This window comes from Mustela nivalis (assembly GCF_964662115.1).
Source record: "Mustela nivalis genome assembly, chromosome: 17".
Classification (NCBI taxonomy): Eukaryota; Metazoa; Chordata; class Mammalia; order Carnivora; family Mustelidae; genus Mustela; species Mustela nivalis.
Genome location: NC_139036.1, coordinates 53,983,515 through 54,088,879, shown reverse-complemented (window position 1 = coordinate 54,088,879; position 105,365 = coordinate 53,983,515). Strand labels below are relative to the sequence as shown.

At 43.0% G+C, this 105,365-nt stretch overlaps 2 long non-coding RNA genes across 4 annotated transcripts; both read left to right on the top strand.

Annotated features, from left to right (window-relative positions):
• The first annotated feature begins 22,610 nt into the window (after nucleotides 1-22,610).
• On the top strand, nucleotides 22,611-89,173 carry LOC309852164. 3 transcript variants are annotated; one of them, XR_014305112.1, is made up of 6 exons: nucleotides 22,611-22,946; nucleotides 55,244-55,312; nucleotides 86,081-86,206; nucleotides 86,562-86,636; nucleotides 87,846-88,082; nucleotides 88,195-89,173. It is a non-coding gene; the product is annotated as an uncharacterized lncRNA (long non-coding RNA). The 3 variants fall into 3 exon arrangements; XR_014305113.1 differs by lacking the exon at nucleotides 55,244-55,312 and having other exon boundaries at nucleotides 22,631-22,946; nucleotides 86,562-86,715; XR_014305114.1 differs by lacking the exon at nucleotides 55,244-55,312 and having other exon boundaries at nucleotides 22,642-22,946.
• LOC309852166 lies at nucleotides 44,742-48,562 on the top strand. The gene is made up of 2 exons (XR_014305118.1): nucleotides 44,742-45,897; nucleotides 46,734-48,562. It is a non-coding gene; the product is annotated as an uncharacterized lncRNA (long non-coding RNA).
• Nucleotides 89,174-105,365: the final 16,192 nt, after the last annotated feature.

Below are 105,365 nucleotides of genomic sequence, written 5' to 3'. Positions count from 1 at the left end.
CAACTGTTGGGCTTCTGAATTAGCCCTTCCTGGAGCCACCTACCTAATAACTTCTCAATGTGTCCCTCTTGTTTAAATCACTTTTGTCACTTGGTTCCAAAAGCCTTCCATTGATGTACTTGGCTCTATTAATTAAGATGAAAAATAAAGGCAAATTAGGTTCAGTCTTAGTATCTTTTTTGGTTCTGAGTCAAAGTAATGTGGTGGACAAAAAGTCAATTGTACTTTTTGTAACCATAGTAGCCATCATGTAAGAATAAGGCAATTTGACACCCTCCCACACATGTGCACGTGTACACACACGTACACACACACATTCCATTCTTGTGGCTGATATATTGGAGTGAGCTAGTATTAGATGTGTGATGAGCTGGTGATTCATTAACAGGTAGAGAAGGTAGGCAAGGGGTCCCAGGACCAATGGGGTGGGTAATCTCCAAGGGTAGAGCAAAGCTCAGCCTTGTTGGAGTTCTCTTCTAATCATATCATTTCCAAGCTCAGAAGTCACCTTTGCTAAGTGTCCTTTACAGGTAGAAAATTCAAGATGCAGAGAAGTTAGAACCTGCTCATAGGAAGATAATGGTCTAAGTGCTCAGGGCTCTGAGAGAATTTTCATTGCTGCACATTACCTCTGGCTTGTCTCTTTTTATGAACAAGGGTGTGCATGCCTGGTCAGCCCTCTGAAGATCCATTGCCTCTTTATAAGCTCAGTAGAAAGGAGGTTAAGCTACTGGTGAGTCTGCTTGACTTGAAACTGTGAGTTGGTCACAAGAAAAATGGTTTTCATTTCAATTAACCCAGGCATCTGCACTGCTCAAGTCCTAATAGCCAAATGTAAGGAATGGCATTTGGAAGAAATTAATTTACTTTTGTAGTTTAGCTAGGGGGTCATACAGGTCACCGTCAGGGCCTTGCCAACACCAGACTAGCCACTGATGGAGATCTTAACTGGGTTTGACAGGTCTGAAAGTCATGTTTCCAGGTTGCTTTAGGGACACACTTCCTGAAAAATCACCTCTGATTTAAAACTTTACCCTGACACAAAGGCACAATATCCATATTGTCCACCAAAGGAACTCAAGAAAACATCTACAGGTTCTCATGAACATTTCTAGTTCGATGGCCATCAAGTAATTTCTTAAAGACAAGATGTGTATGAAAAATAGTGTCCATGAGGGACTAAGATGGTTCAGACACTCAATATTTCTGAGGCATGAGAATACCACAGAGTTAGGAACCATTACAAACAACCCCTCTCCATTAATTAGGGACAAGAAATGAAAAAGTTTTGATACAAGCCTAGTAGGGAAGAGATACAAAGTCAAGGACCTCCAACTTTCTACCACTTCTACTCCACCTCCCTCTTCGTGACACTGTGAGGTGGTCACACTTACCCATGGTGACGCTGTTCCCTTTTCTTCATGGGAGTTGGGGAGTGTTAAGAGAGATTTTTAAATGTCCTTCTTTAGACTAAGACAGTCTAAAGCTTTTCAAAAATATCACTGTTTTTTTAAGAATATATTTTTATCATAAGAAAACAGAAAAGTGTATGAATATGAAATGGATGTGTTTCCAAAAGTAATTCTTAGAAAACTAAAATATCCCTCTAGGATAGCTGCTAGGACCAACAGGTTTTGTCCTCATTTCTCTGGTTCCTGTTTCTGTCCCATTTGGTCTGGAACTTTTTTTACTCCTTAGAAACCAGTAGGCCTAAGCTTCCTGCTCTGATTAAAGTTGCATGTTAACTGGCATTTTTCTTGTTGTTCAAATATATGTGGTCCTCAGTGTGTATCATCTGAGGACAGGATTATGAGTTAGAGGGAGAATCTTGTTCTGTGTGTATTTATGCAGCATATAGGATTAATAGATCTTGTGCCCAACAAAGGCATAAACTCTTCCTATTTTTCCTCTCACTTTCACTGCTATCTGCCTTATTCTTTAGATAAATCTGTGCCCTCCTTTTGGGAATTTTCTACCAAGAGTCCAAAGAAATCTGGTAATTGCTGCAGTGGAATTAATTATCATCTCCCAAATAATTTCATGGAACATTGATCCCCAGTGAACTGGTATTTCATGTTCCACCTAACAACACCTTCGAGAACCCATGTCCTTAAAGAAGCAATTTGGGAAATGTTGGAATGATGCAATGTTCTGGGGAAACACACAGGTAGCACTGAAAAAGTTGCCTTGAAATATTGGAGAACATTTTCCAAAATAGGGGACGCTTAATCTTGAACCTGAAGACTTAGTAAGAACTCAGTAGGGACCTCAACTAAAGGAAGAGGCTAATGGCATACTAGTCTAGATTATGATGAAGTATGGAAAACTCAAAGAACTTGATATGTTTGGGACTTCGGAATGTCCATTATGGAGGCTACCTTGAGGGAGGGCTGGAGGGAAGTGAGGAGGAGTTTGGACCAGAGTTTGAAATGTCTTCAATACTCTGTTGCATTTCTTCCATGTGTCTCTTCAGGTCCCTCTTCACCCTTGTCCACTTTGTTCTTGGAAGGACATCAGTGGGTCTCCTTGCCCTTTAGCTTCTGGTTAGATTCTCCCAATGCAGAGTTCTGGCAGGAAGCTGGAAGAAGGGGGAGAAGGTGAGGTTAAAGTATTTACTCTGTTGGCTCCTTGAGAAGTCAAGGTGGCAGTTGGGGTTGGCTGTTTCCCCCAAATGAAGGTTGTTAGCACTCTAAAGCTGGCCAAGTCAACTGGTCCTTTAAATACCACGTAATTTTTGCCTTCTTTCATCCCAGTAAGGTCTTAATACTGGGTGTGTTAATAAAGATGCATGTATGGCACATATGGCAATTTTGTTTTCCAAGGACTTCGATAGCCATATTTCCACATAATTTGTTCTTTTTTCTTATAATCCTATGTATTTCAAGTTATGCATTTAAACATATAAGTCTAGGGGCGCCTGGGTGGCTCTGTCAACTGAGCATCCAACTCTTGATTTCAGCACAGGTCATGATCTCAGGGTTGTGAGATCAAGCACCACATGAAGCTCCACTCAGGGATCCACCCTCAGCAAGGAGTCTGTTTGAGATTCTTTCTCTCTCTGTCCCTCCCCCCACTTGTGTTCTCTTCCCCCACCAAATAAATAATAAATAAAATTTTAAAAATAAACATGCAAATCTATAGACTTTAACAAATTTCCAAAAGTGTTCATGGCACACAAAATTTTAAGAACTTTAGTTCATTCACAGATATTCAAGAAAATATAGCAAGGGTTGGGTCTCAGGGATATAGCTTTCCAGAAAACAAAAAAATAAGCCCCCAGGTAGAGAAGGCCTGGATAATTTCTATATGTGGAGTTTCTAGACTAAATTCTTAGAGTTCAGTGTGTTGAGTGTACTTAAATCATCCTAAATATTTGATCTGATTCTATTTTTTCTCTAATTCTTTGTGTTTCATAAATGAATTTCCTATTTAGCGTTTGACTTCTAGTGTTAATAGCAAAACTTGTCATCATTGGCCTTATTTTAATTTTCATTATGTAAACCTCTAAGAAGTAACTCACAGCTCAGTGTCTCATAACTCACTTCTGAAACATCCAATCAGAAACTGCCAAGTTCTTCACAGTTGTTTATTTTGGTCCCAAAACACTGTCCATGCCCTGGTTGAATATCTCGCCAAATTTCCTCCAATTTATTGCAAAACCAATTGGCAGAACAATGAGGAAACCTGTTTGGGGCCAATTTGAGGCAATTGATGGTGCCGCCTCTTTCCCTCACCCCCACTTTCCACTAATCCTTCAAGTTTCTTCCAGATCTAGCCATTCTTCATAAGAATATAACACCTTGGCTTGACTCTAAATATGAAAAAAACACATTCTTTCTATACTCACCCCATTTCTCCCCTCCTCTCTTTCCTATCGTTTCCTCAATAATGACACTCCCCAACACTTAAGGTCTCTCAGTGGGGAAAATGGTCAACCTGGCAGCATCCAGAATAAATCTTATTTTGAAAATAGGTGATTGTGCTCTTATCAATAAAGGAAATTGGAGATTTCAACCACTTCCTGTCAAGGTGCAGGGAGTTTTTCACAAAGCAGTGAATCTGGAGTGTTTCCTGTGTGGTTGACATAAGTGGGAGGAGCTGTCTTGCTGAGACCATTGAGATCAAAACTGATGTCTTTACAGCCTGTTTATACTAAAAGTAGTTTTGAGCAGATGATGGTGTCTTTCCAACATAGACCTTGAAGCTCTTTCACATATACTTTCTGCTGCATTTTTAAGGCTGAGCTCCCATTTATGGTCTGAAGACTAGGGACTACAAAGGGTTATGTGACTTGTTTAAGGTTATTGAAGCAATTAGTATCTAACCCACAGTGTAATTATTTTCTCTATTAGACTCTGCTGCCATTTTGTGTTTAAGAATATGTTGGGTTGATTCTCAGATTTCTCCCTAGGCAATAGGCAGAAAGAATCTTTGGATATTGCATTGGTTAAGAATAGGGTAGGAAAACAGAAGCCACAGTATGAATTTCAACAGAGAGAATTTAATATAGGGGAACACAGGAGGAGAATAGGGTTATGGAGCCCAAGAGATCAGAGGGAGGGCCCAGAGGAACTGGGGCACGATCACCTGAGAAGGAGGTTCTGTATGGCTGCTGACAGCCTCTGAGGGGCTTGGAGGAAAGGCCTGTGGAGTGGTACTTCAGACCTCTGAGGAAGGCATCATGTTGCCCTGGTGAGGCTTGTGCCTCTCAAGAAGCTCTTTGAGAGACACCTGGGTGGCTCAATGGGTTAAGTGTCTACCTTTGGCTCAGGTCCTGATCCTGGGGTCTTGGGATCGAGTCCTGAATCAGGCTCCCTGCTCAGCGGGATGTCTGCTTCTCCCTTTCCTTCTGCCCCTCCCTCTGCTCATGCGCTCTCTCTCTCTCTCTCTCTCTCCCCGTCACTCTCTCTCTCTCAAATAAATAAAATATTAAATGAAGAAGAAGAAGAGGAGGAGGAAGGAGAAGAAAAGAAGAAGTAGTAGTTCTTTGAGACTGGCTCTGGGAGGTGGAGCCTGTGTCAGTGACTGGCGTGAGGTAGCCTTGGCAGGAACAGCTAGTAAAAAGGGTGAGGGGAATATGTTGTTCATTCTCCTGCTCTCAGTCTCTCTCCAGTGTCCCTATTAAGAAGCTAGCAAGGACAGAATATCATTCGCAGAGTTCCTTTGGCATCAGAAGCAGAGGATAGGTTTTAGAGCTAGGGGACGATAGCTTACTACCTCACCCAGGTATGTGGGACACTTTCAGATTACCAGAGGAAGCATCAGTCACCAGTAGGGACATTTGGTATCAGGAAGAGGCTGATTTAATGGGAAGTCTCCCGGTCATGGAGGCATGGCCTAGAGCTGGCATCTGAGTCATTGGTATCTCAGAGTTCCTGGGCCCTCTCTCCTGTTTGCACAGTCCTGTTGCTTGGGGCAGAGAGAGTGGCGCTGGTGTGGGAAGAATGAGATTGCGGCATGCTGAGCTGTGGGCGGGGGTGCCGGTGCCCCTCGTCCAGCCAGGCAGGTACTAGAAACTCTAGAGCAGTCAGAACCAGGCTAACCGGGCTGAGCTGCAGTCTGGGGTTTGGCAGAGAGGAAACTAACAGAATATCCGAAGGACCAGACCGATATCATTTTCACGAGCGATCACTATATGGGTCTAGGGAGGCATCTGCACCTGCTTCTGGCTCAGGTTTCTGGAATTATAAGGAATAGAGAGAACCTTGATAATATAAATCTACAGATTTGTGTGGTCATCAAATAATTATGGAAGGTCTAGTAGATGTGGCCCACCATGCTAGGTGAATCAGGTGAAGATGAAGCTGCCTTCAGGGGAGTTAATATTCAGGGAGCTTAATATTAAGAAGTGAATTTTTTTCTGGCAGAGTGGGAACGGAGTTGAGGGGAAGTTAACTTGATGAGGGCACACCAGGGACAGCTTTGGAGAAAATACAGAACCTGAGTCTTGATATAACAATGGGCATTCAGTGAGTGACAAGGGGGAAAGAAGAAGCAACATGTACAGAGGCCCAGAAGTGTAGAACACTGCATAGTCTGGTGCACATGAGAAAGTGGGAGGGAGAACATGAGAAGCTTAGGGTCTCCACTAACACAACATCTTCAACCTCTTTCTCTGCTCAAACATGCTACCAGTTAGCAGCCTGACCGGTTTGGGTTTTACCTTCTGCTTGCCTCTGATGAGAGCAGTAATCATCACTGTCCCAGAGAGCAACCAAAGGAAGAGGAAACAGAGACGATTTGGACAATACATCATTGGGATAATCAGCTCTTGGATGATTGAGAGAAGATGGCCACGTGAACAGTTTTGATTTACTTATGAAGTCGGAACCCAATGCCCTTGGTGTCTGCCTTTCTCTAGAACCAATCCTTGCTTTCCAAGATAGAGATGGCATGTTGGGACCTTTGTTTCCAAGGAAGAACCCCAAGAACCCTTTGGGGTTCTTCAGATTTTAGAGAGAGAGGATCCATAGCATCTGGGTATGCAGGGTGTGATGAGCAGTTCCCCGTGAATGAGTGGGCCGTTAGAGTCAGTCACTTCCAGGAAGCTGTCCTGATTTAAGCTGTAACAGCAGCCTCCTCTCAGCCTCCCTCCCCCACACAACCTTTGGCTTCCATCTGACCAGCCTTGACACCCAGTGTCTAAACACCGATAAAATTGATTCTCCTAAGTGTGGGAAAGTCCTAGAGCATCGATTGTTTCCGCCTCTTCATCCCCCTCCACTCCTCCCCATGCTCTGGTATTAGCACTCTCCCAGAAAGTACCTTGCTTGTTTGGTGGGATGAGGTCAAAGCCCTGGTGAAGAATGAGTGGAATTCCACAGGACTAGGCCAGTCTTGATAAATGACAGCAGGGGATGGTATGGGAGGGAAAGGATCCAGACGTGGGGAGAACTGATTGGCTTGACAAGAGTCAACTGTGGCCTTTACTTGTTCCACCAGTCTGTCTAGTGCTCTTAGAGTGACCGAAGGCTTGCCATTATAAATACTTGAAGCTTCAAAGAGGGATCCAGGGACTATGTTTCTTTTTTTCAAGTTAAAATACTTTAAAACTTTTTTTTAATGTTATTGTTAGACCTCAGAGCACTTGGAACCACTCAAGCAGGATTGGCTGTCATTGCTTTGGGGCTTCTTTTGATCTTGACACTATTTTTTTCCTTATTGCTGTGAGCCTGATCAGCCCACTTTTAGCTGTGAGTATCCTATTGCCCTCTTCCCTGGGTTCTGCCATCAAGTAGCTCATGACCCTCAGCTTGCTGTCAAATGAGGGGTTGGGTGGTACCAGGATGAGACAGAGAGTCCTCACGCAGTCTTTATATCTCCTCAAATCTGACCAGGGATCACAGTGCCAACACACCACAGAGAATCATGGAGGTGTTTTTGGTTAGTCTGCCATGGGTAGGTTAAGTTGTCCCCTGTGAAGAAGATATCTGCCCCTATTTATCAGGCAGCTAGATACAGATATGATACCTTGGTTTCAAATGCTATCCAGATATCCGACTTAGGACCACAAGTGCAGAGACCAAATGGCTCTTGAACTTATGACCAATAGTCTTCTTTAAAGGCCTCTCCCAGTCATGGAAAATGTCTTTTTATTACTTAAGCTTCTGCATAGATCAAGAAGGGACCTCCATTTCTGTCAGCTCTGAGTTTAAAAATCAATGAGGGACTTTGGTGTATAGGATTAGCTGGGATAGGATTGCATTTATATACCCTCTGTTCCTTGAAGATGAAGATGAAGATTTCTGTCCATTTAGGTTCTCATCTGGAGGTGATCTTGTTTCCAATGGCCATTTGCAGTGTCCATAGACACTTTTGACTGTCAGACTGGAGGGATGAGTGTTACTATTCACATAGTGAATAGAGGCCAGGGTTCCTACTAAACAGTCTACAATGCACAGGAAAACCCCACACAACAAGAATTATTTGGTCTCAAATGTCAATAGTGCTTGAGAAATCCTGTGAGAAATCCTGTGAAATCCCATGAGAAATAATGATTGAGAAATCCTGATTTAGTGCCTCCAGGTTCCAGAACCGTAGGATGGTAGTGGGGGTTGGGCTAAAGCTTTCCTGTGGTTTAGTGGGAAGATTCAAATTCGATATTTATATTTGGTTTTGCTTATGGCCGACAAGCCTGGCTGGCTGTGGAGTAAAAGGAAACACCTCCTTTATCAACACTGCCTTCAAAATATGGCTTGTCCCCATTTTATGGTGAATCCTATCTCCATTCACAAGTGTGGAAAGAAGGAAGGAGGCCATTGAAAAGCTCCCTAAGGACATGATAACCGGATGAGGAAGCCCTAGAACCAAAGGGGCCCTAATGACCACTTCATCCATTCCTCTGTTTGGAAGATCCAAAACCAGCGTCATCCGAGATGAAATTATGAATTGTGCAATTTTCAACACTGCTGTCCAGAATCTATACTCCCCTCCATTGTTCACACTCCTCTTGGTACCTTCTCTTCTTCTGGACTCTTCCCTGAGCAATATTCTAGCTACTTTGGATCGCCACATCTATGGAAGAGCACAATCCATTTGGTTATTTCATGACCAATGTCAGCAACTCATTGAGCCATCATGAGTAACCCTACTAGCATTTTTAAATGGAGTTCTTGAGGAAAATAATGCTTAGTCCAGTTTTCCAATGGTGCAGCACTAGGTGTGATTTTACCTGCAAGAAGAAAGCATTTTTGACCATGGGTTTCTCACATCTCTCTTCAAATTGTTGTGTGTAGGCAATCATTTACCCAGTAGCTACCTTATTGATGATAACACAACATATTATACATGTTATATAACATTATGTATCTTCCCTGGAAACACACCTGAGCATTCAGCAGGATGGAATCCTTTAGATAATGTCACTATATTTGCCTAACTCTAAACTCTTAAGTAGAATGAAAAAGTAATCCATCTGAATTGTCTCAGAATATTCATGATTTATAGCTGCTAAACAGCAAACCGGTGAAGTCTCCTGACATTAAACATGATTTGCCTCTAGGTGTGCCTTAATTAGCCCTTTCCAGCTCCCTCTGACATGGCGTCCCAGACCAGAGATAAGGCATGGGTGAGATGAGGCATGAGTGTGCCTCTGGCTCCTGAGTTTAACAGAAGGAAGGAAGATGGCACCTTATGATCAGGGAAAGAAAAGTCAAATGAAGCTTAGGAGCCTACCCACCTCCCCCTTTCCCTCTAATTCCCTAAGGAAAAGGCTGAGTCTGGGGTTCTCAGTGATGAACCACACAGTCTGTTCTCATCTCTTCAGGCTTCCCCACACCTTTTATGACTCTGTTTTAGAGAAAGAAAACCGCCCTTCAAAGGCTTGGCTCTACCAAGTTCTCCTACCATATGTTCTTATTAAAATGTTTATGACACTCTGTATCTTAGGACTATGAAGTTAGGACTGCCAACAATTAACAAAATATAGCAAACTATAACTTACTGTTGAGTTTTTTTTTTTAATATGGGAATAATGGTTTTAATCATTTTTTTTTATAAAGCTAGTCCCAAAGTATTTTCAATATGAAAGAATGTTAGCAGGTCATTGTTATTTTCAGGCTAGAAAAACACTGGATATATATTTTCTGATGTTGGGGTCACACTCCTTGTGATGTTGTTTGTCACAAGAACACACCAAGTGTATTCCAAGGCTGATAGCAGCAGAGTAGTTATGGACATAGCTTAGATATTTTTCAGTTGTCATTATTAGACAAATATGGCCTCTGTAATTCCTTTGATGTTGGTATTTTAACCAAAGCACATAGTAAACACGCTATTTCCATTAAATGTTTTGATTGATTATTAAAGATACTATGCTCATTGTAAAGGAGAAAGTACATATCAGTTATGATCCCATCACCCATTTATAACTGTGAACTTTTTGATATGTAGACACATTAGCATTTAACTATATCACATACGTGCACCCATATAAACGAGGAAATACAGACATATTTTGGTAATTCGATTGCATATATATTTTCTATACTTTCATTCACATTATATTCTGAGTGTTATCTCCTATCAGTGCAGAATTCTTTATAAATGATTTTTAAAGGTCTGGTAGTAAAGCATTATGTGGGCACAACATAACGTTAGTCTTAGCAGTTACACAAGAAGACTGGTTTCCATTTTTTACTCTTACAAACATGGCTACAATGAGCATCATTGTCCCAATCCTGTAGCCTTCGTGAAGATGAAATGAGATGGCCCATGTAAAATTTCTAATATAATAGTGGTAAACATTCAAAATGTTATTCTCTCCAATAGTCTCTGTCATCTAATCTTCTGTTTCTCCATCTTTAATGCATTTCCCCTAAAGAATAAGACCCTAAAATTGTAGCTATTTAGCAAAAGTATTGCACATTTTTAAGATCTAATAAGGATCCCTAGGTTACTTTGCAAAGAGTTTATACCAATTTTTCTTCCACATTGGGTGTTGTATTGTTATCTGGTTGGATTGGGATTCAGATATCCCTGTACAACTTCGTTATACTCTGTTCCAGGCTCAGGTTATGTTACAATACAAGAGGATGGGGAGCAGGCCATGCCCTGAGGTCAATTATCAAAGACTGAGAAGGGATGTGAGCAAGTTGCCATGTCAAATCCCTGTCCTCTTCTGGCCTTATCCAGTCGAAACCACTAGAGGATCGGTCCAGTTGATTCCTGAGCCAAGCTTGGCAAGACTGGAGATACCTCAGGAGTTCTGTCAACCCCAGGGGTCAGGAGTTAGGTTCATTGTGGGTGCTGAGACCCAAACACCTTCCTGTCCACCAAACCCATATTATCCCTCCATATTTATTTGGCCCTTAAAATTGAACCTTTGCTCCCCAAATTCCTGACTTATACTTCGCTTCCTCCTTACAGTGGAAACCCTGTACTAAACCCTAGCCTAAACCCTAGCCTACCTAGCTGGGGGCTTAGCCACTGTCTGGTTCCTGTTGACCCCTTACCCCTGGGAAAGGGCCGTCTGTTTCCAATGGTATGTGCCACATGGAAGCCCACTGCTGTCATTCTGTCACACCAACTTGAAAATGTTTCTCCTCTCTTGCACCTACGAGGGCCAATTTCCTTGAGCATTTACCATCTTTAAGATAAAGGGTTAATTTTCCATTCTTCTTTGGAATTTTGGTCACCTCTCATCCCAAAGCACTGGCCCTGGGGTTGAGGTGACACCATGATTCCTAGCACGCTTCCCGCATTCTCGGCCAATGTCACCAAGCTCTGAGCCTGTCACCAAGCTCTGAGCCTGTCCGTGGCCAAGCCAGGCAACGAAACAACACCTTCTTATATGCTTCTGGCTGTTTCATGGCTACGAGGAGTAGCAGCAGCTGGCAGGAATCACGCTAAGTGGACCTGGCTTCTATGGGAATCACAGAGTTAAACATTCCCACCCATTAGGCCATCTTTCACATTTGATTGATTTTTTTCGATTGGTTGTTTGCCTGACCTGATCAGAGAGTTTGGGCAGCAGTTTCTGTTGACACTTTATTTCACTTTGGGTAAAGTTTAAACATGACTTATCACAACCCTGACACATCTAGAAGGCCATGTTTTGCCCCCCTACCTCTTTCAGTGATGAGAACATAGGGTATCAAGTCATTTTTTCTTTTTTTTAATACGTAGGAAGCAAGTTCATTGCTTTGGATCTTTTAGGAGAAAAGTCTTAGACATTCCACACTGTTAATGTATTGAGCTGTTCTTCTCTTTTGCTCTAGAGTTTAAAACTTTCACATACAGGTCAAAATCCTCCATTTCTAGGAGAAATGCTGCTATAAGGTCTCAGATCCCTGGACCAAGGCTTCTATGTGTCTCTTTTTTTCTGTCCCTTGAACTGGCTGAAGGTCTGGACCTGACGTGGCAAGGGTCACCATATCCCCAAGTCTTAAGTCTAGACTAAAAGCCATTCTTAAAGTTTCTCTTGTTCAACCTTCTGCTTAATGTGGAAATGTCTTCTACGACGTTCTTGCGTGGGAACCCTGGGCCTCTGTCCTTGTCTGGCATACTCTATTTGGGGCTCATTCTCCTAATGGAAACATGTTTCTCGTACTAAATGGGAAACTACGTCCAATTTCCATTCATTTCGTATTTGATCAATATCTTCTGGGCACCAGGCACGCTGATCAGCCCATGAAATAGAAAGCTGGGTAAATTCCAGGATTTGCCTGGAGGGGTTCAGAATGGAGCAATGGAAATGGTCACAGAGCATGATGCTCAAAGTTCCTGGGAGCAAAGGTGGAAGAGCGTTTAGTTCTGCTAGGGGAGGTGGGAGGAGGTTCTGCGGGGCCATGTGACCTGAGAGCTGAGCCTTGAGAGGTAGGGATGCGATCACACTTCTTGAGCTGAGAAAGTGGAAGAAGAGTATATTGAGTCATAAGGAAAAGACAGTCATCCCTCTCCAAACTAGAGTCATCCATCCATAGCTGCTGCTTTCTGTGACAGGACTGTTATGGGTTGGATGATTCTGGAAAGCTGACCTGGAGTGAGATTGATATGGACCTTGGATGTCCAGCCAAGGGTTTTGAACTTTTTGCTACTGAGAAGAGGAGCCATTAAAGTGAGACATGTAGGGGCACCAGCAGTATAACTTCTGACTGAACAAGAGAGCCAGGGGTTTGGGGCTGAGGCAGCAGGGAATTCAGTAATGTTTGGAGGCCGGGTCACGGAACTTAGCGGCCACCGTATGTGGAGGGTGACGGAGAACAGCGTCCTGAATTCTGCAGCACCTTGAACACAGCTTTCCTTCCCTAGGCGTCTTCCCTTCTCAGGCATGCAACTGGTGGACTATTACTATGTGCTTTCTGGAACCGTCAACATCCTCAACATCTCTTCAAACACAGAGATTTGTTGGAGACCCCCAGAGTGAAACACATACACCCAAAGATGGCCCACCAGGGGAGAAGGTAGTATCTTTTTCAGTAAATGAGACGCTTCTTCCCTGTCAATTCCATATTCTGTCCTTACCTCCGTTCGGGCTTGGGGGAGCACCTCTTTCCTCCCTAGGTCTCTGTTTATTCATCAGTGTCATCCTTGAAATAAGGCAAATGATCACTTAAAGGGAAAGTGGATAAAAATAATTTTTTAAAGATTTTACTTATTCATTTGAGAGAGAGAGAGAGAGAGTGAGCACACAAGCATGGAGAGAAGCAGAGGGAGAAGGAGAAGCAGATTCCCTGCTGAGTTAGAAGCCCAACGTGGGACTTGATCCCAGGACCGGGAGAACATGACCAGAGCTGAAGGCAGACGCGTAACCATCTGAGCCACCCAGGTGCCCTAAAAATAATTTTGAAAATTTACGTGTTCATTCTGTTAGGAATTTCTGATATTTACAATGTATAGGGCATTAAAAACATTGCCATAGATACCTGCTAGGCACCAGGCATAGCGCTGGGCCCATGGGAGATAATGAGGGAAATATTCCAGAACTTGCCTTTCATGAGTTCGGTCTGAATATCTAAAAAGATATCTAAAGAAAGTTTTCCACTAACAAGTGACTTACAGTCTCGATGGCAAGGAATGACAGCACCCGTGCTTTCATTCGTGTTGTACGAAAATGTGGCTTGCCTTGGGTATATTTTCCGGGCAGGCTGATGTGAATTCGTGCTCTTAGTTCTCATAAAACACTTGGAGGCAGGTAGATATTCTTACTAACCTTCCTATTTTATAGAGGGGGAGACTGAGGCCCAGCTGCTCAGGCTCACACAGCTAGGAATAAGTGGAATCCGAAGGCAAATGTAGGAGTTTTGCCTCTGGACCCTGCACCCTTTCCCAGTAGGTTGTATCTTCTCTTGCAAATAAGGTCGAAAGAGACAAAGGCCGTGAAAGAGAAAGCGAAGACTCCCGTGCCTGGAAAAAGTGGTCCGTTTTGATCCCTTTGTAAATGATTCACCCTTGGCGTGGGGTTCTCTCTGGCAAGTTTCCGGGTGTGGGGGAGGAGGGCACCCTGGCCTTGCCTCATACCTCTCTCCACTGCCACCTGTACTTACAGCAGGAGGGCTCACACCCAGCTGGACCGTGGTGGGTGCTAAAAGGATAATGTTTTATGCTTCGGCTTTCAGCAGGTGACAATAAAAAATCAATGGTTTGTAATTACAGGTCCTTGAAGTTTAGCGTTGCCACAGACCGTAATGAAAATTCATTTGTAGGACGACAACCACGGATTAGCAATTTATCTCTCCCCAAATAGCAGGGTGGTTTCTTATGTGGCTGGTTTGCTACCTCTTACAGAAGGGACCAGATCATGTGCCAGGTTGTCCCGGTGAGTAATTGCCTGGCTTTATTATATGGGATAAATCAATCACATAGACTTCTTGTGTCGGCTTAATGAGGTTAGATCAGCGAGCACCGGGCTTGGGAAAGAGTTGTTGGTCAAGAACTTCTGAACGCTGACAGAGGGCCCTCGAAGGGCTGAGTTTGCAGTGAATGATCAGCAGTTGGCCTGAAGGTGGGTGGTAAGAATCTGGGGTTTGGTTTGGGAATTGCCTTTCAAGAGGGCAAGAGTTCTAAAATACAGTGGAACCCGCAGTAAGCTTTATCACGTCAGTAGATCAGCAACTAAATAAGCAAAACAAAACAAAAAACAAATAAAAAAACCGTCTTCTTCCCCCACCGCCAACCCCACACTGGTAGCCCTTGCCACTTCCCCATGCAGTAATGGCTTTATGGGGGGGGGGCAGTGTATAGAAGGAGAATGAATTATAGAACACCACAATGGACTTCCAGGGGAAAGCATCTTGCTTCTCCAAGGCTAACGCGGCTTGGGGTTGGGGAGGGTGGGAGGGTGGGGAGTTGTTTAGAAATGCCTTGGGTTTCCAAGCTCCCAGATGTTGCAAGAGCCAACCTAGCTTGCTTGATTCAGGGTCATGGTAGACGAAAGGCATAGCAATTTCCTTCTGCCCTTTGTACACTGGCTGATCTCTAAGCGAGATTTCCTCTGAGCACCTTTCAGGCATCTGCCAACAGGGACACATCAAAGACCATTAGGACCTTCTTCTCCCTTCTCCCTCCTGCCTAACTGTCCCTGAAGCCACCTCATTTGCCTCCTTCTGTTTGTACATATCACACACTGGAGACTAAAGGAACCACAAGAGGCTGTGTTGAGATTGCTAGAGCAGGAAGAAGCAGTCCGAGAGAAAGTTCATGGGATGTCCACTATTCAGGTGCTCAAATTCACAATCATTTCTCACCTTCTTGGCGATTCCTAAAGAAATTCTGGATGAGGAACCTTGGAAGACTTTCAGCCCCAGGTAATTCATTCCATGTTTCTCTTCATGTTTCTACTTTGTCCTTTTCATGACAAGACTTAGATGTAGATGAAAAAGCTGAGGCTTCTGTTCTCAACTCAGAAGATGGAAATTTCTTGATCTCTGAGCCCAGAAGGGGGATCACTGAGACTCAAGAAAGCACTTCAGGACAGGGGCCGAGACTGTATCGATCAGCACTGGCTGCATTCTCTCAGTCAGGCTGGTGTGGGTGGTAACAAACATCACTCAGATAATTTTTAACCCTTCAGTGTAAAATAAAACACAGATACTGCAATCTCCAAGAAATAATACTTAACACATTATTATAAGGCTAACACTCTTGTAACAGGCACTCTTGTTAGAAAATGGGGTTCAGAGGGCACCCCAGAAGTTCTTCCCGTGCCCTGTTTCTCTGCCCCTCCAAAACAACCACCTACTTGACTTCTCTGTAAAAATCCCCAAATCTTAATGGATTAAAACAATTAGAGTTTATTGTTTATTCATACTACATATTTATCACCAGAAACTGAGAGTGTTGTTCCCCGGTCATTGTACCCATATGCTGGGACCCAGGCTGACATAGAGTTTTCTGGAACATTGCCAGTAAGCATAGCAGAGGGGACAGTGCTTTCTGGGGAGACACATATTGGTCCAGCCTGGAGCTCATAAATGTGATCTTCGTCCACAACTCCTTGGCATTGGGCTAGTCTTAAGGCTCCCAGGAAATGTGATCCTACCATGTCCCCAGAAGGGGGAGCTGAGTGGGAAGGGGGGAAATATTTGGCAGGCAGCACGAAAAAGTCTACCACAGGTTTGGATTTGGACTCTGGGTTCAAATGTTAGTTCTACTGGTGGCTAGTTGTGTGTTTTGGACAAGCAACTTCTCAAAGACCGTGACCTCATTTATAAAATTTATAGAGTTCTGAGAAGTAATGCTTTACAGCCTTGGGACAGGGCCTGGCAGTCACAATCTTTCCTGAGAGCTTATTACGAAGACTGTCGAAACATCGCCTATTCAGGTAAGATGTTCAAGATTGGACGAGATTTCTTCCAACCGCTGCCTGAGACAGGGTGAGGAGAGCAGATCAGATGACTTGAGTGGTCTGAGTTGCTCTAACTCCGCGTGTAAACACAAAGTAACAGAACTAGGGGCCATTTTTGAAAGCACCTTGGAGTCTCTCTGTTTACCCCCCACCCCCCGCCCCAAGACCTATCAGTTTGAGGAGGGGGTGGAGAGAGAGGCAAGACATCCCCATTGCTAGATCCCTTCGGGGTTTCGACTGTGTTGTTATTGCTTCAGGATGTTGGTCTTTCTCCCCTTTTTGGATGACAAGAAAGTGATTCACGTCCAGGGGAGGGATCCCATCTCCTCTCTCACTGACAGCGAAACTGTCAAAAAGCCCATCCCTATAAACACTAGCCTGGCAAAAGACCCCACGCCTCCATATGGAAAATCAAAGTAAGGGATCTGGCAGAGAGTCGCAAAGATGGTTTGAATCAGAGGCAGAGACAGCCCATGGACACTGGGGTGGGGGCTCGGGGGCTGTCTGCGCCCCCGTGCCAAGATGGCTGGGAACCTGGGCCAGTGAGTTTCCATTCGTTGGGGAAGGCAGGCCCTGTCTGCGCTAGAAGCCAGATCATGGCAGGTCTCTGGTTTAAATTCGGCTCATCGGAGGGTCCTCCGAGCTAATTGGGAAGGAGTCGGGCTGTGTTTTCTTTCCTGCTTAATAACAGGGAGAATTGCTTACAGCTCTGGACTTTATTAGTGGGGGTGGGGGGAGGATTTGACATTGTTTGGTTGGACAGAGGCTTCTTCCAGGAGCTAATCTCTTACACCTGTTTGGCTTTGTTGAGGAGCCAAGGGGTCCTGGCCGATTCGCTATTGGTTGCTGCAGGGACGGATGTAAAGAGAAAGAAAGGAGGGGACCCGAGAGAGGATGAGGGTTTTCCTCCTCACTGCACTCAAAAGATCTAGGGCTGAAGTGGATACAAACCTCACGGATGGCGTTAAGTCATAGGACTTCCGCATCTGGACCCATTCGCAGCATCAATGCCTTAAACCCGTAGTAAGCATTTGCTACCTGCTCCGCGCCGGCCTGAGCCTGCAGCACACAAGATGGGCAGAATTCCTGCCCTTTTGGGAATTTATGCACTGGTCATTGCAAGAAAAAAAAAAATGGAACTATCTCTCATGGTTCTAAGGAGCTGGGTCGCAGGAGGACAGGTCTAGGAACGGCTGCTGGCTCCTTGCCTGCGCACAGCCCCTCACTGGACTGCGTCCCTCCCCTGCAGCTACTTCACGAGGCCGGGGAGCCTTGTCCTTGATCCTCTGGAGAAACTTTATGCTCATTAGTGCTGCTGGAATTCTAGTCGGTGGAACTTGAAGAGAGTACGTGTGGGCATCTGTACCTGGGAGAGAAGGGATAGATGCAGGGCAAACCTGGGGCTCACATTCCCTCTTCTTGTGACCTGGGTGCCGGCAGAGGCAGAGTCCGTTAATGCTGGACTGAGAAGCTGGTTGGACGGCTGGGGAATAATCACAAGGCGCTGATCCTTGTAAAAAGGAGAGGAGGCTCCCCCATAAGGATCCATAGTTTCTTCTCTTGACTTATGGTATCTGGACTTGAATCTGAGCCAAGTCCAACTACATAATGCATAGTACATTGATGAGACCACAACCTCCCTTCTAGAACATGCTCAGAGTCAGGACTAGGGGTGTGTGAGAGACCCCCCCCCCCCTTCCTTTCTCCCTCTCTCCAGGTGGGAATGGCTGGGCCTTCCTCTCTGGAGAAATACAAGGTATGCTCTTGACCCTCTCCCTATGTGCCTGTGCCACAGCTGTGGAAAATGATGACCAAACACAAATCTTCCTTGTCTACCCACTGCTCCAGATAGTGGGTGATGGTCAGGGACAGGGGTGGTGAAGGCAAGACAGGCAGACCCAGAGTATCAAGGCTAGGAAGCAGGTGGACAAGAACCCATCCCAGGAACCCATCCCAGGAGGGCTGAGAGGCAGTGGGAGGCAGGACCACAGGTGAGCAAAGGCCCCAAACCCCTACACATGCTCCATCTGACTTTACTTACAGAACCCAAATTCAAAGACAAAATTATTAAGAATTTTAAAACAAGCACCTGTAGAACATTGCAGTCCAAGCACGGGCCCTTAGAATGTCCCTGGATGATTGCACAGGTTGTCCATGCAGGAAACCAGCCCCGGACTCTGCTTCACCACTAACATGCAGTAGAAGTTTGAGAATGTTACTTAACTTCCGTCAGCATGCGCTTCTCCATCTACAATGTCATGATGAGGAAGGCACCTATCTCAAAGGGATGTTATAAAACATTTATGGATTTGCCTGCTTGCTTTTCTATAGTAGGATGTAGGATTGTAACTTTATTTTTGTCCATTTAGGTCACTGAGGGACTGCTCTCCTTCCTTTTGGCCTTTTGTGGACAGTGGCAGAAGATTCCAATGTATTCAGCCAAGCTTAAGGAGGAGACCCACCAAATAGAACATGGGGCCCTCTGCCCCCCACCACAGTATACACACACAGAGGCACATAGACAGACACACACACACAGACAGAAGCACATACACAGAGACACAGAGACACACATGTACATGCACTGTCTTCATTAACACTAATTTTTAATTTAATTATTCATTAACATTAAATGTTAATGAGGATTTTTTTTTTTAGACACTTCAAGGAGACTAGGGTTCTTCAGTGGTGCTGTGAGGGTCCCCAGGAGCAGATTCTCTCCCCATTTGACCCCAGAAAACTGCCTTTTGGTCTGAACTATACTCTGCTGTCTCACAGATGATTTTGCTTGAAAAAATTAAAGGGGTTTGGCTATTCTAAAAAAAAAAAAAGTACAAAAGCCAGCCGAGAACAGAGCCTGTGGGCCTGACTCTGCTGTAGCTACTTGTCCATGGGGTTTGATTCTCTGGCCGGGTGGATACTGACCCAGGGTGGTGGCCGCAGGTGGGTCAGCAGACAGACTGAAACCAGGGCTCTGGTGTTAGAGGCTCTATGTCCAAGGACGTAGAGCTAGGAAGTGTGACCAAGCTTGGACAACAGGACCTCCAGATTCCCAAGTGTCCTCTCTCTCCACGGCATTGCCTCCTTACTTACATTCAGGTCTAAGAAAGATGGAACGTTCCAGAAGCACTGCTTCAAAGCAGGTATTGTGAACCTCTCTTGAGAAACACTGGGCTAGGAGTCGGATCTGGGTTCTACTTTTATGCTGGTCACCCTCCGTTGTGTGAGTACTTGGTCAAGTACGTAAGCTTTGGGAGCCTCAACATGTTCATCTGTAAAATGGGAAAGCTCTGTCTTGCCTTTATCACAAAGCCCCCACGAGGCTCTCATGATATTGTTGGTGCAAAAGTCCCCTTGGAAACTGTCAAATACTGTCCAGATGTAGGAAAATTTTAAGTGTGGACTCTTCCCTCCTTTGCCTGTCTTTCATGAGCTCTTGTTCTTGGAGGCCCCGACGAAAGAGTAGGACAGCTCATACCGGGTCATCTTTCTACCAGTTCTTTCAGTGTTTCGTGAGCCACCTCTATTAAACCAAAGCCAAGGGACAAACCAAACACATCTACACGCACACACACGCACATGTTACATGTACACATATGGACGTATGCACATACTTCTAGGTAATAGTCATCCTAAAAATCATGGAAATTACTCTCTTCCCTCACATGTAGTTACACTGTGGTGGGTTGGTAGATGTTAAACAACCAGCTCTCTGAAAAAAAAAAAAAAAAAGTGTTCATGTTTATCCACACAAGGAGGTTAGGAATATCATTGACCTAAAGGATGTGTAGCACACAATTTGCAAATCCCATATAGTTAATTGATCCCTTTTTAAAAAAGATTTTATTTATTTATTTGACAGAGAGAGAGAGAGCACAAGGCGGGGGAGCAGCAGGCAGAAGGAGAGGGAGAAGCACGCTCCCTGCTGAGCCTGATGCAGGGCTCCATCCCAAGACCTGGGATCTTGACTTGAGCCAAAGGCAGACACTTAACTGGCTGAGCCACCCAGACGTCCCCTGGTTAACTGATTCCTGAAAAATATCCCACTGACTTTTCTTTTGCAGTTGAGGAAAGAGTCTATGCACTTTCCAACATGAACAATGCTTCATATTTTCATTTTTGTTAAGGAATGAGATAAAAGAATGAAGACATTTGTTGGGGCCTCACTTCTTGGTCGATGATGTAAAGGATTTCTTCTCCGAATCAGGGAATAGTTTTGAATACTGAAAGAATATTTACATAGTCTTTTTCTCTCGCACACTCACACTCACACATATATTCCTCGCAATGTAACCACCGTAGAAGTGATAGACTTTTAGGTGTAAAATATTTCATTCATCACTCTCAAGTCTAGACAATTAAAAAAACCATAAATCAAATCCTGTTTTGTGGTGTTTTTAGGTTACCATGTGTTACTGTTCCCTCATGGCCAGTTTTAAGCTACGAATGTGACATCACTGACCACAAAGTGAGGGAAAGATGGACCGTGGTCAGCATTGCCCAGTATTTCCCCCGTGTAGACGCGATAGACATACACAACCTCAAGACCAGAGATAATAGTACAACTTGGTTCAATAGTAAGGGAGAGATAGGTCCTTTACCTTGGTTTTTAGTATACTTTATTTCATTGTAAGTTTATAGAATTTCACTTTTAATAGCGGCTGTGTCTAAGAACGGGCTCACAAAATGCTTGTAAATCTAACAGTCAGCCCCTGTGAGTGGCCATGAGCTGCCTGCCGCCCCCCACCCCCTGTACATTTTTTTTTTTAATTATTATTATTCCTTGAGAATCTGGAATGTTCCAACATTCAGAACGAGTTATTGGGTACCTAGCCGTGTTTGATGCTGGGATGTGGTGATATGGTCCTGGTTCTCATGGAACTTACAGTCTCTTTGAAAAACAAGTAGGTAAAACAGTGATTTAAGAGTTTTCTAAGTGAGGGTTGGGTTTTAATGACGAGACGGACAAATCCCATTTGGTTCAAGTGCTGAGGTGCCCCGTCTTTATTTCCCGGTTACCTTATAGGCCTGGCTCTTTCTGTCTGTCATTGTTTTCCAGTTTTTCTGGCTCAAAATTCTTCCTCATTTAATGAAGAAACTTGGCTTGGGACCATGGTGCTTGGGGCCATGAGGGGCTATCTCCCAGTCTGCCTGTAAGTGGCTGGGCACCGACCCCATTTAGAAGAGAGGTCCCCTAAACCCCTGATTTGTGACAGCAAGTCACACACCCCCCGCCCTGCCCCTGTAGCCTCAGAACTTACTCCTGAGGCCTCCACGCTCTTCCACGGGCAGAGATGCCTTCTGGGATCCACATAGGAATAAATGCAGGAATTAAAAACTTGAAAATGCTCACTTACCCGCTGTTAAGAACAAAAATAGGGTTCATGTCGCATGGGTTTCCTCATTTTGTAGATTCCTCTCCAATCAGGGACTTTCCGAGCAATGGCTATACGTCTGCTCATGCAAGGTGACAGGGCTCTAACAGCACTGATCCAGAACTGGACGCCTGTGCGTGTGTGTGTGCACATGTGTGCACATACCTACACACACACACACACAAACACACACTCACACACACAGGCAAAGAGAAAAAGCTTCTCTCCATGTATGAGCAGTCATCACTTATAACAGCTCGTGGAATGAATTGGAAAACTTTAATCATGTTTCGGCCTTATTTTCAGCTTCTGTTATCTTTTGAACTCCTAGCAGGTCGGGGGATGGGTTACCCGGCAGCCTGGGCTTTTTCTAAAGAGCCTTTGTCTCTCGGCCCAGGTATTAAGTTGGTGTCGCAACAATCCTAGGTACATTTGGTTCACCGCCCCCCACCCCACGCTACCACCCCCCTACCAAGGGCCGTCCTGGGTCTGAATGTGGGCCTGTGTTCTCCTGGTCCACCGTCCTCAGCCCTGCACAGGGGACTGAAAGAGAATGGGCCACAGGAATGCACCCAGAACAGAGCCAAATTGTTCAAGCTGCGTGAAGAAGAAAGAAAAAACGAGTTGGGGGGGTGGTTGAGGGAAGAAGAAAAGGTTTCCTTGTTGGTTCGATTTCTCTGGAGGAGATTTCTCTTGGAGGATAACACAGCAATTTTTTTTAGGAGGGGCAGTGGGGAGCGAAAGGGAGAGAGCCGAGTTTTATCGGCACGGTGGCCTGTACCGAAAGGTGACATTTGAGAGAACAATTGCTAGGTTGTTTGGTCACATTTGCTGGTATGAATGAAGCTTAAGAAAAGCTGTCTTTGGATTGCTACGAATAGTCATCTTCATCATGCCTGCCCTCTCTCTCTCTCTCTCTCTCTTTCTCGGTTCCCTTATGAAATAAGGGCACACAGGTAATAAACAAAGCACTATAAAAGATCAGATTGACGTATTCTGTGGGCTCATTCAATGTCGCGAGCAAGGCTTCTGCACACCGTCGCTGGTCCTTGTGGCTCCACATCCAGACGCGGGACTGAGGGATAGTGGTGGGATGAGGCTAGACCCCCTGGTCCCCTTTTTGGAACTGTGCTGAATTCATCAGAGCCACGTCCCTGGGCAGCTAACCCACACATGACGACTGAGGGACAGAGGAAAACCTAGCAGGGTAGAGACCCGTGGATTTGCTCATTTGGATTTTTGGACTTTGACCTGACTTTCTTTGTCCATCCTCATGCCAGATGCAGGTGAGTAGTTGCCTGACTTAAAAAGCTGTGGTGCCCTTGAACCTGACTCCCCGCTCCCCAACTTTGACAGGGATTCAGTTGTGAGTCTTACTTGTTTTTCTCTTTGTGTCATCGTGGTTCAGATACTCTTGGGGCACATCTCACAGCAGAATCCTTTCTGGCCACCTGCTGCGAGAGAGGCAGGCGGAGCCCTGCACGGACTGGATTTGTGTCTAGGAAGGAGCGGGGTGGGTTCGCCTGATTGGGGAGGTCTCTCAGTACCGGGTGGATGGAGAGAATCACGAGTGATTCTTCTCCCGACAGGCAAGCTTTCTTGCTGCTGGCCTTCTCCACCCTGCAAGGCTCTGTCTTCTGCCTTCACCCCCTTCATGCTCCTCTTGTGCTTTCCATTTGCAAGATTCACCGTACGTGTAGAAGGGGGTGGTTGGCCCTGGTCTGGATTCAAAGTCAAGAAGTTTAGGCGAGCGAACAGTGGGCCCCAGTTGTGGCTCTGGTTCCCCCCCTCCCCTATCCCCGCCATGAGTTGGTACCTAGAGCCCTTGTCTAGGGAGTTTATCCACACGCAGGTGCTGGTGAGCTGTGCCCCTGAGTTGGCGAGTCACTAAAGATGCAAGGGGGAGATCCCAGGGTTTCGGGGCTCTGCACGTCCTCAGAGCCTCGCTATTCTGTGCACTGCTGTTCGCTCTTCTTTTCCTGGATCACCATAGAACCTCGAAATCGACCTCAATGAAATTGTATCAATTTTGCAGAGACAGGAATATGAGGTTGAAGTGGGGGTGTGCGTGTGTTTGTGTGCAGTTAAGCACAACGGAATGTGACACGCATCCTTCACAGACCTGCTTTACGAAGCCCCAAGAATGCCTGTCCCTCCTACAGACAGTGCGATTACATCAGGGGCTTAGAGCTAGGCATCCTAGAGAGAAAACCATTGTAGCATCTATGTATTCGTGTCGATCTTTTCATTAGTGAGTAATGCCAAAGAGGGGTTCGGTGTATGCGTGCTAAGTTTATACAATGAGGTTAGTCTCAGGATTTTAGGTATTTCCCAAATGGCCCATTTATTATTACTATTATTTTGCTTTTTATTTATTTTATTATTTTTAGCATTGTATATTACTGTTTTTTATTTTTATTATTTATTTATTTATTTATTTGACTTAGAGAGAGAGAGAGCAAGCACAAGAAGGGGGAGCCGCGGAGGGAGAGGGAGAAACAGGCTCCCCCTGGAGCAGGGAGCCCGATGTGGGGCTCAATCCCAGGTCCCTGGGATCACGACCTAAGCTGAAGGCTAATGTCCAACCGACCCCTATTACTATTTTAGTTTTAACCTCCATTTTCCGACACAACTTTGAAAATGATTCACCAGGGGTTATTCAAAGAGAGCCTTTCTGGAATTTAACTGAAACCCAAAACTTCCCAGATGAGAAAGCCTGTGTGTGTGTGTGTGTGTGTGTGTGTGTGTGTGTGTGTATGTATGTGTGTGTGTGTGTGTGCACATCTGTGCGTACGTGTTTGTAAAAACATGCACTATGGAAGTTGTATATAAACAGTGGTGTGGTGCTGGTTCTATTTCGTTGTGTGTACAGAACGAAATAATCATATGGGAGAATACTGAGTCATTGTGATTTGGTCATTCAAACTCAGGTTCTAGACCTTTCCACAGAGTTTTTTCTGAGAGCATCCTGCTGCAAAGACATGCTATTAATTCGTAGGAACCGGGTTATACGTAATGCTTCATCTACATATTTTGTAGACTTTTGTGCAAATCTTAACATGTCCTGGTCTGCTTCATATCAATAAGAGCAGCTTGAAACCTTTCCCGATTTGTCGTCACTTAGAACATTTTCCCTTTGTCTGTTCAGCATGGAGACTTTTCTCTGTGCCTGTGTTTTCCAAATGGCACTGGTTTCTCAGAAAATGATGGGGCTTTGAATATGGCTGCTCTAAAAGAAACCAACAAACTGTCTGGCCTTCACCCATGCCGGGAATATAGTTGGGGTTCAGAAACCTTTTGAAGAATTAGGGAATGATTGGATAAGTGTCTGAGCTGCAGGCAATGCTTGTTCCCCTCTGTATTTATTGACTCATGTAGGTACTCTCTTGAGTAGGATATCCACACAGTCATTGAATCTTTGAGTCTTTGGACTCAGCCGACATATTCTTTTCTTAGTGCCCTTTAACACATCTGCAACTTAAATCCAGTCACTGGATTGCTTTGGGGTTAGGTAAATATATCACCAACCTTTCTGTCCTTGAATTTTCTTCTTTATGTGTCTCTCATCATTATCCATATTTAATCAAGATATAGTATGGATTTTTTTGAACTATCTCATATATATGTCAATATAGGCTAACACAAGAGTTTGCTTTCTCTGAGACGATGGTTTAAAATACGTGTGCAGTGTAAGTGAGTGTTCACCAAGTCATCCCGTGGAATTTAATTTCCTTTCCCAATATATACTCATTACTTCAGGTGGGAGACTAGAGTAGCCAGCAGGAATGGTACAGGGGTCAAAGGCTGTTCTTCACATAAGGTGAAAGGGGGAGAGAATACAGCCTTCTGGAGAGTTCTACAATGAACACCAACCATGCGCCACAAACTCAGCATTTCGACCTTGTGACGTTGGGTGAAGCGGTGGCCAGTGATGTCTGGCCCAGGGCATCTGCCTTCACAGACTTATGGGGGCATGGGGACCCAAGGCTCAGACATGTGTGTTAGTCACTGTTTCTTTCTCTGCTTATTAGCCTTGTGGGTAAGGGCAGCGTTAAGCAACGGCCCAGCAGCCTTCAAGAACAACGTGGCAAAATGCAGGAGAACACACAGTCTTGTGTTTGGGGCTTTAAGAGGCTCTGAGGTGACTTGTGTTTGGGAGGATTTGAGAACAGATTGGCTTATAGCCATTACTGTTGGCTAATAATTGCACTAATCTTTTGGAGGGAGGTTTTGTGTGCGCGCGTGTTCCCCCTTCCCTCAATCCCCAAGCCGGAGAACAATGGGGGACTTGTGTTTCTGCGCTATTCCGTGAGATAGGTCAGGGAACTTCCACTGGGCAGGTCAGGGCTGTGATGACTGACCCAGAGCCTTAGCCCCAAGCCGTCATGATGGAGCCCGGGACCCGAGCACGACTACTTCGGCCGCGTTATAGGGAGACTTTCTCTGGCTGAGCCAATGGAACAGTAGCTGTTCGTTCGGAGCTTATCAGACCCATTGCCCCCTGGGGAGGGGAAGGGCTCAGAACAAGGTGCAATTCTTGCTGAGAGGGAAAGAGCAAGGAGGGGTGCGTGCGTGTGCTTTCCTGCTCTCATACATATTGCATCCTATCCATATTTTTTCTCGTCTAGAATTCACTCGGTAAAACTGGTTTGTTTCCTTTAAAATCGCTGGTACTTAACTCAGACTTGGAGTAGAGATGCTAAGTGGAGACGTTCCTACAGAATAAACTGTGTGTGTGAGGCATGTGTGTGTGTGCGTGTGTAAGGGGCTGGGGGTGGCAGATACGTCGGTCTGTAATGTTAAAGTCAAGTTGTCCGCTGCATGAGGAGTGACACTCATCCGTAGGATCGGTCTATGATGAGGACCTGCTCTCGGATGCAGAAAATATCATTTACATGTTCGGGGGTGAGGAGAATTCTCCCTATCGTTTAGAAAGCAAGTACTTGGTACGTACCTATGCCGGGAAGGTCAGAACAAGAATCTCCAGGGTTGTAAGATCCAGAGGGCAGCTGTACCTCATAGTACCCCCGTCACCATGGGCACTCATTTCCTACACTCTCCCCAAAGTGGAGCCCACGGTCACTTTAAACGTCCTGAGCCGACCATGTCCTTTTAGTGAATTTCCACAAGCTGGTTGCTCACTTGTGAGGCTTTGTGACAGCGGGGTCCTTGCCAACATAGCAATCGGGGGTGAGGACAGAGCATTGTGCTTCCACTCTGCCTCTCAGCCGCAGGTTGCCCTAGTGCCCACCTCGGGGGTGTTGAGCTCCTCTCTCCGTCTGCTGCCTGTTAAGCAGCTGCCGAGCTTAGTAACAAGGAGGCTGGTGTGGCCGGTGGATGGAGCGCGCCGTTCATGGAACTTGGCAAGAGGCTGCTCGCTGGGACCCGAGGGCAATGAAAAGAAGAGGAGGTGAGCATGATTCTACAGGACGGGGGTTGGGAGCAGACGAGGGGGCGCTGGCAACCGAAGAGGCCACCTAAGTGCCACTCATGGCTGATGCCCTTGGGATCTGCTGGTCTGAACTGGATTGAGATCCAAGCAGAGACAGTTTCTTCCCTCTCAGACCCCGGGAGTTCTCCAGCCTGAGTGTTCCAGCTCCCCACGAACATTTCCAAATTGAAAAAAAAAAAAAAAAAAAAGTGTGGAAAAATACAGTAAAAGCGACAGCGCCTTCCCAGTTTCCGACAGTTCTGTTTGACTTCATGATTAGCCAAGCTGCAGTCCCTGAGTTGCTGGCTTAATGTGTGTCACCGTGAGTTCTTAACCGTTTCCCTGCCTCTCCTGGTGGGTGTCCGTCTGGAGTCTTGCCCGCAGCTGGCTCAGTCATCTGTTATCCTGTGCCCTTTCCCTTGGGCTTTAGGCTTGACCTGAACAGCCCTGTTTCTCTTACGGGGTCAAATTTAAATTCACTCCACTGTCACCTCTCAGTTATGCTTTTTGCCAAGTGGTGGCTGAAACAGAAGACCAACGCATGCGACAGCAAGAATGACTGCAGAGTCAGCTCGCAAGGGTTCAGAGTGTCCCTCAGACACCAACCGTCTAGAATATTTTCCCTGATTAGGAGTCAAAAGGCAGAGAAGGGCTCATTCCAGAACTGGGAGGATGGAGCACAGAGTAGATGGGGAAGCAGAAGGAGAGCTAATCTTATGTATATTTTGTAGGGGCTAACTTAGTCTTTGTGGCCCAGAGTCACTCCTGGACATCTTATCTCTCCTTTTCCCACCATCTCCCTGGGGACACGTGCCTTTATTTTGTCCCTTGGATGCCCAGGATCTTCTTAGGCAATACCATGTATTCAGACCATTACCCAATGTTCTTTTATTCCCTCAAAACTCTTATGTCCCTGGGACCGTTCTCTTTGGAGCCTTGCACTTTGGGGCCATGCAACTTATTGCTCTGAGAAATAATCCACGCTAATAAATTATTTAAGGGCTACTGATTTAATGCATTACTCAAAAAGTGAATCTCAAAACAAAAGGATCTTTTAGAAACAAAGAACTTGGATTGAAATTTTATTATCTTTTTTATTAAAGATTTTATTTTATTATCTCCTTAAATATTTTTATTATCTTTTAAAAAGGTTTTATTATCTTTTTTTTTTTTTTTAAAGATTTTGTTTATTTATTTGACAGAGCAAGAGAGTGGGAGAGGGAGAAGCAGGCTCCCCGCTGAGCAGGGAGCAGGACCCGGAGCTCCATCCCAGGATCCTGGGATCATGATCTGAGTCAAAGGCAAACACTTAACTGAATGAGCCACCGAGGAGTCCCGCTCCCTCAACATCTTACGTTGTTATGTACATTTGTCACAGGAAGAACGTTACCACTCACTGTATTTCAGAGTTTCTTGGATTTTACCAGTTTCATTTCAATATCCCTTCCCTGCTCCAGGATCTCACCCAGGGCACCACCTTAAGTTCAGTTGTTGAGTCTTCTTGGCCTCTCCAGTTTGTGACAGTTTCTCAGGCTTCCCTTGTTTGGATGAGCTTGACTCTTTTGGGGGGGGAAGAGGGGAGGGCTGCTCAAGTATTTTGGAGAATGCTCCTTAATTGGAGGCCAACTGGTGCTTTTTCGTCATGGTTTGCCAGGGGTTATGGGTTTTGGAGAGGATGACCTAAGAGGGAATGTGCATTTTCATCATTGTATCATGGGTACAGGGCATTCGTGTGACTTATGGCTGGTGATGGGACTCTGATCTCCTGAGTAAGGTAAAGTCTGTCAGGTTCCTCCACTGTCAAGTTCCTTCTCCTCCCTCCAACACTGTACTCTTTGAAACAAAGTCACCAAATGCATCCCACACTCCGTGGGGGTGTGGGGGTAGTTGTGCTCTACCAAATATGGCAGCCTACTTTACAGGCTTTACTGTGCCTTGCCTTTTTTATTTTTATCTTTCTTTTTTTTTTAAACAACATATTTTAGAGATGGCCCTGTTATTGGTATATAGAGAAATTCCGTATTTGTTATTAATTTGCATTTATTTGCCTTATTCTGTGGATGTATGGATACCATAATTGATTTAACTAGCCCCCTTGCAATGGGCATTTAGGTTGCTTCAAATGGTTTGATCTTACAAACAAGGCTGAAACAAACATCTGGCACACGTTCGAGTGTATCTTCAGGATAAATTCCCAAAAGTTGAATTGCTGCTTGAAGAGAACGTGATGTGTAGTTTCTCGAGCTATCGCTGTACTGCCATCCCCAGAGAGTAGATGGATTTCTATGTCCCCAGCCATGTTTCATCAAGATGATTCAGTGGATGGAATTTCGCATGGGTGGAGGAAATGTTTTTAAACTGGTGGACCACTCGATGCTTCTGCCGAGCTCCTTCAATCACAGTACAATGGGAAAAACTATAGGTAATCCAATTATCTAGGTGCAACATGGCCTGTGAGCGAATTTAATAGTCTAGAGCCCCCCGCCTTACATGCTGAAGACTTGATCTATCTCCAGCCTCATTCTGTAACTAGGGTCCCACCGTGGCCATTTCCTGGCATGCTCTGGATACCCTCTTTTCTTCGCCTAGAACATTCTTTATGCTTTCAAGACTCTCACCACCTTCTTCCCCTGGTATCCATATATCCATGGAAAGCTCACATCTTGGTTAGGCCCATCTGGCTCATTCTTGGTCATTTCAGCACAAATGCACTCCCCTCAGCCTTCTATGTTGCCATACTCAGACTTGGAAGTCATTGCTATATTGAACAAGGATTTTGCCTTACAAGTGTATTGTGAATATTCTGAGGCAGGGGGTTGTCTTTTCTCTTTATTTCATCATTTTTCCAAAGGCTTTTGAACCCAACATGCTGTGAGTCTATGCTGTAGGCCATGCTGTCAATGGACCCTCTTCTCCTCCATCCCCTGTGGAAGGAAACCATTTCTGTGAGGGTATCTGCCTATCCATAGTCTCTTGGTGACCACCTTCTCCTCAGAATTACATGAGCGGGACAAATCATTTCTTTGAGGCTAAGGGATGATTTCCTGGAGGTGGTAAGAAATAGCTATAAAGGTCACTAGTAAGATTTGAAATTACCTGTAAATGTTGCAAATCATTGAAAACTAACTCTTGGCCACAGAAGACATTGTGGATGTTGGGGACCATGGCTTCTCAGATGTGTGGGCACTGGACTAACATGAATTTATTTATTACCACTGGCTCAGTTGCCTACTGGGAAGGCTTTCCCACTTGGCATCCTACTGGGATCCTTTTGTTGTAAATCTTAGTTGAGGGAGGAATATTCTGTTCTCATACAGGTTGTCTTCTGCCTCAATCTCTGAAACCCAGCCTTCCTACCATCAGAGCCTTGGGAAGGCCAGTCTTGCTTTTGGGGGCAGACTTTTTTATGTGAACATAAAAAACATGTTATGAAACATCCCCCTCTATGCTTCTACTCTCTAACCCCCTTACACATTTCTATTGACATGGTTGTTATTCTATGTGGTTCCCATCCACTCAATCTATTTAAATTATGGGATTTTAGGATTTGCAGGAATCTTGAAATCTTCAGGAAAAGGAACCCAGAAAGGTAAAGTCTCTCTCAAGCCTCACAAAGCTGGTTGAAGTAGCCCAATGCTCAGCTCAGGTGGGTCTCTAACACCCATGGGATTTTTTTTCTATCACGTTCCCTTATTTATTGAGTATCCAATAATAATAGCTAATGTCTATGGAATCCTTTCTATGAGCACAGCACACAGTGAAGGTTTTACCTGTATTATTTCCTTGTGATAGCCTTCTAAGGCAGACAGCTACCATTTTTCCCACCTAGTAAATGAGAACATAGAGGAAACAGTGATAAAGATACTTGCCCACAATCACATGGCTAATTGTAGGTGAAGTCAGGACAGTCAGATTGGCAGAAAGTGCCAAGGCAGAGTGTGCCTTTCTGTAGTACATTACATGGCAAAGGAGCCCAGGGAATGGACCATGCTAGGTTTTGCAGAGGCTATGGCAGAAACGATCTCTGCCCTTGGTGGTTTTCATTCTAGTCGAGGGGGCCCTAGGGTTGCCAATAAAATACGGAACGCCCAGTTACACTTGAATTCCAAATAAACACCAAATATTTTTTAGTATAATTATGTCTCAAACATTCCATGGAACATATTTATACTAAAAATTATTTGTTGTTTATCTAAAACTCAAATTTAACCGGGCATTCTGCTAAAGCGGACAACTGCACGGAGCACCTAGAAAACTCTGGAAAGCCAACGCTCATGCCGCGTATGCCGTACACGCTCCCTTATCCTCACGCCACAGTACTGCTCCCCTTCTTCCTTCTCTCCGTCTACGTCCCTTCTTGGCAGACCCCTCCCCACGGCATGTGCTCCATCCAGAATACACAGCCTGGTGGCATGGCGGGCAAGTTGTAGCGCTATGTCCCAGGCTGGCCAGCAGTCAACGTGGAGACATCTTCCTTTCTGCCTGTGTGCACAGCCCCGGGTGTGTCCTGCAGCTCCTGAGGCCTCCACTCTTCCTCTTGGCTCTCCTTGGTTGCTCTGCCCAGCCCTCCACCACCTCAGACGTCTGTTCCACCCAGGTTTCCACCCTGCCCAGTGGGTGCCCTGGTTTGCATCAGGTCACTGTGTGCTCATTAGTATTCACCCAAGTCACGGGGCCCAAAGGAAAGGAGACGGCCAAGTCATCTGGCTACTGCTTCCACCTCTCTCTGAGATAGGCTTTCACGGGAATTGGGGTGAGCTATTGGGGTGGGGTGGGCGGGTGCTCAGAGCACACTGGTGAACAGTCGCCGCCTGTGTCCTCTCTGGGATGGGGGCGTTCCGCTGGCTATTTTAAGGCCAGACTGGTGAATGTTGGGTTCCCCTTCGTTTACCTAGGCTCTCAGTATTTTCCCTGGCACGCTCCGAGGTGGTCACAGAATGTGGGAAACCAGGCAAGGGAAAAAATTAACGCTCTGTGATGACGCCCCTGGTAGCTGCTGCTAAGTTCCATGGAAAAGAGGGGAGTTTGGGGGAGTTTGGGGGGCTTACTATCTTCGCCTATGGATGTCTCCAAAAACTTGTAGCTGTATTGGCACCTCCTCAACTCCAGAGATGGTGGAAAAAGAAAATTGGCTGCTAACTCAGTCCGAGGCCTGCCTCATAGCCCCAACTCCACCCACTCCTGTGGAGTGCCTTTGCCCACAGTGAATGCCCCTTTATCGTCCGTGAGCGATACTGACTTCTCAAAAATACTGTGTAGGCCTTGTGTCCCAGATGCCTGTGGCATGCTGGCTCTGTTTCCCTTTCAAGGCTGTTGGCTTAAAAACCCACCCAGAAACCTGAGAAAAATATCTCTACTTGGCAGCTCAAGAGCTAACACCAACGGCCTTCTGTTTCTTAGTCCACTGGCCACAAGCTACCAAGTGGACAGTTATTATAAGGAAGGAAACAACTTGGGTAGTGGAAAAATGCAGCAGGCAACTCGCAGTTGGTTAAAAGTCTGATGGGGAGCGTGCCCTGCATTGCTTAGACTCACGTGGTGAAGACTTAGCTCATCATCTTCGTTGGCTTTGCAGGAAAGTTCCATTAGCTTTGTGCAGGTTTGGCCTTCTGGGTTAGCAGTTTTCTCTCAGAGCCTATAGTGGAAATTGAGTCCAAATGTGGGTCTGAAGTTGGGAGTGTGATTGAATATTGGGTTTTCCCATGGATCAAGTAATTTGTTTCATGTTTACTATACCAGGCCCTTGATGAGTGACTTAACAAACATTACATCATTTGACCTTTACAACTACACCTTTGGTAGGTGCTATTGGACCTGCTTTATGGATGCCAGGTTGAGTATCTTGACTCGGCCACAGGCAAGGTCAGCCTGGACCACCTCCTGTGCTCTATCTCCTGTTACATGGAGTCTCACTAATGGGAGGATTTTTCTCTTGAGCTTTTTTCCCCATCTAATTGCAGTGTCACTCTTACTGGAAAAATCAGTCATGCCTGGATTGAGCGATCCATTTGAGGATTTTCTAGTCATTTATCACATATTTATAACTGAGTTTTATTTAGATGCAGCTGACAGAGTCTCATGACTCTTTAACCAAAGTGTGTAATGAATGCCTCACTCAAAAACTCTTGTTTTCTTGTGGTACCTGGATGAGTTCCATCAAGGAGGAGATCATGTGTGCATTTAACTGGTCAAAAGAGGGAGACTATTAAAAGTGGTCTCCAGCCGACTCACAATGGACTTCAAAACATCACAGGACAATCACTTGAGGCTGTTAAGAGTGGGTCCAAGGGATCCAAGGGGTCCATGAAACAATGCTCCAGGTGACCTCTTGTCCTTTATCAAGATAATGTCCAGCATATAAGATCTACATGCTGCTTTCTAACTTCCTAGTTGGAAGCGAGCAGTGGGGAAGGGCTCAAAGCCACTGGTATCTAAGTCTAGGCAGAGTCATCATCTCAGGTTCTATGGATTACGAGGTCCCCACTGGGATCCCAGTTCCCACTATTTCTTTTATCAACCAGCACACTCTGGCCTCAGCTGTTGTTACCATTTCCAATTTTGGTGACTGCCGGCTTGTCTTCATTTCAAAAATGCCGATAACATCTATAAGTGAAAAAATCCAGAGGCATTGGCCTGTGGCCACCCTCGTTATTAACGCAAGTTATGATTTTTCGTTCAGTGCTTGACAGCCCGGAGAACACAGTCTCCTCATAATAGACCGACCTTCCCTCTGCCTGAAGCACAAATACCTGGAAAAGACGTCGAGCTCCAGTTCTGACTACAGAAGACATCAACCCAGCCCCCTGGGAAGTGCAAGCAGGCAGCAGCATTTGCCCCTCCAGACTTACCTCCTGCTCCTCACCAGAGGACTTTCCCTCCCTTTATAAACACTTAATCTAACCTCATACCTATTTGGGGGGCAATATGGCTCTCATATACATTTATTGAGTACTTTTCCCCCAAACTCTTCTGCCTCCATTCTTTGCATGATGCAGCAAGTGACATTCATTCCATAGCATCTCTAAATTACCAACTATGGGCAAAGCCCTATGCTTGATGCTCCGAAGAATGTGAGTTAGGTCAAGCATGAACAAGGGAGGCTCAGTGACCGTGCGTGAACCTAGCCAACAACTGCAAGTCAACATGCATGTTGTACAAGCACGATACTGACAAAACATCATAAATACGTTCTTTTGCCAAAAAATCTGCAGATCAATTAACCTCATAGAAATGGGCTAGAAAAATACAATCATGTCTTTATTCTTTGGTTCATTCAACATAAATATTTTGAAGGTCTTAAGTCCAAACCTCTGAGTTCAATCGTAAATGGAAAATGGATACATTTCCTGTCCCCAAGTTACTTATCATTAGGGTGTCAGGAGAGACCATAAGAAGCTCTTGTTTATATTTGTTTTGTAAAACATGAATATGGAATCTATTATTTGCTAGGAACTATGTTATTTGGGAAATGGAAGCACACTCGTTAGATTCGGACAGACATCATTCATTTCCTACTCATTTTAAAATTTAAAAATATTATAAAATTGGGGCACCTGGGTGGCTCAGTCTGTTAAGCATCTGCCTTTGGCTCAGGTCATGTTCTCAGGGTCCTCAGATAGAGCCTCACATCAGGATCCTTTCTTGGTGGGGATTCTGCTTCTCCTTTTGCTTCTCTCACTGCCCCTCCTCCTACTCCTGCTCCCTCTCTCTCAAATAAATAAATAAAAATTATAAAAATTTAGAGTAAGGGGGAAGAAAAGTTGACAGTGAAGTGAACATTTTCAAGAAGCAAGTTTCTGTGTTGAGGTCTTCAGCTGTCGAGGCATGTTGAATGTTCAAGGCGGGTGGCCGTCCTGAGTGTAATTCAGCCGAGAAACCCTCACAGGTGGCATGGATTCAAGACAGTTTTTGAAGAAGTTGAAGGGCACAGAGAGGCAAGCCTCCAGGAAGGGAAAAGGTCTGGGCAGAGTGTTGAGAGGAAGGAGGAAGTCAACACGGTGGTGGCTGGTGGGAATGGCGGGGGGTGCGGTGGGGGGAAGATTCATCTAATAAGACAGGAAAAGCAAAGCTATGTGGTGAGGAAGGAGAAGAATAATGAGGAAGGAATCTATGTAGGATCTCTTCAGAACCTTGCAAGGTTGAGGACTTTTTATTACTATTATTAGAACAAATTTGGTGGTAGTTCCATCCAATTCCAAAAGTCATGATCTTTACTTTGCAGTACATTGTGCATACTTTATAAAGGGGAATAGAAAAAGCTGCCAGAAAAAAAGGGCTCAATGTTGAGAGTTTACCTACAAATTTTACCTTGAAACAAATGAGAAAGAGAGTTTAGCATAGAAAGTAAAGGGTGCATGAATTCTAAACATAAAAATAGAAGGTGGAATAAATTTTCATATCTTCAGCTGGCCACTCTCAGACCCCCAGAAGTCTTTTTGCAACTTTACTGTGCCATTAACATCTATTTGATTAAAACTTTGAGTAATACTACTGCATTTTATTCAGTCAGCAACAATCACCTCTCAGCTTGTACACTTAACACAAGACATGCTATGAAAAACATTTGTACCTTCAAAATAGTGTGGTATCAAAACACCTAAAGCAAAGTGTTAGAATTTGCAAGAACAATTTAGGCAAAAAAAACCCACTTGTGAACCCAAATAAGCACAAACCCACAAAAAACAGCAAAGGGGGTAACCTCTGTTGGACAGTACTCCTTGAACGTCCCTTTCTTTCTTACGGTACTTTCAGAAACCTCTAAGAGCTGCTTCAAGAGTCAACTGTACCAGTAGTTCTTACAGCTGGAATATTTACACCAGTGGAAAAATCTGTAGTGTCTCACAAACTGGGAGGCTTAAGGAATCAACCTAGTTGGAGCAAAACAAGATGGCGGCACTTTTTCCTTCCAGGGAAAGAGACTCCGTAGGAGAGAGTAGGTTTCTTATTGGGTTGTTACCAACTTAATGGCTGCTAAACAGTCTACAAGTCTACAGTCAGTGAGAGAGAGGAGCTGTTACCCTCACTAGCTGATGCTATTGTTGGAATTAATTTTAATAATGATAAAAATAGCATCTAATATTTCTGGAACAATCACTACATGCCAAGCACTAGCATAGCAGTTCTCAACCAGGGGTGACTTCCACCCGCCCTGCTCCAGGACATTTGGAAATGTCTGGGGACGTTTTTGATGGTCACAATGGAGGGGCCATGGCATTTGGCAGGGGCTTCTGGCATCTAGCTTGTACAGGCCAGGATGCTGCTAAACAGTCTACAAATGCAGAGGACAGACACCTACAATGATGAATTATCTCACCCAAAAGAGCAAGGGTTCAGTAACCTTGCAGCAGACAGGTTTTTGCACATATTTAACCTTCAAAATAACCCTATGAGAGACATATTCTTATCATCCCTGCTTTACAGACAAGAACATTTGGGCTTACAGGAGCTCAAATTTTTTTGGCCTTTGAATATTTTCAGGTTTCTTTTTTGAGATCTGTTTGGTCCTGTGACAACTGCAGAAAATGTAGGTTTGTTCAGTGGCTGGGAATTGGCTCCATCATGCTCCAACATGAAAGTTTCCCAACTTCAGCTGACCTAACCCTCATTCCATTCTGGGATGAGACTGGCTGACAGCTGGTGACCAGAGTAGGGGGATGAATGTATTATATAATGTCTACAAAGTCATGAAAAGTTGGTTTAACTTCTATGATAAGCAAGAGATAGAGAGATAAGATAGAGAATAAGAATCTGATGGGATTTAAAAATATGTTTTCAAACATGGTGGCCAGAATGTCCCCCCAAATCCCTGGTGCTCTACTCCTAACCTCTGATAGTGGCATGGTGTGTGCTATTAAGAAAACAAAGGTCCAGATGCCACGAAGTTCAGACAAGAGAGGATGTCTCACTACTACAACCTTACATGGGATTAGGTCATAGAATTCTGAGAGTGTTGGGTCCTTTGGAAGACGATGTCTGCTTTCCTTTTTTTTTTTTTTTTCTTTTGATAAATTCCAAGCTCCTTGTCAAAATATTTATGACCAGAGACAGGGAAATCAGATGTTTTCTTTTGAACCAGTTCTCTGCCTCAGGCTTGGGTGCTCGGACCACTTCTCTCTGCTCTTCTCATTTTTCTTTCCTCCTTTCCATTTTTGCAACGTTTTTCTCGCTAGTTGCATCTTTTCCACTCGCTTTACAGGATTTCTCACCTGCCTGTGTAAAATGTGGAACAAGGGAATGGAGAAGAGTTGTCTAAACACTTAGGCTGACTGTCCAATGGGGAGATTGTATGATCAGGCCAACGAGGGCAAAGATTCTCTTTTGTATAGTTAGGAGGCACCCACTTGGAAGACTTTTTTTTTTTTAAGATTTTACTAATTTATTTGAGAGAGAGTAAGAGAGAGCAAGAGAGTGCAAGCAGCGGGGAGAGAGAGAAGCAGGCTCCCTGTTAAGCAGGGAACCTAGCACGGGGTTTGATCTCAGGACCCTGGCATCATGACTTGAGGTGAAGGCAGATGCTTACCTGACTGAACCACCCAGGGGGCAGCTGAAGACGCTTTTGAAAATTAAGGAAACCCCTTTAAAGTCTTTAAACTATAAACTGATAACAATAGGGTACAAATCCACATATTTTTTTTCCCCCTCATGATGTTCAAAAACTTCTGCCATAGCCAATTGTCAGCTCTGTCCTGTCATTGGTACATATTTCAATGTTACTATTGCTGTTTAAGTTGACTGAATTCAACGGGAGCCAAAATATAAGTCAATTTAACAAACATTTCGTCAGCTTGTATTATGGACCAAGATGAATATGATATAACAGACCCCTGCGGTGAGGGAGCTTAGCATTTTGGTGGGAAACTGAATAAATAATACATCCAATTGACATATAGGCAAATGTATGAGTTATCTAGTACCATGTAACAAATTACCGTTGAGATAATACACATTTATCACTGCACAGTTTCTATAAGTCAGGAGTATGGACATGGCTTAGCTGGATCTTTTGCTTCAAGGTTACTTATAAGAATGAAACAGGTTGGTTTAGGGTCTATGGTCCTATCTGTAACCTCAACTACAAAAAGATTCATTTCTTAGTTCACCCATGGGGTTGTTGGAAGGATTCAGCTCCTTGATGTTTCCTTAAGGGTCTCAATTTCTGTCTCAAGAAGGCATTACTCAAGAGAGTTCCTTGCCACATGGGCCTCTCCAACATGGCAGCTTGTCATCAAAGTGTGCAAGCTGAGAAGACAGTAGACAAAACCAAAGTTACCATCTTATATAAACTCTTTTAGAAATGACAGCCCATCCCTTTTGTGTGTTCAGTTAATTAGAAGTGAGTCATTAGGTCTGGCCCACACTCAAAAAGAGAGGATTATGCAAGGACCTGAATACCAGCAGGGAAATCACTGGGAGCTATGTCAGAAGCAGCCTACCACATAAAGGTTAAGAGAGTGTTAAAGAGAAGCTCAAAGTAGCTGTGATCCTGTCAAAGCAGGGAGGGGTGGAAGGAACCTTATCTCTAAAAGGAGGTATTTTCTGGGACATCTGGGTGGCTCAGTTGGTTAGGGGTCTGACTCTTGATTTTGGCTCAGGTCATGACTTCAGGTTCATAAGATCAAGCTCCATGTTGGTCTCCACACTCAGTGGGGGTCTGCTGGAGATTCTCTGTCTTCCTCTCCCCCTCCCCTTGCTCATGCACGTGCTCTTTCTCTCTCTAAAATAAATAAATAACTTTTTTTTTTTTTAAATTAAAGGAGGTATTTTCTGACTACATTGGACGGCACTAGATTTGTGGAATAATCCTAGACTTGCAAAATTTGTGACTGGAGCCTTAGTAGCTAACCACTTAAGGCGTTATGGCCCTAATCATGAATAAAGAAACATGGAACCTCACCAAGGTTTCAAAAGTCCCATGGTTGTTTTATTCAATATCTGTCTCAAGAAAATTTTCCTAGTCACTTGTTCGTTTAGTGGCTTACTTATTCACCTGTTTATATATCAGTTAATGCTAGATAATGAAACTAAAAGATGAATTACCTTGGAGGAACTGGATAATGGGACCAAGAAGTTAATGAGATTTACTTTTGAGGGCCTCTCCTCAGTCCTCATTGTACACAAAGGTTCAGGAAATTGTGTCCTGTGAGTCAAATCTGCCATTCCCTTCATCTGTTTGTGTATAGCTTATGAGATAAAAAAGGCTTATATATTTTTAATGTTTGAAAGAACAAACAACAGAAGAATAATATTTGGTGGCAGATGAAAATTGTATGAAATTCAAATTACAGTGCTTATAAAGATTTATTGGGACACAACCATGCCGGTTTATTGACATACTGTTTATGGCTGGTTTTACAGAGTTGAGACCACGTGATTCCCAAAGCGTAAAATATTTACTGTCTAGACCTTGAAGAGGAAGTCTGCCCACTCCTGGTCCAGAGAAAGATGGACATGCAAACAAGTAATTACTGTGTTGTGATATGTGATAATCTAGATGTACATACCGGGGTCATCAGGAGCACACAGGCATGAATTCTGTTCATAACTGCTTCCAGGTTGGTGACAAAAGGCTTTGTGGAGGTCTCCTTGAGGATAAGTGAGGGTTCTTCTGAAACGGGAGGTGTTAGAGAGAAAATGACTCATGGTGCTTGTTAGAGATAGTTGAGGAAGGCATTACTCAAGAAAGACTGCTGCAATGTGGATTTTGTAGCAAGGGAAAGTGGACCCAACTCTGGGAGAGTCCCTCAGGTGGAGGGGTTTGTAGGCAAGGAGCAACGTGGGGTCCCTTGGTGGAAAATTACTAGGAGGAAATATCAAGACTGGGGGGATTCTGGCTAAACCAACACGACAGGATTTTTGCTAAAACCTGGCCAGAGTGATAAGATATCCAGGGTACAAGATGAGGAATTTGATCAGATATCAAGGGTGGGAGAATTTTGCAAAACTGAACCAGCAGGATTCCTGCTGAAACTAGACTGAACGATCCAAGGACAGAACTTCAGGTTGGGGCCTGGTCAGAAAGGAGTCAGAAGAGCAGAAGAGTCCGACTCAAGTTTGGTCGAAGGAGAGAATCTCTGAGTGTCTGTCAGAAAAGAAAAGAAAGAAAAGACAGTCTCTTTCAAGGATCCTTAAATTGGTGACCATGGACTCCTTAGGGGGTAAGGTACCCCTGAAATTGTTTGCCAGACCTGTGTTTATCTGCACCCCCCCACCCACCCCACTGAAGGAGAGGGTCTGGTTCTTACAACAGGTTTTCAATTGTTTAGGAATCACTATTGAGGGCAGACATGGCAGCTCATGCAAAGCCACAAACACGTAAGAGAGAATAATCCACTTTGAAGGGTCAACAGTGAGGATACAAGATAGGTTTCTAGGGGTGCAGATGGAATTAAGGCTAACCACATGCCGCTCACCATTGGAGGGTGTAATGCAGGACCTGGATGGAGCAGAGGTCTGAAGACACAGTGGGATGAGGATCCTGACCCAAACCAACGTTAACCAGACTTGGCCTTGGCTCTCAAGGGGCCACTGCGTCTAAAGCAGCTGATGGATAGGCAGGAAGAACTCAGCCACCTACAGAGAGGCTGTGGGTTGGCAGTTGACTGGAGTAACCCTGGAGAAGTTGGCCAGATATCCAACTCCTTAACCTATCGTTAAGCAAACCCCATCTCCCATTCCCCTCCGAACCCAAACAACGTTGACTAAATCTGCCTGTGGTCCTCAGAATGTCTGGCCAAACAGCAAGAGGCAGGCACAAGACTCAGCTTCCTCTTCAAGGGGCAGGAGGCGGGGGGTCTTTCCATGTGACGGTGCTGGGGGGCACACGGAACAACAGAGAGCTCTCCCCTCCTGGCAGGGAGAGTCCCTCAGACGGAGAGATGGAGGCTCTGGACGTGAGGTGTGTGGGGAGGAGGTAATGGTTTTCACTGAATTCCTTTTTATATTTTATTTAGATTAAGTTCTGCTCAGCGGGGTGATTTCTTAATTAGAGCCGCCCAGCCAGGCAGACCTCCAGCTCAGACCCCCGTGCTGCCTTCTAAAGTTTCATGAGGGACCTTGTCCTGCCTTATTTCCTGAGTTCTAATATTTGAATAGTGTGCCGTGGATTTCAATGGGAGGAAAGACATGTAATTTAATCATCTTTATTAGATTTTGCCTGTGGATAGGGAGAGTGGAAGGAAGGAGGAGGGACGTGTGTCCTCTCTTTGTTAAATTTTTTTTCTTTTTCTCTACCTTTCTTCCACTGGTCAGAGAAGGAGGAGACTCAAGGGCTGTTTCTTTTGCCTTCTTTTCCCAAACAAAGAAGCTTCACAGGAATATTAAGACCGAAAGAGAACTGTGTTCTTAAAAAAAAAAAAAAAAAAAAAAAAGAAAGAAAGAAAGAAAAAAAAGAGTTGGATGCGAAAGAGAATTGTGCTCGTTGCAGGACTTTGCAAGGATCCATGGAGAGATTTATGCAAACAGATTATTCAGTTCTTCCTTTGGTGACCTTGGTCCTTAGAGTGAACATGATGATCTTAATGGACTTTTTGCCCCTTCGTCAGCGCAGACGGCGCTCAGCAAGCCTTCAACAAATGGAGGAAAATTAAAGAGAGAAATGGCCCATGGTGTATTCTTACCTGACATAAATTGGCGTCTTTGGCCACCATCCAAGGGAGAGAAACCAGCCTATAGAAACAGAGAAAGAAGATCAGAAGCTGATGTAAGGAAGGGAGGTTTGTCATGTTGCTGTCCTCAGAACGGGAGAAGGAAAACTGAGCAGGAATTAACAGTAGCAAATAGTCAGCAGGGGTCTGTTAGAAGAAATAAATCTACTGGAGTTTTCCAACAAAGGGAGACGGAAGTCAGTATAGCACATCAAAAAAAAAAAAAAAAAAAGAAAAGAAAAGAAAAGAAAAAGAAAGAGAAAGAGAGAAAGGAAGGAAGGGGGAGGTAGGAAGGAGAAAGAAAAAAAAAAAAGAATCATATCCAGAACTGTTCCAGTTGTCCTGCTCAATGCACACGCGCACACACACATACACACACACACACACACACACACACACACCCTGTAGCCTACAATCTTCCCTCATGCCCCTATCCTGTTGATCTTTCTTCACTTAAAAATTATCGGCAAAGAATTGATTCATTTGGGAGAATTCCAGGCACTACATTCATGTTCAGTTCAAATGAAATAGGATCCAGACTTTTCAAACTGTGCTGTTCTGCAGATAAAACACCAAGGCAGGACCTCATTATCTGGAGACATGGTCCTTTCTTTTTCCTCTTGCCTTTTGTTTCTGAGCAATTTTAGGCTTGTTTGGAAAGTCTCGTAACGGGGGCAGAACATTTTTCACATCTATTTCGGGAGGGTTTTTAGTTAAGAGTAATGAATTTACCTCTAAACAGATGGGAGAATTTTACTAAAGCTAGAAACGACACTTTTAGTAATATCCCCGATAGGCTGATCCTAATCCTCTGATTGTTAAAAATGCTTGGTCTACGAGAGTCTTATTTATGTGCCAAACGTCTTTATTAAATCATGAAATTAACACAGAAAAAAATCCTATTACAATGAGTTTCTGTGTATGATCAAAAGTTGTCCATGGCCCTACTGATAGCCTACTTATTCCAAAATTTAAAAAGGTGAAATCCCAGTAGAGCCCAGCGCTTGGCCAAGTTTTTAAAAAATTCATTGTAAAATGGCCAGAGGGGTTACGAGGTCCCCAGCCAGGAAAGGGCCTACGTTTTATCAAGGTAGTAGTCCCTAACAAAAAGAAAACTGTGAAAAATAGGCCTCCCCTTCACCCATACAGATGAATTCTTGGCAACATTGTAATATGATTTGACCTGTAGAAGCATAACGAGTCTCTGATATCGACTTTGATTTTAAAAACCTAAGGGGCAAATTCAAAGACAAATTGTGCTTGTTAATCCAGGGTTGTGGGATGTGAAAAGAGTTTAAAAAAGTCAAGAGACATGGTCTGGTCTGTTTGTATATTGGATCTTAAAATTAAACTAAAAAAATATGTATATTTTCGAATGTAAAATTACTACAGGTATATCACAGAAGAACAAATTCCTTCATAGCCCTCCCCCGGAAAAGTGCATTTGTTTGGGATTTCCAAACTTGATTCTGGCCTTTATGTGGACGGGAGCATTAAAGGTTCTGTGTTAGAGCTTAGTCTAGAAGCGTGGGACCTGATGGACATTAGCAGGACCTAAAAAGAGAAGAAGAGATCCAAGTTGGAGGGTCTAAAGTCTATGGCCTGTCAGAAGCACTTGGAGGGGTAGGTGAACAGAGTAAGGGAAGACACCAGGAGGTCCAGGTCCAGATGAAGCAAGGGGCATGGTGGGACCATGCCTGATAGAACACTTTGGGTCAAACCAAGAGGTGGCAAATGAGATGGGACAGATTTGACAGTCAGAGACAGAGAAAGGGAACATGTAAAGGGCTTGGCCCTGGAGATGCATTTAAAGTCCTTTTATCTTTCAAAGATTGTTAACCCCAATGACTTTTCTTGTTTATTCTAGATGCTTTGCTCTCTCATATTATTACTAGGGACCTGCCATGTTAAAAAGAAACATTTGGGAAGCAAGGGTGATTTTTCTCTTTTCTTTTTTAATTGCAATTGTGATGTGCTCCTGGCCTGACTTGGCATGAGGTCTGGCTTAGATTAGCCCCTGGCTGAGAGATCCCTGCTAATTTAGTGGCTGCAATTAGGCCTGCCTCTAGCCATGGTCTGCTTTTCCTGCATGCCCTTGGCGTTGTTTTTCTCCAACAGAAGCGGTGGTTCTGCCGGTCCTCTACGGTCGTTGCCCCATTGCTGAGACCACTGGCCAGGATTAGGGGTATGATCTGTGACCCTGAAACAGAGGGAAATTAATTGGAAGCGAGGGGGCAGATTCCATGAAAAGCACAAGCACTGTGAGTCCTCTCATAAAAGACCCCAACTGCCACAGGTGCGCACCTGCCTTCCAGCCGTCACGATCCTTCCAATAAAAGAAGCAAAAAGGAACAAAATAGGAAATGTTTTCTAAGTAGCAGTACCTTTCCTCGGGGCCTCAGCCGGCTCTCAGCTAGCCATGGGCTGCAGGTAGAGGCGTGCCTGTCCCTGAGAATTGAGAAGGACTGTCAGCCTTTGCTTCAGCCATCTGAAGAGGTTTGAAAAGAGGAAGCAACTTGCATAACTGAGAGCTGGCAGAAAGGGTGAGTGTGTGTGTGTGTGTGTGTGTGTGTGTGTGTGTGTGTGTCGGGGGTGGGGGAGTCCCCCTCCTGCTCTATTAATAAACAGCTGAAGCTCCAAGTTTGGGGTTTACACAGTTTGACTCCAGGCAAAACTGGAGAGATTGCACATTAAAAAAAATTTTAAGCCAGTTTAAAAATATAAATTAAAGAGCACTTCCCCCAGCCCCCCCCCCAGGTATTATTTATTAACAGAAAGAAGTGTATGCCATGTGCTGTCTCTGAAGCCCTGTTCATGCTTCTTGATTCACAAGCGATCCCAAGGAGAGCGACTGTTTGGATCTGTGCGTTTGGGGGCGATGGGGGATGGAGCCCAAAGCGTTGAAAGCTCACTAAAACTCAGCTCCGTCTTGTTCTTCCTGAGATGAGGAATTTGGCTGTGAAGCCACAGGAGGCTGGGGGGTAGGGGGGGGGTGGGTAGGGGCTGGGAGCAGGAAGAGGAGGAAGTGAGCGCGGGGGTGGTGCCCAGAAGGGCTCCGGGCCAGTAACCAAGTCCTTTGCTGGGGGGCAGGTGGAAGTCTCCAGGGTCGGCACCGGGCAACCTGTGAAGGCAAGGGAGGAAAGAGATTTCTGGAAGTCTCCCGCTGTCCCTCCTGCCTGCTTCCCTCCTTTTCCTGGTGGTTGATTTGCAAGGAGCAGCGAAAGGAAGGATGTATCAAACCCAAAGAAGAAAGAACCCCTACCATTTGCCCCCACGACACCAGCTCTGAATGGCAACGACACTGTGGCCGGGGTGTGTTCCCGATTAGCCTCGGCCGGGGCAGGAGGCAAATCAGGGCTGACTATTTTCTTTAGCCCTGAGAGCCAAGGGTAGGCACAGGCTCTATATCAAAGGTGAAGGAGATCCAGTCTGTGCAGTCTCCTAGACTGGGGGTGCGGGCATGTCCAAGTCCCAAAAGATGTCCATCAAACACCTGCTGAACTTCTAGACCTCATCTCTGTGGCCTTTGAGTGTGCAAGGGAAAAGTACAGTCACAGTTCGTCCAGCTGAGCCACTGGGGACGGGGCAGCAACTTATCTTCAGGCCCTCAGGTGTAACTTCTGTTTTACTTTTATTTTTTAGGATTTTTGTTTGAGAGAGAGAGCGAGAGAGCGTGAGCGTGTGTGCAGGGGGAGGGACAGAGAGAGGGAGAAGCAGACTCCCCTGCTGAGCCGGGAGCCCTACTCGGGCTGCATTCCAGGACTTGGAGCCTCACCGACTGAGCTACCCAGGCACCCCTCTTTTGTTTTATTCTGCTTGTTTTCTGCCCCTGTGGAATTCCCCCCCAGGAGACGGGGACGGCCTTGGCCCCCATTAAAATGGATTTCCTCGGAACACAGGACGAAGGCATCTGGGAAACCCAGAACCACCCCCAGAACCTTTGGGGGAGCGGGCAGGGGAACTACAGGCCTCCACACTCAACGCGCAATCCGGGGACATCCTTCTCACACCATCTCCCCTTGCAGACCTCAGAGGGCAGAACGCGACTCCATCCTATGCTGTCAGGCGGAGGGAGAGAAGCCCATCCCGAGGGGAATGATTTACTCTCAATTGTTTGGGCGAAAAGGAATCCCTTTGTGCTGGGAAGACAGCAGGGAAAGGCGGGTGAGAGAAAGTGCTAGAATGGGCCGTTTCTCACGTCTGTCCTGTTCCCTGCTGAGAACACCTTCGCCAAACCCCAGCTCTCACGGGAAAGGAAGTAAGACTGTGTGTGATCCGGCCTCCTAGAGCCGCAGGGTTCTAGTCTTTTCAGGTCTGCCAGGTCCCCTGAAGCTGTTACTGTCGTAAGGCTCGCAGCTCTCCCTCGTGGACGCGACTGTCCTGGGGGAGAACTCTCCTCTGTTGCATCACTCGCTCCCTTGAACAAACATTACCCAGCACCCATGTTGAGGGGACTAAGGCTAAAAACACTGTCTTTCAAAGGTCTATTTCTCTCAATTCCGTCTTCCCGACCCCCAAGACCCTGCCGAGCTTCTCAGAGTCCCTCCTTGAGAAAGGACGAGCGAGGCTTACACCCATCGGAAGGAACTCCTCCCTGTGTTTCCATCCTTCCCGAGCTACAGGTCATGACAGGCTTCTGTGGGACCACTCGGGATGGCCAAGGCTCCTCAGGGGGACAGAGGATGCGAATTTTGAAAATAATAATAAAGACCGCTTAGGTGCAGATAGTTCCTCACAGTTCCCAGGGGGACTTTTATGTGTGTGTGTGTGTGTGTGTGTGTGTGTGTGTGTGTTGGGACAGTTGCCCTGAGATATGCCAGGCAGGAGCTCAAAGCCATGATTCCCCTCTTGCTGGGCCCTACGCTTAGTGTCGGGGCGGAAGCTGCCCCAGACAGGCCTCCTGGTGGCTTGGCAGCCCCACAGTGCTTGTGACGTTCTGGATACATGCCACGTCTCACTCATAACTTCGCAAACCCTTCTATCTATGATATCCTTGACAGCCAAGCGATCGGACTGCCATCATCAGACTCCACAACCACCTCCTTACCTGGCTCGGTCTCCCCGTTGGCTGCTACCCCGTGTGGCTGTTCACTCACAAAGCAAAAGCAGCAGAAAGAAGGAGTTCATTTGAAAAGTCAGACGAACGGCGATGGTAGGCATGGAGCCTGGCTTCAGGAGTTTGGGTTATTTTCTATCCTTGTGGGTGTTTCCTTGGACCGACAATCCGCATCGAAAGCAGCAAATAAACAAAAAACCCCCAATGGCAAAACCATATGGTTCTCAAGTTTTGAGCCTTGTGCCATCTCGCCATCAGAAGTCATGAGACCCTCAATTACGGGACCCAGAAGGGCGTTCATCTTTGAAGGACAAATTAGAACACGTGAGGTTTTCTCAGGCTGTTTCAAATCTAAATATCTTTATCAGTGGTATATGATCTCCTGTAATTGTTTATTTAGTTTTATTTGTCTTTTTTTTTTTTTTAAAGACAGCTTTTAGGGTCAGCCTTTATGAACAGTGGCTTGATATCTCTACAGCGTCAGCCCAACTCTTGGCTTCTGCCCCAACCAAAGCGTGATGACCAGGGATGTGACATGTCCCCAGTGGGCCAGTCAGCTTCCCTCCATCCCCCTAACCCTGGACCTGCTGCTCCCTTCATTATTAGGAAGGCTCTGTGGGGGGGGGGGTGGAGAATCAGCAAACCTGACTGATTCAAATGGATTTCCACTCTTCATGTTCAAACATTCTGGGGTTGAGGAAACCCCAAACATTCGGAGCCCTGGGCACTTTTTCCATTAATTTTTTAAACTGATGTGTATGTCAAGGGAAATTTAATACGTAGGTTTCTGATTCATTTACACTGAACTCATCAAAATATTGTTCTGTAAAGAGGCGTTCGGTGTCCAAGAAATCTTAAGAGCCTTTTTATAAGCTTTTAAACTTCTTTTAAATGTTAAGAAACAGAAGTTGCAGTCTCCCCAATGTAAACAGGAGTGGATCCCTGGTGGCGGGGAGGGAAGCGGGAAGGGTGGAGGGTGGTGGAAGGAAGGCGCCCAGACACACTGACCTCAGTCCCTGAGGGACACCAGCCCAGGGCCCACACTCTGCAGCCCCCTCCTGGGGCTCCATGCCTCACCCACAACCAAGGAAACAACTGCTTCTACCTTTTTGCATTCTGAAGGCAGAAGACAAACTCTTTTAGGGGTCCTGCTGTTAGCAGAGAAAGCTCCCAAGCGTTCTCCACAGAAGGATACAGACTCCAAGATTTTACTTCCAGGCAAGACCCCCCCCCCCTTTTTTTTCCCCTTCAAAGAAAGTGCTCATAATGTGTCCTTTCATTTATAATTTTATGAACGTCTCAATTGAACATGGAAAGAAAGTGGAAAAATTCGAAGTTGCCTTGGATGTTTGGCATTTTTCCTCACTCTACTAAAATCTCCCTTCTCCCCCAAGTGAACTGGTTTCAGAGATTCCCATAAAAAGGGGGAGGGGGACAGTGAGGGCAGCCGTCTGGAGTCAGAGTCTTCGTGAAACACATTTGGGTTTTAATTATTTGCGTGTGATCTGCTTAGGTTTTCACTCTATTTCCCTTGGCTTTCTGTGTTAAAGGCAAACAGTACATTTCATAATGCCTGCAACTTCCGTAAACGGGTATGCGCGAATTCTCCCCTGTTTTACCGATGGATCGACAAAGTGCTGAATGTTGTAGACTCCAGTATCTCTTGTATAGGTTTACTTGTTTCTTGCATATTGTTTTTCTTTTTCCACTTTTCTAAAAAAAAAAAAAGGGGGGATAAAACTCAAGAATAAAAGAAATCACCAGTGATAAAAATTTTGTTTTGTTTTTGAATTATTTTTTAAATTTTCATGGTTTCTAGGAAATACAGAAAGCATTCATATTCAGAAAAGAAACCAAGGAAAAATGTGGGACAACACTCTCTTGAGATTTATCAAATTTATTATTAAGGGAAGGCTTTTTGTCTTGGTATTTGCAGTATCCGTGTTTCTCTTGCCTTGGTTGAAACAGATTCAGGCCCTCTAAAAACTGATGTCTTACTCGCATGGAGATATTTTCTTTGATTCTCTTATGTGATTTCAGGTGCAGAGACCAAGATCACGCATATGTTGTAGGAGTTGGTCGTGTTGGAGCTACTCAAGAAATAAGGGAGGATAAAGGCTAAGCCAGGCAAAACCCATGTCCAGTGCAGGGTGAACGTGTTTTGGGAATGCCATGCCTTACCTGCACCTTAAAGGCCCATAGAGATTCTCTGAGCTCATCCTTTGCAAGGACCTTCCTAGTAGAACTTCTTGAGACATGTGTTTTGTAACCTGACCAAATGCTGTACTTCCAGCCTCGTGGGTAAGGAATGCCTGACACTTCCCGTGCTGTCTGATGGAGATGTGGATTGTTTTGGGATCAGATTTAGAAATTCTTCCAGGATCTCGAAAAGGAACATGAAAAACATCCTTCTGAAAAGCAGAGTAGACTTTTGGGCACGTGAGGACAGTCATCTCCCAGCCGTTATTTCAGTGTCTCTCTTTTAAGTAAAATTTCAGATAACATTATTATCCTAGTCCCTCCACCTAATTTCATGAGCAATCACAGTGTTTTGTGTTCTTTTCGTTTTTCTTCTTTTGAGAAAAAGTGGATATGATTTGTGTATCTTTATAACCGCTTTTGAATCTTTAAACTCTTCTGAGTATTTGATCTTATAGCATTCCCCAAAGCTTTGGTGTAGAGGACGCCTCTTACTATGACGAAGTATCAGTACCGTGATCTCCCATATTGTGTTTGTACTGCTTGACTTAACAGTTTGACAAGGGAAAGTCTTATCTGTGGGGAAAAAGGTCACACAGATGTTCAGCAAGGTTTTGGATTTATTTAATTTTGAATCAAAGTTCCTTTTAAAAGACAAATCAACTGATGTTAATAGAGTCGACGCTCGCTGAATAATTACTTTCTGTTAGATTTGTGATCCTTCCATTAAACTGTCAAAACTGCTCCACTCCATAACTGAGAAAACTATGGATTTTAAAGAAGTCCCTTGAGGGGCGCCTGGGTGGCTTGGCCAGTTGAGCTTCTGACTCTTGGTTTTGGCTCTCGAGGTCAGAGGATCGAGCCCCGCATTGGGCTCCCTGCTCAGAGGGGAGTTGGATGCTCTTCCTTTCTCTCTCTGTCTCTCCTCACCCTTCTTCTCTAAAAGAAATTAAGAAATAGGTAAAGAAGTCCCTTGATGCAGATATCAAGTAGGTAGACCAAGACTGCTACAATGCCAGGTTAAGTGACAATGTTGTCTGGATAATCTTGTGATGTTTGTGTTAGTGACCCAGCATCCCTGGGGACTCCTGGAATGAGAATAAGTAACAGAGCTGTTCATAATTCCTGTGACATAGAATTCTTTTTGAAGTTCATAGAAATAACTTTTATACCTAGAGGATATTTGCTTAGCCTCGTTGTATACGTATATTTTTCATTATTATTTCCTCCCTCATTCACTCACTTAAGGAGCGCTGACTATTGGCTAGATGAGGCAGAAAACAGAAAGATAGAAAAACCCAGGTACCTGGGTCTGTATGTATTCTAGTAGGGGAAATATAGAGAGACATAATTAAAAGCCATGTAAGAAGTTCTAACGTGGGTATCTTGCAAAAACACGTGGCTTTATCTGATGACTTTCAACTTGGACATGATCTCCTAATCAGGAAACCAGTATCCTCTTTTACTAAAAGGCTAGAAGAACCTTCATAACATACGAACACCTCAGAGTTAACCTGTTGTCTGCTCTATCAACTTCACTTCAAGGTAGGTCTTCGGTTTTGCCACAGAACATCAAATTAGCCCAAATTGAACTAGGATTCTGAATTCTGGAAATATGCAAATGAACCAACTGATGCTTCATTTTCAGTTCCTTCATGGCTCTTAGTTACTGGAGAGCAGGGAGTTGATTTCCAACTTACTTCCAGTTTTAAAACCTTTATTTGACATCGAACCCTGTTTTTCATTCTAGTTAGAGCTACAGTCCTAAAGTTCTCTTATAGCAATGTTAGAAGCCCCTTCCCCAAGTTACCCTCTTCTTTATGGATCATTAAACCAGCAGAAAACACTAATTAAATGATCATTAGCTTGAGGATAAGTAATTATACTTAGATTTACATGTTGCCTTTTATGTTCAAAGAACTGCTTAGGCACCAACTAATTAATCTACAAATGAAGAATACCCCAGCATTACTGTATAATTAGATAATCTCAGGAGGAAACAAGGGAATTGCCAGGGGGGAGGGAGAGAGTTTTGCAAGGCTCTGTGGCATTTATGTTTTCATTGCTCGGGTATAGTTGTCAGACCTGATTTCAATTGCCAACTCATTACTCCTATTTTCAAATAAATTCTTTTTTTTTTTTTTCTCCTTCTTTTTTTGGAGAGAGAGAGTACCTGGGCACTTGAGTGGGGAGGGTGGGGAGAGGGGTGTGGGTGGGTGGGGAGAGTCTTAAGCAGGCTACACACCCAGCCTGACACAGGGCTCCATCTCACCACCTGAGATCATGACCTGAGCTGAAACCAAGAGTTGGACACTGAACCGACTGAGCCATCCATGCGCCCCACAAATAAATTCTTTTTTTTTTTTTTCAAAAGACCAACGTTACCTAACTGATGAGGAATTGGAAATAAAAACAAATGAATAACCCCAAATATTGCCTTTTGGGTTATTTTTTAAGACTTTGTTCCCCATGAACAATGAACTCAAGTGAGCCATTTCATGATACGTGGTAGATTGTACTCTCTCTTTTCTTCATCCGTGTACTCGGTTGCAAAAGTTATTGCTCTTGCATGTGGAAGCATATGTGGTGAAGGCAGAGAATTACTAATTTCTCTCAAGTCTTCATTTTCTGAGGGTTAAGGATTTGAGAGAGGACATATTCTAAATATACATCAAGAAACTAACAAGCAGAGTTTTGCAAATGTTTTTGGAAAACAAAAGTTTGTGGCCATAAAAGTTATTTACTTGTCTGTATATTTACATATTGGATGTTGGACATTTCTTTGGTGCAATGACAGATTCAAATGACGTGGATGATATCTATAAATTCTTGACCAAGTTGTCAAAAAAAACAAGGACTACTAGTTGTAACAAAAGATGGCCCTCAATGTTCTCATCTGTACGTTGGGTTGGTGAGTATGTGATACTAAAATGTTTGGTGTCTGTGGTCAAATGGTTGTTTATTAAAGTTTCCCTGAAGCACAATCAATTTTCTCAGCTTTGAGAAATGGATGTAATAAATGAATTTGGTTCAAGTGTCTGGTTTTGGCTCATTTCAAATGAGCTTGTGTTGAATGCTAACATTTCTTCAATCCAGCAGCTAGCTTATATATGAAAATTAATTAAAATGTTTAGGGAGAATTTTTCCTATTCATTTTTAAACTTGTAGCTCAGCACTTATTTGTATGAACTTTTCTTTCCCCCCTTCACTCATTTGCAGTAAATTAAAGTGTTGAACTTTTTTTTTTTTTTTTTTTTTTTTTTTAAATCAGAGTTTGGTAAGTGAGTGTCTTTGTGAGTAGTAACGAAGTTTTCTCCCTATGGATATGCAGCTCCCAACCTGTTGAGATAAGTGTGGACTTAACATGCCTCGCAGGCATTCTGATATGAATTTTGGAAAACTGGGATTGTTGGAAGAGCTGGGAAGCACAGATTGTGCTCAGTTTGGACAAAAATAAACAGGAAACATGCTTTTTTTTATGAAATCAGAGATTAAATGAGTTGATGGAAGCAAGCCTAGACATCCACATAAGCCAGAGTGGAAAACTATAGACTAAAATACATCTGATATCAAAGAGAATGACTCTCTCCAAAATCCCTCACTTTTTATTTCAATCAAGAATTCTTCATAAGTTCAGCAATATGTAGGATTTTAAAAAGAAAAATAAAATCCTCCAAACAGCATGGCTTTCATCCAAAATTTCGTGATTTTTCAAATGACCAGATTTGAAACTTTAATCATCTCACACCTAGGGATTTTCTTTTTTTAGGTAGGTTTTAATTTGTAAGGCATGGCCACAGACAAAATGACCCATGAAAAGCAGTATCAGCCAAAGCTCCCAACTGGCCCTATTCCTCTATCAAAGAAAGTTAATTTTGCCTTGGGATTTTAGAATGTCCCTAACTAGCCCTTAAATTTATGCAGTGCTCATATTGTCCTGATCAATGGTTTCTTTTGAAATGTACTTAAGCTTCTGCTTAAGTAAATCCATTTATGGACAATTGTTTGGGAAATTGGAAAATCCTTTTCCATGAGGAAACTTTCTTCCTGGGCCATCTTATAATTTGAAGTGATGACTCCTTTGGTTCATACAACTCATGGATTCCACTTTGTGAGTCTGTTTTATAGACTGTTTTGTAGGTAATGCATCTTTGAAATACATTTGGAAAGTATGTAGGAGCTAAGATAATGTCTTTTGAGAGTCACTGGTGGCCTTTGAAATTATAATTCACAGTAAATCACTGCTAGCCAAGATCTCTTTCGAATGGAAAATAGAAAAAACAATATAATAGAACTCTTCTCTTATGAATAAAATCTTGATTCTCTTAGAGTTGCTAGTGTTAATGTCATTCTCTTTTTTCCTCAAAGATAGAATGACAGTGGTTAAAAATGAAAAGTCTAATTAATTAACATTTTAGATTTTATCCCAGATCACTGGTAAGTATAACAACAATGGAACTTGAGAAAAAAGAAAAGCTCAACAACAGAGAAACACAGCCTAGCAGAATACTAAACACTTTTTAAAAAAAGATTTACTTATTTGTTTTTAGAGAGAGAAAGAGAGAGCATGAGAGTGGGGAGAGAGGAAATCGCCAACAGACTCCTTGCTGAATGTAGAGCCCAATGTGGGGCTCGATCCCAGGACCCCAAGATCATGACCTAAGCTGAAATCAAGAGTCAGATGTTGAACCAACTGAGCCACCAGGTGCCCCTTAAATTCTTTAATAAGGAGAGCAATAGGTAACTTCACTCCTTTGCTAATGGGCTACAACTTTTCCCCATAGGAGGAAGCTCTTTCTTAGTATCTTCTAATGGTTTAAAAACATAGGTTTAAAAATCCCAACAAGCCCAGGGGCACCTGGGTGGCTCAGTCGGTTAAGTACTCAACTCTTGATCTCAGGGTCATGAGATAGAGCTCTGCATTGGGCTCCACACTGAGTGTGGAAAGTCCCTCTCTCCCTCTGTTCCTCCACTGTCATTCCCCAATAGCACATGCATGTGCCCACACATGTGTGCCTTCTCTTTCTCTTAAAAAAAAAAAAAAAAAAAAAAAACTCCATTAGCCTGGCTAGCTGTGTGACCTTAGGACTCATCATTCCTTCCATCTGCAAAACAGGGTAAAGAAAGTACTTGCCTTGTGTATGCCTTGTACAGGATGACTAGTTGTCCCAGCTTGCCTACAGAAAATGGGTTAAGAGTAACTGCTCACCTGGCTTACATGGCTGTTGAAAGAATCTGGTGATCAGACACATATGAAAGCTCATGATCAGCTTGAGGTTTTAGGCAAATATACCTTCACTGCTCCTTCATTACACTTTTATTTGCTCACCCTCGCTGCACAGCCTGAAACTGCAAACATTCTGAGAGATAACAGGTCTGAGCTAAGTGTAATCAAGGTCCCCTCTGTAATCAAGGATACAAAGACTTTTTTCCTTATAAAATCTAGAGCTGATAATTGCCCCAAATTCCTCAGATCAATGATTCCCTGACTTCCCCCTCTTTTAAGTAGCACTTATTGTTGTGAGACACAAAACTTGAAATGAGGTCCCTAGTATCACTGTTGTGCAATACAAAAATGGACCATGTGTCTTTGAAGACAGGAAACAGATGATAACGGCCGGGTCGAGGATTGAGTTACCATTATACAGGCTCCAACTAATTAGAATTCAGGACTGTTCCTAGGAAGCCAACCAAACAACAGTGTCCTTAGAACACAAACTAAAACGAGCATAACACTGGAGCTTGGGTTTGCTTTGGATGAGAAGTCTCAGCAGAGATGGTGAGACAGCAAATTATTCACTATTCTGCAGCCCCTGGTGAGCACGCACCACACAACACTCACTCTGATTAATGGAGGCCCTGTATGCACACTGACATCAACATTGGAGCTCCGGAGCCTTAGGAATCTCACCAGGTGTGGCTAGTTTATTTTCAGGTGTGGACAGGATGGTCATTAAAAACAGAGCCAGATTTGGTCTCCTACCTAAACTCAACACCTCCAGCGCCCCGCCCCTGGCAGCATTTTCACGCCAGCAGAGGCTGCCTTTTCCTTGTTGGGCATGCAAAGCTTTCACTCATCAGAGGCCCAGAGGACTTTGGAAGCCTCCGATGTGTCAGTATCAGTCAACTAATGGAAGCCATGTGTTTGCGGAATGGAAAAAACCTGGCATCCTAGGGATCCAGACATGTCTCATCGTAAATGGGTCTAAAGCAGAGACTCTTTTTTTTTTTTTTTTAATTCTCTTCTCTTCTTAGGTTGCTGGCCACCCTCGTGATTAGCTATGGATAATGCTATTCTGAATGACCCCACTCCTAAACACGAAGGTAAGAGGGAAGCAGTGAAGGGCAAGGGAAGCCAATAAGACTTAATGAATACATATTAGGTCCCGTGTGATTTATTAATATAATGATGATCACAATGATTATATCAATAGTTATGACTTTATTGTATAGACCTGTTATGAACTCTATGTTGGCTGATTTCCTTATGAGGTGGAAGGTTGGTATTGTCATCCACATTTTATGGAAGGGAAATGCTTCCTCAGAAGGGTCAAGTAACATTTCTGCTAATGAAGAATGAGGGTATCACTACGAATTGTATACTTTTCCTCCTGTGGCCCAATAAATTGGAGAGATAGGAATTACAATCCTAATTGTATAGCTAAGGAAGCTGAGACTTACAGAGTTTGAATAAACTCTCCAAGGGCATGTGACTGGCAGATGACAGTAGAGCAATCTCAGTGTAGTATTTAAAAGTCAGTGAGGGATGCCTGGTTGCTCAGTCAGTTAAACAACCCAGCTCTTGATTTTGGCTCAGGTCATGATCTCAGGGTCATGAGATTGAGTCCCGTGTCAGGTTCCACACTCAGTGGGGAGTCTGCTGGAGACACTCTCCTTTTCCCTTTGCCCCTCTCCCCACTCTCTCTCTCAAACAAATCAATCAATCTTTCCTCCACATCCTCACCGACATCTGTAGTTTCGGGTCTTATTAATTTTTAGCCTTTCGAACTGGTGTGAGGTGGTATTGAGGTTTTGATTTGTATTTCCCTCACGGCGAGTGATGTGGAGCATTTTTTTTCATGTATCTTTTTTTTTTTTTTAAGATTTTATTTATTTATTTGACAGAGAGAGATCACAAGTAGGCAGAGAGGCTGGCAGAGAGAGAGAGGAGGAAGCAAGCTCCCCGCTGAGCAGAGAGCCCGATGCGGGACTCGATCCCAGGACCCTGAGATCATGACCTGAGCCGAAGGCAGCGGCTTAACCCACTGAGCCACCCAGGTGCCCATTTTTCATGTATCTTTTAGCCATTTGTATGTCTTCTTTGGAGAAGTCTCTATTCATGTCTTCTGCCCATTTCTTGCTGGATTATTTGTTTCTTGGGTGTTGAGTTTGATAAGTTCTTTATAGATCTTGGATACCGACCCTTTATCAGTTATGTCATTTGCAAATATCTTCTCCCATCCCATAGAATCATTGAACACCATCTCAAAAATTAATGACACATTGTATGTTGGTTAATTGAATTTTAAATAAATAAATAAGTGAATAAATCTTAAAAACAAAAGTCAATAAGGTCTGTTGTGCTTAACACAGGACAGAGTTTCTATGTGAGAAGGATTTTGATTGCTCAATAGACAGATGGGGTACACACTTAACACTCCAGTACAATAGCGTAAGCATAGAAAAGGAGAGAAATTCTTCAAAGAATTTGATGATTTCACGGAAGTGCCAAGTTATCCAAGTAGTCACTTGGAAAAGAAATCTTGCAGACTTCTTATTATTTTATATTTTTTGTATCCTCAACAAAAAACAATGTCAAAATCCCCATGGCTGAAAATAACAAAGGCACACTTTTTTAACCGTATTATACGTTTGCTTTGGGTCAGCCAGCAGGGGCTCTGAGCACTGAGGTGGGGTGGTTCTGTACCACTTTGTCTTTGTTCTGGGAAGCAGGCTGGTAACTAGAGCTGTCCTGGTCTCAGTGGCAGAGGGGAGACAACATGTGCAATTGTACATTGGCTGTTAAAGTCAGTCTTCTGCCTAAAAAATGTCTCTAATGTCTCCTGTGCTCATATTCCATTGGCCAAAGCAAATCTCATGGCATATCTGACTTCAAGGAAGTAAGGACTGGTGATGTGCATGGAAGGAAAAAACCCAGCATATTGGGGAATATCCTGACAATCACAATTTTGTTGATACATGATTGTAGGTAGGTAGGTAGGTGGATAATGACAGACAAAGGACAGATAGAAAGATAGCCAGACAGTAGGAAAGAGAGGACAATAATCTTTTCAGTGTTTGGGGACCTCAAATGTCTTATCTTTCACAGATGGGAGGGAGAAAAGGCTGGAAGCCCCCTCCTTGGATTTGGATAAATGCATACAGTAAAATTCCAAAATCCCCTCTTCTCCTCTAGACCTGTGATTCCTAGACCTTGCTTTCTGTCTCCTTCCTCAGTCCCAACTGATAAGGACCTATTTTCTCACTGGAGTAGGAGCTGTGCTGATGATCTCTTTCACCAACAGCCTCTAAGTTGCTTTTTTGGGGAGGTTTGTAAGCAACCTTGACGTCTGGGTTGTCTTCATTTCCGAAGGAAGCTAAGGGGTCTTGATGTTCTTGGTGTGAATGTGGCTGATCCTTTGCAAGGATCACCCTGGCTCCAAGATTCCCTTTTTACCTCCTTCCCAGACCTTCCTGATGAACATCTCTTCTCACGTTAGCATCTGGATCCTGGAGCAAGGGAGGAAGGTGCCCGCTTGAGAGCCCAAGGGGTTCTGAAGGCTCCTTACAATGAAGAGGGCATGTGAACCCTGGGTGTCATCTGCAGGTCCTATTCTCCCTCACTAGCCTGTGGGTTATGCCCCCTTCCTTCAAATGCATAATTATAAAAATGGACTGCTTTCTCAAGGAACAGTCTGCCTTCCTCCCTCAACACACTTACCCTCACAATGCAGTTGGGCACCTGGCTTCCAAGGCTCCCTCCCTCTGCCCTGTATCACTTGCTCTTACCAGCTTCATCCTTTCTGGAGATAAAAGGCTGTGTCTGAAAGGTCAGTTCTGATGGTCCTGGGCCCTTTAATTAAAGTCATCTGAATCGCTCACTTTATTGCACTCCTTCTATAGACTGGTTGAGCTCCCAAAGGAATTGCTTTGACATTTCTTCAAAAATTGGTTGCAAACTGAGCTGTTTTCAAAAGTAAGGTCTTATTTAAAAAAAAAAAAAAAGAAAAAAAGTACTTCCTTCTTTTTCTTTTGTGGTTCATTAGCATCTTCTATTTTTTTTTTTTTTTCCTTTTTCTTTTTCTCCCTCTCTTTCCCTACTGGAAACCAGCAGTATTTTACCCTGGCTTGCCAAATGATTTTTATCTCAGTAGAAAAAGAACTTGCTATTTCCTGACAATCTACCACCATCACTACCACCACCCCCCTTTTTAAAATACATTTTGTGCTGGGAATCAAAGTCAGGTAACTTGATAAGGAGTCAATGAAAACAAATTAATTCTGTCTGCATTTAAAAGAGAGACAGCTTGGTCTCACAGAGTTATCTTATTTGTTTCCCTGGACTTGGCACTTTCTCGATGTAACACTGCTGGAAACTCTAGGTATTTGGGAGAAATAAACAAGGGCATACTATTTTCCCACTGGAGTAAGGTGATTATGTGTGTGTAAGTTATTCAGATAATTTTGGGGGGTTGTGGGAGAAATTTCATTCCAACACATCTGGCTAATTGCATCTAAATTATCATTTTGACCCTCCGTTATGTGGACAATTTGCATTAAATCCTGGGATACAGAACACGAATTCTAAATAGCATTTGTGTGACAGCTGCAAAAACAGTATTTTAATCATCCTAGGTCTCTCCTTCTGGAATTGGATTGTATCGCAGTAGGAGAGATGTCATGACCTTCACTCCCTCCTCTCCTTTCTAAGCCCCGTGCTCCCAAGGATAGAACATGCTCACTCTATGATCATCCTGGACCTGGAGGAAGACTTCCCAATTTGAGGAAATCTGTATCTTTTGAAGCTGACAACTTTCCATACTCTTGTAGAGCCAGTGAAAAAAATGTTTCTCTGAAAGCAACATCACAAGGAAGGAGTCTAGGAGACAAGAGTCTACACTTGCATATCCAGTCATGCCAACTCATGTAGCTATGTGTCTTTGAGACTGGAAGAATGGTAGCAATCCATTGGAGATCATTGCCATATGCGGTATTGTGGGGGGTGAGGACTAGAAGACTGGGCATGCCCATGTCATTGTTTGGGAGATTAATCCTTACTCTTGGCTTCCAAAGACTATCAAATCAAAGTAGAAAGGATCAGAGGCTAATAAATGTTGGCATCCCAGGAGCCTTGTGTGGCTTTCTCTGACAAAAAATAAATAAACATCAAGAATCCCTTCTTTTTCTTTCTCTTCCATTAGTGGGTCCTTCTAACCTATAGAAAGCAGATGATGATAGAATAGGACAGTGTACAGGGTAAGTTGGTGATGTGTCTGATGTCACTCCAATTCTTTATCCAGTGCATTCTTTCTCTTCCCTGAGGGACCTCAAACGAAATTATCTCTTTTCTCTTCATCAGTTGAAAGAATTTTAAGCTCAGCTAGAGATGTAAGGGTCTCATAGACTGAGATGAAAGTCCTAGGCTAAAGCTAAATATTTCCACAAATGTTTCAGGTGGACATTTCATGTCCATTGTGTTTGAAGGATGCTTTCATTTTGCTTCTTTATGGATCTCATTCCAAAAGGTGAGGCAATGTTCCAGATCTTTAAGATCTCAGCTCAGATGTTATATAAATCATTCCACCTCTTTGTAGGGTTCCCTCCATGTGCTTGCCGGGTAGCCTTTAGCCAGGATGTTCATGAACAGCTTCTGCAGAAACCACTGGAATCTTCTTCCAGCTCTGGATGTTTCAGTGAGGTGACTGGGAAAAGGGATGGTTCAGTGGTCTGATCCTGAAACCCAGCAGACAGCTATTTGCCTCAGGATTTTGGAGTTTGAGATGTTTGGCTGTTGTTTGAGAATGACAGAAAGGGAGAAACCCAGTAGACGGAAGAGAGGGTGCTTGCAATGCCAGTGGAATTTGGAGGGGTGGGGAAGGGGGCAAAGACTCTAACATCCTCCAAATAAGGTTGTCTTCAAGTAATTGGGCATTTGTGCCTTGGGTTTCTGGATTCCATTCTCAATATGCATGCTGAGTCATTCCATTTTCTTCCTAGGGCTTTTCAGTTTGCCTTCCAGGATTACAAATTGATATTATCTCCTCAGGCAGACTCAGGCTTGTTAGCCAGGGCTATTTAATGTTGAGAAGTGGCCAGGAGATCTTGGGGAAAGTGCAATAGAGAATTATGGAAACATCAATTTCGGTAATCTAAACTAATATCCTCCTTGTCCCGAGATCTGGATATCTATTTTTTCTCTCTTTTTGTTTTGTTTTGTTTGTTTGTTTGTTGCTCTGAGTTATCAACGAGTCAGACAACTGGCACTGTCTTTTGATGAAACAGAGCTACCAAAAACTCATGTAAATTACTGTATTCCCTTTACATATACTATCATAACATACTCTCTTGTGGCCTCATTATTAAAGGTTTCTTTTAATTTCAGCTACAGTTTCTGTGTCACCTGTGCATAGTTCTTTTGGTCAACGTTTCACTGTAAAAGAGTTAACTCCACTGTAGCCAGCAGATTGAGGTGAGGAGCTATGATTTCTTAAGGGCAATTGTTAACACCGGTGGTCTACAGATGAGACTCAAGGATGTGCTAACTATGGCAATCTTTCCCCTTCCAGGATGTTCTGGGGCACTCTTGAGATTAATTCATTTGGGTATTTAATAAAGTTTTCCCTCAAGAGACTTTGGTGGTTACCTACATTGTGTTCTATTGCTGCCATCAGAAGTTACCCCAAACTCTGTGCTTTTCAATAACACAAATTCATACCTCAGAGTTGCTCTAGGTTACATGTCCAAAATGGGAGCCACTAGGCTTGAATCAAGGTGTTGGCAGGGCTTCACTCTTCACCGGAGGCTCTGGGGAAGAGTCCCTCTCAAGTTCATGCAGTTGTTGCTGAATTCCATTCCTCGGAGTTGCAGAACCGAGGCCCTTGTTTCTTTGTTGGCTGTCAGCAGGCGATGGCCAGCAGTTGGGAGATCCCAACTTTCTTCCTCCTTCTATAAAGCCAGCAACAGAAAGTCAAGTCCACGTTTAAGGTTTGGCTTCTGCATTGGCCTCTTTTCTTATGCTTCTTCTGCTCTATCTCTTCTGTTGGTTGGTCTGCCTTCCTCTTCTTTTAAGGGCTCAGGTGACTACATTGGGCCCACCTGGATAATTCAGGCTATTCCCTTTACCTTCAGGTCAGCAGATTAGTAACTTCAATATACCTGCAAATTAACACAACAGAACTTAGACTTAGTGTTTGAATAACCAAGGGCTGGACATCATGGGGGGTGTGGGGAGGAAGCATCTTTAGAATTCTTAAGAATGGTCCTACAGGAAACCAATTAGGCTATCAGCATCTCTATGAAATTAGCCTAGTGGATGGGTTTCCAGTGTTGTTGCCAGCTAAAGGGAGTGAGATAATTTTTTTTTTTTTTTTTTTTTTTTTTTTTTTAATGCTAAATGGACCTTACAAGGGAGATTACTTCCGTGCTTGGGATCAAGGGTTTGAAACTATTGGCAGGGAGCATATCCGGGCAGTGAAGATCTAAACTAGGTGATATAGACAGAGAAAGGGGCACCTATTGGAGAAAATAAAATAAAATAATAAAATAAGAGAGGTCACCAAGGGGAAAATCCCTTACTCAACATTATGAGACACATTAGAGATGGAGAGTTACCTACTGATAAGTAAAGCAATACCATAGAAATAGACACCACCCTCATTTGGAGTATAGTTTTGCAAATAAATGAAAAAAAAATATTTGAGTACGTTCAAAAATATTTAAGAAAATACTTGAAGAGATTTGCCTGAGCTAGATATGGAAGAAATCCACGCCCTCCCCATCACCCTCCTTAGTTTTTAAAATTGTGCCCAATTTCCACGTGAGCCTAGCCTCATGAAATATACTCTTTGTAGTATTATGTACATAGTTTTACAGATATAGATATGTAATGTTTAAATAAAATATATGCTATTTCCAAATATCTTCAGGAAATAAGAATCCCCTGCTGCCTTCTTTGACAATGTAAATATGTAAATATTTATATTTATATTTATTTATATTATGTAAATCTACTGCATGTACATTTCTACTTGTCCATAAGTATTGCTATGGAGATATATAGGTATGGATAAATGTAGAAATTGATATAACTATGCTGTTATCATGACAGACATAAATATAAGACCCTCACTTTCTCAAATAAAAGCTATTGCAGTATCACATTTAAACACACACACTGACACACACACACACAAGATCATCCCAAGTTTTGTTTTTACCCAGATTCCATGTTTACATACATGACCCTTTCTCTTTTTTAGTCCCTCTTGGCGTAGATGTCGCTCTCATCCAAACGCCCAGAGTCATCCCGCAATTGCAAGTCCCTTTCCAGGACAATGGGAAATGTACTCCGTTTACATGTTCATTTTGTGGTCATTAGGGTTTCCTGTCCATGGTCCTTCTGTGAATTCCCTTCAGGCTTAGTTTGGCGCATGTTTGTAGGAGTGACTGGAAGACACAGAGGCGCAGAGTCTGACCTACCCACAGTACTTGGGGTTTTTCAAATCATACATCAGTCTGGGTCAAGCTGACTATTGTCCGGTGTTCAGGTCCTTGACTGGAAGGAACAGGGCTAAGGGAGAAAAGAAATCATATCCTGTCAATAAGCGCTGAAAATATTTAGTGTGGCAAGCTCTGTGTTTTCTTTCTTATGAAAAGCTGATTAATATTCAGTGGTTGAAGGTTAATACCCCATTCATTTTATTCACTTTACATCCTGCACACAGCAGTGACTGTTCCAATTTCAACTCCTAATTCATACAAATCTGGTTCCAATCAGGAGATTAGTAACTTACTGCCTAAGCAGAAACAAATCACACAATTGCTAAGCTTATCTTTCTACCCATGCACAGACATGTATATGTGCTTGAAATGGACTCATTCATGGAGAGATGCAAATGCACACAGACCAGCAAGGTCCAATCAAGGTGGATGTATCTAGGAAATTGTGTTTGCTTATGCAGGCATGAGAAAGGAACAGATAGATGAAACTAACCCCGGAAAAGCATTGTCTAAATAAATTCATGTGTGCAAAGGTCTTTAACCTTATTCAATACATGTATCTCTGCAAAGTTTTCTGTATTACAAATATTCCTACGCTGAATCATATCCTAAAAGTATTATGATGAAACATTATTAAAAGACTCTTTATACTCTGTCTTTTTGTAGAATATGGTATTATTTTGTAAGTTACCCACCATCAGTCACTCTTTTTATAGCGCATAAACTTCTGATACTAGAGAGGTTTTCGTAAAGTTCGACAGATCACTTTTTTTTTTTTTTTTTTTTTAAGAAGATGAAATTGCAGCAGGGGGAACTCTAGCGTAATGATAATGAAGGTTTGTCTGATCATATGAGTAAAGCTTCAAACACAGGTCACCAAAGTAGGGAGGGGATTTGAATTTCCTGAAGATCTTTTGAAATCGTATCTCATTTGTCTGGAAAGGATTAAGGAGAGGCCTGCAGGGGTCTGTCTTAGGGCTCCTTCCAGGTTAGTGGGCCTGTGACTTGGGGATATCTGTCTGTAGTCATGGTAGGAAAGATAAGTTTAGGTGGACATATGCATTCAGGAGAGGAAGGAGAGGACTGGAGGTATGTTAAGAAGTTTCCATTTTTGGAGGATGGCACACAACAGTTGACTTGAAGAATTGGTCATCTCAGTGACTGGCAATCTAATGGTAAAGACAACTGGTACTAAGGGTTTTTTTTTTCTTTCTTTTTTTTTAACCAACTTTTTTTTATTGTTGTTGTTGTTTGTATTTCTTTCTGCTTCCACAACAGATATGTGGTGCGGCTGAAACCAAACCAAACCAAAACAAAAAAATAATAATTCATTGGGATAAAGAAAGTTTTAGTATTTTATGCCATGACTGCTTTATTCGAGACCTTGATTGTGGTTATGATTTTTTTTTTTTAAGATTTTATTTATTTATTTGACAGACAGAGATCACAAGCAGATAGAGAGGCAGGCAGAGAGAGAGAGAGAGAGAGAGGAGGAAGCAGGCTCCCTGCTGAGCAGAGAGCCCGATGTGGGACTCAATCCCAGGACCCTGAGATCATGACCTGAGCCAAAGGCAGAGGCTTAACCCTCTGAGCCACCCAGGCGCCCATGATTTTTTTTTTTTTTTTAACAAAAATGTATTTCCTAAAGCTTTGCAGAGCTAGGTATCCATGAGATGCTGTTCCAGCTTGTCCGAAGGCGCGAATCTCATCTATCTTCAAGACTCCTGGGATTCTTTCCTTCGTTCCTTTCGTCTTTAACTCTTAGGTTCACGAAAAGGGCAAAATACAGAGTTTGATGCTTAAAAAAATGCCATTACCATAAACAAACACATAAACAATCCTGTCTTGGAATCGTGTCTCTTTCCTTTACCAGACCAAGTGGCCTTGCCCTCTTTTTCTTTTTCTTAAGATTTTATTTATTCGTGAAACAGAATGAGAGACAGAGCGTGCTCCCAAATGCACGCCAGTGGGGGGGGGGGGTGGGAGCAGCAGAGAAAAAAAAAAGGAAACGCAGACTCTCCACTGAGCAGGGAGCCTGATGCGGGGCCCCACCCCAGGAACCCAGCTGAGATCATGACCTAAGTCAGAGGCCTCACCGACTGAGCCACCCAGGTGTCCCTGGGCTTCTCTAAATGTGTGAGTCTGGGCTGAGGATGACATAATGAGAAAGATAAAGATGGCAATTGGCACGTGGTAGGACCTCCATGGTGACAGTTCACCACGCCTTTGTTGTGAGGACTGTGTGGTCTATATTTGTGAAACATTTGGAAATCTACACACTGCTAAACAAATTATGCATCATTATTACTTCTTAGTGTGGCTATATTTCAAATGGCCAGAGTGGTCTTCATCTGCCCTGTATCTGTCTACTTTCCAACCAAATTCCAGCTCTATGGAATTCCAGTGATCAGCTGTGCTCTCTTGGAATTGTAGGAAACATAACCCCCTGAACTCTTCAGCTAAGTCAAACATCTTCCAGTCTGTGGAGGAAGGCCTGAGTCAGCAACAGCTTGAGGAACCAGGGAAGTTTCTATCAGTGAGAATCGTACTGCTAATAAAATTTATGACATCCCTGTCAAAAATGTCTGAAAATATGGAAGCCTAGATCAATGTCCAGATTTCTGTCATGGGTGCTAATTCAGCTCTACCTGGGGAAGAACTTGGAGTCTTAATTGGGGCTTTCCTAACCACCTTCTCAGCCACGCCACCCTTTTCAAATTGTGGCAAAATACATATAACATAACAGTTATCACCGTAACTCTCTCCGGGTCCCTGGTAACCACCATTCTACCTCCTGTCTCTGTGAATTTCATTACTCTAGCAACCTCCTATGAATGGAATCGTACTGATGTCTCCTTTTACAACTGGCTTATTTCACTTAGCATCACATCCTCAAGGTTCAACCATGTGGTAGGTGCCATCCCTTTTTGTGTGAGCAGAGAGTGGTAGTGATATCCCTCAGTAACAGTTGCGGGGCGGGGGGGAGGTCAAGGAACCAGCATGTTTAGGGTCTCTATGAGGTCACTGGATACTGACAAGAATACAGAGTGTGAGGGCAATATTAGCCTCGCTTGTAATTGGTGTTGATCAATCACGGTTAGCAGCTCCAGACTATCTGGGGTTCTGAAGAAAATTCTAGAAGACACGGACTCCTGACAGAAAAGTCCACACCCTCAGCAATCTGGGGGAGTCAATCACTTTGAGGATTGTGTTGTAATGGGGCTTCTCACTGCTGACCACCTAGCACTCTGTTTCTATTTTACCAATGCCATCAAGAGGGATTCTGGCTTGTGGAAATACCATGTTCTCTTGCTGCCTTCGGGTGACTGTACAAACTAAAAAAAAAAACAAAAAAAAACCCAACCTGCAGCTCCACACAGGGTGTCTAGCCAAAATGCAAAGTTTTACCACAGCGCACAAGTAGACAGTGTTTTCCAAGTGCAAGAACAGAGTGAGGTGCCTTTCAGCACCTTTTCTGCCACTTCTTTAAAAATGATTTAAATTGGAGGCAATAGCATCGAATGCTGAACATCTGACACTCAGACAAGACTTAATGAATCATGCACTTTAACAACATCCCTCTTCTCCAGCCACTTGACTTGGCGTCCATGGTGGTTGTTTTTTTTTTCCCACAAAAACATTTGTTCTGCAGACCATTTGCTTGTTCGAGTGTCCTGGGCAACTCTTCATTCGTGGCAAGGAGAGCTGGCCCATTCGAGGCTGCAAACCCGAGCTCGCCTCCTGTCCAGTCTCTCTGGGTCCGGATTTCACAGTCAGAAGGCAACAGTGGTCCTCAGGAACCCGGCTGAGAACCACCTTTGGTTTCTTCCTGCTCAGTCTGTTGCAGGGAATTTAAGCTGCACGACCAGGTGTTCCCAACCCTACAACATCCAGCATTGTTATGAGACCGGTTTGAAACAAACTAGCAAAAAAAGTAATGGTTTTGTGGGTAGGAAAATACCAGTATTGGGAAAAAAAAAGACAGCAATTCTGATATTCACGTTGGGGCATTATCCTCCTTGTCATTAATTACTCCTCCTTCTGTGGGGTATGGCTGTGGATCTCACGGCTTGCCTGGCAATTGTTAAGATCACAGGCAGAGAGGACGGAAGCTGCCCAGCTTCGCCAAGGACCATAGGCTTTGTCTCACACACTTTTCGGATGGGTCACTAATTCGGTGCTATTGGCAGAGAAAGCAGCCGGCAGGGGGTGGGGAGGGGAGGGGGCGTTCTCTCCAGGCTGTAACGTATGCAAACAATTTAATCTTCCGATCCAATCCTTAATGTAAATGTTTAATATAAACCTGATGTTAACACAATGTACATGATTACTGGCAGGCAAAGCTGAGATTTACATCACTCTGAAGATCAGATGTTCTTTGCAGCAGGGGTTGGGGAAGTCTTTAAATATGGCAAGGTTTTCCCTCTGAATGGCAGGTGCATCCCTAAAGCACACACGCTCAGTGCTCCACTAGGGGATCGAGTGCTCACAGATGCAGGATTCCGGTGTGTAAGTTACAAGATCCTCAGTTGCTTCTTTGTATCCTGCCCCACTGCAAATGACACCTTAGATTCTAGCCCAGTTGCTGGCAAACTAAGGTCTGCAGGACAAATCAGGGCCACAGACTGTTTGCCTTCTGAACAGCTTTAATGTGATAAAATTTATAAATGCAAATAATGCAATGTGTACAATTTGATGAGTTTGGACAGATGAAGACACCTCCGAAACTGTCACCACCATTGAGGTAATAGACGTAGCCATCACCGAAAGTTTCCTTGTGTTCCCTGGTTTCTTTTCCCTTGTTTTTGTTTTGTTCATTTTCGTTCTGTATTTTGGGGATGAGAACACTTAACAGGAGATCTACCTTCTTGACAACTTTTTAAGGGAAGGTATTTCATTGAAACAAGTTTGGTTTTACAAGATGAGTGTGTTCTGGTCATCTTCTGCACCACATGCCCTCTGTCATTAACAATATTGCATTGTCCCCGACCTGTTTTTGCACAGCCCACAAGCCAAGAAAGGGCTAAGAGGTTGAAAGGAATAGAAAAGAACAGGGAAATAATGTTTCGGGACATATGAAAAGTACATGAAATTCAAATTCCCGTCTCCATCAAGTTTATCAGATGGATAAACTCAGAACGCAGCGGTGCCTGATTGCTTATTTAAGGTCTGTGACTGTCTTTGCAACATCCTAAGAGTCGAGTCATTGCCGTGGTGACTCTATGGCTCAGGGAGCCTAAAAGACTCACTGCTTGGCTCTTTACAGAAAATGTTTGCTGTCCCCTGCTCCACGCAGTGCACGCAGAAGTGATAATGTAATGGTGGTTAGCAATTATTAGTGGTTTCTTTACACTGTGCCCAGGGTACGCACACTGACTGCCCATCAACGCATGGCATGCCACGTGTTCATTTCCACTTAAAAGAAATTATATTTGCTAAGTGTTTGTGCGATTGTCCCCCTCACAGACCTCACCTTTGTCTACTTCTACGCCTCCAGCTTTGGTCATTTCTACATGTTAACGATCTCCTGAAAGAACGAATAGGAATAAGAGTTTCTTTTTGAATCCTTCCAATCTGACCGTGGCTTCAGATATTTAAAGCTGTGTAAATAAGGTAATTGCCCCAAACTGACTCATCACCAGCATTACCTCAGGAATGTAAGAAATGCCCCGACTGAATGAAGAGGGTGTGAGGCGGGGACCCAGAGATTTTGTCTGTTCGGTTTTTTCATTTTTAAGTTTTACCAACGATGCTAAGAATGAGCCTGATGGCCTGATGTGGGAGCCACCAGCCAAGATAAGTATTTGATGGTACACTTCTCAGAATGATAAGGTCTATATTTTGGATACCACCTGATTAGGAACTCTTGGGAAGTGAAACTCATGTCCCTATTTTTGTAACCTCTGACCTCCCAAGCCCCAAGTCCCTCCTACCCCCGGCCCACCACAGCCACCAGTGTAATGAGACAGAACTTTGCATGAAGGAGGTACCCAAACCGGGTTTCTTGACGGACTTGATAGTGCAGTTCCTAATAATAAATGTTGACTTCCCTCCCCTGCTCAGGAAAGAATTTTCCTATGAAAATAAAAGTGTACTCACAGAACATTTGAATTCTTACATGAAAATATTTAGAGCAGTCTGGGACTGGCTCAGGTTATAGCTTTTTTGGTCCCGGCCAAATTTTCACAAAGGAATCAGCCTGACCCTAATTGAGGCAGCAAATTCCTACCTGGCCTTACTGTAACCTCCTAGAAGGGTGAGTAGTAATTATCAACAGATTTAATATCTGCAGTTTTATGATAGGACCCTAATTTTTCCCTCTAAGCTTTTAGGATTAATTTCCCCAGTTTACAGGCTGTATGGAAACGTCCCTGTGGCCCCTCTGAATGAAATAATTAGCTACACATGCTATCCAACACTCTTCTATACTTTGGCCCCTCATTAGTTTCAAATCTCAATTTAATTTCCAGGAGAAATAGTTCAGAGTTTCCTGAGACTTAGCAATTGAATCTGACCAACGGCAGGGGGTCCCATACCCAGACTGCTTTTTTCCTGGTCGGCCTCACCACCACCTCACCCCCGCCTCCCATCAGATCTCTGTAAGATTCAATTTTGCTGCCTCTGTATTTGCAAATGGGACAGACCAGAAATTGTTTCCTGAAAACCAAACGCTTCCATTTGTTCTCTTCCTAATTGCTCCTGGAGTCTGATTTGAAGCCAGGAGCTTTTGGAACAGCTTTCCTTAGGTGGATTTGCGGTAAATTGGTGTGGCTCTAGAATTGAACATCTGAACTGCTAACTCAAGAAAAATGATGCTTATTTGCAATTCACTTGATGGTAATTGTATGCAAAGACCAATTTTGTCCCCATTGTCACAACTCTCGTGCTATTCCTCAAACCCTGAAGCACATGGTGGGTTCCATTCTTGGTTTCAACTTTCAGATGGGCACTATGGGTTTAACCAACCTGGAGAGGGATGACTGGTGGCATCTTATCAATGAGCTCTGAGCCCCATTTTCAGTACCAGTTAAGTAGATTTTAGGGAAGATAAAAATGTTTGAAGGTAATGCTTTGTTACTGTGATAAAGTATCAACTTTTAAAGACTACTTTGGTAAATTCAGATACTAGTTTTAGATAACCTCCTTTTCTTCTTGTCCTACAAAAGAAAAAAAATAAGCGGAAATTTTGAGATGTTAAGAAACCATGAGAAAGGAATACTATGTAAGGAGGCGGACAGGAAGGAAATAAAGAATGGTCTTGTTCTAACTTGCAAAATGGTGAAATGACGCTGGCCATCTGTCATGTCTGGGAAAATATGAACCTGTCTAAAGTGCAAGGCTTTGTGTGTACAATTTACATGGAAATGGGGAGGCACATTGTGTGAGACTTCCCTACTAAGTACTACTTCTGGAAATTTCTTTGACATCTTCGATCAAATGGAGGGTTTTTTTGTTGTCTTTTGTTTTGTTTTGTTTTCCTCCTTGCCAGGGGAAAAGCTGAGGCCTCTGATAACTATATTCCTTGCCAAGCAGAGATACTATGAGAAAAGTGAGAAAAGTGTAGGTTTTAATGTCAGAGAGAAATAAGTTGGATTCTAGATTTAATCATTTATCAGCTGTGTCCAGAGGGGCAAGGATGTCAACCTTATAAGGCCTCGGTTCCCTCATGGCTGTCTTATTCCTCTATGTTTGTATTGAGAATTAGTGGAAAAAATATATACTATAATCTATTAGTAAATATTACTTCTATATCAAAGCTCATGTTTCAGTATTTTAAAACGTGGCCATTTTTGTCTTAGGCACTTAAGTCCTCCTTATCCAGCCCTGGACACACTGAATTCTTTTTCTGCTGTGTAGTTTTGCTCATTTTTTTTTTTTTTTAAACAACCTAAGTTATTTAAATTGTGGGGAAAAAAAAAAAAAAAACAACCTCATGGAGTGCTTGCCTGGTCAAACATACCCTGAAATTGGAATAATATGGATGTGATTAGCTGGCTCCGAAAAGAATAGTCCATAAATTTATGAATCTTTGCAAAAACAAAAGTACACAAACCTTTATGAAGCCGCCATGGAATTTTCCATGAAGCAGCGGTTGTCAAAAGAGGGGAGAAAGAGGATTATTTGTTTTATTTTGTTTTGAATGAGGGAGAGAGTGAGGGGGGAAGAGAACAGTGGACTCAGGTAAGTAAGTTGAGGGCAGATAGAGAGGTTAAAGACAGAGGGCATCTGGCACCCTCCTCCTAAGGACCAAAGGTTACTCTCAAGCAGAGCTATATTTGAGACACTAGAAGGGGTTCCATTGGAAAATAGAGAATAGGAAGAAAGAGGGGTTTGCTGCACTTTTCCTGAAGATTAACAGTCTGACAGACAGACCAAAGGGAAACAATCCATTGGCTTAAGTCCATGCCCAGCTCCCTTTCCTCATGATGGCTCCTAACTCAACGGACTTTCCTACTTGGGTCTGTGTCTGCAATCCATACTCATTACTACATTTGCAGGTTCAACAATTAATCCTCCAAAAACTTTCCCTGACCCACTACATCCCATGACCCATCACTTACTCATCGTTCTATTCATACTTAAGTATGTAGTATGAACTATAGTATATGAACACTGTTGTCTTCTTTCCAGTTATAGTTATTTAACACATACCTTTTCTCTTTCTTTCTCAGCGATAATTCTGAAAGCAAGAGGTTATATTCTGACGTTTTATTAATCCAAAAGATAATAGGACCTAGAATCATACCAATCACGTAATAGGCAACTTTGTAATACCTGTTGGAGTGAATCTATTTGATTGTATTAAAAGAAATGACAGAATTACCTACTTGGTCTCATCCTATTGCTTAGTTCACAGCTAATTTTATTGCTCACTTTAGACTGTATTGGCTGGGATTGGAGGATTTGATTTAAAAATTCCATTATTAACCATGAAGGATAGCAAAGCGATTAGTCCTCACGTATCATGCTAAGTCTTGACTGGAAGTTTGTCTTCTTGAAGCTGAAAGAGAAAAAAGTAGAATCTGGTGGCCCTCCTAGAAGATTGTAGCAGTTCCTGGCCCACTGATTTGCCATGAAACAAGATGGCTTTAGGATTAAACCTTCGTGCCCCTTTTCTTGCTTCATGATCTGTAGGTTCTATTGCAGATGGGGGGCTGCTAGCTGGGCGCATTATCCCCAAATGAGCAAAACATTTTAGGGATGATGTCACACCAGAATTTCAGTTCTTAGAGTAATTTAAGTCCCTTTCCCCTCCACATACTCTTCTTCAGCGCCCCTCATCATCTTTGACCCTCTACCATCCTGAAAGGACGCTTGTTTTAGAAATGGACTGAAAGAGAATTGTATCAGAATCCCCTAGGGTTCAGGGAGAAGAACATCATGGTATGACTGTCTTCATAAGAAAGATTTATAAAGTCCTATGGGACAAATGTCCCATGATAGGGAAATGCAGTTTTGATTAAGTCTTTTGTTCAGAAGTGGTCTTCAAGGGCATGAGTCCCTTCGGGCTGCTCTGTCAATCTTAGCATATTATTTAATATTATCTTTGTTGTTACTCAGCTCTACTCGAATTTCAAAGATGGCTGCCACAGCTTTAAGGGATCACACAAGGACCTGTCACCTCCCCTCTCTGGCTCTTCTCAGTCACAAGGAAACTTTTCTTTGAAACCTCTCCCTTTTCAGACTTCTCTTACATGTCTTTGGTAAGAAGTGGGCCACTTTTTAAAACCAATCACTCAAGGAGAAAAGAATTACATAATTGAGTGGGGCAAATCAGTATTCATCCCCCTTCAGTCTCATGTTCAAGGAATGAACAGTTGAACAAAATCCAGGCAGGCTGGCACGGAAGGGTGAGTATTGCTTGGGTATGTGGGAATGCCGTTAATAAAGGGCAGTGTTTGCTATACTGAAAGTGTACCACAGAAAGAATGCTTTCATTAAAATGAGGTACAAACAGATCTGCTAAAAGGCAACAAAGACTGGGGCACCTGAATGGTTCCATCAGTTAAGCAGCCAACTCTTGGTTTTGACTTAGGTCATGAATCTCAGGGTCCTGGTATTAAGCCCCACATCAGGCTTTGCACCCAGCAAGGAGTCTGCTTGAGAAATCTCTCTCTGTAAGACTAGGATAGGACAATGGGTACTCTCACAGGAAGTGATGTTGACCTCTTGCAACATAGTCATTGCCAAAGACACAGTGTGATCAATCAATGTTCCTTCAAGCTTTTGCTGGATACCCTATCTCTAACATAAACAGCAGTAGCAATACTATATAAGAACTGCATTAAGTCTCAAGTTTGATTTAATGCCAAATCCTCCAAAAAAGAACTAGCATTGAGGGAAATGGAGATAATCAGAAGTTTAGACCTCAATTTGAGTTGTTTTTATTGGCTGGCATAATGCATGGATTCTTTCCCTCTTCATGGAATAAAATATGATACCACATTTCTTTACAATTAAATTAAAGCTAAGTATCAACAAAGACATTATCATTCATATAATGCACTTGAAAGATATTGCTGGTACTCTATTGGAGTAAAGGATGGAATGCTTTTATTTTGTTGCTTTATGAAATGCCAGGTTTTCAGGGCAAATCCTATTAAGGGGTTTGGTTCCTGCCTGATATTATACTTTGTTCTCTGTTAGCTGCCACTGCATGGAGATGTCTGAAGATTACTCAGGCTGTGGTTGAGCCTAATCTAGAAACTGGAATTTCTAAATTGGGGAAATTTGTCCATTCATTTATTCTCTCATCTATTTATCAACTATCTATCATATTTATGATAATTTTATTATAATTGGCTGATTACTTATCAATTCCCTCCACTAGTCTGAAAGGTTATGGTGAAACTGGTTCCCAGTTGTATCTTCAGGACCTGATGTAATAAGTACTCAGTCAATATCTAGTTAGTGTTGGAACTCTCAGTGAATTCTAATCTGGGAAGGAAGATATGACATTTAGTAAACAACAACAGAAATGAGATTTTAGTCTGAGGGGCTGCCACAAGAGATTTACTAGAATTTTGAAGATGGATAAAGATCCCAAATAATGTCCTCATTCATGTTTTAGGGGAAAAATTATCTATCTCTCTATCTCTCTTATCTACCTATCATCTATCATCTCTATCATCTACCTACCTACATAGCACACTTCAGTTCTATATTTAGAAGCTATAAACAAGCCAAGACAATCTATTGTTAAAAAAAGTTTTGCAGAGTATAAATATATTTATGGCAGTGTTAACTCAGCCTGTTTTTTTTTTTAATTTAAAATACATGCAATCTACATCAGTTTCTTAAAGTTGCTTTTCTTTATAATTTCTTTAAAGATTTTATTTACTTAAGAGAGAGAGAGACAACACATGAACAAGGGGAAGGAGCAGAGGGAGAAGGAGAAGCAGACTCCCCGCAGAGCAGGGAGCCCGGCCTGGGTCTCAATCCTAAGACCTCAGGACTGTGACCTGAGCCAAAGGCAGCCGCTTAACCAACTGAGCAACTCAGGCACCCCAAGTGTTACTTTTCTATCCAATTTAGCACATCCTCCACTCGAGCCCTTAAGCCATTCACATTTATTCTCCTTATTGATTTGATCCTATAGAAGCCCACCAGCTTGCTTTTTGTTTCTATTTGTCCTGTACATTTTTTCTTTTGGTGTTCTTTTCCTTCTTTTTTGGGGGGAATGGTTATTAACTGAGTACATTTACTTATCCATTTTATTTCATTTATCTATCTGTTTATTTATACTGTATGATTCCATTTATATAAAATTCTAGAAAAGGTATACAAGTTATAAGTGACTGAAAACCAATCAGTAGTTGCCTGGGGATTCACGGAGAAAAGAGAGAGGCAGGAAAGAGAAACTATAAAAGTACAAAAGAGAAATCTGGGGGGTGACTGACATGTACATAATTATGATCGTGGTGATGGTTTTATAAATACATACATATGCCATAACCTAACAAATTATGTATCATTAATATGTGCAGTTGAATTCATATCAATTATATCTCTTTTAAATGTTAAAATTTTTTGAGGGGAGAAAATAATATTAAGAAAATTGTACATATTCAGGCAAAATCAGATGAGTGCTTCAATAAGGGACTCTAACTGCAAATATATAAATAATGATATCCAACATTTGGGTCAATGAGATAAAGAGTATCATTTTTTTTTATTATTTTTTTAAGATTTTATTTATTTATTTGACAGAGATCACAAGTAGGCAGAGAGGCAGGCAGAGAGAGAGGGGGAAGCAGGCTCCCTGCTGAGCAGAGAGCCCAATGCGGGGCTCGATCTCAGGACCCTGAGATAACGACCTGAGCTGAAGGCAGAGGCTTTAACCCACTAAACCACCCAGGTGTCCTGGGATATAATTTATAATATTGATGAAGGAAGACAAGAAAAAAAATGGGAAAAAGATAAGAAATTTTAACAAATCTTTCCTCTGTAAGGACAGGAAAATGGAAGTGGGGGCTCATGGATGGGTTATAAAATGAGTTTAGTGGGTTGGGAGCCAACATTTATTAATGTATAATGTGTTATTTGCCCCAGGTCTACAGGTTTGTGAATCATCAGGCTTACACACTTCACAGCACTCACCATAGCACATACCCTTCCTAATGTCCATAACCCAACCGCCCTATCCCTACCCCCCACCCCACAGCAACCCTGTTTATTTCCCGAGATTAAGAGTCTCTTATGGTTTATCTCCCTTCTGACCAAATCTCATTTCACTTTTTCCTTTCCCTACACTCCCTCCTTTATTTTTATACTCTAGTTAGAATTAGTGTTGTGCCATTTCATTTACCATGCATCATAAATGTGAGAACTGTATTAGGATTCTCTAGAGAAACCAAACTAATATATACATATGGAGATTTATTATAATGAAGAATTGGTTCTTGCAACTGTGGTGCCTGCAAAGTTGCACTGTCTTCTGTCTGCAAACTGGACCAGGTAGCATAATTTCCAGTTTGAGTCCAAAGACCAGACAACCAGAAGAGTAGATGGTATCAATCCCAGTACAAGGGCAGGAGAAGACTGTTGGACTGATGAACGCGGTTCAAACAGGTGGACCACAAAAACTAAGGGGACAAATTTCTCCTTCCTCTGCCTTTTTGTTCTACTCAGGCCCTCAGTGGATTGGATGATGCCTACTTGGACTGCAGGGGTTGATTGACTTTAGTGAGTCCACAGACTTGATTGCTAACCTCATCCAGAGAACACCCTCGCAGACACACCCAGGAATAATGTTTCACCGGGGCACCCCATGGTACAGTCACCTTGACACATAAAATTAACCATCACAAGAACCTGAGAGCAGAATGATATCTTTCTCACATGTTTTACTTGTGCAAATGTTATCAGCCCTAGATTGGATATTATTTTTGTTTTAAATAGTCTTTTGTCTTCTAATGAAAGCAAAGAAAAAAAAAACTAATATTTTAGTATATATCCATATATGTACATTTTCAGTGCATTTCTTTCTTTTCTATAGATTCAAGTTTCCATCTTGTATTATTTCATCTGTAGGCTCAAGAAATTCCTTAGTATTTCTTGTCATTTATTCTCTTGACATTCTGATCTCATCCTCATTTTTGAAGAATATTTTCACTGATTAAAAAAAATTATGCAATGGCCCTTTTTATTTCTTTCACTTTATTTTTTTAATTAAAAAAAAAAGACTTTATTTGACACAGAGAGAGAGAGCACAAGCAGGCAGAGCAGCAAGCAGACAGAGGGAGAGAGAGAAGCAGTCTCCCTGCTAAGCAGGAAGCCTGACTCAGTGCTCTATCCTAGGATCCCAGGATCATAACCTGAGCTGAAGGCAGACACTTCACTGATCAGACCATCCAGGCACCCCTGTTTCTTTCACTTTAAAAGATATCATTCCATTGTCTTCTAGCCTCCATAGTTCTGATGAGAAGTAAGCAAAATTTGTACTGTTGGTCATCACTATGTAATGTGTTACTTTTGCTTAATTGCTTTCAGAATTTTCTCTTTATTTTGGTTTTTAACTGCTTGACTATGATGTGCCTATGGTATGATATTCTTTGTATTTATCCTGCTTGGAGTTTGCTCAGCATCTTGCATGTATAGATTGATGTTTTCCATCAAACTTGGAAAGTATTTGACCCTTTTTTCTTCAAGTTTGTTTGTTATTGGAGTTTGTGTGTGCTTTTGTGTTTGTTTTTGTTTTGTTTTCCCCCATAGGCTATGTTTTCCTACTCGGATGACAATTATATATATGTTAGATTGCTAGGCATTTCCCCACAAGCTACTGGGGCTCCATCTGTCTCAATCTTTTTGTTTTTCCTTCTGTATTCTTCAGTTTAGATTGTTATTTATCTGTATCCAAAGTTACTCACTCTTTCTTTCTCTAATTCCAATCTGCTGTGATGCCTCTCCATGCTTTTTGTTTTTGCTTTTTAAAATTGTAGTTTGAGGGGCACCTGGGTGGCTCAGTTTGTTAAATGTCTACTTTGGGCTCAGGTCATGACCTGAGGGTCCTGGGATGGAGCCCCATGTTGGGCTCTTTGCTCAATGGGGAACCTGCTTTTTCCTCTACCCCTGTCTGCCACTCTGCCTGTTTGTGTTCTCTCTGTGTGTGTGTCAAATAAATAAATAAAATCTTAAAAAAAAATAAATTGCAGTTCTAGAATCCCCAACAGATTCCTTTTCTTATGATTGACAGTCTATTTTTTCTCATTAAAACTATAGTTTTCTCTAGGTTTAAAGATATTGAAATGTTCAATATCTATTTTAAATCCTTGTCTGCTATTTACAACATCTGGGTCACCTTGAGATCAATTTCCATTGTCTGTTTTTTGTTTTTGTCTTATCCTAATTATGGATCACATTTTCTTGCTATTTGCAACATCTGGGTTACCTTGAGATCAATTTCCATTGTCTGTATTTTTGTTTTTGTCTTATCCTAATTATGGATCACATTTTCTTGTCCTTTGCATGGTTAGCATTTCCCTTAGTCCCCAGATAAATATCATAGATAATAGATTATAAGGCATCTGTATTATATTGTCTGTCTAAAGAGTGTTAAGTTTCACCCTGGCAAGTGAATAATATACTAGAGGTTCTCCTTGATCCTGTTGGAGCTTGGTTTTAGGCTTTGTTAGGGCAACCTAAAGTAGTCTTTACTGGAGCACATAGATCGACAAGGTTTACTTAAAAGGCTTGATATTAGGGGTGCCAGGATGGCTCAATTGGCTATTTCTGACTCTTGTTCTCAGCTAAGGTCTTGATCTTAGGTTGTTGAGTTCAAGCTCCATGTTGGGCTCCATGCTGGGTGTAGAACCTACTTAAAAGAAAAAAAAAAAGCAGGTTTGAGGACAAATACTTCAGGTTTGTAAGCTCCATTGTCTCTTACAATTACTTAGTGCTTCCACTGTAGCATGAAAGCAGCCATAAAAATATATGTTGTTAGGCCTGACTGTGTTCCAATACAAATTTATTTACAAAAGCTTAACAATCCATTGGCCATGATTTGCTGATTCACTCTCTATCTAGATCATGGGCTTTGTTCCTAGCATCCACTGGTATCCACCTGCATGCCTGGGATGTTAATATCATCTCTCCTCAGGATGCAAGAGTAATTCAGTGCCTCCCAGTACCATGTAACCCCTAGAGACTAAGTTCCATTCTCAATCCTGAAGCAGGCTTCTCTCTGTGAGGGCTCTCCAAGTCTTGCCATGGGCATTTTCAGCCCAGTCCTTGAATAAGGTCTTGCAGAGAACCCTACGCAGACCTCTTGCCCCATTCCTCACTCCCCACTGACCCATGTACTCTAAATCTTTCCTGTACCATGCCCTGCAATCTCTGCTTGCATTAGTAATTCCTAATCTCTGGTCTCTGATCCTGCTGCTTAGCAGGGCTGCCATACTCTTTGCATTCTACCATCTGGGGCCTTGCCTGTAAGTGTTGCCTGGCAGAGAGCCCAGGTGAACATGGGGGCTTAGCTCATAAATTTTCCTTATCTCAAGGTTCTCAATGGAGGGGCATCCATTTTCCAATGGTTGCAAATAGTTGCCTTATATATTTTGACCCATTTAATTTTTGTTTACAGGGAAGAGCAACTCCAATACCAGCTCTGTCATCAGAGATTGAAGAAGAAGTCACCGCTCATTTAAAAGTTAAAAGTCAATGACTACATTATATAAGGAACTAGAAAAACTAATCCCATTCAAATGGTTTCCAACAGGGCTGAAGTGAGGAGGGCTCCACACGCACAGAGCGTGGGTGTGGCCCCCTTTATCACATTCTGCAATGATTACTGGAGCCCTCTACATATGCTCAGCCTGAAACAGATGCTCTTATGGGAGTTGTAATCTTTTCAACATTTGAATAATGGCTTCTAATCAGAAGTCAATATGTCAACGAGAAATTCCAGAGGCTTGTAACTGATTAGAACTCACCACAAAATTTATCTCCTATAGATTTATTGACATCCCTTTACCTATCAATTCAATAAGAACAAAATTTGCTCCTTCTGAGTGTTAGGCCATGTGCTAGGTACTGAGACCATGAAGGTTAAGAAGACAGGCCCTCAAAGACCTCATAGCCTAGGAGAAGACAATAAACATGCAAAAAGAGAGTTGTAAGAGTATGAAAAATCCCATAAGGGAGGTGAAATTTGGAGTGGTACATCTAATGTATCCAGACAAGCTGGAAAATGTCGAGCTAAGCATTTGCTAGTTTGTAACAATTGATCATGCAGCAGACCCATGTATGTGTGATGAATATTTCAGGCACAGTAGAGCATCTGAGCACAGCCATCAAGTAGCAAAGGGACAGGGTGTGCTCTGTGATTAATGTTTATAAACAAGAGATGGTAGAAGAGGCTGGAACAGCAAATAAGACCCAGCTTATGGAGAACCTAACAGGATGTAATAGGGAATTCACATTTTATCCTCAGACAATGAGAACTGGTTGCAGGATTGTTGAGAAGAGCAGTGATATGACCTAAATTAGCTTTTAGAAAGATCTAGGTGGTATGCTGGAAAGGTTCAGTTGGGTGGGAGATTGAAATCAGAGGGACTAATCTTTCTGGTGAGCAGACAGAAATCCTTCAGCTAGGGTGGTGACCCAGAGGCAGCGAGCAGGAGTTACATTTGAGAGATATGTCAGAAGGCAAATTGAGAGGCAGGGTCATTTTATGATGGGATTAAGGAGGGAAGTATTTAGGAAGAACCCTTCTTTGGGGTTTGAATAAATGGATAACGACAGTACTATTAGATGAGAAAGAGAGACAACGGGAAGAACAGATCTGTAGGGTATGATGCTTCGTTGAGACTTTCCATCATTCAATCACTTATTGAACAAATATTTAGTGAATGGCTATGTATCAAATGCTGTTCCAGGGAAGCAGTGACTAAGACAGGCAAAGTTCCTGTTTGTATGTGTGGGGGGTGGAGGGGGTAAAACATCTAAAAAACGAATAACAATTTTAGATATTGAAGACCACAGAGCAGGGTCTAGTGAATGATAGAAAATAAAAGTAAGGGAAAGAATAATGCTTTAGGTCAGAATAATCCTCTTGGGGGAATCTGACATTTGACCTGAGATACACGTCAGAATTTAGATATGCAAAGACCAGAAAAGTATCTAGAAAGAGTGAACTGCAAGTGATAGCCCTGTGGTTGGAAGGGGCTGGACTTACCGCTGAACAGAAAGGCTCATGTGCTTGGAGAAGAACAAGTTGGTGGAGATGATGGACCTTTAGGGCATGATAGGAGAGAGTAAGGATGTGGATATTATTCAAACTGAAAGTTCTTCTTGAAGATGTATGTCTCAGGGCACTCTGCCCTTGTGAAAGAGATTTGAATTTGAGAGAGGCTGATGCTTGTCGGACACCTAAATGGAGATGTTCTTCAGATGGTCATATGGAGCCCTGGAACTCCACAGAGATACAATGACTGGAGAAGTAGATTTGAGAGGGATGGACCAAAAGCATACAGGTGACAGTTGCAACAGAGGGTGTGCCTACATGCTCCTAGCAAGAGGCTGCAGAAGCAGAGCCTCAAACTAGCTGTCCATATGTATGGGGTGAAGACAGGCATTTCTAAGCATTAAAAGGCCATAAGAGATGGCGGTATCGTTTTTAGTTACAACATGAGCATCCAGCCAGGTACCTCTCTTTTACATCTGGTATGTTCCATTTATTTATTTAAAATTTGGGTCTAGTTGATACACAATGTCCCCTTAGTTTCAGGTGTACAACATAGTGATTCAATTTCTCTATACATTATGCTCTGCTCACTACAAGAGTAGCTGTCATCTGTCACCATACAATGCTATTACGGTACCATTGGCAGTATTCCCTACACTGTGCCTTTTATTCTTGTGACTTATTCATTCCATAAGTGGAAGCCACTTCCCTTTGCCCATTTTGCTTATCCCCCCAGTCCCCTTTCCTCTGGCAACCACCTGTTTGTTCTCGGTATTTATAGGTCTCGTTCTGCTTTTTTGTTTGTTTATTCATTTGGTTTGTTTTTTAGATTCTGTGTATGAGTGGAATCATATGGTATTTGTCTTTCTTGGTCTGACTTATTTCACTTAGCATAATATCCTCTAAGCCCATCCATGTTGTCACAAATAACAAGAGCTCATCCATTTTTAGGGCTGTGTAATAGTCCATTGTGTGTGTCAGTGTGTGTATATGTGTGTGTGAATGTCCATATATATGTGTGTGTGTGTGTGTGTATGCTACATCTTCCTTGTCCAGCTACATACAAAAGGATGAAACAGACCACTTTCTAATGCCACATACAAAAATAAACTCTAAATGGATTAAAGACCTAACTAACTATGAGACCTGAAACCATAAAAATCCTAGAAAAGAGCATAGGCAACAATTACTCTGACATAGGCTGTAGCAATACTTTTTCTAGATATGTCTCCTAAGGCAAGGGACACAAAAACAAAAATCAAAAATTGGGACTGCATCAAAATAAAAAGGGTTTGCACAGTGAAGGAAACCATCAACAAAACAAAAAGGCAACCTATTGAATAGGAGAAGATATTTGCAAATGGCATATCTGATAAGGGGTGAATGTCCAAAATATATGAAGAACTTCTACAACTTAACACCAACCACCACCACCACCACCACCAAGAACCAATCTGATCAAGAAATGGGCTCCATGCATTTCAAAGAAGTATATATCCTCAGCAGGCACCCTAGTTTAATGAAAACTAAGAACAAGCAGCCCATTGAAAATGAAATCTTGGAGAACACATTTTCAGACAGACCAAGCTATGGATGAACATCAGGTGTAAAACGTAGGCAATTCATATTTCTTTATTCTATTCTACTCCTTTATTTTATTCTGCTCTTACTCTGTCAACGCTAGCATCACTTGGGTAAGTAACGAAGCTATGTTGTGTGTGTTAGTAGCTGCGGGCTGTGGTCCTACACTGTTCTATACCTCAGCGGATTATTGGTTCTTAACTCTTGTGGGTTGAGAGTTTGGGATGGAGTCCAAGTATCTCTCTTGTCTTAAAACTTGAGCCAAGGTGCTCTACTTCTATGAAGCCTCCCTTTATCTACCCTCAGTGTTTCATGTCTCTGGAATACTGATCTAGTTTGCATCACCATGTGGCTCTCCTTCCTTGTATGTTTGTGTACCAATTATCAAAATCCTCCCCACTTAGATAATTTGGATTTTGAGGTTATAAAAAATGTTTGCAAATTATTAAAGAAGAAAGTCTTGTTTAGCATTATCATCTTCTTTGCATCTTCCTGCTGATATAGTGGGAACTTCCTCTACACGAAATGATAAAGCCACTCGGTGACTCCACGAACTTGGACGGACCTGGAAGGCAATCTGGTGTCTCCATCAATCCTCTGACTGATTTCTTTCTGCCACTCATTCCATTTAAGAAACATGTTTGTCATTCATTAAATTGATGTAACACAGCATATTAAGTCAAGCTTTTCTGCTTAAAATTTGCCTAGAATCTTGCAATGGTGATAGTTTTGGCTGTCATGTACTTTCTTATAGACTGAATGTCAAGTAAATATATAGAGAGAAATAAGCATACTTTAATAAAGGATATAATATTAAGAGCAACTACTTCCAACAGAGTTTTGAATTAGAATGATGGATTTGTCAATCTTAAAATAAAAAGTGAACGAAGTAACACAAGCATATTACCATTGGGCGTGCAGACTCTGGTTGATAGTTGGTGGAACAGTTCTAGGGTCCTTTTACTGACATCCATAATCTTCCTGCAAGAAGCACTTTTTAGAGCAAGCAGAGGGAACAGTCTCGAGGTAGCTTTCCGCTGGGAACTCTGTTGTTATTGATTCTGGCCTGTAGGCAAATTCCAGTGGTATCTCAGGGTCCCCCAGTCTGAGAACTGGATTCCTATAGGGACTGTAGCTGCCTCTGGCTATGACACACCCTTTGGCAGAAACTCTCAGCAGTTGTCAGTTGCAGTTTCAGTATAGAAATAAATGATTTATCATCCCCTGAAAATTGGTGATGGTGAGCAAGACAGATGGGACAACTAACTCCCTGAAACTTTATGGATCTAGAGGGGGCTTGGAGGGAGAAAGTTCGCTTTTACCTTGCTTTAAATTTCTTAAAAATTATTATTTTTTGACATTTCCTTTCAAATCATGGCTTTTTGGGGGATAGAAAACAGACAGAAATAGATGAAATATGAAAGTATCGTAGGAAAGTGTACAAAGCAAAAATTTTTTTGCACATAATAAGTGATCAGTGTTCATTTTATGTATTGTGGGGATTTGAATATGGTAAATAATAACCTGTATAAGTCAAAGAATACTCTTCCCTTTGAAAATGTATGCCTTATCTAAAATGGCTCCATGCAGTTAAAGGCTTATCTACATAGAAATGTTTTCTCTCCGCTGTGTGGCATAGGGGCTCCATCTGTAAAGTCAACGGACAAAAAGTTAGGAAAGAGGTACTATCAAACTCTTCACTGGTCACTACCCAACAAAAGCAGCCAGTAGAAAAGCCATATTAGATCAAAAGAGGCTGGTTTCGTGAGATTTTTTTAATTACTTCTGTGAATTATAGAAATCAATTTCAGGAATTTAAACATTAAACAGTATTAAAAGGAAGGATCACATTCTATTTATCTTTGAGATCTGCTATTGAGAGGTCTCAATGAGAAATGTTAAAGGACTAATCCCTAGTTTGCCAACTATAGAGTCAAAGAGTCTCAATATCCTTGAAATCAGAGTTCTAGAATCTTAGAACCAGTAGAGAAATTAGAGTCCATAGTTACTGCTTTAGATGTTACAGCTTCTTGGAGGAATTTTGGATGAGGTAAGAAAATGAGGATTTTACCCATAAGCTAAAGTAGATCTCTTTCCACTTTCTGAGATGCTGCTTCCAGACTTCCTAATGAGGCTCAAAGAGCATTAAATCTATAATATAGAAAATAAATTTAGATAAGTTCTTTTAAATGGCCCCAAACTAATGTAGTGTGAATCTATCTTCTTCCAAGGAAGAAAGAAAACAACTAACAGACTGAGGGGCATTCTGAAATACTTAAGTGTCCCGTGAGTCTTCCTGTTTTCCTTCTCAGGCCCCTCAACCTATTGTCCCATTGGAATGAGGCTTGCAAGATGCAGGGTAAGATGCATCTGGTCTTAACTGATGAGGTTTTCCAACGTGTCCAGGTTGCTGGCAAAAGTCACTATTTTCTCTCTACCCTTAATGAAGGAGGAAGGAGTGGAGGGACACATACCTATAGAAATCAGAGTGCAGATGGATGATAATAGAGTGTCTTCATGTTATCCCCCAATGCCAGTATTTATAGAATTAGGACAACAGTACCATTGATCCTGTTTTTTTGTTTTGTTTTTTTTTTTTTTTTTTGGTGAGATATAGTATATTTTATGCACACACATAGACACACAGTGTTACACACATACACCCTCACAAAAACTTTCTATTGTTTGCTTTACTCTTTCTGGCCAGAATTTTTCAGAACAATGTAATTGTCTATTCCTAGAAGAAGCCCTCTTTGACCATGAGATATAATCTTTTCAACACATAGATTTATTTGAGTTCCTCAAATTATATTTAGAATGCCTCCCCCATATTCAGAAATGAAATTAGTGTGTAGAATGTGGATATTTGTACACTTTTGGTACCATTCTTCTCATACAGTTCTAGCAATGATATTTATAATACAGTGAGGAAAGAACGAGTTAGTAAGTCACCTATTTGTATCTATGTTATGATAGAGCTTATAAAGTATGGAATTTATTTGTTCCTTAAATTTGAAGGGGAACTGGCCAATAAAACACTGGATCCAACCACAATTTGAAGATCATTATTTAGAAACTGTTTCCCATATTTCCTATGGCAATTGAGCTAATTCGCTACGCTGCCAATAGCATAAATCAATCTCAGCAATTTATATTTTCTTGGAAATTATCTTTTTAAATTTAATGAAATGTTCAAGTATATTATTAGTAAAGGATTGTGGATCTCTTGCATTTGTGATTATGCCTCCTTTCTCATTCTACATCCTTTTTTTTTGTAAAGAATCCAAAAATATGTTGCTCCTTTTAAGGAAGGTTGGAAAAGACTGCCTGAGGTCTACCCATTCCATTTTGACTCTGTTATTTTGAAAGATCTGTTGGTACAGATCTTTGTGCATACACACACATACACACACACACACATACTGTCACCAATGTCCAACGTGTCCATTAATGTCATATATGTGCATGGTATATACATATGGCTTCACTCCCAGTTTTGCCGGTAGGCTTCGTCTTCTTTAATCCTTAATTCTTTAAATTTTCCTTGGATGTTCACTTTTCAGAAAAAGTTTCAGAATTATCTTCAATGAGAAAAAACTGGTAACATGGGAGGGTGTTGACAGCATGACCTGATGAAGACACGAGGTTCATGTATTTTTCTGGAGGCTGGATATGAGCCTGGAAAAAACTTGTCTTTGCACTATTATCCCTACCAGAGAAGGGACTTGGATTTTGAGCTTGACTATAATCACTAGCTTCAAAGGACTGCATAATTGTCCTGGGACACTGGTGACTCCACTATGTGATTATATTTGGAAGAAGCCTAAATAGCACCTGGTCAGAAGCTGGCTCTCCTGGGGGTGATGTTTGGGAAGCACCTTGCAGCCTCAGTGTGAGGCCTTCCCTAACTTCTCTATCTGGAATGTGATAGTGTTAGTCCTCATCCAAAAACCCTGCTTGGGTCAGGGGGATAGCTGAGTAGGAGATCTTCAATGAATTGCTTAGAAGGTGGTTTTATAGAAGGCAGATTTTCCTGGACAGATATAGCCAATAGTCGATTGGGGGAGACAATGGAGGACACTAAATATATCCTATTTTTCCTGCCACAGCACAGTCCTATTTATGAGAGTTTGGGTCAGAAGAGGCTTGGCCAAGAAGACACCTCATGGGTGGAGTGATACTCACCTAACCACACCTCTGGTATGCTGTGACACCCCAAGGAGCATGTGTGGCAGGTAGGGACACCACACCCTGAGTCAGCTTCCCTCCCTGCTGTGAGAAAATAAAAAAGAGCCTCTAGAAATCATTCCTGCTTTCCCAGAGGTCTACCACTACCATCTTGGAACATAATGACGAGAGAGAGGACTGGCATGTGGGAATGTTTTCCTGGGGAGTTAGAAACCTATCCTCCTCAGATACTTATCTGAAAATAATTCAAGTAGTTCATATCTCATAGAACCTTATACACTTTGGCATGTATGACTTGGCAATAAAGTGGTAGTTGGTTTGTTGAGGATCCCATTAATTGTCTATAAATGAGATATGTTTCCAAAAAATTCATTTCCATTCTCTTTCTGATTTTCTTTTCAGGTGTGAGTTGAGATAATTTGACAGAGGGACACTCCTTTTACTTCTATCTTCTGGAGAATCAAATACAGCTAAGAGGTGACATTTGCAAGGCACTTAATACATACTAGACATGTTGGTTATCACTTCAGAAGCAGTAGTTTATTCCTTTTATAAGGTGAGTGCTGCAATTTCTCCATTTGACAGATGAGGAAGGAATCAATACTCAGAGATTCAGAGAGTTGTTTATGATCCCTCGGCTGATAAGACGATGTTCTTGTCAAAATGATCTAGATTATGCCATAGTCGTCAAAAATCCTCAAAGTCCACCAAATCGTCCTCAAATTTCATGGATTAAACCAACAAAAGTTTATTTCTCATGTACACTACAGGCCCACGTAATTAAAGACCTAGACTGAGGGAGGCTTCACCATCTTGAAACTTTACTATCTGGAAACATAGTCCCCTGGTTGCCATGGCAGCGAAGAGACGCTTGAGAGCCTCAATAACGGTTATGTTCTAGAAATAACATGCATCACTTCTACTCACAACCCATTGGCCAACACTAGTCACATGACCCCTGCCTAAGGGCAAGCTAGTGAGCTGGTACTCCTCCCCATGCTTTGAGGAAAAGATGAACCAACATGGCTGACTAATAGAAGAAACTATGTCAGAGGCAGATTTTGAGCTTTTAACCACAAGGTGATACTTCCCTTCAGGAGAGTGACTTAATGCAGGATAAACGGATCAAAGTGGCTATGCAGTGCTTCCTTATTCATTCTCCCTCATCTGACTTTACCGTACCATGTCCGTTATTGGATCCCAAGAGGTACCTCCGCTCCGTGGTCCTGCTGGCCTCTGCGGAGCTCCTGGGCTGCCCCAGACCAATACTTAATGCTCTGTGGCCCCTGGTTCACCTTTGGGATTCATGTGATCCTCACCCACACAGCTGGGAATCACTGAGTCACAGGTTGAGTCGCTGCTTGTATCTTTTGTGCCTGGAAACAGAGATTTGTGGGGCAGAGTGTATCTGCCTCCTACACTTCTGGCAGGCTTCTGTGGTTCTGCATTCCTGCTGCAAAGCTCTATGGAGTGTATTTTTGACATCTCAGGGAAGCATTTGACAAATGCCACCATCCATAACTGACAGGGCAGAGTAATCTTAGATGTGGAAGTCTCAGATGGGAACATCTTGGCAGGAATCTCCACTGTGTTTCTGGGTATGGGGTTCAGGGAATAAGTTCATCAGCCTCTCTCTTTGCAATTCACTGACTTACGGATTCATTCACTTTTGAACTTATCCTCCAGGTAAGATACAGTTTCATTTGGCCCAGAAGTGAACAGTGAGAGAGCCAAGAAGAATCCAACATCGAAACTGTTTGAAAACACTGCTTTTGGATAGAACGCTCTTCCTTCTATGACAAGTAGAGAGTAAGGAGGAAAAATTAATATCACAATGTGGGAGGCAAATAGTCAGTGTAAAGAAAACAACTGTATCCTGAGAACTGAAAGAAAAGCATACCTCTGGAAATTACTCTATAGGAGGTAATAAAATTAAAAACAAACAAACAAATAAAACAAGCTCTTTGTTTCTCAATCTTTCTATTTTGACCTGTTCTCTCCTACTGGTTTTCTCTTTTGTTTCACAGACTCCAAGACATTTTTGCATCCTTGGAGTAGAACCAAGTCGTTGGGCAGAGAATATAGAGGATATTGAAGAGAAACAACTGCAAAGAAACAGAACTTGTAATGTCAGAAATGTCTGTCTGAGAGATAGTAAATCATGGATTTGACAAGTGAAATCAACAAACTTAAGACCAAACTTCAGAAACTGCAAGAATGCAGTAAGAAAGGATAAAGAGAGTGAGAAAACTGTAAAAGGAAAATGACCAATATGGAAAAGTGAGAATAAAGACTCAGTAAAAAAATTCTGGATACTTTTTATAGAAGGAAATAAGAGATCCATTTCATTAATGATTATTGGTAGAAAAATCACACATGAAAACCTTAATAAATTGTGCTCCCAGAGCATCAATTCCTTAGTTAGTAAACTTCCAAATTCTCAATCCAAATCTAAATTAAGAGTTTTTTGGAGGCCAATTATGATAAAATACTAAGAAAAAATTTATTAAAAAATTCAAAATAAGATTTGGATAGATATTTCTGGTCAGAAGATTGGATGCTCCAAGATATACATTCTTCCTATATTATGCTATAATTTAAATAATTTTAATAAAAATCCTAATGGTATGGGCTAAAAGGAAGCCTGAAAAAGCGAATCTAACATTTATCTGGAAGCAGAAATGGTGCAAGTATCCAGGATATTTTTTAGAGTTATTATAATAGACTGTAATCAAAACAGCATGATGATAGTAAAACTGATAGGCAAAGAATGAAGGGAAGATGTCCCGGCACAATTTAATGATTCTTTCTCCGCTAATTTTGAACGCCAAATTTAATCATAAACTCACCCCTCTACATACACCAAAGTCTATTTTTGGAAGAAGTGGTTAACCATTTCAAATAAAGTTGGCATCATTTCTCAAAGCATATGCCACAATACAGAGACCAAAAGGACTAAATAGTTAAACACACAAAAAGAAGCCAAAATAAAATGTCTATGGATATATCTCCGATCTTGAGCTTGGTTTAGTGTGTCTACGTATAATGAGATGGGGAAAATTTTATTCACCACAATTCCATTGATGAATGGAACTCATTTGTTGGAGAAAGTTCACGAAGTAGAGAGGGAGGCAGGAGAGGGGGCTGAGTAATAACCATTGCTCTGTGGAAGACAAAGAGAATTTCCTTGATATTCCGGGAAGGAGGAGAGGAGGAAGACAAAGAAAGGCAAAAAAGGCAAAAAGAAAAAAGAAGAGACAAAAGAAACAGGAAAAGGAAAGGAGGGAGTGGGGAGGAAGGGAAGAAGGAAGGAAGGAGAAAAAAAAGGCATCATAATGTGTGTGGACGGGAAGAGGAAGTCTTGTCTAGAAGAAGCAAGACGCTGAACTGTTACCAACTATGAAATTGGTGTTTGGGCTGGTTTTCAGCAATTCCTACAGGACAGGAAGTGCCTATCAAGGATCTGAGTTATATAAAAGCAGTGGAGAAAATCTCAAAGAGAGGCAATTGGTGGATTTTCCAACATAAGATTAGACATTTTTTTTTTACATCGAGGGTCTGCAAACTACAACCCATGGGCCAAATCCAACCACACCCATCAATTTATGTATTATCTATCCCTGTTTTCCGGCAACTGGGCAGCGTTGAGTAGCTTTGATAGAGAACATATGGCTCTAAAGTCTAAAATATTTACTGTCTGGCCCTTTATAGAAAAACCTTGCTAATATAGCTCTGCATAAAAACATCATAATTAAAAGGCAAACAGCAAACTCAGAAACAAAATGAAACATGACACAAATGTTTCAAAGCAAAGAAAATGGACCTAACTCTATAAAGAGCCCTTCCAGGTTTATCGAACAACTTCCGCACCACAGGAGGCAGAGGACATAAATATAGTTCACTGAAGAAAAATACAAAGGTACCAGCGCATGAACAGAAGGGAATTTGGACTCCCAAGTGGGCCATCAAAACCAGCCAAATAAATCACAGTCCTATCAGTGTTTGGAGTAAGGAAGTCTCAGTGTAGACGATTTCATAGACTAATTTTTCGTTGGGGGTTCTGTTCTAAAGCAGTTTGGCAGTTTATGTTTGAATCTTAAACCTCCCCCCCCCCCAAAAAAAAAAAAAAGGTTATGCCCTTGAGAAATTCCACTTCTGAGAAACCTTTTGCAGATCCATAGGGGTAAAGGTGAGCATATTTCCTGAAGGAATAGTGTCCTTGGTCCACCTCGTACTAGCTGGGATGGCTCTGTGTGAGCCACCAAACCTTGCTAAGCTTCCATTTCATTGTGGGTGAAATGTGAATTTAAAAATAGTACCCTAATTAATTAATTAATAAAAATAGCGTCCAATCATAGGGCTAGAATGAAGGTCCAGTAAAACGGTCCATGGACATTTTTATGAAAACATAGAATACATGTCACAAAGTGGTAACCATATCAAATCCCAATGATTTTTTAAAAATGAAATAATGAAAAAATTAGTAAAATAAAAATGAGAGCCCCTCAGCTGGTCACGTGTCCGACTCTTGATTTTGTCTCAGGTCGTGGCTTTGGGGATGCAGGATCAAGCTCCGAGTGGGGCTCTGTGCTCGGCAAGGAATCTGCATGGGACTCCCTCTCTCCCTCTCCCTCTCCCCCTCCCCACCATGCTCTTTCTCTCATTCTCAAATAATTAAATAAATCTTAAAAAAAAATAAAAATAAAATAATGAAGAAATAGTTTCATAAATACTGGTATGTCCTTGTAAGGGAATATTATCAGCCATTAAACTAATGAATTTAAGTCATACTGATGATATAGAAAAAAACCATGGTGAAAACAAATCAGAGTACAAAACTGAAAGTGTAATATTATTCCAATGATGGATAGACAATCCATAAATGCATGTAAATGCACTTAAAAGGACTGGAAATAAATACATCAAATATTCAGAATGGTCCCTGACTGGCAGGAATAAGGTTGACTTTATTACATACTATTTTTTTAAAAAATCATTCTAAGTATTATTTTTCAGAACCAACCAACAAGTAAATATATTTTTCTAATAGAAATTAGAATAGGTGCAGAATGAGTAGAAGAGTATATATGTTGAGTGTTGAGGGAAGGAATAAAGAACAACATATGTTGACTCTTTTAACTTGGAACGAGTTGGTGGGAGAGGCAAGGTCAGTCTCCCATGAGTGGAAAGCAGCCTCCTGTCTAATGTTGGGCCAGTCTCTCTGTGTTAGGGCTCAGGAGGAGTGGAAACCATGGCAGATTGGGAGGGTGGGAGGTCCATGTTGATCATAACTCATGTTAAAAAATTATCATCCTTGGGATGCCTGGGTGGCTCAGTTGGTTGGACGACTGCCTTCGGCTGAGGTCATGATCCCGGAGTCCCGGGATCGAATCCCACATCGGGCTCCCAGCTCCATGGGGAGTCTGCTTCTCCCTCTGACCTTCTCCTCGCTCATGCTCTCTCTTACTGTCTCTCTCTCTCTCAAATAAATAAATAAAATCTTAAAAAAAAAATTATCATCCTTTCTGTCGGAAACCAGGGGTCCCCAGACTTCTCTTGCTATCTCCCCCCCAAGCTCCTGCCATGCACATTTGCCTATCTCCTCCCACTCCTTCACCCAAGCACACCTAGAGCCTGGCAGTTCTCCCCTCCAGCTCACCACACTCACCTCTTCCATCATTAGGACACTTTCTCAGATCTTAGCCCTCCCAGGCTGACTTGCCACATTAAGTGGTAATGAGGCGCCAGTCCACTGAATAGCCACTGGCTCCCCCTTATGATTACCACCAAAAGGGAATTGTAAATTATTTTCTTTGACCTCTAGGATTGCATGGACTCTTTAGGAATTTGATAGCTCAGTTCACATCACTGAAATCTGATTATAAAATTCCTCAAATTAAAACTTGTCTCTTCACCCTGGTCTACAAGGCTTTAGTGACCTGGCCCTTGTTAATCTCTCTGGACTTCTGGCCTTTCAAACACCTCAGGCCTAGGCACTTTTGTTCCTTCTGCTTAGAATGCTTTGAACAGCTATTTCCTTTCTTCTGATCTGTACAAGGCACCTCCTTAGTGGGACGTTTTCTGGTCCCCCTATCCGAGCCAAGTAGCTCCCCCATCACCCACTTTTTCTTCCCCAGAGCCCTCCTCACAGTATTATTACTATGACTTCCATGTTTATTTCCTGTCACCTCCTGGTGGAAGGTGAACTCTTTGGGAGAGAGGCTCTGTCTTTTGTCCTATGTTCAAGGACCCAGTCCAATATAGCACTCAATAAATGTTCACTGACTGACTAATAAAGATTAGTTCTAATGACTTCAATTTACCCGATGAAGTACTTTCACAGAGAAGGGTAACAGCTAGCCCTGAAAAAGAAAAGACACTTAGAAATACACCCATACTATCTTTCTAGTTACTGTTGCATTGTCCTTTGTGGGTTGGTATAAACAGGCATCACCATAACATTGAAAATGGGAGAAATGGGAAATAGACCATCCTAAGAGCTTGGAGAGACCAGAGAGATCACTGGATCCTGCCCTTGCCATTTCAGGAGAAGAACTGACAAAGGCCCACACAGGGGTGGAGAGATCCAGACCATGAACCAAGATAACAACTGATCTTGCCTAAAGAGCCCGTGCCAGTCCCAGTACTTTCAAAAAGTACCCCCTTCTTGGATGTTCCCGTATCTCTGGTGAATCTGGGAGAGTTTGAAGAATACATCATCTTTTGGGCTAAAAGAAGCCTATGGAAGCTTCTGTTCCTGTTCCGGGGATATGGGCACCAATAAGAGTCACTTCTATTCCAGTAAGAAGGTGTACTGGACAAGTGAACACAATGGAAGGAAATGCCTACTCAGGGCCTGGCTCAGAGATTTGGCTCTCTGCCCTTTCGAAATTGGTTTCACCTAAGCCAAGAAACCAGTTATCAGATAGGAATGGCATTCCATCATCTCGGCCTTGGGTCACCAGAAGCCTAGAGGTGAAAGCCTTTGGGACATATTTCCCTGATTAAACATTATGGCATCCTTCTGACACACAAGTGTGGAGGGAAGGAATGTGTTATGGGGACTCAGTGAACTCATCTTTTTACAGCATGGTGTTGGATGTAAGGATTTGAATGCCTGAGTACTGTGAGCATGCAGAAAAATAAATAAATAAATAAAACTTCAATAAAGAGCTTCCCAAACGTCGTCCATGTGAGATGGAGGGGATAATCTAAAGAAACTGGAAAGATCTACCTTATTTGTAAGCAGAAGAGAGGACACAGTTTATGTCACTGCTGCTGGGGACGGACAGAGGGCTAATGGCCTGGAGGAGGGCAGAAGGCAATATGGACCCTGTGACACTGGAATCATCCACTGTAGATTTTAAAGAACACGGTCATTTCTGTCATTTGGGGAATTACTTAATTATAGTCATTTTTGAAAGAAGAAGCCTAGACCTGAGTGGAGGGATCAGTGCCAATAGGGATAATACAGCTTAATCTGACCAAATCATGAAGGGATGAGGCAAGGAAATTAATATTTATTGATTGTCTATGATGTGCTGGACATTTTCCAATCATTGACCCATTAATCTTCCACAGCATGCCATGAGCTCACTACTATTATTATTATCCTCCTTTCCAAAGGAGAAAGAGGAAACCCAGGAGGCTAAGGGAATGGTGGGATGCAGATCAGGGCTGAGAACAGGGACAACCCCCACTGTCAGATACTAATCACTATAATTACATCATGAAATTGGGTATTTTGTTAACAGGAAAAAGTAAGGAAGGAGGCCTTCTCTTTTTAGAGCCTAGCACCTGGGCCTTTCCATAGTTGTGGCTCATGCTCTGCTTCCATAACCTTCCAGCTTGGAGCCTTCTGGACCCCCAAGTCCCCTTCTGCTGGGCCTTTTCCCTGTGAGTTTCACAGATGGGGCCATGATCACCTGTAGTCTCTCCTCAACTGTCCAGGGTAACATCACACCAGGATGACCTCTGCCCACAGATGGGTGGAAAATTCTCCACTGAGTGTGTGCTGGCCTGACCCAACTTTCCTTTTTGATGTTTATGGTCCTGACCTCCTTGGAGAGCCCTGGGCTTTGTGGTTCCTTTTACCCATGGTGACTTGTCAGAGCCCCATTTTGCCAATACATGGAAGCCATGAAATCACTTATGTGCCCTGCAGGGTCCTGTACCCGGGCACCAGCCTCAGAGGGGAAGCACTGTTTAAGAAGGTAGAAGGAAGCAGAGAGGATCCAGATTCCCTGAGGCTGGTGGGACCGACCAGGACAAAGAGAGATCATCGAAATGGCCTGAAGGAATCAGGCAGGCAGAGAAACCCAAGAAGGCCTCCCGGCCATCTGTGTTTGTTCGGTGATTCACTCACATGGTGTAATAACCGGCAGATATGCTCATGATGGACCGATGGGAACATAAGGAGAGTGCTCTGGGCCGAGGCTTATCTACCTGAATTGGTTTTGTATGGCTGTTATCCCAGAGGATCACAAATGAAATGACTTATTACCTTATTACCTTACAGTTCTGGACTGTGAAGTGGGTCTCATGGGGCAAAAAGCAAGCTGTCAGCAGGCCTGGGTTCCTTCTGCAGGTTCTGGGGGAGAACCCATTTCCATGCCTCCTCCAGCTTACAGGTAACCTTTATTCCTTGGTTCATAGGCCCTTCTCCATCTTCAAAGCCAGCAAGCAACAGTGGGCTTCTGCCTTCTCATACGGCCATATTCTGACTTTAAATCCAGGTAATACCAAGGGATGGATCAATGAGAATGCTCTCGTAGGATTTCTCTCTCTCTCTCTATTAGGGATTACATGTCTGTGTTTCTGCTCCCCCTCCAATTCCTGTGTTGAAATCCTAACCACTAGTATGATGGCCTTAGGAGACAGGGCTTTGGGGAGGTAGTTAGATTAGGGCCCTCATAAAAAGACCCAAGAGACAGCTTGCTTCCTCTCTCTCTTTTCCACCAAATGAGGTTACAATAAGACAAGCATCTGTGAACAAGGAAGCAGGCTCTCACCAGACACTGTCCACCAGCACTTTGATCTTGGACTTAGCATCCTTCAGAACCGTGAGAAGTCACTCAGTCTATAGTGATGTGGTACAGTAGTCCAAACTAAGATACGATCCAAGGTATTAATGAAGAAAAAAGGAAGAAAAGTAAACATTCCTTGTTGGAGCTATGTTCTACCTCCTCTAGTGTAACTGCTGGAGTCTTTGAGAATAACTAAATGCTGGGATCAGGTTCTTTTTCTGCTGATAACTAAATATTTGACCAGAAGAAGTCAAGTCACTTAACTGCAGGCCACGGTTTGTTCATCTTTGTAATGGGCGCAATTCCCCTGGTCCCACTATCCTCCAGGATTACTGTAAGAATGAATGAGATAAAGAAAAAGGACTTTGAAAAAGATGTTGTTTAATTGAGCAGTTTCTGTGACCTCACCGAGACAGAAGAGAGGTCCATACTTGCTCCCACCCACCGCCCAACACCCAGTCCACCATTCACCCTCACTTTCTCCTGTACCAAGGCCATGGATGGCTCTCTTGTTACAGGTGTTCCATTGAACTAATTTATTGTTATTACTTTGCCTTTCAAATTTGACTTGACTTACATATTTAATATACAACGATATCTCATAAGAAAGAGGGCATCGATTAGGTCGTAGTGGGCCCTCCACGGATAGTGAAGGAATAAGAAAAGAGCAAAAGAGAACACAAAATGGGGAAGTAGGAATAAGTGTGTGGAAAGGCAAGTGGTAGAGTCTCTCTGTGCTACCTTTGGGTAGAGGAAGCTCTATTTCCACTCTCTTTGGGAGATTTCTTTAAGCTCACCTTCTAGCCAGGCCCTTCCTATCTGAAAGAAGGAGAGAGTCTCGAGGAAACCATGTGCATCTTCAGACATAGGCCATGGGCGTCAAAGGACCTCCCTTAGACCCAATCTCAGGTGATACAGAGGAAAACTCCAAACCCCTATACTCATTGCCCCCAAGGCAGCTTTGTTAAAAGAGCCTTGGTTTCCAGGGAACTGGTTAATCAATGAAGTACCAAGTAATCTCAAATCTTCCTTACTGAGGGCATCTAGCAGTAGAAGTTCCTGAAAATAAACAAATTTGACAGATGAATGAATAAATGAGTCCAGGAATGATGTGTCTCAAGCCACCACAAAGAGCCAAGAAAACACAGAACACTTTGCAATTGCACAGCATGATAATTACTGATGGCAATGGATCATTTCAATCCTTTGGGCCACTCAGCAGTGTTCCAGGGGGTTCTGCTCTAACTCTGCTTTCCGGGTCTTGCCGCTGGGCTCCTTGGGTGGATCTCAACAGTCTCAACAGAAAGGAGCTGAGCAGGCAGATTAGACCCATCGTGAGACCCTCGGGCTGCCAGAACCCTCCCCTTCGGCAACCTTTGGAGAGTCTAAAGCAAGCGCTGTGTGCCCTGTGTGTAACTGTCCTTCCCTCTTCCCTCCTCCTGGCCTCTCCCTGGAGCTGGGCAGCGGCTACTCCTGGCAGGGGAGAAAGGAACCTCCTCTGAGTCAGGGCTGAGTGAGGAGCTGTTGCTTCACCCCCAGCCCCCGAGGGCTTGGAGAGCAGAACTGCTTTGTCCACAGGAAACTGCAGAGCGAGGACCAGCGCAATGGAGTAGTTGGATGTGAACAAGTAAAGAAAAAAAAAAAAAAAACCCCAAAAAACAAAAATGAGAGTGTTCTTCAGATTGAATAGAATTGAAACCAACCACCCACCCCCACACACTCTTTCCTTTTGGGTGGCATGGTGGTCCGGTGGCTGCTTCTGCAACTAAGTGGGGAACAGAGGCTGGCCCCCCAAACCCAGAAATGGAAGCCTGGAGCCCAAGGGCGCAGGACCACAGGTCTGGAGAAAGATGTGGGTCTCGGAGCAGCCAGCCGGCTTGGGCTTCCTGCCTCCAGCCCTGAAGTGAAAGGAGGCAGTAAGCCGGGCCAGGCCTGGTTGGGCGGGGGGGAGCCGGGAAGCCCGCGGAGGAGGCCTGGCTCCCTTGCCCCAGCAGACACCCGCAGGACCAGTGAGGGAGCTTTCCATCCAAGCATTGCAAAGCGTCTCCGAGGAGGAAGGGCTCTTGCAGACAAGCCAGGAAGGCAGCATTTGAAGCTGCTGCTGGCACCGGGCAGGGCGCGGGCTGGGCTGTCTGTTCTCCCACCCTCTGGCTCGGCCGGGAACCCCAGGCCTCTCTGACATCATGGCTGAACATCAGGCCTGGCTTTCATATGTTGGGGCTGCCCCGCCCAGCTCAGCCCAGCCAGCTGGACCCTCCCAAAACGGGATCTCTTGTCAGCTGCCTTTTATAGAACTATAAAACCAAAAGTTCAAGTAAGAAGCCTTAGATCAGTCATCAAAAAAGGCAGGCTTCACCTCCTCCCATGCTCTTCCTGCCTTTTCCCCGAGACTGCTGCGGCTTCTCCCATAGGCCACTGGCTTCCACCTCAGTCTCACAGAGATCCTGCAACCCCAGAGGCACAGTGACCTGCCAAGCAGGGGGCTCTGGGCATGTGCTTTGGACTTAGAAGAAAAGAAAGATGAGCGGAGCTTGTGTCACAATCCCCCCCCGCCCCCGGGAAAAAGGAAAGATAATGTAGCGAGATGGAAGACAGAATTGGAAAGTGTCCAAGAGGCAGCATAGGACCACAGTCACAGAGGGCAAGCAAGACTTCTGCCAATTAAATGTGACCTCTGCTATTGCAAACTCTCTTTAGGCAGTTAATTCCTTGGCCAAAATATAAGTGAAAAGGGGGTGTGTGTAACACCAGATGACCCTCAGCTCAACTGAGTTTAGAAAGGAGAAGGCATTAGACATTTAAACCTTGAGAAAAGAGTTGAATTCACCTCTTTGCCCAAGACTGGGAGAGTTAGCTCTGAATCACTAATGGTGGCAGAAAGAAGATAGGTAAACTCAGTTATTTCTACCTCCTTCACAAAAAATTGAACTAAGATCAATGATAACAGTCTTTATGGTTCCTGAAGGAATGAGAGTCTTTCTATAGTTTTGGAAGCCCCTTTTATGTTCTAAGTACATGAGAAGAAAAATGAAAACCAAATGGAACTCACCCAAAGACCCAAGATAGTGGTTGAGTCAGCACAGCTGCTCCTATGAGACCATCTTGTCCCTTGGCCTTACTTTTTAAGCATGGAGTCTAACTGCAGCTTAAAAGATTAATGGTAAGTAGAAGGAAAGGTGTAATACCCTTCATTTGCTCAAATTAGATCAGTTATCTTGACCTGATAAAAGGACTTTTTTTTTTTTTTTTTTTTTTTAGGTATAATACATAGGACCTTTCTTCTCCTGGCTTTGGGATATTAGTGCATACCTTAGGGTTCACATTCCTGTGGGTCCCTCAGATTATATCAGGCTGTTATGTAACTGGCATTATAAGATTGGAAAGGATCTTAAAGATAATACCTAGGTCAAGGTCTTTAATTTATGAATGAGGTTGAGGGAGGTCAAATGACTTAGTGCTTTTTATACACCTACAGTTATTCATCAAAGATTATTATTCCATCACTCATTTTGTTCTTGTTGTCATTATTATTCAGCATCTACACACACTAAACCTTGTTCCATACACTGGGGAGTCAGTGGTGAATAAAAGGGAGGATATATATATATATATATATATATATATATATATATATATTTGGTTAAGCTTACAGACTGATTAGAGAAACAAAGATTGCATAAGTGAACAAATGTGAAAATGGTAACTTTTCAGAAAATAATGATGAAAATGGTGACAGAGGGGAGTTTTGTTGGGTTACAAGGGTCAAGGAAGGCTTCTTCAAGCAAGTGACTTCTGAAATGAATTCTCTGTGATGAGACAGAGCTAGCCATGAGAAGCTCTAAAAGAATTGTTTTCCAGGCAATGGAGTGGGAGGTGTAAAAGCCCCAAGGTTGGAATAATCTAGGTTTATGGGGTCTTTTCTTTTCTTCCTTCTCCTCCTCCTCCCCCTTCTCCTTCTCCCCCTCCCCTCCCTCCTCCTCCTCCTCCTCCTCCTCCTCCTCCTCCTCCTCCTTCTTCTTCTTCTTCTTCTTCTTCTTCTTCTTCTTCTTCTTCTTCTTCTCCTTCTCCTTCTCCTTCTCCTTCTCCTTCTCCTTCTCCTTCTCCTTCTCCTTCTCCTTCTCCTTCTCCTTCTTCTTCTTCTTCTTCTTCTTCTTCTTCTTCTTCTTCTTCTTCTTTCCTAGGGCAGAGATAGATGAGATAGGTTTAGTAAGTAGAATGAATGAGGAGAAGGGCAACAGGAGAGCCACTGCCTACCACCACCCTACTCAGAGTTGTCTGTAAAGAAGGTCCATGGACATTTGTGTAGTCCTGGAATTATTGTGTCCTTTGTGAGACCATCTCTTCCTTGCTGTAATACTCCCCAGCTTGTCCTATAAACTCTTTCAGAGAAAAACTCCAAGATGAAGTCTTCTTCCCACCCATACATTAGGTTGCAGTTGACCATGAAAAGTTCAAGCCCACAGGGACATGTACTGTCACTTGGATCTTCAGATCTTGTTTGAGTGGGTTGTGTCCCCGCAAAAAAGATATGGTGGAGTGCTAACCCACAATACTTCAGAATGTGACCTTATTTGGAAAAAAAAAATTTTTTTTCAAATTTAATCAAGTTAAAATGAGGTCTTTAAGGTGGACTAGATTAGTCCAGTACAACTAAGGTCCTTATAAAAGAGGAGAAATTTGGGCACAGAAGTAGTCCTTCAAAATCCTTCCACTGTGACTGGTAACTCAGAGTCCTTATCAAAATGTGCCATATCCTTACCCTTTTCTATGAATATTCTCCTTGAAAGTCTGCTGTGCCTGCAACCAATCACCCCTTGAGGTCAGGGCTTCCCTTTCAACCTTCTCTGCCAGTGGCTCTTCCTTCCTCCCCATGGACACGGGGCCTAGAAGGAAGTTATATCTTCCTTGTGCCACATTCCATCCTCCATCCTCTCTCCAACCTCAGATCCTTTAAGCCCATGGTGTTGGACTATATGCTATCGACCACTCCCGACTTGGGTAAGTCAACAACTGACACCCTCTGAGCTTCTCCTCATCTATGGATGAGCAATTCTTTGGCTCTACAGAGACCTTTAACCTATCAACTGGTCCATCTGGCACCCTTCTTTCAAGTCTTTAATGGCCTTCATTCTATTATCTCTACTGTTATGGTCAATACCTTGCATAAACTTGCAGCTTTCATCCCTCCCTCCAGCCTGCTGACCTAAAAACTACCCTGCTTCAACCTAACTCTTTGCCAACTCAGAATTCGCACAGAGATTTTGAGTATGGCTGGAGGAAAATGCAAACAGGGCTGTCTGGTCAGGTGTCAGTTTTTGACCACCAACCTCAGCTGGGCCATCAGCATTGCCTGGCCATTCTAGTACATTCCCTTGGTCAACTCGCAATCCCATATTCCAAAGTCACTATTTCACATCTCCTCTCTTCTTCCGTCCTCCCCCTCACTCTCAGTTGATGACCTCATCTTTTATTCACTGAGAAAACAGAGGCAGACAGCAGAGAACTTCATCCACCTGCAAACGAGTCACTTACCACCTCCTGAAGTCCCCATTCCCTGCAACCCCGCTTGTTCCCATCTGAGCCTTTGTGGCTAGTGCACCAGATCTTGCCTTAAATTACACCAGATTCCATCCTCAATGACACTGCATCCTGCACTGAATTAAAAACTCTTCTTTGATAATCTCTCCTTCCCTCAATATAATCATTTCCCTCCACTGTCTCATTCTAAGCAGCTGGTAAATGCACTGGAATATCTCCCATATAAATCATTTCCCCCTTTCTTCATAGCTTCTTCTAGCCATCACTTTATTTTCTTGTTGCCACCTCTCAAAACTCCTTGAAATTGTTACCTGTACTCTGTGTTTTCACCTTCACATTTTTGCTCTTCTCAATCTCTTCCTACCAAGTTTTGTCCTCATTTTTCTGCTCTTCTCTCAGCCCTTGGACAGGCTTAAAGACCAATTCTCAATCTTCATCTGGAGATTATAGCAGCATTTGAAATGGCAATTTTTCCTGACTTGGCTTTTTGGGTATTATACTCTCTTGGTTTTCCTGCTACGTCAGTGGAATCTCTTTTTCCATCTTCTTTCCTTTGTCCTTCCTTTTTTGTTTTCTCCAGGGCTTAGCTGTGGCCCTCTTCTCTTCTGTGTCTACACTACCTGGCTGAGATCATAGCTTTAAATGTCATCTATATGTTGATGACTCACGAATTTTTATCTTCAGACCCAATCTCTCCCCTGAATTCCAGACTTGTATATCCAACTGCCTTCCAGACATCTCCACCCTGACATCTAATAGATATATTAAATATAACATGTCTAAAATAGAAAGATGGATTCTTCTCTCCTTCTCTCCTCCCAAATATGCTCCTCCCAAATAGCTCTGGAATGTCCCGCTACTAATGGATGAAATGTGGGAGCTAAGGGGTAGTACAGAATCAAAGATACCTTCTGGAGATCCACTTCTAAATCTTTCCATTTTATCTCATTGCTTCTTGGGCATCTCTTATTTGTCATTCCTTGGACAATACTAACATTTATACTTGTATTAAAGTGAACAGGTAAAATCTGTTTGCTATCAATGGAAAAATAAGAAATACGTCCACATAGTGGGAAATACAGTGACCTCCACTCAGAGAGCCCCGGTTTTCTGTTGAAGCACAGAAGTCCCCCCGCACCTCAAACCAATCTTCTATCCCCCTCAAACTCAGTAACTCACCAAGGGGTGGTGCAGGGCAATGTGGGAGTGGTCTTCTCAGATAAGGAGGAGTCTTGTATCACTGAAATTGTTTAGAATTGCCAGTGCAAGGGGCCAATAAAAAGCAGAATCAACTATTAATTGTTTTCTAGATTGCTTTTAAATTCCCTACCTTCATCTCATTTTTTATTGCCTGTGCCCAGGAGCAGACACACCCACTGCCCCCATTCCCACAATAAGCATCGTTCTAGTCATCCCAAGAAAACAAGGAAACACCTTTGCATCTGAAAAGTGAGACCCAGATGCTCACTCCTAGTTTGCTTATAAACTGTATATGATATTGAAAAAAAGTCTCCAGTTAGGAAAAAGAGGAAGGAGAACGGGAGAGTAAGGAAAAAAAAAGACCTCGTGATTTAGGGCGTTAGGTATCACTGAATACCTGAATATCCAGAATTTTCCCAAAGACAGGCCCTGATGGATACAGAGTAACAAAAGCAGCCATAGGGACCCTTCATCTGCTGTTGAGCATGAACTGAACACAAGGGAGGTCCCTCAAGGGGGTCGCCTGTGTCCCCAGCGACTTTCCCCTCCCCCTTCCCTGCGCCAGCGCGGGCAGCCGTTCCCTCCCTGGGAACACGCTGTGCTAGGTCTGCTGCAGAGCCTTCTCAGTGTAGCCATAAAGTGCACACTTACAATGTTGGGCTCGGTGACAAGAACAACATGAAATAGCGCTCTACCCACCCACTGAGAAAACCGAGTGTGTCACACTCCTCTGTGTCATGGTTTTAAAAATATCTCCTCTGACGGTCCAAGTCTCAGGTTGGGTTTGAGGGGTGTTTAGTGCCTCACTGTGCCAGGTGGAAAATGTTTTCATCGGGATCCCAAGGACCTGAGGGATGGACGTCTGCTGGCTTTGCGCGCGCGTGTGTGGGTTGTGTGTGTATGTGTGTGCACATGAGCATGTGTTTAAGAAAAACGGAGGTGGATGGCTATTTCTTTGCTCATTTTTTCCCCTTTTTCTTTCTTTTTTAATTACATGTTCCTGACAAAGAGGTGTGGCTCCTGGCACTGCTGCGGAGACTCTCCTCCACCTCTAACCACACGGGGAGAAGAATACAGAGGGCTTCTCAGCGCTCAGCTTGATTCTCAGGATCTGTGGAAACACACTCCAGGGCCAGCATAGAGCGAAGGCTTCCCGCGAATGAGGGGTTTGGAAGCTTAGTGGAGAGTCTGGAGCAAGAGATGGGCTCCTCCCAAAGGGCTCTACCTCTTGGTTTCCCTCTATCTTGCTTCCGTGCTTAAGAAGAGCACCGCCAAGGCCACGTCTCCTGGATTTTTGAAGAGGGAGGGTCAAATGACGGGGCGAGCCTTTGACCCCTTTGTGGCTTAGTCTTGTTTACTTTGGAATCTGCAGCGCTTATCAGCAGGGCAAACGTGACAAGTGCTTTAACCTTGCAGCCTAAGTTTCCTGACTTATAAAAAGGGACAATAAGATGGATACATTGAAGTTGTAGTGACAGTAGACGATGTTAATCAAGGCCAGCACTTAACAAAGAACCTGACTCCTAGCAATCACTCGAGCAACGTCCATTGTGCTTGCAGCTTCGGAGATCACAAACACATGGAAGTCAAGTCTTTCCCCTGAAAGTCACGCAGGCAAAATGTACGTGAGGCTCCATGTGCTCTGGTCCCCACCTTTTCTCTGACCCCATCTCCATTCCCTCGGACACTGGCTCACTCTGCTCCACTGACCTTTGGGAATTTCCTTACACACATCAAACATCCAGGCCTATCCTTGAGCTGTTTTCTTCTGTCTGGAATATTCGACTCCCAGATATCCTCATGACTAACTCTATTCCCTAACTCCATTCCTCCATTCTGATACTTGCTCAAGTGTCCTTTATTGGACAGAGACCTTGCTCTCCTCACATTCTAAAATGGTGCCCCACCCCATTGTTCACTCGCCATCCCTCTTCCCGGTGTTATTTGCCTTTCTATCACTCCCTGCGTGGTACACGTTTCCTTATTAATATTTATTACCTAGCTTCCCTGCTAGAATGTCAGACCCATGAAAGCAGGGGGTTTGTCTTTTGTTGTCATTTACTGCAGCATTTCTAACATCTAAAACAGAGGTCAAAATCCAGAAGGCATACACTAAATACTAACTAAATGAATGAACCAATAAAACGTGTACATAATTCTCGTTGTGCGGAGGAAGGTTTGCATGGCTAGACAGCCCATACATTGTGGAGTCAACACTCACACTGGGATCTTCAGATGTCTTTCCAGTTTATCCCAATAATGAAGAATAATGAAAAAACACTTAGACAATCAAGAATATTCTGGGCCCTGCTTACCTGTATAACTTTTGACATGAGGTAAATCCATGTCAACTTAAATCCATGAAATTCACATAGGAATCCTTGCAATCTTTCCTAAACTTGGTGTTTTCAGCCCAGGTAATATACTATTTGATTGGAGATATTTCACATATGAGTAGGGAAACCTTTTTTTTTTTTTTTTTTCCTATTGACCAGAATTCTTCTTGCATTCTAGATATCTTCCCAAAGGTCTCGAGACTTTTATAAAGCTCCCAGTACTTAGGAAAATTTGACCTTGCTTCTTCAGACTTCCCCAAGGTTACCTTGAAGGAGACATAGAAGAAGGTCTCCTCTCTATGACTAGGTTTTTGTGTACTATGCTGCATGTCTAAAAAGACCTCTCCCATCTGGGCAGTGCAGTATACCCCAAATCACATATATAAACATGATTTCTGGACTTCTAGGATTTCTATATAATGAAGCAAATCATGCCAATTCTTAAGTCTCAGAAACTGCATCGGAGTCAACCATGACCTATAAAAGTCATTAAGCAAGACATTGTAGGACCAGACAAGAGAACGGTGGTATCTGCTTCAAGTTCTGAAAGCACATCAGATGTCTTTTTAGTTTCTGCTCAGTTTGAGGACACCTGAGCTGGCTAAGTGTGATTCCTACTACCATCACATACTGAAAAGTAAACTCTCAGGTCATTGTTGGAAAAAGAAATCAGCAGAAAATTGGCTAAATGCTCATATGTCCACCAACCAACCCATGCTTTTACTGTGGACAGCAGAGCTTGGATCTTGTCCTCACCAACAACGACCCTAGCTTTGAAGGCACACGTTCTCAAAAGTGCCAGCACAGGGTCAGCACAGGAATATTTTATCTTCCTTTTTTTCAATTCAGAAGAGAAGCCTTCCTCATTCTGCTCTGGATCCAAGTGTTCTCAGAACTTTCAGGACTGGATGAATTGAAGACACAGTTGGCTGTAGAACTTTTGGGACTGGGTGAATTGAAGACACGGTTGGCTGTTGTGTTTCCATTTTGGACATAGCAAGTCATTTTCTCATTATATCTGAAACAGAAGCTTGATTGTTTTCTATCTGGGCAGTGGAACTTGTGATCCTTCAGCAGCCTGGCTCTTTATAATGACCTATGGGCAT